We start from the raw sequence: 144,179 nt of genomic DNA, 5'->3' as shown, positions 1-144,179 counted from the left end.
GGATTTTCCATAACGGATATTATGATCTAATCTTTCTTATCGGGAAATTCCTATAGGCCTAGATTGGCTCTACGGCAAGTATCTCGATCTTTAAGCCTGTAACTGACCTCATCTCTGTTTGTAAGATTGTGTCTTTCTCAAGTATACATTTGCACTTGAGGCAAGTAACACGTCTGTCACGTTATTGCCTTTTTTCTGTATGGAGTTCAACTTACAGGCTTAAAGATCGAGAGATTTTTCGTAAAGCACCAAAAGTCTGAGTCTGTAGGAATTTTCCGATAAGGATTAGAGCATATAATATCTATTACGGAAAATTCCAACAATTCAAAATAAAAAGGAAAATTAACGATCAAATTATACAATACAGTAACGATTTACTTTACCAGAAATATTGCACAATTATTAAAATGTAATATTCATAATAAATGTGATTGTATAATGTTGATTATATTCAACATCATAAATTATGTCATTCATACTGTACATTCTTCCTACAAAAAATTTCCAAAGAAACCGCTGCAGTATTTGATCGAGCCAGACAACGCGAGCATGGCGCGGCGCATCAGTCATTAAAAATAGGTATATATCAAAAATAGAATTCATCCATAACATAAAAAATATATATACTTTCAGAATGAAGTAAAGAATACAATAGCATTAATTTAAAAATTTTGAAAGTGAACTTTTTGATAAAAAAAATAATTGAACATTTCAATTGCTTGTATAACAATTGGAATTTGCAATTTCTTGTAACTTAAACTATTTTTTTTTTAATCTTAGCTTTAAAATGCATTTTTCTACGACAAATATAACCGGAGATATTAATTTTTGAAGTTGACAACTTTTTCACAAAAATTTATAATACAATTATATTGCTTATAACTTCTGCACAAAAATATTTCGAACAAACAAAAAAATGCGTATTTTCTTATTTTATGTATATTTCACATAATGAAATGAAGAGAAGCTGAAGAAATGAAGTTGTGTCAGAGATTCTTTTCAATTAAGGCTAGCTGTCAAGCGATAGAAGGAAGGTAATTCGAATCAAGCTACCTCCATGCGGTACACCTTGGATAATCCTATAATGCCGGCGGTACTTGAAATTTGTCGACTCATATCTCGAAAAGTACTTAACTAAAAGGAGTTTTGTTGTAGTGTTTTGAAAAGCGCTCGATGTCAGCTACAAGAATATTAAATAAAAAGTTAAATAAAAGATTTCTATTTAAAATTTTAAAATTGACCTTAAGAACTCCTCCATACTTACGCTCAAGGTCAAATAAGTATCGCCGTTTGATGCATTTGTTGATTACAACTTTTGAGCGCAATCAACAATCTTGATTTTTAATCATATTTGTAATCAAATTATGAAGATTTGTTTGACAAACTTGCGGCCAAAGTTAACTCCAAAGCATCTGACGGGTATAATATTCGCGCGAGTATTCTCGTCCAAAGCAAAACGGATTAAACTAAATAATTTCTTTAATTAAAAGTTTTTTACTCTATTATTTAAAGAAATAACTGAGTGTATACACTTAAACTGAACACACCGTATATTTTCAGTTCTAATCTAAGCGATTAATTAACGCTATTTTTAACGCATTAGCATTTGAAGTTACACAGAACAAAGTTTATATCCTTCAATATGTAAATGGTACGCCGGGTACGCGTGTATGCATACCGATCGTTCTATCGATCATTAATTTTTATAGCTCTTAGTATTAAGGCTGGAAATAGCTAAGAGAATAAATTAACATAAATCTAAAGTATCAATCTATATCTTGACAAATCATGCACTACTTAAAGACATTGAAACCTGATTCTATTTGCAAGAAGAAAGATAGTTAATCCAGTGCATGTACTGTTAAATCAATATCAATAACATCAAATTATCATAAAATTATTCACGTATACGTATATTATTCACGTATACGTGAATAATTTTATGATAATTTGATGTCATTGATACAGTTATTAATGTTGTTATTAATATCTTTGCAACGACAGCTGAACAATAAGAAAAAGCGATGCGAGAAAGGGGCAACGATAAAATCGATTTAACGTCGAAAAGCCTCTCTTAAGCTTTGATATATTGAAATCGCTACGCTGCGCGCTGGCAAAATAACAAAGTTGTTGTAAAAAACATTATCACGGCGATAACTCAGTGTTAAAAAAATAACCGCTTTGATATGTTTCAAGTATTGTCTTTATCAATGTGTTGTTATTCTTTTCCAGATCTCGATTTCGCGTACAACATGTAATCATAATTGGCGCCGTCGTAGCCGCGTTGATAATTGCCATAATCATCGGTCTGTGCGCATACGCACGTAACATCACGTCGGACCCGCGAAATGATGAATATCTAGTGCCGCCCGATCCAGAAAGCTTCCAGCCACCATCGTGGAGCAAGTTGAGAACTTTCAAACGCGGTGCCGTTTGCGCGGACGGAGCACCATGCGCCGTTATCGGCAAGTATGTATGCCAATTTCACAAAAATGTAAAACTTGTTTTTCTTAATTTGCAAGAATATTCGACATAGTCGATAAATACCCTTAATTGATTCGCCGGGTCTTTTCAGATCAATCCTGGAACGCAATGGATCGGCGGTGGATGCTGCGTTGGCCGCGCTAATATGCAACGGACTCGTGAACATGCAAAGTCTAGGTCTCGGCGGTGGATTTATAATGACGATTTATCAAAGATCCACGCGTCGGGCCTTCGTTCTCAATGCAAGAGACCGCGCACCTTTGGTCTCAAATTCTACGATGTACGATGGCAAATCCGCAAATGCATCTTCGCTCGGTAAATCTCGACAAATTTTATAATAAACAATGTTTCAATCGTCTTCTCCGATGAAAGACCTTGATGGAAAAATGTCGCGGAATTTTTCACATTATTAATCAAAATTTCTACGAAAATTTTAAAACTTTCTCAGAATTTAAAGATTTTCTCGAATTTTTTAAATAAATTGGAACATCCTTCAGAAAAACTCAGACCAAATAATAATAAAATATTTCCGATTTTTCTCGCCAACATATCTTTGTAGAAATCTGAATAAAATGAGAAAATCTGCGCAATTTATCAGAAATTTTCATACATACTCAGAAAATCCTCATTCAATTATTTCTGAAAGTATCTGAGAAATTTAACACATTTTTCAGAATTTTTCATAAATCTAAAATATCTGAGAAAGTGAGAAATTTTTTCACCAGGGTAGCGATTATGTAACTTTATCCCTAGGGCGGAAAGGTGAAAAGTGACAATTTCCGCCATTAACTTCAATGGTGAAACTTTTCACTTTTCACGTTTTCGCCCTAGGGGAAAAGATACATGATCAATCCTCAGGGGAGTATTTAATGCCAACGGATTTTAATCGACAGGTGCACTGGCGGTTGCCGTGCCCGGCGAACTGGCCGGTTACTGGGAAGCTCATCAACAATTCGGTAGATTGCCATGGGCAGATTTGTTCAAACCGAGCATCGAGCTCTGCGAAAAGGGCTACGTCCTGACATTAGTGCAATATGACGGCCTTGCGTATAATAAGAAAAGCATTTATAATGATCCAACTTTAAGGTACGAATTTGTCAAATGTAAAAAGAACCACGCATAATGAATGATGAGATATTTACAGTGGCGTGTATACGAAATATATCCCGTCATCAATCTTTTAGAGAACTATTTGTCGATCCCGCAACTAACAAATTCCGTAAACCAGGTTCCGTTATTAAACCCTACGCGCTTTGTGAAACGCTGCGGATTATCGCCGAAAAAAATGCGACTGAATTTTATAACGGTACGATCGGACGACTTCTCGTTAATGATTTGCAAGAACAAGGAGGAATCATAACGATGAAAGATCTTAACGAGTACAGGTAATTAATTAAAAGTATCAATTGTGCGTCACGAAGAGAACTCGTTCTTAAGTATATTACCTTTTCTATATCCTTTGAGAGTAGGTATACAATGCGATTAACAGTGCATAAGTTGTCGTTCAAGTTCTGATTGTCCTTTTCGGTTTCGATTATATTACAAACTATAATTATTAACAAAATTCCACTTGAATTTTCTCGCGAAAAATTACACTATTTTTAAACTACCCAACCTAGAAGTGCTCACCTATTGCAAGAATAGAGATGTGCGAACTATTCAAAGTTGAATTTCTATGATTCGAATACGAATCATATATATTGTCAATTTTATAAAATTATATTTCCCGTTAATAAGCAAAAGTCATTAAGGTGATCCTAAAGCCGTGATTCTAGCCGGTTTTTTCAGTTTTTTTCTTAGCACTAATCTTTTAATTGGCTTTATAGAAATGCAAAATTCTTGTCTAGAATTAAAGTACGCATCAAAATCTAGGTCATGGTGGTCGAATTTATATCAAAAACGAAAAAAAATTAATATTTTTTGTTATACGTGACGACCACCACATATAAATTCGACCACCATGACCTAGATTTTGATGCGTACTTTAATTCTAGACAAGAATTTTGCATTTCTATAAAGCCAATTAAAAGATTAGTGCTAAGAAAAAAACTAAAAAAAACCGGCTAGAATCACGGCTTTAGGATCACCTTAATAGACGCATTCAGTAAGTGCATTCAATATTACAACCGTTCACTAAGTGGCTAAGTAGCAGTCAAAAAGTTCCTTTCTAATCTTTGACACAGGAGAGACCGGGGCGGAGTCGTCACTACAATTATCTCGAAATCTGTATGTTGTGTGAACTCACCATTAATATTGTAAACACTACTTATGGTGCTCATGTGACCAACGGAGTTTAGTGAGATTATATGCTATGTTGTTATTTTCATTAAGGCAAACGTGTTTTCGGAGATCAAAAGTAAAATTTTTTGCGCGTCAAAAATTTTAAATATTTTAAATATTATTGTCTCTCCGAATCTCGAAATAAGTGATTCTGAAGAGTAATGCATGCTGAACACAAATCCAGTGAAATTTTTTTATCTTCGTTAATTTCTAATATTTGATGAACGATTAAACTTAGTGTCCGGGGCGAAGTAGTCACTAATCATGGAGGCTTCGGGCGAAAATCAAAGTCAAAGAAGCAGCAGTGGTCGGATTCCGGCGAGGACTTGGATAATATGTGCTGCGTGTGCTCAGAGATGACAGAATAGAGTTGACGAGAAACAGTGCGTTTCGTGCGAGCGTAGGGCACATAAGTGTGTGCGCTTTTCTTGTAATTATTTTCCGCCATCGTGTTTTTAATTAATGTTTCCATTTTTCTATTAAAAAATAATTAATAAAATGTATCCTATTATTTTTCATGATCGGAATTATAAATTTTTATTTAAAATCCAGTCCAAGAATGGAGTGACGATTCCGCCCCGGCAATTTTAACATTTCAATTTTTGCACCTTTGTCGTTTTCACTCTATATCAGTTGAACAAAGCGACGTAAACCAAAAATGTCCATATAAATTTTGTAGCCAAGGCTTCACTCTTTACAACGATATATCACATTTTACTAAAATTATTTGTTTTGTTGGTAAAAATCGGCACCAAAAAAATAGTGACGACTTCGCCCTGGTCTCCCCTACCCTGTAACCCTATCAAATTATAAGTAAAAGTTTGAATACGCGTAAAAAATAGTAATCTATGAGTATTGATAATAAAATAAACTATATTATTTTATTTTAATTTCTATGTATGTAATTTGATGTTATTGGATACTATATTAAAGTATTTTTCGGCTAATTGTTTCAGTTGCTGCGACGTTAAATAAAATATATTTCATTAGTTTTCTATTAAATATATTTTTTTGTACGTGTGCTTTAAAAAGAATTTATAGATACAATATTATTTTTTCACATTAAAATATTCTCTTATTATCTACGTGTTAAAATTCAATCTAATAATAATTATATTGTTAATTAAAAATTATATTTTAACAATTCGATTCGCTTCGATTCAAACAAAATTTTGTCGATTTGATTCGATTTGACGTCAAAAATCCTTGATTCGTAGTATTCGTACATCTCTATGCCGGAGAACATGAAATTATTTTGATTTAATTATTACCGCATTGCTGATGATAGCTCAAAGCAGAGCCGAAACATCCGATTTATAATTATCTTCTTAATAATTAAAAATTACAACGTGTTACAACGCGTTAATTTACGCATTGTTATCTGCGTTGTACTCCCAAAGCCCACCTTTTACTTGTTACTTGTTAATTTTATTATTGCGAGAGAATCCTTAGTTATTTATTTATTTATACTACATCTTTGTTATCTTTATCCAGAGTTTCATGGGATCAACCGATACAGACAAATCTTTCGAGCGGAATAAAACTTTTGACTACAGGAATACCCGGTGGTGGAGCTATTCTCTCGTTTATTCTCAACGTCTTCGACGACTACGGCTTCACGCCGGCCAGCATAGCTGATTTGAACGCGACAATCCTCACGTATCATAGAATGATAGAGACGTTCAAATATGCGTTCGCGTTAAGGACGAATCTGGGCGACGGAGCTTTCATCGATATGACCGAGGTAAATACATATATCGAATTCTTCTTTTTTAATCTTGTGCTGGGTTTGTTTCAATTATAATTGTGCAGTATTTCAATCCCTTTGAAGATAACCAGAAACTTAACGTCGAAAAGTTTCGCGCGCGCGATACGAGAGAAAATAGATGATACAAAAACGTGGCAGGATCCACGGCACTATGGTTCTCCTAACTATGCTATTGTTGAAGATCACGGTACTGCGCACGTGTCAGTGCTGGCACCGAATGGCGATGCAGTATCGGCTACCAGCACCATTAACTTTTAGTAAGCGGATTTTCACCTAAAGTTGCATCGTTTGCAAATCGTTAAAATATTCTTTCCGATTCTGACGATTTTGCAGTTTTGGAAGCGGAATAGTCAGCAGAAGAACCGGCATTTTGTTAAACAACGGCATGGACGACTTCAGCATTCCGTCGCAGTTCAATTATTTCGGTATGCCGCCAAGCCCCAACAATTATATCGCACCTAAAAAGCAGCCATTGTCCTCGATGGTGCCGTCCGTTCTGATCGATCGGCACGGTGATGTCAAGATGGTCATGGGTGCCGCCGGTGGTACGAGAATTTCCACGGCAGTGTCACAAGTCAGTATAGCACCTTAAATATCTAATAGTCCGGATTCAGGTTTCTATTTAGCCGAGATTAATAAATCAATTGGATCATGGACAATTCTCACGAATAAAGGCCTCCTACGCTTTCAGGTGACTGCGAAGATACTTTGGATGCGGCAAACAGTCAAGGAGGCGGTGGACTCAGCAAGAATACATCACCAGCTATTTCCGTCAAAGCTGTCTTACGAGTATGGGATCCCTAAGCAGGTGGTCGACGGTCTGAAACGTTTGGGACACGTCGCGGAACGTTACAGGGTCCGCGGCAGTGTAGCCTGCTTCATACTGTACGAAAATTCCACAATTTTTGCCAACGCCGATTACCGCAAAGGCGGCGACGTCTACGGAATCGATTGATTCACGTGCGTTCACATCACCTTGTCGATCCAGCCGTCACCTTGCGGCACAAATCTTTCGTGAAGAAGGATAACCGACTTTTTTTTGTTCAAACAGCGCCGAACGTTTCTTCATGATTATCATAAACATCGACGTACGCGATCGATCTTTTTATCATACGCATCAATATTATCGTTCAATATAACTTTTACGTCTTCTCGCTCACTAATCGCATTTTATCCATGCATCGCTCTTCCTTCCAACAATATCCACGTATCTCGGATTTATTATCCTCCCTTGAACCTTCATGATATTTATTTATGCAAAACAGATAACAATGTAAGTACATGGAAACTGACGAGTTTCTTTTTCACAATTATAATATTCGATTCGAATTTTCAGCGCAACTGTTCGATATTTCGTGGACGTGACACTACTTATTGAAAACCTCTAGCCTTGTCATGCTTTTTATAGGCATAGAGCCTTGATGAAAAGCCAATGCCGCGATTTATTTCCCGTTTTAAATTACTCTACGTATCAGATGTTCCACCTCAATTACCATCGTCGCACATCCCAAATGAGTCTTTGCAAAATTTCCTAAAAAATTTTTTTGTTATAATTTTTGTACCAGTAATCTTTTCACTCAATAAAAATGTATTTTAATAATACACCTTGTGACACACTGTCTTGTGACGACGGCTAGAAGGAAATTATTTCTCGTATTCTTGGTACGTCACTGCGTATCCCTCCTTCTTCTAGTCTTCTTGCTTCGGGGTCATGGAGCTTTCTACAACGCCAAGGCGGCGCGGCGCTCTGGAAGCGTCATACAAATATAAAGCTGGATACACAATGCTAGGCGATAGCGATAGCGTGATAAAATATAACCTGAATATATGGTAAGAACCATAATTTATCAAACATTAATTTATTAAAATTAACATTAAAACTGGAAACGCGCATCTCAGCAAAAATCTGAACGCTGATTGGTTAGATACAAGGCAATAGATATAAAATTACAAATCGTCGGAAATTGCTGTCGCTATCGCTATCGTCTAGCATTGTGCATCCAGCTTAAGGCATTGCATTAGCGATTCCCCTATACTACAGCTCGATGAAACCTGTTCCCGCAACCGTCCAGGAGGATTCTCGGCTAGTCGCGCCAGTTTGAGAGCAGACTGAGGACCGATTTAATGCCAACTATCAGGATCAAATCGATTAACGGCACCACGTATCCGCGTTCAATTTTCTTTCGTCTGATCATCGCTGTCCTTCGAATTTGATCGACGATTTCCTTCGCACGGTATTTTTATAAATGCCGAAAGTAAGAAGGAGAAAGAGAAAAGGAACCGTGAACGAACTTTGTCATATCTGCTGATTTAGCGAATATAGAGCGTTCTACAAGCTATAATTAAACGTCACCTTGTGTGGCGAGAGGAGTGCGTATGAGAACGAGCACGTATTCCGCGCCTAGTTGAGATAATCCGTCGTCCGTATCAATACTCGGCCTTGAAAATAAAACTGCGCCGTGAACAAAAGAGGAATTCGATTATTTGAGTATACAAACGATATGCCAGATTCGCAGGCGCGACATTTAATAACACCTGATGAACCTGAAAAATGATGCGACGCTATATATAAAGAATGTTCGAATATATCGAATATAAACATTCGAATATAAAACATCTGTTTTTGTATAGTTAATTAATAGCAGTGATATCATCTTGAATAAACATTATACATTCTCTCGCTGCAAAAACATACACTGCCGCGAATTACGGACTTCGCAACGTGTCAAATTTTCCCGTAAATAGCAACATTGACAATGAGAGAAAATGTTTGGTATTTGCAACTATAATTGCATAGTAAAATAATTATGATTGGGTTCTTATTTTTATAGTTATTATTGCTACAATATTAGTAAAAATAACTTTATATGCATAATCTTGCAATTATGGTCATATTGTTATCGTACGATTATTATAGTACTTATACTATACACAAATCGCAAGTTAGAGTGTATAAAACTATTTATATGGTTGAATAAATGCATCTTAAAGCTATGAAAATAATAATGGATGCTTTCCAGTTAACGACACAAGTCAAGCGTCACTCTATCTTTGTTGTTCACTAGACGTTGAAAAAGAACAGAATAACTCTTGTGTCACTAAATGAAAAGCACTCATGTAGAATAGAGTCAACTATAATTCGCATTGTTAAAATAACTATTATAAAAATGTAGTTAGTACCAAAAATAACTAAAAATTATAATGAAATTGTGATAATTGCAACTATTATTTTTTTTCTCAATAAAATGTTAGAATACGATATTATTTATCTTTACTGCCCTCATCGTGACGTTATTCACGATTCGTATTGTTATTGACTCGCCAACGTCGAGGGGAAATTTCCGTAAATTTCTGCCAAATAAAACTCAGCTGTAAAACAAAGTTACAGGACTCGTTACTGCGATCGCGCGATCAAGAGCAAGATGATTAAAAAATACGGAACTATGTAATATATGAAATGTCGTCGGTGGCGTGACATCGTCTGTCTTTCACGCTTCGGTAGCTTCGCTTCGCGTCGAGCATCGTACGACATAGAAGCTCGATTGATTGCGCGTGTGTTAATGCGTGATATCAGCTTTCCTCCGCAACAGCACCGAGTCGGTGATATCTATAACCCGGCTCGGTGAATGTAACAACAAAATATTTCCCGAGTTGTTTACGTCCCCGTTACGAGCGGGCACCTCCGCAAGGTAGATTGCAAGTGTCACGTACTTATGTGTTACTCGCAAACGATTAGAATACAACGTGACACGCACTTTCCTATCGGCAATGCACACGTTGATTCCTTAACACTAGAACTACCAAGGGGATCAAAATGACTTGTTTGAAATTTTTTTAAATTATTATTTATTTTTAAAACATCACAATTTTTGAAATTTTCTCTGACTTTTATTGAAATATACAAATATAAATAAATTTATAAATTTATAAATTTGTAGAAATAAGTATAAGTTAATCTTCGGTAGTTCTAGTGCTAAATACTCGTATATAACTAGTCGTTTTTATTCCTTTCATTTTGTTCTTTCCTCTATCCTCTCTCATTCTCGCAAATTTTTCGAATTTGCAACGGCGTGCAGGCTGCGCGATTCCTCAATGTTTCATTGAATAACCAGCAAGATAAGAGGAAATATATCACTTTGAGTATAAACTGCTCTCGGAAACCACAAACGCGCTCTGCTAAAAACAGCGCACTATTGTGCGGTCGTACCGACGCTGGAAATACACGCTCTATAGAACTCGCGGAAGGCAATGCACTTGAGTGTCGGGTGGGCTTACGTGTTGGAATTTTCTAGGTCGCGTCGAACGTATAGATTAGCCACGTTAGTAAGGACTACTGGGTGCAACGGCGCAACGGAAACGAAGATCTGCGTACGAAGAAAACCGTATGAAAGACTTGCGATAACATTATTAAATTATATTCCACTATGTCGCTGAATATCCGATTATGCTGCAAACGGCAACGTTGTGTCCGACGACTTCTCGCTCACGCTAAACTATTTCATCTAAATTAATCTTCAATATATGGTTCATACAGATAACAATATCTATAGAAATTATCGGACTCGTATTGCTCGTATAAGCTAGCTAATGGAATACGCGAAATAAGTTAAGATTAAGAGTGATTTCGACCAAGCTCCGAATGTAATTGATTAATTCAACCGGCAGAGTTGCTTAAAGCAAAATCATATAGGTACAATAATTCTAGTTATATCTTGAGAGAGCGTTTTTCTTGCCTCTATTAATTTTATTCTATTCATATCAACAAAATAATTAATAAGTTAATAAATAGATATTTCTTGATAAGTTAGTCGCTAAGTTAATGGAGATTTAATCAAAGTCACTCTCTAAAATTTTTGAGAAATTACGACTAAATACGTACATTCGCAGGCTTCGACGACGCTTCCAGAATGACTGCCCAATAACAATACGCGACGCGTATCCTTATTTTGTTGCCGTTTTATCTGTCCAGTTATTTCGTCCTTGAAAATATTTTAACACTTCTGAAAATAAAAATAGAAACATATTAATTCTTATCGATGTTTCCACGAGCGAGCGATATGCCTATAATAGGGGAGACCGGAACTAGTTGGTACACTTTTTTTTAAGATTTTTTTACACGTAACTAATAAATAGAATACAAGCCGCAAAAGGATTTTTTAATAGACGCATGCTTATACAACATAAAAATTATTTTTTTAACTAAATAGTAGGTATAATTAACCCTAGAACTCATGAGCCATTTTTTTTACCTTTTAACTCATGACTGGGGTCAATATCGACCCCACGATTTTTTTTATCGTAAAACCGGTCCTACAGAGATAAAGGGCCTTAATAGTACATGAATTTCTTTGTTTTTTAATAAAGAAGAGAATGGTATGCGATAAATTTAATTTTAGTTAAGTTTAGTTAGTGAAAAAGCCATTTAAAGACCGAAAAATGCAGAAAATCAGCAAAAACCTCTTTTTTTAAACAAAAATTTGTATTTTTTTTTGTAATCAACCGATTTTCAAATTTCAAACGGGGTTTTAAAGAGGACACATTAGACTATTGGAAAAAAATTGTCATCGCTATATTCTGTTCAAAAAGTATATTTATTTGGAACTATAAAAATGAAGAAATTCGCAAAGTTGAAATATGGAAAAAGTCGATGAAAAAACCATAAAAAATTGTATTTCAAGTATTATTTTATTTTTATTTGATACAAAATAGTAAAAAATATGAAAAAAATGAAACATTATATCGCCCAGCCATTTTCTGCGAAATGTCAATCTTCTATAGGCAACGGGATTTTTACCGACTAAGTTGTGTGATAGTTGTGATAGTTGTGTGATATTGTGTGAATTGAAGACACCAAAAAGAGGTCGGCACGCGGTATTTATTGGTTCCCATTTCCCCCGCGGGATGATCTCAATTACCCCATAGGGTATCGGGTAAATAGGAACGGCAATGTTTTTTGTTTTTGTTTATATTTTTATTAAAACGTAAATTTTTAAGAATTTTGTTATGACTACTAAGTACATAGATAACCGAAGTCTATGTAGCAATAAAAGTTGATTTAGTTTATAACTTTTCTCTATTATTTTTTAGCGTTAGAAGTTAAGTGTTCCCAATTCCCCCACTCTCCCCTATTTCGTCTTAAATAATATTTATGACTATTTATGCTCAGATTACGTAATAATACATGAAATATATTGATTCTAGCAAAAAATATAAAATTAGCTTACCGACGAAACACAAACGGCAACTCACAACTGGGGTCAATATCGACCCCACGCACGCTTTGCGACGGTGCTGTTTCACTGCCAGCGAACAACCAACGCTGCGCCCGACATAATCTTACTTTTAGAGAGTTGAAATGAATTATGGTTCAGGTCCTGAGTCGATAATATCACTCGCTAGCTCAGGAGCGTAGTTCAAAGTTTGCCTGGGGTCGAAATCGACCCCAGTTATGAGTTCTAAGGTTAATTTTGTTGTACCAATAACAATTATTAGGCGACGACATTTGTAACAACCAGCTCCACATACGGGGTAAGTTGTTACAGTACTGGATTAAGTTGCGAAAGACCCAGTTTTCAAAGTATAATATATTTAATAAAAAGAAATAACAACATATATGTAACAATATGGGTTATATTACACTTACATTGTTGAGTGCAAAATTATAATATAAATGTAATTTAACTGATGTTCTGTATTGACTGGTTCTGATACGTAATAAGAAACGTTAACGATGAAATCTTACATAAGATTAAAATATCTGCCGCTGTTATGCCGAAATTATGTGTAACATCGACGGAGTTGGTCGAAATTATAATAAGTAGAACAGCAGTAACAACTTGCCCCGTCACAACCAGCCCCGACCTGCCATATTTAGATATTTTGATTATTGTTTAAACAAAAAAATGTTTTAAGACATTAACATAACTGGAAGTTATTACGTTTAAAATAGAGATTTTAAAGACACAGTTAGAATTATTAATTATTATAAATGACCAGATTTATAAATATAACATTTAATACATCACTGATATATTTTACTTTTGGCTATACAAAACTAAAACTATTTTCGGTTTGTGAAAATACGCCACTCAGCCTAAAATAACTAATTGAAATATTATCGCAATGTTTTTGCGGAAATACTATATTTTTTATGCAATATTATCTTTTGTCACTTTTGCAATAATTGCCGTGTACCTACCTGCCCCATGTACCAATTAGCCCCGGTCTCCCCTACGTAACATTGTCGTAACGTTGCGCCGCGTACGTACGAACTTTGTATGCCTCGCGATTTGTTTATTTCTTCCTTTGCAACTGATATAGATAATCCAAGTCCGCAGTTGCATAATTTTTTACGAAAAAGCCAGGTCGAAATGAGACACTTCTTGATACGTTATCGGAGTCGTGAAGGCCACGCATCTCGACACGCAGATACTACGCAGTTGCGCGAACTTGCACGAACTTGCGCAAGGGAAAACAATTTCCTTTCTTTTTTTCCACGCGGAATTAATTAAAGGAAAATATTAAATATTAAATTTGTACCGTGCCATCGAGGGACCGTGTCGCCGGCGAAGAAGCACCGGGCCTGGTACGCCGGCAACGTCGCGCGAAGTGCGCATGTACGGCCCACGCGAACGGGTCGCTGGTAGCTGGTATATAAACTCGGGTCGGCGAACGCCGCGCGACCAGTGTCGAATCGATCCTCCCGGTCGAGTCGTTACACGAGCGTACCATTTCGCGCAATCTGCGTCGCGCCGCGACTTTCCTTTCTTACAAGCATCCCCGAGAAATAGAATCTCGTGAACTATGTCCGAGGCGCACGTCGACGAGTACGAGCACTTCAACTACGACTACGACAAGCACATCTTCACCGCACACGGCGGTAAACAGAGGAGCAAACGCGAGGCCGTCGCGCATACGAATCACTTCGACCCGAGCGGCCATTCTAGAAAGATCCTCACCAAGCTGATGAACACTGAGCACAACAAACGGCAGACGAGCAAGAGCAAGGCGTAGAGGTGAGGCCTCGCGTCGAGTCGATTCTACTTGAATGCTCGTGCTCGAATTGTCGATACATGATCCGGTGTAATCAATTCACGATCGTTTTTATTCCCGAGCAAGAATTACGCGATTCACTTCAGCTCGCAGCGAGATTCGAGCACATTCGTTCACTTTACGCCGAAGGCCGAAGTTGGTTGAATATCTTGAACGCAAGAATCGCGATATTCATATGTAGCAACCTTCAAGGCGGTACAGAAATTACAAATAATTAGTAATTTTCGTCTCCGATTTATTTCGATAAGTTAAAATTCGTTAACTTAACAGAAATTATTTTTAATCATTCTGCAGTATTTTATCAATTTTTAAACATTTCTGTGTGTATTCAAAAAGATAAAAGGATAGAACAATGGAAAAATCAGAACAACACGGTCGCGTTTAGCCCATTTTCTTTCTTACCGCGTTCGCTTGCTTTCATTCCCAAGTGAAAATGACGCAATTTGTTTTTATCTCGCAGCGAGACTTGCTCCTTCACGCTGAAGGCTGCTATGCGTGAAGTCAGTTGAATATCTTAAACACAAGTACCTATGGCTGATATTTCATATTTCACGTCGTACTGATTGGCTACAAGATAGAGAATTTCTAGAAACTCGATAATTTCTCTATCCTGCAGCCAATCAACATGCTTAATAAATTTGTCATACGACACATGAAATATCAGCCTATCTCGATCGTATTCATGTGTAGCCCTTCATGCCCGTTCTAGACTGGAGGATGAGCCGACTCTCGGCTCATCCGAGTGAGTGGTGTAGACGGGTAAAAATCTATAGGTTATGTATAGTTTATGTCACGTACACTATAGAAGGCGGATGAGCCGAGAGTCGGCTCATCCTTCAGTCTAGAACGGGCATCAGGATGATATACAAATTACAAATAATTATAATTTTCGTCTCCGCTATATTAAAATTCGTTAACTTGACAGAAATTATTCCCAATCGTTCGAAAGTATTTTATATTATAGTTTTTAAATATATTCAATTATATATTCGAAAAAATAGATAACAATGGAAAAATCAAAGCGCTCGCGTTTGGTCACGCTCATTTGCGTCAGTTCATATCTTAATTCTTACCACGCTCGCTCAGCTTCCAAATCTGCTTCGTGAGTCGAATCAGACGACGCCCTGTCTTTCCGTTGCAAATTATCGTGAAAAGCAAACGCGCGCCAGCGTATTGCGTCTTACTTTCGCTATCGGAGTCAACTATCTTTACGCGCGGTGACTCAGACGACGCCACACACGCGTGTTTATTTATCTTTCTCTCGGTTGCGTAATGCGCAGTATTCCCATTTCGCGATATTCCATGGCGATACCTTGAGAAACATATCAAAACGATGCGCCTCATGTACTCTAACGATCATTCCCTACATTACTCCAATTTTCGTTTCAGATTACGGCCGTTCCTAGCCTCACAACCGGCGTTATCAAGTTGGATCTCATGTCACTGGACTCACCTCCCACCTAAGGCGACCGGAATAAAAAAATATATATTCTTTTTTTTACTATCGAGAATGCATTTACAATTAGCCGTAGATTCTCACCCAACGATCGGTATAGGGTCGGCACGATAGCTCGTGCTCCATCGTTGTCATTTATGTCGAAAGCACGGTGATCACGTTATTTATGATAGTGCAAAATAACGTATGTCGCACTTCGGCTACTGCTTACTTCGCGTGAACCTGGATTTCGCATGACATTCTTTTTTTGTCCTTTTTCCTCTTTACTTAGGATAATATGGTGATACTATATTAATTTTTACGTGTGCTATTGCAAATTTATTGATAAGCTATGATCGATTGAACTTCTGTTTCTGTACGATCGTGAAAAATTTATGATCTAATAAACGAAATAGATGAATCGTTAATTGAAGCCTTTTTTTTATTATGTATGGCAATGATGAGCGATCGTTGTTGAATAAACCAGCGATCGAATTTAACGATAAATTTCCGCTATCGGTTGCTCATCACAACGAGCGATACATGCATCGCGGCATATTACAAAAACATGCCTATAAAGAAGGCTAAACTGATCGATTCGAATTAACTTGAGAATATACGATGTTGATGTTCAATCGAAACGGATCGCTCGCGTATTGTGATCGATGATAATATTATTGGTTTAGAATTGCATGATATATTCCTCAAGTTCTCCACGTGAGAAAATAATACATTATCTTGTATTGACGTAAACGTCATGCTATCGAAAAAAATACTGTGAAATAAAGATTTCTAGTTAACGAAAATATACTTTTGCTTAAACCCGTTTTACAACAAGTCATCGCTTGTCGTCAGATTTTAATACGGACCTATTCCACAATTGAATATACGTTGGGCATAAATAATGTAACTTTAGTACTTTGTATTGCAATTTATTATTAATTTAAACTCTCAAATTATACACGAATTAGATTACTTTCACGAAGATGTCAACAACAATGTTCATGATGCAAATTTAATAAAGTCTAATACGAAAGTTGAAAATTCTTGTCGTTAGTCTTAAATCATAAAACATGAGTTGACTATCTTTTGTTGCGATAATCGACTTGCAACACTTTATACAAGCGACAATAACGCAGTACGTAGTATATGCGCCCACACCTGACTCCGATATACGACACATTGTAGAACGGATCTTAATGCTTAATTCCGTTTCCTTCTTTTCTTTTATCTCTTATCCTCCTTGTGTATATCACCTTACAATTAGTTATTATGTAACGATAAACTAACTAAGCTCAAATTAATGCAGTATGTGTTTCAAAATTATTATGTGGCATATAAAATCGAATGCTACTTTTAAAAATAGTCAAAAATAGTTAAACATAGTTAAAAATCTTTATGTCGACATTGTATCGCTCATTTGGTACAACAATATAACTCAAAAATTGTCTTTTTTGAGTTGTTTGTAAAAGAATGGTGATAATTAAATATACTAAATATAATTAAATATACTAACGTTTTATGTTAGGTATCATAAAACGTACGGAATAATAATGAAATGGGGTCAATTGAAAGAGAATTTCAGCAAAATATTTCTATCAGGGAATGCATGTTTTCTTAACGCTTCCAGGTAGGCGTGCCTCCTTTAGGAATACTCAATATATATATGATAACCCTGAAAAAGAACGCGGCGCAAAAACTGTGGATACGATATTAATGAATCAATATAAAATTTATCTTATCGTTACTTGATAACAAAACAAACAATTACGCATATGCAGAAAATTCATATAGAATAATATATTACAATAATATTTTCGAATAAAATTGCGCTTCTTGTTTAAAATATATTTTACAAGATATTTTAATATGAGAAATTGAACTCATCTTCACTTTAAAAGTTAAAGTGATCCTAAAGCCGTGATCCTAACCGGTTTTTTCTTAGCACTAATCTTTTAATTGGCTTTATAGAAATACAAAATTCTTGTCTAGAATTAAAGTACGCATCAAAATCTAGGTCATGGTGGTCGAATTTATATCGAAAACGAAAAAAAATTAATATTTTTTGTTATACGTGACGACCACCACATATAAATTCGACCACCATGTATTCGTGGGGACCGCGAAAACCGATCCAATGGCTTTTTTTCTGTATGGGGTCATCTTACAACAGGTATTGGCCGCGAAAATCTTTAGAGGTGTGGTCGGTAACTTATCGGCCTGTAACTTTGATGGTAAAAGGATGGGACATCCATTAAAATTCACCCTGATATATATATATCCCACACAGCACATAATATTGCAGAAATATTGCAGCAATATTATTTTTTCATTGCAATATTACAATGAAATATATCAGAAATATTGCAGTAATATTACTGATATATATCAGTAATATTAGAATGTTCGCGAAAATGAATATCAGTAATATTACTGATATATATATCAGTAATATATCAGTAATATTACGGTAATATTATTATAATATTTGCGTGATATTTGTATAATATTGCTAGGAATTAAAAAACCATTTTAATAATTTTTATTAAATTTTATTAAATTATTTTTAATAGTATTGTTACATACAATTTTAAAATAATATTGATATTGTAAACGCAATAATATTATTTGTGTAATATTAGATAATATTTATTTAATATTGCTAAAAATTAAAACATTTTAATGAATATTATTAAATTTTATCAAATTGTTATTTTTAATAATAGTATTACATACAATATTAAGAAAATAATATTGATATTATCTTTCTATCTCTTTCTTCTTCAAAACTGCTCCATGCTACTCTGCACTGTATGAATTTTCACTGATAAAGAATGACGTAACACTATAACATAATACAAAAACTGTAATTATTATTTATATCTAATTATACAAGGTGAGTTTTATTTTGTATGCCAATTATCCTCACTAATTATCTCGGAAAGTATTGGTTTATTGGAAAAATGTTTCAGATAAAAGTTGGAGAGTTTATAGAGGAATAATGGATGATCTTATTAGATTTTGAGTCTGGAACCCATGTTGAGCCCAGTAGGGTCCAAGTCAAATTTTTTAAATAAAAACTCCCTTTTTTATTACATCATCTTTTTCTACTAATTAATATAAACAACTTTTGTCTGAAACATTTTTTATTTGCCTTATACTTTTTGAGATATTCAAGAAAAATTTGGTAATTTTTTTAATATTTAGCTTATATCTTGATAAATGCTTATCGGAGGGGAAAATGATACAAGACTTTTTGACTTGATATGGTCTCAAGAATATGCTATTGCAATAATACCCTAATTTCTTTAAATATTTGTGTATACATTTTCTTGAAGCTTTCATGTGTACACAATTATTTAAAGAAATTAGAATACTATTGCAACAGTATATTCTTGTGTACACAATTATTTAAAGAAATTAGAATACTATTGCAACAGTATATTCTTGAAACCAAATCAAGTCAAAAAATCCTGTACCACTTTTCACTCCGACGAACATTTATTGACAAACATCTATTGTAAGCTAAATATTGAAAAAAATACCAAGTTTTCCTTGAATATCTCAAAAAGTATAAGGCAAATAAAAAAATGTTTCAGACAAAAGTTGTTCATATTAATTAGTAGAAAAATATGATACCATAAAAAGAGGGTTTCTATTTAAATAATTTGACTTGGATCCTATTAGGCTTAACACAGGTCCCGGACTCAAAATCTAATAAAATTGTCTATTGGTCCTCCTTGAACTCTCCAACTTTTATCTGAAACATTTTTCCAATAAATCAATACTTTCTGAGATAATTATAGCAGAGATGATTGGCACACGAAATAAAAATCACCCTGTTTATTTCATAAATAATTACATATTAAAACATAAGAGTACGGGGTTAAGTATGACGTGTTCCGATATTCACTGTCTATACTGAAAATCTATGGTTAATGTTATACATACACTTTAGATTTTCAGTACTGGATATTAAAATATTGGAACGCAGTTTATACCAAGTTTAAATTTTTCTTACTTATGTATCTAATAAATGAAGCTGTCGCTCAGAAGAGTTTGATAGAAATCAAACTGCTTGGTGCTGCTCTGCGTGAACTTCCTCTGATGGAAAGCAACGTTGTAACACTGCAACATAATACAAAAACAGTAATTATTATTTACATATAATTATATATTTTAAACATAAAAGTAGGTTAAGTATGAATCTGTATTGTGATATTCACTATCTATGTATACTGAAAATCTGTAGTTGATGTTACACGTATACTTTGGATTTTCAGTATTGACGATTAATATTGGAAAGTATGGTTTATATCAAATTTAACTTTTTCTTATACTTACATATCTAATAAATAAATCTTTTGCTCTTCTATCAAACTACTTGGTGCTGCTCTGGACTGCATGAACATCCACTGATGGAAAGCAATACTGTAACATATAGCATAAGAACAATAATTATTATAAAATCATGTAAATGGTTAAATAATAATGATTAAATCATTTAATTAATGATTAAACTGCTTTTTAGGAGATTTGGGATCGGCATATTTCTATCACGTATCTCCAAAGGGCTCCAGTTGGATTAAACTGTTAAAAATTTTGAGGTTAAATTAGCATTAAGATTTAAGTATGAAGCCGTTAATTTCATTAGAGACTCGTTCAATAAGGTTATAAAGGCAAATATATGTATTTTAAGATGGTCATTGAAATGATTTTTATGATATTAACGTGGTTTTTGCAGACCATTATGCCACGTAATCTCTATTTTTGGATTTAAAGACAAATCGCCAAATCTATATGTACAATGTATGTACATATTAGTAATAATTATACAAAAATACTTTTAAAAATATTTGTGTGAACAATATTTATTAAATAAAGAAAAATTACTTGAAATTAACACGATTGTTTCTGTGCGGTGTCGTACTCGTGATTGCGTGGTCCCACGGAGCCATGTAAGAGACAGCGAGAGAAGACCGGGAATGGTGGGGGTCGGTGCTGCGACCAAGCGCATAGCCACACACACTAGCGTTCTTCCCTCCACTTACGCACTCAGAAACGTTCTGTTTATCCGTGTGACAAACTCGTAATTTGAAAAGTTTAATATTGATTATATAAGAAATATAAATTTTAAATTTTATTTATTTATTTTATTATCAATTTACTTACTGGCTCTTAATTAAAAATTAATTGTATATATAATTACCTATTATTATTACAAAACAAATAACAAGTTATAAAATTAAACACCACCACTTATAAAATTTATCTTAATCACTTTTATTCCCCAAAAGCAGTCTCTTTTGATTTCATCACATTTTTTTATTTGGATTTTTCTTTCTTTCAGTCCAAAATTCTTTAACTGGTATATATTATCTGTGCAATACGTATGATTGTGTGATACCTTAATAACGTCTTAATGACGTCAATAAGATGTCATTAAAATGTCATTTGACATTATTTTGCTACTTAAAGTATTATATTTCAACAATATATTGCAGCAATATTACTGTAATATTTCAATATTATTTAAAAACGTGTAATACATTAGTAATATTTCTGAAATATTTCATTGTAATACGTAATATTTCCACTATATTGCAATATTACTGCAATATTTCTGCAATATTATGTGCTGTGTGGGATATATATATATATATATATATATATATATATATATATATATATAATGTTAAAATGGGTGGAATCACTTCCTTAGATTTTTGGAAGTAATATTTAGTCGATTCCAACCAAAACGGAAGTATATTTGGAGTATATATATATATATAAAACACATGATATAAAAATATAAGTAGAAAGGGCTGTAAGGGTCACAACGCGGATCACGGTGCGTTCAGATATAAATGTGATTTATTCCTCGAATTATAAAAATCCAAACGTTTTGGCTCCTGGTCCGAGCCATCCTCAGTGGTATAATATTAATATCAAAAATATATATTCTCCCTTAACATGGTGAGTTTACTGTTTCAATTTGACAGAAACTTAGTGAGACTAAAGGTCCAAATCAGTTAGTCTGGAGAAAAAATACATCGCAGTCAAACCGAATAATAAGAAAATAAGGCAAAGAGAATGATCTGTGCAGAGCGATATGTAAGATGAGATCCCATCGACACGACGCACAACGAAAGACATGATATAAAGACTTCAGAATCTGATTCAAAGTACATAAATACATATGTATGTATTTATGTACTTTGATCAGACTCTGAAGTCTTTTCATCCTTTATATTGAGTATATTAATTCAGTTATATATCTATATACACATATATATGCCGTTAGAGCTCCAAATATACTTCCGTTTTGGTTGAAATCGACTAAATATTACTTCTAAAAATCTAAGGTAAATTAACAATAACAACAAAATAAATTTTAGTAAATATGTAGTATAAATGGCACCCTCTTCGATCGATTTTCTTTGAAAACAAATTTTGTATATTTTGTGTAATTAAAAAGATTCTGAGAAGGGGAAAATCATTGTTCATGTTCTGTTTGTTTCTAATTAATATTCAAAATCACGATGTCAGTAAGTAAGGAAATAATAATTGAAACGATAATTTATAGATATGTATTTCGCTTCTTTCAAATCCGCTTCGACCGAAAACGGCACTTCTCATTGCTTATGTTATTTTAAGTTTTCTTTTTTTTGTACAATTTTGCATAAGATACTTAATTTTTTTTTAATTGACATTAATTTTATTAAATATTTTCGTAAACAGTAAAATTACCTGCAATAATTCGTGAAAATAACTGTTATATAATACATATTTATTATAGTTCTTATAAATAAATATATTAATCGTATTATTTTGCAGACATGCCTTATAATTTAAATTGAAAATAATATAATCATATATGAACTTATATGTACAATTATATAAGATTATATATGATCAGATCAGAATATTGCATCTCAAAGTATCCGATAGATGGCATTCAATGGGATCTGTTTCTCGCATTTAAAATTTGAAGAAAAATTCACAAGTTTCCCGCTGGAAAAAACAAGAGATATACTGTTGTACAGTACATCTTTTAGCTCCGGCATGTGAGCGCGCGCGTGTCGTCGTTCCGTGATGGTATCTGAAATTCTCCGATGCTCGTTAATGATAGCGCCTCTTCGCGGTGGTCACACTCTACAGATAGGATGTTTCCATGGTCATCACCGACTTATTATATGTAAAGAACCAATTTCATTGTCTCTGTTTTAATTCCGAGGTTTAAATACGCTTTTAAACCTCGCTTATCAGTTTGTTTATCAGTGGTAAACTTGTGAATTTTTCTGTTAAAATTTCCATAAACACCAGATGTGTAAGTCGGGACAAAAGAATTGATTTTTAACGCTTTTTATATCTTTGACAATTTATTTTATCACGTTGACCAAATCATTGTTATTCGAATTGTTTGTTATCAGATTACTTAAGGACCCAATCCTAAGGGTCGAAACGTTATAAAGTCGTTTCATTACATTGGTTGTTAATTGTTGTCGAAGATAATAAACAATTTCAATTTGATATAATGTATAAAACTGAGCAAATATTAAATTTAAGTCTTATCCCTTACAAAAAAGTATTACTAACTGGTTAGTAATAAATACTTATTTTGTGTATTAATAATACTAAAATTAAGTATTAGTACTTGAATCACTGTGATTCAAGTATTGCACAGTATTTTATTACTGGTCAGTAATTTATGAAAGTAGTATTTAATACAGGACGAGTATTGAATACTTAGTATTAAATTTCTGATGAGAAAGCATTTAATACTAGGTGATAAATACTTGTGTAATAAATACTTGTGTAGAATTACTGATGAGTATTTCAATGTTAGTACTGAAATACTGGACCGAGGATTCCATGTGTAAAAATCACTGGCCAGTATTTTAATGTTAATATTCAAGTACTGAACTGAATATTCCATGTGAAATTAATCACTGACCAGTACTACAATTTGTATAGAAACATTATAATGGGTAATTCCTGATAATATTAAGGAAGAGAGATAAAAGTAAGGCACAAATACATTTTATATGAAGGTCTGTACTAATTCGTCGTGATAAAAGTGTACAAGTTTTGAAATAATACTGCGGATATCATTCTTATATCCAATTCAAAATTTTATTACTCTTTTTAAGGCTCCTGGGTAGTCACCGCGGCCATATTGGATTCTTACTATCGAGGCGAGGAAAACACCTAATTTTAAGTAGCGGTATTTTCCGAAATAAAAAGACATTTCAATAAAAAATCACGACAGATCGTTTCAGCACACTTCAAAAATTGACCGGATACTATCCTTTTCCCTCGACAATAAACAAACAGCCATAAAACGAAGCCTAAACATACGGAAAACAAGCCGTTTGACGACTATCGAAAGGAGTGGTGAATGTTCCTTCCGCATATATATTTCTTGCAAATCTTACCATACGGTCAATTTTACGAGTTTCACGAATACGTTAAACGTTAGAGCACAAGTACAGAGCGAATAATAAAGAAATATACCGCAACTTAAAATAAGGTTGTCAACATGTCACAAGACAGAATTCTCCATTGGAGAGAGTGAGAGGAGAGAGTTCTTATTTCTGCCGCGACGGTACGGCGCCACCGTCAACGCAGAGTTCTCGGCTCAGGGACCAGAAGCTTTAAACTGAATTTGTTTCTTAAGATGATTTTTGAAAAATTATATATTTGCGCTGGTTATGACACATGTAGACTATATATAACACTTACATCAAATTAAGAAGTAGTCTACCACGTAAGGCAGTTGGCTCACGATCCAGAGGTCCCGAGTTCGAATCCCACCAAGGTAAGTGTGTTTTTCAAATACCAGAAAATATTTATAATTATAGACTGCATCTTAAGAAACAAATTTAGTTATAAAATAATAATTAAATTTCGAAAAAAATAATTTTTTTTATGCCGAGTAAATATCAGAAATCGAAATATCGGTGAGTAATTCAATACTAAGCACCAGTAGTTCTGTATAGTATTAATCACTACCTATGTTCGAGATCGTGCAATTCGGTACGGAACATCGCGTCATTACAGCAATTCAAAGCATAAGGCCAGATGTTATAAATTGCTCGCAACACGTATGCATGCAGGGAGGGCGGTCGACGAAATTCAATTTCCACCGTGTCGTTTTAACCGCATTGCAAATCGCCTCCTCAATATTAAAGTTGTCAGTATAGCATGGATCTTTCTTTCGCTCATATTCTAGAAAGTTCGCTAATCGCTAGCAAAACATTGCCACAGCTGACCGAGTGAACAAACAAAGTCAAGCTACACAATAGAAAGGTCCATGCTATAAACAAATGCGAGCGCAAACAAGTAACGATCCGCAGATCGTCACGTGCGAACAGTGACGTCAGCGCGATGACGTAGGGCTCCGACGGCCAATCACCCTCCCGAAATTCGTAGAAATTTGTCTGGAGGGAGTTTCGCCTCGGAGGTGATAAAACGACCGCCGCCTCGGCGCGGGATCGATTCTCGTTCGTAGATCACCGCTAGTACACCGCTTTATATCGCTTAAACCGCTTTTCGTTTCGCCATCCGCATTTTCGCATTCGCTTAACCGCTCGCCGCTTTTGCCGTACTCAAGTCTGTGCGCGCTCACGGCTCTTCACCTGAAAAGGACTGTAAATAACTGTGTACATCTCATTTTTTGGAACATTATAAACTTTATTATTTTTTTGTACTTGCTGCCTCTCTCCTTGCTTTTGTAGTCGTCCTGTTACCTCGCGCTATCACGCGCAACCGCGTGCTCTCGAACAACCTATAATATTTATCACTACCAGTATTTTCCCAGTATTTCCCAAATAAATATTGACAGTATTAAATCACTGAGATTTTAAGTATTTAGTCAGTAATACTTTTCTGTAAGGGATCCTAAGTTAAATCTCTCTAGTTTAAAAAAAACGTTGATATTTTGTTTTAATACTATTTAAAGCTCTTCTTTATTAATTCCAGTTATGTGCTTCAATATATTCTCGTTGAAATTAATCGAATTCCAGAATTCTTTCTCTCCAAGATTAGCATTGCTGTCCATGTTAATTTGATCAGGACTAGCTATATGTAAATAATGAAGTTCTTTCTTTAAAGAATCTAATTTTGGCCATTCCACATTGGCTACTTTTAGAATTCTGAAAAAATGTGAAAAATTAGTATTTGTGTTATGTGATTTTACGTTCAATTCATTTCATGTACAGTTTCATGCTTACCCTTCCATAGCAAACAATACCCAAAAGTCAATTAATTGTTTCTGCATATCGCGATCCTTTTGCGTTGTTGTTGGATTTACCCAGGGAGTATTTAATACGTAGAATACGTCGTTGCCATGAGAGACCCCTAGTAAAACGAATTAAGTGTGTAAATTTTTAATTAAAACTCTGGAATATTGTTACGAGCGGACAAAATTTAAATTTAGAATCTTTCGGTAGCCAGGAATGTAATTATCAGTAGAGCAATATATTGATTATTTATCCGATTTCTGATGGTACCAGGCGACGCTGTTGCCAAGCCGCGGGCCTTACATCAGGCATAGAATTACAGAGACAAGACCTTCTACCTCCACTAAGTAGAAAAGCACACGCGTGGGGTTCTCTCTACTTGAGTATAAATAGGCGTGAAAAAATGTCACGGTGCTCTTTTTAAGCTTAAGGTTTTTCAAACCTTATCGCTCTTTATCACTCAACCTCGGTTTAGTTTCATTAACGATATTTAATTTTCAAACTTTTGTTTTATTCAAAATCTAATTTCAATTTAACAATTGTAATAAGGAAATCTCTCGAAATAAAGGTAATATACCTTTAAAATTCTGAAATATATTTTGCCTAGAAATTAACACTTATAACCATTTCCCTGAATACCTATCCAGTCGCTGCCAAAGTGAGTGGCAATAGAAAAGTCCATTTAAAACTGTCGCTGCCAAAAAGTGTGGCAACAGAAAATTCATACTAAATCCTAATTTCATATCTAGGAAAGGGGGGCAAAAAACTCAATTTAAAAAAATTAAATTCCAGATGAAACAAGCAATCTAATCCAACTAGGATCCCTTCCCGTTTTTCATAAAACTAAGAGAATTAGAAACCGAAATTCAAAGTTATCTAATTCAAGAAGTTCCGCGTTATAAGCTCATTCCTTTAGATTCTGAAGTTGATTACCCTAATTTTAATTTAATTAATAAATCCGATTTTCGTTATAAAGTTTATAAATTACGATATATTTTCGGCTCAGAATAATCACAAGGCCTAGTTCAATTCCGGGTAAAGTACTTAAATGTATTGTTCCAAAAACGGATGGAATTCTCTTTGTCAGTTCGTGACAATATATGTGTATGTCTGTATTTTAGTATATTTTATGTATGAGATTTAGGGCCAGTATTGATGAGAGATCGGGGAAATTAGCGTAGTAGTGGAGCAATCGTGCTTAGGGTAGCAGGCGTGTGAGCGAAGGATCCCGAGTTCGAGTCCCGGTCGGCTCCGTTAATTTTTCCCGTCGCTTACATGTAAATTTAATATACATAAACATTGGTATTCCACATAGACTTCTCAGTGGTTACCATAATTCTCAGTGGTACCGCTGAAAGAATCGCTTAAACTTTGCGCTCCTCTGTAACTGAAGTAATAATACCAGACTGGATTTTGATTTACTCCAGCTTGCATTCGCGCGGCCTTCTCGCTATTGACCATGAAGAAACGATCACTCGACATTTGTATCAGTTCTTTTGTATTCTGTCGATCGATCGGTTTTGTACTAAAGTAATGTGTCTTGATGAGACGAGCAATTTCGATATGTTTCTCTTTGGGGATGGTATAGTTAAAATCAAGGAAGTGCGGCCCAAGAATATCCCAATTGTCGTTCAACTCTTTCAAATTTTGATCCACAGCAATAAACTCTGCGATAAATTAGTATTCATAACTACCTGCATATTTATTAAGGGGAGGACAATTTTCTTATTATTCTGCGCATTATTTTACCAGCTACGGGATAGAGGCCTTCTTCGCTCGTTACTCCCGTAACCCAGGATACGTCTTGAACGTCTCCGCTATTAATGATTTCAACGGGCGTTCTATCGATGAAGGGTGCTTCATCACCAATCTTCTCAACTACCGGACCGAAAGGAGTGAAGGGATTGTATAAGAACGGCTAAAATCATAAAATCAATCAGATTTCTAAAAAATTTTCCACATCCTAGGGTCACATTTGTTGCTTTTGTTTCAAGACAACAAAAAGAGCAGCAAATTTTACCATAAATTCACTTGTAGCCTGGACGATCGCGCGGGCTGGACGATATCTCAAACAACGTATCATATCTCTGGAGCTGGTTGTAGGGCATCCCATCAAAGCGCCCAATTTCTTGGCCTTCTCTAAGGCGTTCTCTGTTTGAGCCCAACAATCAAACGCTGTACCGCTGAATGATATGCCACCTATATCATATAAAATTGTTGCATATTTGTTTAATGTAATAGGTGAAACGCCTTTTAGTCTTCTCATTGATTTTTGTGTCGTCTTGGAAAAATACCTTTAAAGAGATTCGCGCTCAGTTGCGATAAGTAATGATAATGCACACTTGCACCACCGGCACTCAAACCGACCAAGGTCACTTTCTCCGGGTCGCCACCGAACCATTCGATGTTCTCCGATACCCAGCGAAGTGCCATACTTTGATCCTTCAGACCCATGTTGCCAGGAACTACTTCATCTTCCGTGCTGAGAAAACCTGTTTTTTAAAAATTGTTTTTAAATATCGAAAACATAAGGCAATAATCAAAACAAACTTGTACAGCTAATTTAAAATTGAGTAGGTCAAATCTTATCTGTTTCAAAACACTTGACCAGATACATTTTAATCAACATTTAAATTATTAATCGTGTGATATATCAGAATCGGCATCAAATCTGTAGTCTTTCTGTCGACAAGTTTTGTAGCAGATACTTTGCAAGATCTGCTCTCGACAGACTCGGCTGCAAGCTGTCTGGGAATAATATGCTGCTCTCTCTCCCTCCCTCTCTCTCCCTCCCTCCCTCCCCCCCTCTCTCTCTCTCTCTCTCTCCTCTCTCTCTCTCTCTCTCTCTCTCTCTCTCCTCTCTCTCTGAGTACGGTGTGTGCACGTCTCTCCTCTCTGGATATATTCTGCCGCAAGCTGCTTCGGGCTTTTTTGTTGAAGGTCTTGCAAGTCTTTGTTGCTCTCTCTCATCGGGCCATCGCCGATTCTGGTCTTTGCTCTCTGTTTCTCATTATTGCGCTATTATTTCTGAGAATCATTCCATGGAGGATGTTGTCCTTTTCTGCGCATGTGCCTGCCGCTTGATCTGTACTTTCCTACACCTGCTGTTCTGGCGTGCCGTCGAGTTGGAGTCGATATCGACGTTTGACGATCGATATTGTGACTTCGAGTTGTCTCACACACAGTGCGTATCGAAGTCCCTGTCAGTCACCTTCTTGGTCGCATCGTATAACTCTGGCTATTCGTGTTTTGGCATGGAATCGCGTACGTGTGCCAAGTGCGGGAAGTCGATCGCCAACAAGGTGCTCGAGTGCATGGTGTGCAGGCGAGTGTTCCACCCCGGCTGCATCAAACCCTACGCTGCAACGAAATATGCAGATACTTGCTGCAAATCTCTATCGGCTACGCTTGACCCCCCCCCCCCTTCACCGGCCATTGACGTGCATGCTTTCGATTTCTCGGGTGGATCATCATGTGCTCGGGTGCAGACTCAGGTACAGACTCAGGTGCAATCTCAGGAGCTCGCTTCGATCGGCGTCATGTTCCAGAAACTGTGCGAGCAATTAAAGGATTCCGATCTTAAACTCTCTGCTTTTGTCGATGAACAGCGTCGTACTAATAGGGAGATTAGTGACAAGTTGAATAGGCTTAGTCTCATCGCGGACACCGTCGCTCTTAACACCGAGCGCATTGACAAGCTCGAGCAGGAGAGCTCCGCTCTGGCGCGCGATGTCCAGCTTTAAAGGCCGCTCAGCTTGTCCCTCGTGCCAGCGAGGAGACCGAGAACGAGTCGTCTGCTGCGTTGCGTGTCTCTCGAACGTCGGATTTAATAATCTCCGGCATCCCGTCCTCTTTCACCGAGTCATCTAGTGAGCTTGTCGCGTGTGTTTTTAGAGCGCTGGGAATCCCCCAGCTTACTTCCGACGTTCTAGAGACTCGCGATGTTGCTGCGCGTGTGGCGTCATCGGATCACGATGCTGCGTCTGCGTCCGCCCCTGCCGTCGATCGTGCTGACATTCGGGATCGGCGCAAGTCGATCATTGTCGCGCTCAAGTCGCGTGAGGTCCGCGACCATATTATCAAGGTCATGCGCGGCAGGCGCCGACTGCCTATTAGCGACGCTTTCTCAACCACCAGTCCTGGTAACATATACGTAAATGAATTACTCCCGAGTCACACTTATAAGCTTTGCGCCAAGCGCGAGTCAGGGCGAAGCAGCTGTCGTTCGGGCACGTGTGGAGTAGCGGCGGGCGTGTTTTCGTCCGCAGGGACCGTAGTCAACCGCCGATTCCTATCGCCTCCGAGGCTGATCTAGACAGGCTCCAGTGACTCACGACTGCATCTACGATTCCTCCTGCTTCGCGTAGTCGTCTTCGGATCGCGTGCTTCAATGCCTGCTCCCTCCCTGCCCACATCGAGTCGATCCGTGCTCTTTTAATGTCAAACTTTTTTCACATAATCTCGATCTCTGAAACCTGGTTACACTCTCATATCTCTGACGACTTGGTTCGTATCCCAGGCTACTGTCTGTTACGAGTGGACAGGGAGGGCAGGGAGGGAGGAGGTGTTGCTTGCTTCATCCATGACTCGCTGCGTGCTCGCGTGCTGGCATCGTCGCCTTCGTTCTTCTCCAATGAGCCTGAATTTCTTCTACTCGATATTCGTGGTGATGCTTGCGAGCCTCTTCTGTTCACCTCGATGTACCGTAGACCGGGTGGAAGAAATTTCAGTAAGTATGTAGATGCTCTTACTTCGACCATGCATAGTTATAAGAATATTATTATCTCAGGCGATCTAAACTGCAATCTCCTTTCCTCGTCATACGAATCCAATCACCTCAGAGACATAGTCTCCCAATTGTCGCTCAACATTGTTGAGTCACATTCGACTTACCACACTAGCTCTTCTGACTCATGGTTGGACGTTTTTATTGTAGATCTGCTTGGACAAGGTCTCTTCGTTTCGAAAATCGGATGCACCCTTTATCAATGGTCACGACCTAATTGAGCTCACGTATTCATTTGCTGTTCCCTCTCCTACTGACCGTACGTTGACTCGTCGCAGTTACAGGGAATTCAGTGAGCATGGTTTTGTTGAGACTCTCACATGATTTTTGGAAGCAATAGCCATGTTAAGCAACTGAATCTCAGTGACCTACCTCTCATTTCAGTTAACGGTACTTCCATCCCATTTGTTACCGAGACGCGTAACCTAGGGGTTTTGTGCGCTCCGACCTATCCTGGGTAAGCCACGTCTCTCATATTTCTAAGAGGGTACACTTCACTCTGCACAAATTAAAATTTCACAAGAACTCCTTATCACTTAATCTTCGCATAAAGCTTGTGACTACTCTTATCTGGCCACTCTTGGACTACTGTTCTTTGGTCTACAATGATTTGACTGAGGAGCTCAATACCAAGCTTCAGCGTCTTGTAAACTGTGCGATCCGATTTATCTTCAACCTTAAGCGCGACGAGCACATCACGCCTTATCGTCACCAACTTGGGTGGCTCTCCGTCAAACACCGACGCCTCTATTTTCTAGGAATAATATGTTCAGGGTGTATCATAATTTGTCCCCCTAGCTACATCTCTGAGATTTTCTCTGATCCTGACCCCTCAGTTAGGCGATCTTCGCGTCTGGCGCAACCTCAATCTTTCTATGTTCCTATCCACAGAACTGAAGCGTACCACAAGTCCTTTCATCTCGCTGGCGTTTACTTGTGGAACTCGCTTCCCGGCGAAGTGAAATCGGCGTCGTCTGTTGCAGTTTTCAAGAGCAAGCTTTACAGCCATCTTTTCTCCCTCGAGCGCGTTTAGTCTAAGTCTTGCCCTGCCTGTTACGCATGGTTGGATTTCGAGTGTCTGCTTACTTCTACTCAATTCTGTTATTTCGTTATATAAGTTTTAGTCATCCTATTTTCCACTATTATGTTTATTATTTTGTTATATTAGTTTTAGTTTTTCTTTAGTTTTTAAGTGCTTTCTATTCCTTTTTTTATTTTTATTTTTATTATTTTTAGTATTAAGTTTTTTTTAGGATTAAGTTATTTAGTATTAAGTTACTTCTTTTTGTAATTTTGATTTTGCCTAAAGTCCAGACTATGGCATAAAATAAAGCAATCAATCAATCAATCTCTCTCTCTCTCTCTCTCTCTCTCTCTCTCTCTCTCTCTCTCTCTCTCCTCCTCTCTCTCTCTCTCCTCTCTCTCTCTCTCTCTGCCTTTTGTAACTGAGGTGAGGAACTTGGGGGTGATCTTTTCACCTAATCTGTCGTGGAGGAAACATATTTCACTAGTTTCACGTAAAGCTCATAATGCGTTACATAAAATTAAGTTCAACAAAAACAGTCTTTCTACTGCATTAAGAGTAAAACTTGTTGTCACCTTGGTCTTGCCTCACATAGATTACTGCTGTTTAGTATATCATAGTCTAACTGGTGAACTCAACACTAAACTTCAGAGGCTGGTAAACTGTAGCATACGGTTCATCTTCAATCTCAGGCGTGACGAACATATTACTCCGTATAGGCGGAGACTGGGCTGGCTTAGTGTTGAGAACAGAAGGCTTTATTTCCTTGGATGCCTGATGTATCGAACTATTCACATGCGTTCTCCATCATATTTAAGTGATCTCTTTACCCAGCTGGATCCAGCGCTGCGGAGATCTGAACGACATGCCACCTCTTCTCAAACATTTAATCTGCCTGCTTATAGAACTGTCACATATAGGAATTCCTTCCACATTTCGTCCATATATTTCTGGCAATCACTACCGTCTCGCATTACATCGGCATCTTCTCTGGGATCCTTCAAGAGCCTTCTACGGTCTTTTTTACTGGCGTCTGAATATGAGTCAGGGTAGAGTTGAACGGCTTATTGTGTTGTGTACCGATGTAATTTTGATCGAGAGCATTATGTAGTATTAAGTATTCTGTACATATTGTCAATTATTTTCTATATACTAACGTTATATTATAATACATGCGTCTAATAAGCGTTGATTAGATTAGTTGCGTACTGATATAAACTTGATCGAGAGAGCAAAATGTAGTATGAAGTATTCTGTACATATTGTTACGTACTGTTAAGTATTTTATATTCATCGTCATATTGTAATACATGCGTCAAATAAGTGTTGATGGGATGAGTTCAAACAATTGATCATGAACATGCTTGTCTCCTTTTAGTTTTGAACTCACATAATCTTCCGCCTTTTATGTTTAGCTATTGCTTATACTTTTGCTCAGAGTCTTTATGCTTATACTACGTTATATGTATTATGGCTATGTTATGAATTTGCCCTATAGCTTATGCTTGGGCTTAATAAAGATCATCTATCTATCTATCTATCTATCTATCTCTCTCTCTCTCTCTCTCTCTCTCTCTCTCTCTCTCTCTCTCTCTCTCTCTCTCTCTCTCTCTCTCTCTCTCTTTATCTTAATTACCAATTTGACGGTACTCACATTCGCTAATCATACGTATGTTTTGTTCTAGTAATGGGAGTTGCACTTGCTTTTCAATAATTAGTTCGTAATCTATTTATGAAGTTATCATTTATCTGTTCTCAGCTTTTTCTTTTAATATTCACTTCGTACCTAGATACAAAGTTATAATTTATCTGTTCTTAGCTTTTCTTTTTCTACTAGTTATTAGTCTCTAAGTCATACATATAATGTAATCTTCTTTTTCTTTTTTCTGTATTTTGCCCTTACTGCGTTCTTCATATCTTGTTTGTCTTGTATTGATTATGTATCTTTGACTTAACTCACGATTTGCCTAAAGTCTTTAGACTATGGCATAAATAAATATCAATCAATCAATCAATCTCTCTCTCTCTCTCTCTCTCTCTCTCTCTCTCTCTCTCTCTCTCTCTCTCTCTCTCCTGATTTAACATAAATTATATAGTTCAAATATTACATACCCATTGGTCCCACCCGATAATTAAATGTGACAAATATAACGTCGTGATCCATTAGATATTTAGCGTCATATAACATGCCGCTACCAAATTAGAACGCGCCGCCATGAATCCAGAATAATATCGGCAATGGGGTTATATTTCTCACCTTCTCGCGCGTTGGCACGTAAATGTTTAAGTACAAACAATCTTCAGCACCCACAACTTTCTCCGGAGGTATTACTGATAATTGATCGTATTGAATACACATGGAACTGAATTTCGTAGCCGGTAGTTCGCCAATCCATGCCGGTGTCGGTCGTGGTGGCTACACACGAAAAATGAGAAAGGACTCTTATAGCGTTTTTCATTGGCAGAACTGGTGCGCACTCAGTGCACATTAAAGCCGTTTTACACTGATTTAATCTCTAATATTTAAAGTAAAATGCAAATATTTCGACTGATAAAATATCCAGTACATATTTTACCAAATAGTGCAATAAAGAATATTGAGAACTTTATGATTTAACCCGTTTATGTTAAACACTTTACGTTTTTGGTTTGTGTACGACGGCTTTAATGTGCACTGAGTGCGCACCAGTTCTGCCAATAAAAAACGCTATTAACTAAGACATCTTTTGCGAATATTTTTACGCTAGAAAGGTTTTATGAAAATATGGTGTTAAAGTAACGGACTATAATTAACGGAATATCTTTGATCTAAAGCTTATACTACTATAGCATCTATTGTAAGAATCTACTTCCGTTTATCACGTTATATTTCATAAATGTTTCCTTATTTTTAAAAATACATTTTTTAGAAATAGTAAGAAGAGTCATTTAAAAAAATGTAGCTTTAAAGATATTAACGTTGATAATTTATTCTCACTATGTACAATACCTTAAATCGTAATTTTCCAATAGGTGGCAATGCGTAAGGGATCCCTTCGTACGCTTCATACTTCCTACCATTTTGCGAGATCTTGTAATAGCCCCTCAGTCCTCCCAAAGGTGTTTTAACCCTCGGAGCAGTCTCATCTGTATTTGCATGAACGGCAAAGCCGAAACATAGCAGAACGACCAGTAGCTTCAGCAGCATGACTCTCAGTTGCTCTTTCCTCAGACTACTGCAAACTGACACTTTTTCGTTGACAACTGACATTAGTTTTTATCATATCAATAAACACTTTTACGGATGCACACACGTCAATACACATGTATTAGATAAAACCTCTTTAGAGCAAAATATGTTTATCTCAAGTCTGATAACATGCAACGATATTATTTGTGCATTATTTGTTATTATCTCATGTTTATATATTACTCGCTTGTTTTATAGCTTGTCTATAAATATCCAGGTAGCACATACACGTTTCAGAAATGTTTTATAAGCGTTTTTCCGAAACGTTTTATAACCGATTTTTAGAAACGTTTCTCACGAGTAACAATGTCCATTCGAAAAACGTTTGATAGAACGTTTCTTTCCGATAAAACTTTTCACGTCTTTCGTGCGTGTTTATGACGTCTTTGAGACATACTTGAGAATGTTCTAGAAGTTTTATGCATATACATCTATGACATTCTTTTTCGAAGAAATTCCTGAACTGGTGCACATTCGTGTAAAGTTAAAGTGAATACTTGTCTCACTCTAACTTAATTGCATTATTGATGTGCACCAGTTCAGGAAGTTCTTCAAAACGGAACACACGTATAAAAATGTTCTTTCAATGGCCACGTTCAGCAGAACGTTTATTTTGCAACTGTTTTGGAAGTTTTCTAAGCTCAGATTTGTTCGATGACAAATAGATTAAGACCGGTAGGACAAAATTAATTTAAGGAAATAAGTGGATATATGTGCATAGATAAAATGATTTATTGTGATTTATTTTGTGCAATAATTAGTGCAATATAAATTTAAATGTTTTAAAAAAGGCTGATGTTAAAGCTATTATATAGATAAAGCAAATTATAATTTTGAAAGAAAAAATTTAACAAATAGGTATTTTTGTTAACTGCGTAGAAATACGTAACTGTAAAAAATACGTTTCTTAAATTATGGTTTCAAAAACATTTTTGTTCAAACGTTTCTTAATGGTTCTTTACGGTTATGAAACTATGTATACGTTTAAAAAAACGTATATGAAACTAATATGTGCTACCTGTGTAAGCTATATTTCGAGAAAAGCTAGTTAGTGACAGAAATATAATAATTCGTTGTCTATAAGAGGGTGTACATTTTTTCTTAAATTTTTATTTATTGAATGAATAGGATATGTGAGAATAGGAAAGAGTTTAGTTTTAACTCTTATGATAAAAATGAATTTAACGACTCGTAATTTTACTCGAGAATATTATAATATATAACGTATTTTCCGCATATGTGTTCCGCATTTTGTTATCAAGCAAGATAAGATAAATCTTACCTTGATCTGTGCTATCATATTCACAGTTTTTGCGCCGTTCTTTTTCAAGGTTTTTATATGGTGTTTCTTAAAGACCACGCACTAAATACATAGCGTTATTTCTTATCAAAAATTGAGTCGAAAAGTCCTAAACCATTTTTTTTATAATGCTTAACAAAGCTGTAATTATTGAGTAAAGTCAGTCCATGCAATCAGCGCGTGGTGCGGCGGCGGTGCTATGTCTTTGCGGCTCGCGTGCGTCGCGTGGAATATTCTTACGCATCGTAATAATAAAAATAATAATTTTTTCTTGCACTAAGAATTACATGTTACTTCTGTCAGAAGTACCTCCTTACAGAAAATTTCGATAACAAATAGAACTCTCGCCAAGACATAACCATTTTCAACATATAAAGATTTAAATACAAAAAAATAAACTATATTTTACAAGAATAATAAACAATCTGTTTTGTTAGATATTTTTGCGTTAATTGAAATTAAATTTTGGAACAAAGCACTTATTAAATCTTTCTACGAGTTTCACCTATATAATAGTTACTCAGAAGTAATACAATTTTTAGGAAAAATTTACTATAACAATTAGATATTTAAATAATTTTATGTTTAAGCTAGACCTTTCATGAGAATAAGTATTAGATATAGAGATACCTAAATTTGATATATGTTAAATATACAGTAATAAAGGGGCACGAAAAATTAGGTGAGGTTATCGACACTTTACAAGAAATAAGTCATTCTAAATGTGCGTTCGCGGAGCGTGCTATTGTCATTCTATTCTTGTTTACATATCTAATGAACGAGAAAGATAGAATGATGCAAATCGCCACGGCCGAGGTTTTCAACGAATAATACACATCATGCACTTATAGCGACCAGATGAATACATCATTAATGTCTTAAAATATTCTCTGAAGTTTCCAGATTTCGTACGTACTATTGAAAATAAGGGCTTGTCGAATGTTTTGCTCTGATATATGAGGTTAAATAAGTAGTGGATCCAATCGTCGCATATTAAAATTGCTTTACTCGTACCGTCATGCCTGACCTAACCTAAATCAAGTTCCGTGAAGTTGGCACCCGACTTTAACAAAATGAATTTTTAAAAAAAGGAAATTGTAGCATTTTCTTTGTAGTTGTTTGTAGTAACAATAATTTCGTTTGTAGTTTTATCTATTTTGCAAAAACAAAGATTTTTTAAAATCACTCTTGCCTAAAATTGAGATATTTGAAATTCGCTCGCGCCATGTGTTTTAGAATCGTTTGTAGTTGTTTGTAGTAACAATAATTTCGTTTGTAGTTGAATAATATAAAAGTTACAACGTATTTGCAATATACAAATAACGTATCTTTCTCAATTTTAAAGATATCTCGAATCCGCTTGCGCTATGTGTTTTAGAATCCTTTGTAGTTGTTTGTAGTAACAATAATTTCGTTTGTAGTTTTACCGATTTTGCAAAAACAAAGATTTTTAAAAATCACTCTTGCCTAAAATTGAGATATTTGAAATTCGCTCGCGCCATGTGTTTTAGAATCGTTTGTAGTTGTTTGTAGTAACAATAATATCGTTTGTAGATTTATCCATTTGGAAATAACAAAAAATTTTAAAAATCACTCTTACTCAAAATTGAGATATTTGAAATTCGCTCGCGCCATGTGTTTTAGAATCGTTTGTAGTTGTTTGTAGTAACAATAATTTCGTTTGTAGTTTTATCCATTTGGAAATAACGAAAAATTAAAAAAATCACTCTTACTCAAAATTGAGATATTTGAAATTCGTTCGCGCCATGTGTTTTAGAATCGTTTGTAGTTGTTTGTAGTAACAATAATTTCGTTTGTAGTTGAATAATATAAAAGTTACAACGTATTTGCAATATACAAATAACGTATCTTTCTCAATTTTAAAGATATCTCGAATCCGCTTGCGCTATGTGTTTTAGAATCCTTTGTAGTTGTTTGTAGTAACAATAATATCGTTTGTAGTTTTATCCATAAAAAAAACAAATATTTAAAAAAATTACTCTTACCCTAAATTGAGATATCTCACATCAAAATATTTTTCGTGTACTTCTTAATGTATCCGAACGTTTTCCGAAGAGTTCTGTTCATAAACATTTGTCTATTTTTCAAATAATTATCGGAAATCGGCTAGCGTGTCTCACTCATGTAGTCGTAAATGCGGCAATAACAATTATTTAAAAATTAAATAATTCTAATCGGCAGAACTATTTGGAAAACGTTAGGACACATTCAGAACTACACGAGAAATATTTTAGAACACTCAGAATTTCAGAAATCGGCCAGCGTCTTATTTGTTCTTCGGAAAACGTTTGTTCGGGTACATTCAGAACTATACGAGAATTATTTTAGAACTCAGAATGTAGAATATAGAGTCTAGGGCTCTGATTTTATTCCGTTTTTTGAATAAACGTTTAAACGCGAAACGTTTATCCATTTACATTTTCTTCCAGAAGAACGTTTACTTGTAAAAAACGTCTACACGTTTAAACGTTTAGTAAACGTTTACTAAACGTTTAACCGTTTATCTTAACATTTAAATATATAGATATTAGAGTCTGGTAAACGTTTAAACGTTTATCAGAGAGAGGCCCTAGATTTAAAACATGTGTATTCGGAAAAACGTTTCTAATAAACGGATATGTTAATTAAACGTTTAATAGCGAGCTCAAATATAGACCAGCGTCCCCGTAGGATTTTTTTAGGGGATAAAAATTATTTGTTTTGTTGTATTTTGTTTGTAGTTAAATAATTTAAAAGTTACGATGTATTTGTAATAAACAAATAACGTATCTCTGTCAATTTTAAAGATATCTCGAATCCGCTTGCGCCATGTTTTTTAGAATCGTTTGTAGTTGTTTGTAGTATCAATAATTTCGTTTGTAGTTTTATCTATTTTGCAAAAACAAAAATTTTTTAAAATCACTCTTACCCAAAATTTAGATATTTGAAATTCGCTCGCGCCATGTGTTTTAGAATCGTTTGTAGTTGTTTGTAGTAACAATAATTTCGTTTGTAGTTTTATCCATTTCAAAATAACAAAAAATTTTTAAAATTACTTTTACCCAAAATTGAGATATCTGAAATCCGCTTGCGCCATGTGTTTTAGAATCGTTTGTAGTTGTTTGTAGTAACAATAATTTCGTTTGTAGTTGAATAATTTAAAAGTTGCAATGTATTTGTAATAAACAAATAACGTATCTTTGTCAATTTTAAAGATATCTCGAATCCGCTTGCGCCATGTGTTTTAGAATCGTTCGTAGTTGTTAAACGTCAGACAACTACAAACGATTCTAAAACACATGGCGCAAGCGGATTCGAGATATCTTTAAAATTGACAAAGATACGTTATTTGTTTATTACAAATACATTGCAACTTTTAAATTATTCCACTATAAACGAAATTATTGTTTCGTTACTACAAACAACTACAAACAATTCTAAAACACATTGCGCGAGCGGATTTCAGATATCTCAATTTTGGGTAAGAGTAATTTTGAAAATTTTTTGTTATTTCGAAATGGATAAAACTACAAACGAAATTATTGTTACTACAAACAACTACAAACGATTGTAAAACACATGGCGCGAGCGAATTTCAAATATCTAAATTTTGGGTAAAAGTGATTTAAAAAAATTTTTGTTTTTGCAAAATGGATAAAACTACAAACGAAATTATTGTTACTACAAACAGCTACAAACGATTGTAAAACACATGGCGCGAGCAAATTTCAAATATCTAAATTTTGGGTAAGAGTGATTTTAAAAAATTTTTGTTTTTGCAAAATGGATAAAACTACAAACGAAATTATTGTTACTACAAACAACTACAAACAATTCTAAAACACATGGCGCAAGCGGATTCGAGATATCTTTAAAATTGACAAAAATACGTTATTTGTTTATTACAAATACATTGCAACTTTTAAATTATTCCACTACAAACGAAATAGAACAAAACAAATAATTTTTATCCCCTAAAAAAATCTTTACGGGGACGCTGGTCTATATTTGAGCTCGCTATTAAACGTTTAATTAACATATCCGTTTATTAGAAACGTTTTTCCGAATACACATGTTTTAAATCTAGGGCCTCTCTCTGATAAACGTTTAAACGTTTACCAGACTCTAATATCTATATATTTAAATGTTAAGATAAACGGTTAAACGTTTAGTAAACGTTTACTAAACGTTTAAACGTGTAGACGTTTTTTACAAGTAAACGTTCTTTTGGAAGAAAATATAAATGGATAAACGTTTCGCGTTTAAACGTTTATTCAAAAAACGGAATAAAATCAGAGCCCTAGACTCTATATTCTACATTCTGAGTTCTAAAATAATTCTCGTATAGTTCTGAATGTACCCGAACAAACGTTTTCCGAAGAACAAATGAGACGCTGGCCGATTTCTGAAATTCTGAGTGTTCTAAAATATTTCTCGTGTAGTTCTGAATGTGTCCTAACGTTTTCCAAATAGTTCTGCCGATTAGAATTATTTAATTTTTAAATAATTGTTATTGCCGCATTTACGACTACATGAGTGAGACACGCTAGCCGATTTCCGATAATTATTTGAAAAATAGACAAATGTTTATGAACAGAACTCTTCGGAAAACGTTCGGATACATTAAGAAGTACACGAAAAATATTTTGATGTGAGATATCTCAATTTAGGGTAAGAGTAATTTTTTTAAATATTTGTTTTTTTTATGGATAAAATTACAAACGATATTATTGTTACTACAAACAACTACAAAGGATTCTAAAACACATAGCGCAAGCGGATTCGAGATATCTTTAAAATTGAGAAAGATACGTTATTTGTATATTGCAAATACGTTGTAACTTTTATATTATTCAACTACAAACAAAATTATTGTTACTACAAACAACTACAAACGATTCTAAAACACATGGCGCGAACGAATTTCAAATATCTCAATTTTGAGTAAGAGTAATTTTTTTAATTTTTCGTTATTTCCAAATGGATAAAACTACAAACGAAATTATTGTTACTACAAACAACTACAAACGATTCTAAAACACATGGCGCGAGCGAATTTCAAATATCTCAATTTTGAGTAAGAGTGATTTTTAAAATTTTTTGTTATTTCAAAATGGATAAATCTACAAACGATATTATTGTTACTACAAACAACTACAAACGATTCTAAAACACATGGCGCGAGCGAATTTCAAATATCTCAATTTTAGGCAAGAGTGATTTTTGAAAATCTTTGTTTTTGCAAAATCGATAAAACTACAAACGAAATTATTGTTACTACAAACAACTACAAAGAAAATGCTACAATTTCCTTTTTTTAAAAATTTATTTTGTTAAAGTCGGGTGCCAACTTCACGGAACTCCTAAATCAAGCCTAAATCGTGTCCAACCGCACTACTTTGTGATATTTTTTAAATAAATAATTAAATACGATTAAATCGTGCGTGTAAAATTATATTTTATATTATTATAATTATTGGGATGTTGCAATGTTTGTTTTCAATTATCTCATGACGGACTGTTACTTGACTAGGTGCTGTTGCGAAAGGACTGCCTTAAAAGAAAATACGTAAAGCGTATTAAAAAATAAAGAAGGATTTCTTCCTTTATAAGAAAAAGATTTATTTTAAATCAAGAATAACGTTTTTTTAGACGTACAATTAGTTTGAAACTTATAAGGCAAATGAGAGCAAAACGCCGATTTTATAGCGAATAATAAATAATAATAACACATTAAAATACAATATAAATGTTTCGGTCTTAGTCTATATAGATGACCTTCTTTAGTGTAATATTTTGCAATTATCTTAAATAATCGCCAACAATGCATAAATAAAAATAAAATGTAGTCATATCCGTAAAATAACATAGCTGGTCGGCGGTGTAATTGTTAGAAAAGGTTGAACATATAAGGTAAATTACGTGACTAACTGCTGTCTTTTAAATAAAATGAGATTAAAAAAATAGCTGCAATTCGTATAAGTTTTTTCATGAAGATGTAAAATTCATTTACTATTGCAGACGATTAATCTTGTGATAGTCTGATGGTTTCAGTAACAAAACAATGCTTATGAGTTAACATCAACGCACGGACTGATCGAAACGACACACAGTGGGGCGAACGCCTCATTTTTCGGTCATTTGCTTATAACTTCTACATTTTTCAATGAAATGACTTGAAACTTGACATAAATAATGTACGATTATTATACATTTAGTGTATGAAATCAAAATTATTTAATTAACAATTTTTCATAAAACGCATAAATGATTTTTTAATTTTTTAAATACTTTTTAGTTTCTTTTGAAAAATTGGTTCTATTTTTAAAAAAAATTTTTTATTTTATACTTTTTTAGTGCTTTATTAAATTAATATGAATAATTATTATCGCATATTTCCTTACTGCTCCGTACCCTGATGTTCTAGCGCGATATTTTATGTACTAAAACCTTCCTGGAGAATTGCTCTATAGGACAGTGAAAACCGCATTTAAATCCGTCCAGTAGTTTTAAAGAAAATCGTAGACATACATACATACATACATGCTGAATATAGAACCTCCATTTTTTGAAGTCGTACTTAATGCAATCCCTATCAATCAAATCTGTTCCATTTTCAATTTCTTTACAGAATTGTCTAATCTTTTTGACATGTTCGGGATGTCTCTGGATAAAATTATATATAAATAGCGCGTCATCGGATTTTAACTTTTTTCCGAACAATAAAATCAGTCATTTCCGGATTATTCCGTACTTCCTCAGTTCTCTTTCTTTTATGTCGTTCGGAACATTCTACGAAACTCTTTGATCTATTAAGAGGCATACGCGTACGTGAAGAAGTAGAAATTAAATTCAGTACTTCGTTCGGAAAAGAAAATTCACAATTTAACCAACTTTCATGCTTTGCAATAAATCTGTTGTAATCGTAATGGCTTATAGCTATCCATTTTGACTTTAAATTCTTCGTGAAATTTATGATTTTTCGTTTCAATGCTTCCAACGCGATTTTGGGTAATTCAGTATCAATACATGATATTATGTGGCTTATTAAAGCCTCATAATTTAATAAATCAAGATTATTTGCACGCATACAATTAAAAAGTTGACGATTTGTTCGGAAATTTTCCATTTTGCGAGCGTGTTAAAGTATAATCTTCTATATATTTTATATATTCTATATATTTTTCACTGTATCCTGAAAAGGACGCAAAGTGAATTGTATAAAGCAACGACAAAAATTTCGACAAAAACGATCAAAACTTTCAAAATCAAAAAGTCTTTAATCAACTACTGATCGAGAAAGACTAACGAAAAGTTCTTATCTCCGCTGTTTTTATTTCCTCCCCCTCCCCTCCCCCTCTCCTCCCCCCTCGAGGAGAACAAATAATTTAACGTAGAGCAATCTTATTGGCCCATGGATTTACAGAATGCGCAGTGCTCCAAATACATTTATCCAATAATATTTATCATATTGCTATTATATTAATTAATGTAATTAATTGTTATAAAATATGGATGAAATTAATCGTTATAAAATAGCAATAATTAAACAAATTATATATCCCCCTTCGTCTTTCTTTTATGAGAAAATAGACATCCATATTCACTCGACATGATTGAACGTCGTCCATTGAGCTATTCATGGACGACGTTCGACCATGTCGAGTGAACTTTGAGGTCAATTATCTCAAAAAGAGGGACGAAAGGGGATGAATGATCATATATGACCAAAAACTAGACACTTTGCCCTATCAAATGGCGCAGAGCAAACCTTAATCCATTCTAATCCACAAACTTTCTTCCTGTTTGAATATTGAAGTAAGAAAATTTTAATAGTCGAATATGTCGTGAATATTTATTAATATATAATAGTACTCAAATAACATAAAACTAAAATAAATATGTTTTTTGAACCCTAATAAATAAGTTCTGATAGGCATTTAACTCATATTCGCAGTTATACTTTCGGCAGAGACTTTAGAAAGTAACCTATCGAATTACTAGAATTTCAGTATTCACGAAAATGTTATACTTTATCAGATCATTTTGAGGAAATAACAAAGGATAAAATCAATTATAAGTACATTTATTTATAGTTTAGGATATATATTAACATATATTTCTCGTCAAAATTTGAATTATACGTTTTTCATTTTTTCGTTCAATATCCGGTTTTTGATAGATTCGCCCCACTGTGCGACATCGAAATTTAGCTTAAACGTCGAAATTAGTTCGATAACGCTGGTGTTCGGCGTATCGCCTTGTAAATAGTATAGTTACTTCATGTTCATGTATTCATGTATCGTTTGTACTTAGTTGCATAAGTCGTTTGTAATTCTCGCGCGAAACGTCGGCGGATCGCGATCAGCCAAATCATGCGACTCACCTGTCGGTGCTGCCATCGCCCATTCGCCGACGGTATCCACCCCCCCGGAAAGGGAACAACTACTCGCCCGCAGCGACATGTTCCAGGACCGCGGGGACAGAGCATTAGCAATCCAGCCGTCTTACGGCAAACACATTTTGGACAGCCGTCTTACGGCACACATATCATCGTCAAATAGTCGGAGAGGACACACCTCTCATCAGAACTTCTCGTCAAGCCGCCGTGCGGCGCACACACACACATAGTCTAAGAGCCGTCTTACGGCACACGTTCGCCGGGCAAAACGCATCACGGAATCGCCTTTGCCGCCTTGCTCAACCGGGAGTGCGCACGTCTCCTACTGCTTTTTCCTGCCTGCTCTATCGCTTGCTCTCCACCGTTTTGCTTGCTTGCACGAGTTTTGCCATCGCATGCCGAACGAGACCCACGGAGCGGCCAAGTTCAGGGGACAGGACGAGGATTGGCGGAATCACGGGGACGACGGCCGACACGGTGAGTTGCTTCGCTTAATATTTCGTTGCATGCGTTTCTGCTTTCGCGTTAAACATTTGATAGTCGTGAGGGGAAAGCGACAACCCCCCTCTGGTCCTTCGAGTATCGCAAATCTTGCCTCCGGGGCGAAACTATCCCCGTTCATTGGTCCTTCGAGCCGGATTTCGCGTTAGAAAATTACCGCCGACCTTTCGCTCACGTCGCATTATTCCTTAACTTGTTAATTTTCGCACATTCTTGTAATCGCGCATCGCGATAACACGTGGCGCGTGGTAGCCTCTCGCGATATCTTTCGTTCGCAATTCTTAATTCGCGACGAGAATACTCGCGTGAACTTCTCGCTGTCGTAACCATGCCATTGCTGTTATCTGCCTTTGTCGTGAATACGCTTAATTGTCCGTTCTTATAGTCGCGAGACGCAATAACACGCGGCGTGTTAATAATCTTTAGTCTCGCGATATCTCTCGTTCGCAATTCTTAATTCGCAGCGAGAATACTCGCGTGAACTTCTCGCTCGTCGTAACACGTTCCGCCGCTGTTATTCGCATTAACGCGAATTGCAATAACGCGTGGCGTGTTAATAATCTGATTAATTCGCGACGAGAATACTCGCGTGAATCCACGATCTCGCGCGATATCTCTCGCTTGCAATTCTCTCGCTCGTTGTGACACGCTCCATCGCCGTTATTAGTATTAATTGTAAATTGCGCAATTGACGCGGTAATTATTAAAGCCCGTCATTGTTAACATAGAAACCGAAATATTCAGATCTCGAATATTCTCGGGCAAGCCATACGTTTTCGCCGCGCCGTCGACGGCCTTGACGCTCGGTCACGGGCCGGCAGCGTATATACACATTTTTTCTACACAAGCTCGCGTTCTATAATAACGCGCTACATTATTTTCGCTGTTGCTGGGTGTGTTTCGGCCAGGCTCGAAACACATATTGAAAATACATACTGAATATATTATTCCGATCGTTGGAATTCTCGCAAACATAATTGCCACCGATCGAATATACTGCTCGTCGGCATTGGTTCCCGGTATAGAATATTATTGCACTCAAGGTAACCTTATTAAAGATTATAATTACAATTATAATCACAATTGCAAAAGAAGTTGTCGTAGTTGATGCTCGTGGATGATTGCTCGTGCCGTGTGTATACTGCTCATGTCGTATACGCTGCTCGTGTCGTAGCTCCGCGCACAACATGTATTGCTGAAAACTTAATCTGAACAAATACTTGAGTGCATTTCTCGCCGTAGCCGGGCACCTGTGCCAACCTAATTGATAATTTGATCGTTAATACAACTGTTTTCTTATTTTGTACATCCCTTGCAACCCTCTTCCTTGCTAGCTCTACACTGCATTTGATCCCCCTTCTTGCGTTCGCCATTCGCTCTTGCGATTAACAAAATTGTCATTTTCGGCTACGTTATGTTGTAATTGAGGAACATTCTCTCGGGAACATTCCATTGAGCCTTCGCGTAGGAATCCGAAACGAGCCATCTGTTATTCCTCGTCACCTTGACGAACGGAACGGTTGTTTGCTTTCGTTCTCTCTTTCGTCCCTTAGCATATAAACTCGAAGCCTATTGTTCGCCGGTATTTCCACGGGGCGACAATACATTACGTGTCCTTGGGGTCGTTCGCCGTTGTTGTTGATTGCTTTACGTATCAACCAACATGTCGAAATCAAAGTCAGCTCCCTCTTGTCGCGAATTATGCGTCCGGCGGATGAGGGAGATTTATGACCTTGCCCGGAAGGCCTCGTCCGAACCGACGATCCTAGAAGGTTTTCTTGCCCGCTATCTGAGCGTGGCGAGAATCGCCGAGGACTTTGAGAACGCGCATCTCAAGATTATACAAGAGACTACTGAGTTCGACTCCGAAGACGCGGTTCGGGCAGACTTCGACAAGATGCATTACGCCGTGAAGGGACGGTATCACGCGCTCACGGGCACGGCGCCCGGAACCGCACAGGCTCATTCCGCGAGCCACGCGTCGGCGATCAAGTTACCCAAAATTACGCTTCCGCAATTTTCGGGCGATCTCACGCTGTGGCCGTCTTTTATCGCTCTGTTCAACACCTCGATTCACGACAACCGGCAGATCTCGTCAATAGAGAAGTATCAATATCTGCTGGCCTCGCTAAAGGGGGAGGCGCTCAATGTAATCAAGAATTTGCCCCTCGCCGCGGAGTATTACATGATTGCATACGACGCGCTGCTCGACAGATATCGGAACAGAAGGAAGCTAGCGGACCACCACCTAAAGTCGATACGCGAAGCCAAACCGTTAAAAATAGAATCGGCCGATGCCCTCCATAAATTATTAGATACGTTCACCGAAAACACTCGCGCGCTAAACCTGATGAAGTTCCCTACCGATTCGTGGGATTTCCTTTTGCTCAATTTCCTGCTCGAGAAGCTTCCCCGATCATTGCGGGAAAAGTTCGAATCCGTTCATCGGGCCGAAGAGATACCGCGATACGCTCAACTCATCAAGTTTCTTTCCGAGCACTGTAAAGTGCTTGAGGCCATCTCGGGTCCGTCGACCATGCCGTTCAAATCACAATCGTCCGCGTCGGCTTCGTCGCTTGCAACTCGAACTGCCGAGTGTCCGGTGTGCAAGGAACAACATCTCGTGTTTAAGTGCCCTCGGTTCTTGAAATTATCCCCTCAGGAAAGGCATTCAATGGCCAAAACCGCGAATTTGTGTCTCAATTGCCTTTGCGCGGGTCATGGCACTAACAACTGCACATCGACGGGGACGTGCCGGTCGTGCCAGGCTAGGCATCATACCCTATTGCACTTCGGACGGAATTCGGGTCCAGTGGGCACCCCGGCAGATACCGGAGCCCCCTCTGAATCGGTCGCCGAGGAGAGTTCGTCGCCACAACATAACGAGCCTCTCGTCACCATGACCAGCGTCGCGAAATTGAGTTCGACCGTATTACTGTCAACGGTGCAGGCCGAAGCTCTCGACGTCCACGGGAATCCATTCCCTGTTCGCATGCTTTTAGATAGTGCTAGTCAATTGAACTTTATCTCGGAAAATTGCATGCAAAGGGGTGGTTTCGGACGAACCAAAGGTCGCACGGTAGTTCTAGCGGTTAATGATACTAAGGCGGCTGCTACTCGAGGTAGCACCTCACTCGTGATTCAAGTACAGGGTAACGGCAATACTCGCGTTCCGATAAAGGCTACGATTCTCCCACGCATCTCCGCCCAATTACCTAGTAGTCAAGTCGAACAAAGAGCGTGGAAACACTAGAGGGATTGAAACTTGCGGATCCGCAGTATCACCCGCGACCGGGTCCCATCGATATCTTAATCGGCGCAGAGATCTTTACGTCATTGCTTCGAGACGGTCGTCGCGTAGGGAAGAAGGGCGAACCAGACGCCTTTAATTCCATTTTCGGTTGGGTTCTAGTCGGTTCGGTATCGACTCAGGCATCTCGGTCTACACACTCGTTCCTGACTCTCGATTCATTAGACGCGTCTCTCAGTCGATTTTGGCAGTTAGACGAGATTCCCACGGCTCCGCCGTATTCACAGGAAGATAGACGTTGCGAGGAATTATTTGCGCAGACCACGCGTCGCGATATATCTGGTCGATTTGTAATATCGTATCCTTTCATAAAGGACAAACCTTGTTTCGTTGGCACGCGTCAAGTAGCCGTGAACAGATTTCGCGCACTTGAGCGTCGCTTCAAAGCGGATAAAGAATTCAAAATAAATTACAACAAATTCATGCAGGATTACTTAGATAATGGCTATATGAAATTGATCAAGCAGCCGTTCCCAGTGGACGGACCTGTCTTTTACCTACCCCATCATGGGGTATTCAAGTCAGATAGCACGACTACGAAATTGCGCGTCGTATTTGATGGATCGGCTAAGGATCTGAACGGCGTCTCGCTGAATCAAATGTTGCGATCCGGTCCCAAATTACAATCAGACATAGTTGTGATATTATTGATGTTCCGGCTCGGCCTCGTGGCGTTCACCGCGGATGTCAGACAGATGTTCCTTCAGATATTGGTCGAACTCGGTCATTGTGACTATCAACGAATAGTGTGGCGTTTCTCAGAAAACGATCCGATCTCGGACTACCTTTTGCTGACTGTCATTTTCGGATTGACATGCTCTCCATTCATAGCGATTGCTTGCATGTTAAAGCTAGCGGCCGAAGGCAAAACGAGATACCCATTGGCCGCGGCTGCCTTGGAAGAGAGCGTCTACGTCGACGATGTGGTGACAAGTGTCGAGTCAGTGGAGAAGGCCCGCGAGCTTCAGCGGCAACTACAAGCCTTGCTTAAAACTGCCGGCTTCGAACTCAGAAAATGGGCCAGTAGCCATCCGTCGGTCTTAGCTGATCTGGATCCGGAACTCTGCAGCCAGTCGTTACTATCCTTTGAATCGCCGGAAGACCAGTTTCTTAAGGTCCTTGGACTTCGTTGGTACCCTCAAACGGACGACTTCGGATTTCAGGTCACCCCGTTGGACAGAGATTGCACCAAACGCACCATTCTCTCTGAATTAGCTCGCATCTTTGATCCCTTGGGGTTCCTGACCCCGCTTACATTCATGGCCAAACGATTGATCCAGCAACTCTGGATGCTCAAAGTAGAGTGGGACGACAGGCCCCCCTCAGAGATATGTTCTAAATGGGAAAGATACAAATCGGAGCTCTCCGCGTTAGCCTCCATTCGTATACCTCGCACTATCGCGGTCGTAAATAACGTGGTCAGGCGAGAAATCCACGGATTTTGTGACGCGAGCGAGCAGGGCTACGGAGCCGTTGTATATATTAGACTCGTCACCGAGAATGGGGTGATAATCCGTATGCTCATCGCCAAATCGAAAGTGGCCCCACTCAAGGCCATCACATTACCGAGACTCGAACTTTCCGCGGCTGTCTTGCTGTCAGATTTGTTGGAATATGTCGAGAAAATTCTCCGACCTAAAGTTGCCGTCGACGACACATACGCCTGGTCGGATTCTGAGGTTACCCTCGCGTGGATACGCTCGGCTCCGCACCGTTGGAAGACGTTCGTGCGTAATCGTGTCGCACGCATCCAGTCTAACACAAACATTTCCTGCTGGAAACATGTCGATACCAAATCTAACCCCGCTGATTGTTGCTCAAGGGGCTTGTTCCCCCAGGAACTAGTCGATCACCCGCTGTGGTGGACCGGTCCTGCGTGGCTCGTCGAATTCGAACCCACTCAAGAAACGACATTGGAAGCTGAGGATCTTCCCGAGGAGGAAGAAAATTCTCGCGCCTTTGTTTCCACAAATCCTGCGGATGATGTAGATTCCATTACTGTTGTTGATTCGCTTCTCGATCGCTTCTCGTCGTTAGACAAACTCGTCAGAGTGTTCGCGTATTGCCTCCGATTCGCTACCAAAACTAGATCAAACGCGCTCACTCTCGTCGTGGATCAAATCGAATTTCACTCGACCTTGTTATACCTCGTCAAACTTGTGCAATCTCGTTGCTTCGCAGAGGATATCGGTAGCTTAAGACGCAATCAGAGTTGCTCCAAACCTCTGCGAAAACTCGCCCCCTTCTTGGATGGTCGCGGAGTCCTCAGGGTGGGCGGCAGGCTCACCCATTCCGCCATCTCATACGAAGCTAAACACCCGGCATTGCTGCCTAACCGACATCGACTCACGGAACTTATCGTAGAGCGCACCCACCGCCTACATCTGCATCCGGGACGTCGAACGTTACATTATATCCTGTCACAGAACTTCTGGATCCTGGGGGCCCATCAGGCCATTAAACGCTGCCTATCGCGCTGCTATCGGTGCTTCAGGGCGAATCCACGCCCGATGCAACCGCCTATGGCGGACCTACCGTTAGATCGAGTACGTCAGGCTAAGCCCTTTTCGATCACCGGAGTCGACTACGCTGGGCCATTCCCAGTCTACAATCGTCGTTCCCGCGGAGCAACCCCGTTCAAGGCCTACGTGTGCCTTTTTGTCTGCTTCGCAACCAAGGCAGTTCACCTAGAGCTCGCCTTTTCTCTATCTACAGAATCGTTCCTGTCAGCCCTGAGGCGCTTCATCGCTAGACGCGGCCGTTGCTCGCGAATATACAGCGACTGCGGCACCAACTTTGTTGGAGCTCAACGAGAGCTCGTCGGCTGCATGCAGGCCGCCTCGGAACGGGAGCAAATTCAGTGGGCCTTTAACCCCCCCTCGGCACCGCATTTCGGTGGCCTTTGGGAAGCCGGGGTCAAATCGATGAAGACCCACTTGAAGCGAGTAGTGGGGACACAGATCCTCACCGTGGAGGAGTTCAGTACGCTCATAACCCAAGTAGAAGCTATCCTGAACTCCAGACCCCTCTGTCCCACCAGCTCAGATCCCAGCGACCTCGGGGTGCTCTCCCCGGGGCACTTCCTCACCCTGGAGCCTCTCGTGGCGGTTCCACACCCTGACCTGAACCCGGTGCCGATGAGCAGACTCGATCGGTGGCAACTGGTGCAACATATGCACCAGCAGTTCTGGAAGAGGTGGCATGATGAATACCTGCACACCCTCCAACAGCGACCGAAGTGGCTGCAATCGGCACCTACGGTAAAAAAGGACACACTGGTCCTGGTAAAGGGCGAAAACGCCCCTCCCTTGCAATGGAGGCGAGGGCGAATCGTGGAACTGCACCCGGGCCGTGACGGCGTCGCTCGGGTCGCTACGGTGCGGACGGCGGATGGCGTGCTTACTCGTCCTCTGGTGAAGTTGTGCCCACTGCCGATGGACACTTCGCCAGAGGAATCTGTTTAAGCGTAGAAAATACGTCGTATTTTGGTGGGCGGTATGTTCGGCGTATCGCCTTGTAAATAGTATAGTTACTTCATGTTCATGTATTCATGTATCGTTTGTACTTAGTTGCATAAGTCGTTTGTAATTCTCGCGCGAAACGTCGGCGGATCGCGATCAGCCAAATCATGCGACGGTAATTATACAGTAATAGGGACCACCCTCTGATGACCTTGACCTTGACATATGTTGTCAAGGTCACCCTCCTGAGTGACCTTCGGAAGGTTTTAGCCGTCGCTCGTTATTCGTTAAAAAGTTATTAACAAAAAAAGTTTCGAAAATATAGCAGCTATTTTGAGTATTAGAACGCATAAATAACTAATATATATGTCGAAATAGTTCACGCATACACTTTTCACGCAAACCGAGGTTCACGCACACCCCCCCCCTGCTTTCGGGGGATGTGCGGTAGCCCCGAAATAGTTCACGCATACACTTTCCACGCGAACCGAGGTTCACGCACACCCCCCCTGCTTTCGGAGGAGGTGCGGTAGCCCCGAAATAGTTTACGCATACACTTTCACGCAAACCGAGGTTCACGCACACCCCCCCCTGCTTTCGGGCTGGCCCGAAAGCAGGGGGGGTGTGCGTGAACCTCGGTTCGCGTGAAAGTGTATGCGTAAACTATTTCGGGGCTACCGCACCTCCCCCGAAAGCAGGGGGGGTGTGCGTGAACCTCGGTTCGCGTGGAAAGTGTATGCGTGAACTTTTCATGCGTGGAAAGTTAATATGCGAGATGCCACATAGGTTAGTTGACGCGCTTTAAAAGTATTTAAGTGTTTAAAGCGCGTCAACTAACCTATATATGCACTTATATATACTATATTTTCCAAACTTTTTTTGTTAATAACTTTTTAACGAATAGCGAGCGATGGCTAAAACCTTCTGAAGGTCACTCGGGGTCATGACCTTGACAACATATATCAAGGTCATTAAAATCAGTGAGGTCGCCAAACTTTTTTTTGTTAATAACTTTTTAATAAAACACGAGCGACGGCTAAAACCTTCCGAAGGTCACTCAGGAGGGTGACCTTGACAACATATGTCAAGGTCAAGGTCATCGGAGGGTGGTCCCTATTACTGTATAATTACCGATTTTTCTTTTGAGGGGTGTTGGGGGGCTCAAGAAAAGCTTAATCTCAAGTTTTCGACCTCTGTTTCCCGCTTGCTTTTTTTACGGGAGTAAAAAATGTGAAAAAATGGTTTTTCCGCGATAATTCGGTTTCTAATAAAGTTACAAGGTCGAATCAGAGCTCATTTTAAAGCTTTTTTTACGCTCTACAAATTATGTCGTATAAGATTTTTACGTATGATCGATTGTTTTCGAGGCATCGAACGAGAAAGAAAAATAAAAAAGTATGATATTTAGTTTTTTCCTTTTTACTCATTATTGTCGTCCGGAATTGCAAAAATGCTTCAAATGAAACTTGTAGAGCGTAAAAAAACCTACAATTTTCATTTGTTATTCATTTCATTTAGTTAAAAATTACGCCTTGTAGAGCGCCTCAAAGTGGAGAGTCGTCGCCATCGCGTCAGCGGCGCGTTGGTTACGTTGATCGCGGCACCGAACGCTTTCGCTAAGATTTCCGATTTCATTGACGCAAAAAAGTTTTTTTTTTCTATTTTATCGTTTTTCGCACACGAATCTATATAAACGCTTCAAATAAAACTTGCACAGCAATAAAAATCGTAAAATGTTCTTATTTATTACTTTAATTTCGTTGAAAATTCCATATCGCACTACGCCTGCAAATAAATCTTGCAAAGCCTGAAATTATTATATTTTGAAACCGTCAAGTTTTCTTAAGGGAATCAAACACGTATTTACCATTGCAGATAGTTGTTTTGAAACGAAAATTACACTTACCGTTTCATTGAAGAATACATGAAAGCGTGCAGTTTTATATCTAAGTGACAATATTCTGTGAAGTCAGTTTATAAGAAAGAAATACTTTATACATTTTGTTCATTACTTAATAAATAACAAGTTATTCATGTCTTGAACGTTTTGGTCGTGGCTGATTGTCGCCATCGTCTTCTTGAAGTTGAACCTCGTTCGGGTGTTGCTCGTCGTCTTCGTCGTCGTTGAAATAGTCATCCATCTCACTTGCCATAATTTCTGCCGGAGTTATCGAATTCAGGCATGTTTGTCCGGAACAGTGATAGCAAATCATCGAACATTTAATGCCTGCTTTTCGGCAACCACACGAGCCACTGCAGTTTCCCTTGCATTTACATGAAATTAATTGCAGTAGCTCAGCAGGCGCAGGTGGGGCTTGAGTTGTGATTGGCTGTAAACCTGAAAATGTCCTTTTCCAACCCCATTCTTCGGGATCTTTGTAATTGCCAAGCCAAGTCTGCACTTGTTGGTATGTGCGCAAAACATGTTCACGTGCCACGTTTTCGTTGGAGGCAGCACGGACAAATTCAATTTCGTGGTCGAAGACGCTTTTAAGAAACGTTTAAACCGAAGTGTGTCTAAAATTTCTCTTGTTTATCACCGCCATACAAAGCGACGAGAAACACTTCTCCGGCTGACACGAGGATTTCGGGATCGATGTTTTTTACTTTGAAAGTTCCACCGCTGACTGCAAATCCAGCCGATTTTTCAATGTAGTTATGAATTTCAATTTTCCTACGTTGAACAGACAGGACGTGGTATCGCACCCGCTGAACGCATGGAGAAAAAGGATGTTGTCACGTACAAAGTCACCATGTTTGAAGCTTGTTCCACCAAAAATTGTTTCTTGACTTTTACCTTTTGCAGGTTTTTTGAAGAATATGTTCGGTGTATTCGGGGCGAGTCCAGTCAGTAGAACAAGGAGGTCAATGTCTTCTCCAACAATTTCTGCAGAGTCATAAATTTGTAATATCTCAATAGCTGTATGTACAATTAGTACATCTGCATCTTCGATCGCTTGTCGAACTTCGATTCCAGCTACCTCGAAATGAGTACGAAGCATATTTATGAACTTTTCTCATTGTTCAAGTCACTCATTGTTGTTCATTAAAAACTGCACTAACAAAATGTCCACAAAATTCTCGTTTCGAAAAGCATCTGCTCGCTGCGATATACAGAAAACGACTGGCAACTGTGATAAAAAGGACCGGCGAGCAGATGTTTACTATAGTAAACATTTGCTAGTATGTTTACTTTATATAAAACAATGAAGAAAACATTGAAGTCTGAAATCTTAGCGAAAGCGTTCGGTGCCGCGTATCGACGTAACCAACGCGCCGCTGACGCGATGGCGACGACTCTCCACTTTGAGGCGCTCTACAAGGCGTAATTTTTAACTAAATGAAATGAATAACAAATGAAAATTGTAGGTTTTTTTACGCTCTACAAGTTTCATTTGAAGCATTTTTGCAATTCCGGACGACAATAATGAGTAAAAAGAAAAAAACTAAATATCATACTTTTTTATTTTTTTTTCTCGTTTGATGCCTCGAAAACAATCGATCATACGTAAAAATGTCATACGACATAATTTGTAGAGCATAAAAAAAGCTTTAAAATGAGCTCTGATTTGACCTTGTAACTTTATTAGAAACCGAGTTATCGCGGAAAAACCATTTTTTCACATTTTTTACTCTCGTAAAAAAAGCAAGCGGGAAACAGAGGTCGAAAACTTGAGATTAAGTTTTTCTTGAGCCCCCCAACACCCCCCAAAAGAAAAATCCTGGGTCAGAATTATGTCTTTTATAATCCGTTTTTTTGTACATAGTGACTGGACTACATCGCCCATCCGCCGACGGTATCCACCCCCCCGGAAAGGGAACAACTACTCGTTCGCAGCGACATGTTCCAGGACCGCGGGGACAGAGCATTAGCAATCCAGCCGTCTTACGGCAAACACATTTTGGACAGCCGTCTTACGGCACACATATCATCGTCAAATAGTCGGAGAGGACACACCTCTCATCAGAACTTCTCGTCAAGCCGCCGTGCGGCGCACACACACACATAGTCTAAGAGCCGTCTTACGGCACACGTTCGCCGGGCAAAACGCATCACGGAATCGCCTTTGCCGCCTTGCTCAACCGGGAGTGCGCACGTCTCCTACTGCTTTTTCCTGCCTGCTCTATCGCTTGCTCTCCACCGTTTTGCTTGCTTGCACGAGTTTTGCCATCGCATGCCGAACGAGACCCACGGAGCGGCCAAGTTCAGGGGACAGGACGAGGATTGGCGGAATCACGGGGACGACGGCCGACACGGTGAGTTGCTTCGCTTAATATTTCGTTGCATGCGTTTCTGCTTTCGCGTTAAACATTTGATAGTCGTGAGGGGAAAGCGACAACCCCCCTCTGGTCCTTCGAGTATCGCAAATCTTGCCTCCGGGGCGAAACTATCCCCGTTCAGCTGGCAAAGATAAAAAACCCGACGTTCGTTTGATCTTCGACATATTTTCGAGTAGTCTTAAATAAACTGACATAAAATAATAGACAGCCACTTCTTTGCTATATATAACATTTTTTTTGCAATTTTGCAATGAAATATTTCTGCAATCTTGCAATGAAATATTTGCAATTGAGAGTCCCGGCCATCTACAGCATCTGCACCGTGATATGTCAAAAATCGAGCTGATTTTGAAAATTTCTCGAAACCAAACCCGTCTGAATCTCGAATCAATGTTGGATTTTGATGACCATATTTCGATATCATTTCGACTTCTTATTTCTCACTGGGGAAGGCCTAGACTCAAGTGCAAGGTTAAATGAGTACAGACAAATATCATGAAACATTATATGTATAATAAAATAACACTAGTAAATAAATAAAAATAAGTTAATAAATAAAACCTTTTCTAATAACTAAACTATTCCGACCTTTGTTTTGCGAATATGACTACATTTCATTTTTATTTATGCGTTTTTGACGATTAGATTTAAGATAATTGCGAAATATTACACCGAAGAAAGTCTAAACTAAGATCGAAACATTTGTATTGTATTTTGTTTCAAGTTATTAAATGTGTTTAATTATATATTATTATTTATTTGCTATAAAAGCGACGTTTTGCTCTTATTTGCCTTAAGGGGATCCTAAAGCCGTCTGTAATACCGGCTTTTTTTCTTAGCACTAATCTTTTAATTGACTTTATAGAAATACAAAATTCTTGTCTAGAATTAAAGTACGCATCAAAATCTAGGTCATGGTGGTCAAATTTATATCGAAAACGAAAAAAAATTAATATTTTTGTTAATTTTTGGTATACGTGACGACAATATTTGCTTTGTACAAAAATTCCACGATAAATATCCACAAAATTAGACCGGCATGACCTAGGGACAACATTTAAGAACAATATCGTGCAATTAGATCTAAGATTGAAAACCTAGAAAAAAAGATTACTTTATATAACTTTTATATGTGCAAAAGCACATTCAGGTTGACAGGATAAGCAATATTGCGTGTGGCAAGAGATGGCGCAGTAATCGAACAAAGACAGATGCCTCTCGTTAGACAAGGACAGATATAGATATATGACAAGAAAACAGAATTAGAAATGTTGACATTACCGACGTCGAGGAAGTTCAGCCTTCACTTTAGGATCCCCTTAAGTTTCGAAAAGATTTATCCTCTTTATATAAGATTGAATATGAGAGAATGAAAATTTTCCGTTTAATATTTTACAAATTAGGGAAGGAATGTTTTATTTATTTTTACGAATGAGAAATTTCCTGACGTTTTGAAATATTAGTAGTCCTGAAAAGGACTGTTTTGCAGTGAACTGCTAGCTTTGAAAAGAGCCGTTATTTAGCCCATGAAATTGTTAGCTTTAAAAAGAACCGTTTTTTTAGTCCTAAAAAGGACTTGTTAAATGAGGAATGTTTTCAAAATGAGCCCCATGAGCCTCGATATGCATGCCCGGGAAAAAATATTCATATATGATCATATATAATCATATATGATTGGCTATATATGGTCAGATATGGAAATTGGCCAGATCTGAGGATATATGATCTGGTATTATTGTATATGTTAATATCTGATCAGATATGATCAGGTATGATCAGATACGAACTGACACAGTTCAATCTGGACATATATATTTAAGTAAGTTTCAGAACATTGTTATATATTTTCAAAAGTTATTTTTTAAGTGTGCCACTTTATTATAAAAGTAGACTCCACGATACAACTGATACAAAAATTGTGCCGCTTCATAGCGCGAGACAGTGTCGTGTCTTTTGATACCATTCTTATAACACTGTTGGTCAAATTTTAAATACGAGAAACAGATCCCATCGAATGCCATCTATCGGATACTTTGAGATGCAATATCTGATCTGATCATATATAATCTTATATGACTATATAAGTTCATATATGATTATATATGATTTTCAGTTTAAATTATAAGATATTATGTTTGCAAAATAATACGATTAATATATTTATTTATAAGAACTATAATATATATTATATAACAGTTTTTTTCACGAAGGTAAAATTTCATTGTTTATAAAAATATTTGATAAAAATTAATATGTCAATTAAAAAAGATTAAGTGTCTTATGCAAAATTAGAAAAAAAGAAAATTTAAAATAACACAAGCAATGAGATGCCGTTTTTGGTCGAAGTGGATCTGGGTGCTTAATAATATTTCACAATATCAATTATTATTAAATACATTTTTCAGTTTTTTAAACTGCGTGCCAATATGGACTTTGTCGGACTTAAACACACATATATATATATATATAAACGCTCTATATATGGGCATGTAAAACTTATATCTGTTTATATCTCATTTATATATGTTCATATACTGTCAGATATGAATATTTTTTCCCGGGATGATATAAAATGTCCGGGAAAAATATTCATATCTGACAGTATATCATATATAAATGAGATATGAACAGATATAAGTTTTACATGCCCATGTATAGAGCATATATAATCATATATGGTTATCTATCGCCATATATGATTCTGATCACCATATATGATTATATATGCTCTATACATGGGCATGTAAAACTTATATCTGTTCATATCTCATTATATATGTTCATATACTGTCAGATATGAATATTTTTCCCGCGGACATTTTATATCATTATATCCCAGTCTGGTCATATATACATCGCGTCTTGTCATATATGATCATGTACAGTGCCGATATAGTTATGTATGACCATATATAATTATATCTGATAATACATGGCCGAACATTCTTTATATACGATCATGTAAGGCCAGATACGATTATGTTTAGTGTCATATCTGCTACACATAATAATATGTCTGACCATATATGAACTTATATGATCAGATCTTGTGTCATGTATAATATACGATCTGATCATATATGGCAATAGATAACCATATATGATTATATATGCTCTATATATGGGCATGTAAAACTTATATCTGTTCATATCTTATTTATATATGAACATATATGAACATATATAAGTTTACATGTTCATATATGAATATATACTGTCAGATATGAATATTTTTTCCCGGGTGCTTCCGTCACGAATAATTATATTTTCTCTCGTATGCGTCGAAGTATCGGTCCATCGACAGCTGCTGTATTCTTGCGATCACTTCTTCGGGTGAAGCGGGCTCTGTTGCGTATAAATTTTTCTTCAAATGACCCTAAAGAAAAAAATCTAACGATGTCAGCTCGGATGAACTGTTAACAATCAATATGAAAAATATTGAAGCACTTTTTTCCACATTTTTCTCCTTTTCCTATCTTTCTAAATTAAAATCTTCTCATACCGCCATTTGATTGGTCCATGTTGCACTATCCAACGACCGGGAAAACGTTTATTTAAAAAACAGCTTTGTATGCATGCGGTAGTGCCCCGTCATGCTGGAAAAGCATAACTCTTCTTTGCAGGAGAGGAATTTCTTCCAGAAGATCTGGAAGAAGTCGTTGCATTACAAAATCAGCGTAACTTCTTCCTTATAAAAGAAACATCTTTATAACTTATTGATACATATTGCAAATAGATCAGGCTGATCAGGAGATTTTTAAAATTTTTACTGTCAAAATATCTGGTAGAAGAGTAGGACCGATAACTTATCTACCATCCAAAATGCCTGCTCAGTAGTTCAGCTTCCATCTATGTTGAAAGTTATACGCGTGCGGGTTACGCGTGGGTTAGAACGTCATAATAATGCTCGAATAATATATATGTCCTTTAATATGTTCTATAATATCCTATAATATGTGTTATTATATTTTAAAAGTCTTCTGAATTATTTTCCTTGCAATTTATAATAATATACTACATTATATAAAATTACAAGTATAAATTTTTCAGGTGAACAAGGTTATGTTAATTGGAGGGAAACATGAAAAAGATTTTATTAGAAGAAGTTTGAGTGCTACATTTTCTGATGACTTAGCCTCCATGTGTTCATGGACTAGCCAAAAAAATAATTATAAAATTGGAGATACGCACACAATTCTGAGCATTAAAAGTAAGTAATTTTTTAAGAGATGTATATATTACTTGCAGTATTAAATGCTATGTTTATGTCTCAAAATTTATTAAATTGTTTCCTATTTTTTTGTGGCAATCATCGTTAAAAAGCAGGACACACATACACGTTAAAAATTCTCACGAAATAAAAGAAAAATATTAATCCATAAACTAATACTTTTGATCGATTTAGTATATATGTAAACTATTCCGGAAACTTTTGTGTTATTTCAATAATTATCATAAGTTTTAATTGCTGTTAAATTAACATTATTTATTTCTTTCATCTAACAATAAACTGTATTGAATGTTTCTTATTCCAGAAGCTTTTAGAGCAATATTCTCTCGGAATACAGAAAAAGATTTTGAACACTTTGTAATGGAGTGGTTCAGATTCGCAAACGTCCGTAAGGAAAGAAAAAAACATTAGGTAATGTAATGTATTTCGGTATATACTCTCCATAAAATAAAATCATTATAGTTTGCCGCGTTATAATTTATAAGTAACTTTTTCACTAATTTAATTCTACTTTTATTTTTTAGGAAGTGATAAATATATTATCTTACTTGCGTGACTCCGCGCGAGTGATTATTATAGTAACAAATTTTTTTATTTGAAAGATGAGTTTTATCCCAAAACCTTCCGCTAGGATCAGTGATCTTCACCAAAGATATTATTGTAATAAACTGAAAACTGTAATATATGGTATATACTATTTTTATATAAATAAATTTTATGATAATTAGTGAATTATTCCCTAATGCAGATTATAAGTATATAACAGGCCTGGGCAACTTCGAGCTCCGGAGCCACGACACTTCCCTACTTTCCGTGGATAGAAAAGAAGTGTCGTGGTTCTGGAACTCAAAGTTGTTCAAGCCTGGTCTATAAAAAAACAATCTAAATATTAATTAGACAATAAATATTGAGATATTTTATTACTATTGCATATTTATTGAAAACATGTTGCCTGTAATAGAAATAAAACATCAATAAGAACTTTAAATAAATGTTAGAATTAATATTACGGTAATCTTAATATAATATTGTAATAAAGTTGATAGTACGTTTAAATTTTTATCTCAAAAACATTATAGGAATGATAGAAAAACCTTAGCGCAATGTTATTTGCAACGTTATGGCACTCCCATTTCAACATTACTGAAATTTCGGAATTGTGGTCAAAGTATGTTCATAATGATGTTCTATACAACATTAAGAACTACATATTTAACAACATTACAAGTTCTAGAATATCGTTGCAATAACATTGTAATAATGATTTTTTGCTTACTGGGTTGTCACGTTCGTCCAACAGTAACGCACACTGAGTAATGTCGTTGTTGTATCAAATAAACAAATATAGCATCGATATAAAACTCTTTAACCATTTAAAAATAGCATTCAATTTTATGGCACAGTATACTTTTGAAACACACTGCATTTGAGCTTTACATCGTTACGTAATATCTTACTTATCTAAAATATAGATAATATAATCTAAAATATGGAAAAACAGGTAATTAAACTAATTGTAAGGTGGTATAGATAAGGAGGACTTATCCTCCTAAGATAAGGAAAGAAAGAAAACAGCATTTAATGTCATATGTCGGAATCGAATGTTAGGCATGTTATACTGCGTTGTCGATTGTCGAATCAATGATGTATTCATCTGGTCGCTATAAGTACATGATGTGTATTATTCGTTGAAAACCTCGGCCGTGGCGATTTGCATCATTCTATCTTTCTCGTTCATTAGATATGTAAACAAGAATAGAATGACAATAGCACGCTCCGCGAACGCACATTTAGAATGACTTATTTCTTGTAAAGTGTCGATAACCTCACCTAATTTTTCGTGCCCCTTTATTACTGTATATTTAACATATATCAAATTTAGGTATCTCTATATCTAATACTTATTCTCATGAAAGGTCTAGCTTAAACATAAAATTATTTAAATATCTAATTGTTATAGTAAATTTTTCCTAAAAATTGTATTACTTCTGAGTAACTATTATATAGGTGAAACTCGTAGAAAGATTTAATAAGTGCTTTGTTCCAAAATTTAATTTCAATTAACGCAAAAATATCTAACAAAACAGATTGTTTATTATTCTTGTAAAATATAGTTTATTTTTTTGTATTTAAATCTTTATATGTTGAAAATGGTTATGTCTTGGCGAGAGTTCTATTTGTTATCGAAATTTTCTGTAAGGAGGTACTTCTGACAGAAGTAACATGTAATTCTTAGTGCAAGAAAAAATTATTATTTTTATTATTACGATGCGTAAGAATATTCCACGCGACGCACGCGAGCCGCAAAGACATAGCACCGCCGCCGCACCACGCGCTGATTGCATGGACTGACTTTACTCAATAATTACAGCTTTGTTAAGCATTATAAAAAAAATGGTTTAGGACTTTTCGACTCAATTTTTGATAAGAAATAACGCTATGTATTTAGTGCGTGGTCTTTAAGAAACACCATATAAAAACCTTGAAAAAGAACGGCGCAAAAACTGTGAATATGATAGCACAGATCAAGGTAAGATTTATCTTATCTTGCTTGATAACAAAATGCGGAACACATATGCGGAAAATACGTTATATATTATAATATTCTCGAGTAAAATTACGAGTCGTTAAATTCATTTTTATCATAAGAGTTAAAACTAAACTCTTTCCTATTCTCACATATCCTATTCATTCAATAAAAAAAATTTAAGAAAAAATGTACACCCTCTTATAGACAACGAATTATTATATTTCTGTCACTAACTAGCTTTTCTCGAAATATAGCTTACACAGGTAGCACATATTAGTTTCATATACGTTTTTTTAAACGTATACATAGTTTCATAACCGTAAAGAACCATTAAGAAACGTTTGAACAAAAATGTTTTTGAAACCATAATTTAAGAAACGTATTTTTTACAGTTACGTATTTCTACGCAGTTAACAAAAATACCTATTTGTTAAATTTTTTCTTTCAAAATTATAATTTGCTTTATCTATATAATAGCTTTAACATCAGCCTTTTTTAAAACATTTAAATTTATATTGCACTAATTATTGCACAAAATAAATCACAATAAATCATTTTATCTATGCACATATATCCACTTATTTCCTTAAATTAATTTTGTCCTACCGGTCTTAATCTATTTGTCATCGAACAAATCTGAGCTTAGAAAACTTCCAAAACAGTTGCAAAATAAACGTTCTGCTGAACGTGGCCATTGAAAGAACATTTTTATACGTGTGTTCCGTTTTGAAGAACTTCCTGAACTGGTGCACATCAATAATGCCGCAATAATTAAGTTAAAGTGAAACAAGTATATTTTGTTTCACTTTAACTTATTACACGAATGTGCACCAATTCAGGAATTTCTTCGAAAAAGAATGTCATAGATGGTATATGCATAAAACTTCTAGAACATTCTCAAGCATGTCTCAAAGACGTCATAAACACGTACGAAAGACGTGAAAAGTAGGAATTTTAAATGTCTTTATCTAAAATGTCTTTATCATTAAAACAAAACGTTTCTATAATAGTTTTTTAAACGTTATTTTATCGGAAAGAAACGTTCTATCAAACGTTTTTCGAATGGACATTGTTACTCATGAGAAACGTTTCTAAAAATCGGTTATAAAACGTTTCGGAAAAACGCTTATAAAACATTTCTGAAACGTGTATGAGCTACCTGGATATTTATAGACAAGCTATAAGACAAGCTATAAAACAAGCGAGTAATATAAACATGAGATAATAACATGCACAAATATCGTTACATGTTATCAGACTTGAGATAAACATATTTTGCTCTAAAGAGGTTTTATCTAATACATGTGTATTGACGTGTGTGCATCCGTAAAAGTGTTTATTGATATGATAAAAACTAATGTCAGTTGTCAACGAAAAAGTGTCAGTTTGCAGTAGTCTGAGGAAAGAGCAACTGAGAGTCATGCTGCTGAAGCTACTGGTCGTTCTGCTCTGTTTCGGCTTTGCCGTTCATGCGAATACAGATGAGACTGCTCCGAGGGTTAAAACACCTTTGGGAGGACTGAGGGGCTATTACAAGATCTCGCAAAATGGTAGGAAGTATGAAGCGTACGAAGGGATCCCTTACGCATTGCCACCTATTGGGAAATTACGATTTAAGGTACATAGTGAGAATAAATTATCAACGTTAATATCTTTAAAGCTACATTTCTTGAAATGACTCTTCTTACTATTTCTAAAAAATGTATTTTTAAAAATAAGGAAACATTTATGAAATATAACGTGATAAACGGAAGTAGATTCTTACAATAGATGCTATAGTAGTACAAGCTTTAGATCAAAGATATTCCGTTAATTATAGTCCGTTACTTCAACACCATATTTTCATAAAACCTTTCTAGCGTAAAAATTTTCGCAAAAGATGTCTTAGTTAAGAGTCTTTTCTCATTTTTCGTGTGTAGCCACCACGACCGACACCGGCATGGATTGGCGAACTACCGGCTACGAAATTCAGTTCCATGTGTATTCAATACGATCAAATATCAGTAATACCTCCGGAGAAAGTTGTGGGTGCTGAAGATTGTTTGTACTTAAACATTTACGTGCCAGCGCGCGAGAAGGGGAGAAATATAACCCCATTGCCGATATTATTCTGGATTCATGGCGGCGCGTTCCAATTTGGTAGCGGCATGTTATATGACGCTAAATATCTAATGGATCACAACGTTATATTTGTCACATTTAATTATCGGGTGGGACCAATGGGTATGTAATATTTGAACTATATAATTTATGTTAAATCAGGAGAGAGAGAGAGAGAGAGAGAGAGAGAGAGAGAGAGAAGAGAGCATATTATTCCCAGACAGCTTGCAGCCGAGTCTGTCGAGAGCAGATCTTGCAAAGTATCTGCTACAAAACTTGTCGACAGAAAGACTACAGATTTGATGCCGATTCTGATATATCACACGATTAATAATTTAAATGTTGATTAAAATTTATCTGGTCAAGTGTTTTGAAACAGATAAAATTTGACCTACTCAATTTTAAATTAGCTGTACAAGTTTGTTTTGATTATTGCCTTATGTTTTCGATATTTTAAAACAATTTTTAAAAAACAGGTTTTCTCAGCACGGAAGATGAAGTAGTTCCTGGCAACATGGGTCTGAAGGATCAAAGTATGGCACTTCGCTGGGTATCGGAGAACATCGAATGGTTCGGTGGCGACCCGGAGAAAGTGACCTTGGTCGGTTTGAGTGCCGGTGGTGCAAGTGTGCATTATCATTACTTATCGCAACTGAGCGCGAATCTCTTTAAAGGTATTTTTCCAAGACGACACAAAAATCAATGAGAAGACTAAAAGGCGTTTCACCTATTACATTAAACAAATATGCAACAATTTTATATGATATAGGTGGCATATCATTCAGCGGTACAGCGTTTGATTGTTGGACGCAAACGGAGAACGCCTTAGAGAAGGCCAAGAAATTGGGCGCTTTGATGGGATGCCCTACAACCAGCTCCAGAGATATGATACGTTGTTTGAGATATCGTCCAGCCCGCGCGATCGTCCAGGCTACAAGTGAATTTATGGTAAAATTTGCTGCTCTTTTTATTGTCTTGAAACAAGAACAACAAATGTGACCCTAGGATGTGGAAAATTTTTTAGAAATCTGATTAATTTTATGATTTTAGCCGTTCTTATACAATCCCTTCACTCCTTTCGGTCCGGTAGTTGAGAAGATTGGTGATGAAGCACCCTTCATCGACAGAACGCCCGTTGAAATCATTAATAGCGGAGACGTTCAAGACGTACCCTGGGTTACGGGAGTAACGAGCGAAGAAGGCCTCTATCCCGTAGCTGGTAAAATAATGCGCAGAATAATAAGAAAATTGTTCTCCCCTTAATAAATATGCAGGTAGTTATGAATACTAATTTATCGCAGAGTTTATTGCTGTGGATCAAAATTTGAAAGAGCTGAACGACAATTGGGATATTCTTGGGCCGCACTTTCTTGATTTTAACTATACCATCCCCAAAGAGAAACATATCGAAATTGCTCGTCTCATCAAGACACATTACTTTGGTACAAAACCGATCGATCGACAGAGTACAAAAGAACTGATACAAATGTCGAGTGATCGCTTCTTCGTGGTCGGTAGCGAAAAGGCCGCGCGAATGCAAGCTGGAGTAAATCAAAATCCAGTCTGGTATTATTACTTCAGTTACAGAGGAGCGCAAAGTTTAAGCGATTCTTTCAGCGGTACCACTGAGAATTATGGTAAGTTTATGTGAAATACCAATGTTTATGTATATTAAATTTACATGTAAGCGACGGGAAAAATTAACGGAGCCGACCGGGACTCGAACTCGGGATCCTTCGCTCACACGCCTAGCACTTAGGCTGCTACCCTAAGCACGATTGCTTCACTACTACGCTAATTTCCTCGATCTCTCATCAATACTGGCCCTACGGCCCAAAATCTCCTACATACAATATACTAAAATACAGACATACACATATATTGTCACGAACTGACAAAAAGAATTCCATCCGTTTTTGGAACAACACATTTAAGTACTTTACCCGGGATTGAACTAGGCCTTGTGATTATTCTGAGCCGAAAATATATCGTAATTTATTTTACACTTTATAACAAAAATCGGATTTATTAATTGAATTAAAATTAGGGTAATCAACTTCAGAATCTAAAGGAATGAGCTTATAACGCGGAACTTCTTGAATTAGATAACTTTGAATTTTGGTTTCTAATTCTCTTAGTTTTATGAAAAACGGGAAGGGATCCTAGTTGGATTAGATCGCTTGTTTCATCTGGAATTTAATTTTTTTAAATTGAGTTTTTTGCCACCTTTCCTAGATATGAAATTAGGATTTAGTATGAATTTTCTGTTGCCACACTTTTTGGCAGCGACAGTTTTAAATTGACTTTTCTATTACCACTCACTTTGGCAGCGACTGGATAGGTATTCAAGGAAATGGTTAAGTGTTAATTTCTAGGCAAAATATATTTCAGAATTTTAAAGGTATATTACCTTTATTTTGAGAGATTTCCTTATTACAATTGTTAAATTAAAATTAGATTTTGAATGAAACAAAAGTTTGAGAATTAAATATCGTTAATGAAACTAAACCAAGGTTGAGCGATAAAGAGCGATAAGGTTTGAAAAACCTTAAGCTTAAAAAGAGCACCGTGACATTTTTTCACGCCTATTTATATTCAAGTAGAGAGAACCCCACGCGTGTGCTTCTCTACTTAGTGGAGGTAGAAGGTCTTGTCTCTGTAATTCTGTGCCTGTAAAGCCCGCGGCTTGGCAACAGCGTCGCCTGGTACCATCAGAAATCTTATAAATATTCAATATATTGCTCTACTGATAATTACATTCCTGGCTACCGAAAGATTCTAAATTTTGTCCGCTCGTAACAATATTCCAAAGAGCTTTAATTAAAAATTTACACACTAAATTCGTTTTACTAGGAGTCTCTCATGGCGACGACGTATTCTACGTATTAAATACTCCCTGGGTAAACCCAACAACAACGCAAAAGGACCGTGATATGCAGAAACAGTTAATTGACTTTTGGGTATTGTTTGCCACAGAAGGGTAAGCATGAAATACTGGCATACTACACATGAAATTGAAGGTAAAATCACATAACACAAATACTAATTCTTCACATTTTTTCAGAATTCCAAAAGTAGCCAATGTGGAATGGCCAAAATTAGATTCTTTAAAGAAAGAACTTCATTATTTACATATAGCTAGTCCTGATCAAATTAACATGGACAGCAATGCTAATCTTGGAGAGAAAGAATTCTGGAATTCGATTAATTTCAACGAGAATATATTGAAGCACAAAACTCGAATTAATAAAGAAGAGCTTTAAATAGTATTGGAACAAAAGATAAACGTTTTTTTCTAAATTAGAAAGATTACCTTAGAATAAGACTTATTTATTTAATATGTGCTCAGTTTTATACATTATATCAAATTGAAATTGTTTATTATCTTCGACAACAATTAGCAACTAATGTAATGGAACGACTTTATAACGTTTCGACCCTTAAGATTGGGTCCTTATCAAGTAATCTGATAACAAACAATTCGAATAACAATGATTTGGTCAACGTGATAAAATAAATTGTCAAAGATATAAAAAGCGTTAAAAATCAATTCTTTGTCCCGACTTACACATCTGGTGTTTATGGAAATTTTAACAGAAAAATTCACAAGTTTACCACTGATAAACAATCTGATAAGCGAGGTTTAAAAGCGTATTTAAACCTCGGAATTAAAACAGAGACAATGAAATTGGTTCTTTACATATAATAAGTCGGTGATGACCATGGAAACATCCTATCTGTAGAGTGTGACCACCGCGAAGAGGCGCTATTATTAACGAGCACCGGAGAATTTCAGATACCATCACGGAACGACGACACGCGCGCGCTCACATGCCGGAGCTAAAAGATGTACTGTACAACAGTATATCTCTTATTTTTTCCAGCGGGAAACTTGTGAATTTTTCTTCAAATTTTAAATGCGAGAAACAGATCCCATTGAATGCCATCTATCGGATACTTTGAGATGCATTATTCTGATCTGATCATATATAATCTTATATGATTATATAAGTTCATATATGATTATGTTATTTTCAGTTTAAATTATAAAGCATGTCTGCAAAATAATACAATTAATATATTTATTTATAAGAACTATAATAAATATATGTATTATATAACAGTTATTTTCACGAATTATTGAAGGTAATTTTACTGTTTACGAAAATATTTAATAAAATTAATGTCAATTAAAAAAAATTAAGTATTTTATGCAAATCTCTCTCTCTCTCTCTCTCTCTCTCTCTCTCTCTCTCTCTCTCTCTCTCTCTCTCTCTCTCTCTCTCTCTCTCTCTCTCTCTCTCTCTCTCTCTCTCTCTCTCTCTCTCTCTCTCTCTCTCTCTCTCTCTCTCTCTCTCTTTGAGATTCGGTCATTTATTTCCCAAAAAATTAGAAAAATTAGAAAAATTAGAAAAATTAGAAAAACCGGTTTCAAAAAAACCGGTAACAAAAAACTATACACATAGTGGCACTCCCCGGAAAATTCTACCCCTATTTCATATACTTTTGGTAGAAATTTGATCTATAATTATTTGAGATTCGGCCAATTATTTCCCAAAAAAACCCTACTTTATGTACAATTCTTTGAGATTCGGTCATTCGAAACCGGTTTCCAAAAAAATCGGTAACAAAAAATAGCACACTTTATAGCACTCCCCGGGAAATTCTACCCCTACATCATATATAATTCTTTGAAATTCAATCAATTATTTCCCGAAAAATTGGAAAAATTAAAAAACCGGCATCCAAAAAGATCGGTAACAAAAAATTATACACTTTATAGCACTCCCCGGAAAATTCTACCCCTGTTTGATCTATAATTCTTTGAGATTCAGTCAATTATTTCCCGAAAAATTAGAAAAATTAGAAAAAACGGTTTCCAGGAAATCGGTAACAAAAAACTATACACATAGTGGCACTCCCCGGAAAATTCTACCCCATTTTATATACTTTTGGTAAAAATTCGGTTTAGGTGTTTGGGCTGGGCGTTGATGAGTGAGTGAGTGAGTCAGTCAGTCTCTCTCTCAGAACATCTTCCTTTATATATATAGATATATAAAACACATGATATAAAGACTTCAGAATCTGATTGACTTGCAAGATCTGAGCAAGTCTGCTGCCAATCTTATGAGACTAAACAAAACTCTCAGAATCTTGTCTTACGACTGACTCGTCTGCGTTTCTGTTTCTTTTGTCTGAATTAACTTATTTTTCTTTCTATTTTTATCCACCATATTACATCATCGACATTATGTGCCGTGACTTGACTGTCATTATAATTATACATCTGACTCGTTTAACATTCAGGATCGAAATTTCCATCTGTTCTCGTATTGGAGGAGTTCTTTCAAGTTTCTTCCAATCCAATTTCAGATCCTGCCTTATTATCTTCGTATTCTCAATTATCGGAAAGCTGTAATGTGAGCTAGTTTTAATAAAATACTTAAACATTCAGGGATTGCTTGCAGGGGTTACGGTTTTCATTGTACTTCTTTGATCGTGACTGAACTGTACATTCTTCAGTAATTTAATGAGCTGTTTTACGTTTCTTCAAAGTAATTTGCAACTCATCCGTACATCATCTGTCTCTGTAGGCTGTACTTTTCACGCAAGATTTTCTCTGAAGATCTCGTCACTTTATCTGCTGAAATGTCGTATCATTCTTGAACTGGTACGCGCAGGACTCTTCGATTCGACATCCGTAATAGGTACTTTGCTTCGGATCTTGAATCCTTTGTCTAATACATCCTAAAACGCGCATATTTCTCCTACTTCCTTTCCTGCCGTTTTTTTTTTTTTTCAGACAACTATACTGAGCTCATTAAGCTTTTAACTTTAACATATTCTATCTGCCATTTGTTGGAATCGAATATATTTGAGAAATCGCTATCTTAATCCTCAGAGGCGAGATTCTGTAACTCTTTAACGACAGTTTTGGTATCGTTGCGCAGCTTTTTTACCATATATAATATCTGCGCAACGATACCGAAACTGGCGTTAAGGAGTTACAGAATACCGCTACAGAAATATCTGCAAGGCCGAGGCGCGATTCTGTAATTCGTTATCCAGTATCGTTATCGTTATATGTATTGTTGCAATTCTCATATGGTATACCTACGCAACTGTCGTTATGAGCACATAACGACAGCACGTAACGAGTTATAGAATCGCACACTGATGTTTTAACAGTGTCAAGAACAGAACTTAAACGATGTTTTTTTGAATCCTCTGGTATATCGAATGAACTAAGGGTACTTTTTTAATTTCTCCTATATCCTGCTATTTCAAGCAAATGAACTCATTATTTAACATTCTGTTGTTAGAGTTGTGTAATTGGTTTCGCTATCAGGTTTATATAAAAATGGGTCACAATTAATATTAGCTGTGCATGTAAAAAAAGAAAGAGATGTTATTAATTCCCCTTGAAAACAATTACAATATTTTTATTAACACACAATGTTATCTTAAATAAAACATTAAGAAATTTGTACAAATTAATTAAAATAAATTTATACGCATTAATTTAATGCACATACACGCATGTTTCATACGTAATTTATTCAGAACAATTAAATTATATCAATAAGTAATCACGTATGCATGTAAATAAGATTATACAACGATAAATATATCAAACATAACGTGCATATTAAGTATAGTTACGTCTGCATATGTAAAGATTGTAGCAAACACGTCAAATATATATATCTCTAAAATAAGGCCCGATCTACAATCAGTCGTATGTCGGAATCGGATGTCGGAACGTAGTCGATGGTCCAATGAGGAAAAATCGTTTTCAAAAAAGAAATTCCCTCATTAGACCATCGGCTGCATTCCGACATCCGACTACGACATACGACTGATTGTAGAATCGGCCTAATGAAATTGATGAGAAAGAGAGAGAGGGGGGGGGAAGAGGCAGCAAAACTGGGAATTATATTAATTAATAGTAAAGATGTATAACATCTATTACATTAAATTAAATTGTTTGTTAGAAGAACTCAAATTGCACATTTAAGTCAAATATTTGTTTTTGCTTCGGTTTTGTGCATATAATCTTCGGCACTGATAAAAAATCAAATCATTACAGATATCTCTGCTCATCGCAGTATATATATTAAATGTTTACGTATTAATCCTCTTTCAACGCGTACGACATGCTAATACGTATATAAAAAGTGTATAAAATAGGCGATGCAGAATGCAGAAATTATACGCGATAATGAACTAGTACATACAAGATTTATCTTATCTCGCTTAGTAACAGAATAAAAAATTATACGTGCGTAAAGTTATATGCATTGCAATATTCTCAGACGAAACTTTACTTCTTCTTCATGATATATTCACAGATATTTTAGACAAGTCTTTAAAATTAATCCTTGAAATTTAAAATCAATTTTTTTTCTATTCTCACATGATTTATACATTGTGCATAAAAATTCATGAAACAGTCAATCAAAATTCATAAAAATTTATAAAAAATCCATCCTCTATAATAATGAATTACTGTCACTTTCCTTAAAACACAATTGTCGATTAGTTCAACTGTAATAAATCTATAAAATAAAATGAAATAATTAATCGTATGCACAACAGTATCATACACAGTATTACATGTTATTATTAGCTTGGAATAAATAATCTGTTCTCCAACAGTTATCTAATTCATGTGTATGAATATGCGTATACATATATTAGGTAACGATAATGACTATTCATTGCAGGATATAACAGGCAACTGGTACTGAAGACATATCAGTTTGTAATTGCCCGAACGAAGTGCAACAGGCTGATTGTGAGAATCATGTTGCTGAAGCTACTGGTCGTTCTGCTCGGCTTGAACTTTATTGTTATCGTTCATGCGAGTACAGATGAGACTGCTCCAAAGGTCAAAACACCTTTGGGAGGACTGAAGGGCTATTACAAGATCTCGCAAAACGGTAGAAAGTACGAGGCGTACGAAGGAGTCCCTTACGCGTTGCCACCTGTTGGGAAATTACGATTCAAAGTACATAATCAATTAATTATTGATTGTAAATCATTAAGTATGATATGTAAATACCTTTAAAGCTGTGTTTCTCGAAATGACACTTCTAACCCAGCAAACACAGAATACACCGAGTGCGTAATTTGCTATCAAATTGCGCACTCGGTGCATGTATTCTGTGTTTGCTGAGAATGTAATAAAACTATAAAGTTTGATTCTTACGCATTGGATGCTAATAGTTTTTAATAAAAGTTAAGTTAATAAAAAAACATTTCACACAGCACTTAATAAGGACCGGAATTCGGTCGAAACGTCGTGCAATTCTTGTATCAATTGGCCAGTTGGGTCGAAATAAAACGACTTTTTGAATTATTTGCTGGCGACGGAAATTGTTTTGTTTAAAAAAACATTTCGTCAAAAACTAAATTTTCACAAAATCTTTCTAGCGAAAAATATTGTAAAATATGTAGTTGAGTTTTTTCCTGTGTAGCCTCCTCGACCGATACCGGCATGGATTGGCGATCTATCGGCTACAAAATTCAGTTCCGTGTGTATTCAATACGATCAAGTGCCAGAAATGCCTCCGGAGAAGGTTGTGGGTGCCGAAGATTGTTTATACTTAAACATTTACGTGCCTGCACGCGAAAAGGGGGGAAATAAAACTCCAATGCCGGTAATATTTTGGATCCATGGCGGTGCATTCCAATGTGGTAGCGGGATATTATATGGACCTAAATATTTAATGGATCACGACGTTATACTTGTCACAATTAACTATCGGTTGGGACCAATGGGTGTGTAATATTTGCACTCTATACTTATATAAGATTAGTATAGTATATTATTGAAATTAATAATTTCAGTATTCAATGTTAAAATTCATCTAGTCAAGTGTTTTGATACAGATAAGACTTGGCCTAGTCAGTTTTATAGATTAAATATACAAGTTTTTTTTATCATCTCAAGCTCTCAATTTTTTACACCCTCTTAAAAAATATCAGGTTTCCTTAGCACAGAAGATGAAGTAGTTCCTGGCAACATGGGTCTGAAGGATCAAAATATGGCACTTCGCTGGGTGTCGCAGAACATCGAATGGTTCGGTGGCGACCCAAAGAAAGTGACCTTGGTCGGTTTGAGTGCCGGCGGTGCTAGCGTGCATTATCATTATTTATCGCAAATGAGCGCGGATCTTTTCCGAGGTATTTTTAAGACACGATGCAAAAATCAGCGTGAAGATTAAGTCGTTTCCTCTATTACGTTAAACTGTCACGTAACAATTTTATATAACATAGGCGGTATATCGTTCAGCGGTACAGCGTTTGATTGTTGGACGCAAACGGACAACGCCTTAGAGAAGGCCAAGAAATTGGGCGCTTTGATGGGATGCCCTACAATCAGCTCCAGAGAAATGATACGTTGCTTGAGATATCGACCAGCTCGCGCGATCGTCCAAGCTACAAGTGAATTTATGGTAAGATTTGTTCCCTCCTTTATGATCTTGAAACAAGAACAACGAATCGTCGGATGTTGTAAAAATGATAGTTTTGATTTGTCCTATTTGTTTTGACTTCAGCCATTCTTCTACAATCCCTTCACTCCTTTCGGGCCGGTGGCCGAGAGATTTGGCGATGAACACCCTTCATCGACAGGACGCCTATTGAAATCATCAATAGCGGAGACGTCCAGGACTTACCCTGGGTTACGGGAGTGACGAGCGAGGAAGGCCTCTATCCCGTAGCTGGTAAAATAATGCGGAAAATAATTAATAATTAATGCAGGTAGTGTTATGAATACTAACTATATATACTAACTTATCGTAGAGTTTATCGCCGACGATCGGAATCTTAAGCAGTTGAATGACAACTGGGATATTCTCGGACCGGACTACCTTGATTTTAATTATACCATCCCCAAAGAAAAACACGCCGAGATTGCTCGTCTCGTTAAGAAACATTACTTTAGTACAAAACCGATCGATCGACAGAGTACGAAGGAACTGATACAAATGTCGAGTGATCGCTTCTTCGTGGTGGATAGCGAGAAGGCTGCGCGAATGCAAGCCAAAGTAAATAGGAATCCAGTCTGGTACTACTATTTCAGTTACAGAGGAGCGCAAAGTTTAAGCGATGCGTACAGCGGTACCACTGTAGATTATGGTAAGTCTATGAAATATTAATGTTTAGGACAAATTTACAATATAGATATGCCTATATTCTAAAGAGCTTTCATTGAAAATGTATTTATTTCATTAGGAGTCTCTCACGGTGACGACGTAGTCTACGTATTAAATACTTCCTGGGTAGACCCAACGACAACACAAAAGGATCGCGATATGCAGAAACAATTAATTGACTTTTGGGTATTGTTTGCTACGGAAGGGTAAGCATGAAACTGCACATGAAATGAATTGAACGTAAAATCACATAAAGCGAAATACTACTAATTCTTCCAAATTTTTCAGAATTCCAAAAATAGCCAATGTGAAATGGCAAAAATTAAATCCTTCGAAAAAAGAACTTCATTATTTGCATATAGCTAGCCCTGATCGAATTAACATGGACAGCAATGCTAATCTTGGAGAGAAGAAATTCTGGAATTCGATTAATTTCAACGAGAATATATTGAAGCACAAAACTCGAATTAATAAAGAAGAGCTTTAAATAATAATTTACAGAACAGAACACAAATGTTTTTTTCTAAACTAGATTTAAATTTTGTTCAAGATTTTGTTTAAAAATTTTAGAGATTATTTACTTTTAATACTTTTATATATAAATTTATAATATATTAAGTTTCTCTTTATTCTGAACGTATAAAAATAATTATCAACTAATTTCCTACAAATAATAAAAAATGTTATACTGAAACTTATTGCTTAGCTTATAATATCGCAACTACCAAACATACTTGTAATCCCTTTCTTAATGTAATAATAACCAATGTAATTAATGCTTAATGTTCCAATCTTTTGAATTATATAATAAAATATAAATTTTGTTCAACTATTACTATACATAAACAATTATTTTAAAACTATAAAATATGATAAATATTTTAATATAAGAAATAAAAGAACTTAATAAATATTTAAAATCCCCCATTACTCTAAAGAAAGATGTGTCAAATATTTCATTCATATTACTGACTGGAATATGTATTTTATCTATTTAAAGTTTTATTAAAATATATTAGAAAATTGAAGAATGCATAAATATATATACAGTTAAGATAATTATATTAAAGCTGACAAACTCTGCACTTCCGCGCGTCTACGTATTTTACGTAAAATAATTCTATCAATTAATTATGAAATCGAGCAAATCCCCTGAATAAAACACAACGCGTACTATAATTTCTATTTAAAATGTTTAAAAATGCTTAAAATGGAGCATTAAATATATAAACAAATTCAAAGCAAATAAAGCATTAATAACCATAAAGTTCTCTCTTTTTCGAATTTCTTCATATTTATGTATTATATATTATCTTAGCATTATGTGTATGTGTATATATATACAGGGTGTCCCATTTTAAACAACGCACTTCAATAATTCTTCAACGAAGCATTTTTAGCAACAATGTTTCAGACAAAAGTTGTACGGTTTCGAGGGGCACATAAGCTGGTGTTATTAGTTTGACCTTGAATTGTTGCTTGAAGATCACGTGAAGGTCACCTTCAATTTCTTAAATAGAATCCCCCATATTGTAATATATCGTTTGAAAGGGCATAAAATAAAAAAATTTTTGGCGCAAATTAGAGGTCGATACGTTGACCCATTCAAAAGTTATTTAGGGTCAAAAATTGGCTTTTTCGAACTTTGACCCTAAATAATTCCCGAACGGGTTAATTTTTTTCTTTTTTTTGTGCTTTTTCAAACAATATACTATAATATAGGGGGGTCCTACTTAAAATTTTTTAGTGTTTTAGGGAGCATCAACTCAAAAATTTCAAATGGAACCTACCTGATTGTAGTATATTGTTTGAAAGGGCATAAAAGAAGAAAATTTCTGGGGCAAACCAGAGGTCGATACGTTAACCCGTTCGGGAGTTATTTAGGGTCAAAGTTCGAAAAAGCCAGATTTTGACCTTAAATAACTTTTGAATGGGTCAACATATCGACCTCTAATTTACGCCAAAATTTTTCTTATTTTATGCCCTTTCAAACGATATATTACGGGGTTATGGAGGGTTCTATTTAAGAAATTGAAGGTGACCTTGACGTGACCTTCAAGCAACTATTCAAGGTCAAACTAATAACACCATCTTATGTGCCCCTCGAAACCGTACAACTTTTGTCTGAAACATTTTTGCTGAAAATGCTTCGTTGAAGAATTATCGAGGTGCGTTTTTTAAAATGGGACACCCTGTGTGTATATATATATATATATATATATATATATATATATATATATATATATATATACACATATATATAAAGAATTTGAATATTCACAATCTAATTAACATGGAGCCATTTATACAATGTGATTTATATAAGTATATAAATAATTCAACTTTATAAACATATTAATTTCAGAATTTAATTCTTTATCCTGCTTTAAAACGTTGAAAATTTTGTGAAATTAATATGACTGATAGTTTAGGAGCAAAACTTACATAAGAACAGAGCAGATTTTCTTGAGTTTCATAAATACAATATAAAAGAAGTTTTAAAATCCCATTGCACCTGATTTTCATATACTAGAAATGTAACAGTACATAGCATTGTAGACTAGTCTCTAAATTAATAACCGAAATATGGATACGACATTCATAATTTATAGCATTATCAAGGATCACTGGTTATAATTTTAACTTATACTTGTCAAAATTCGTTTCCTGCCTTAAGATACCCGTCAAAATAAATTCTGTAGATTGTACTGTAACAGTCTTCGGTGCTTTAGCGAGAAACTTTTTTGCATTTGGCAAATCTTCTTCACGAGACAAAACCACCGCTCTTTCGGGCCATTTGGTCGGTGGACGTACTAGAGCTTTTCCGCCGCAAGACGACACCATATCTATAAAAAATACAAATACGTCAAATATATTTTTTATCCTTAGTCGTATTGTGCTTCGGTTTCGAAGCGTCGTAACCCCTTCTACATACATATGGATCACGCGGATATATGGGACCTATAATTTAACACCGATTCCGAACGGCAATATAGAAGGGCGTTCATCGCAAGATACTCTCGGTGAGTTGCCTCTTCCTTCCGGGAAGTGGCGATCGAATAAAAACCTCGACGATTTTAGTTGAATTTAATCTTTAACTCACTGGAGCAGCGCACAGCTCTCTGCACCACAGATTTTATATATTAATATAAAAAAAAATTCTATCTCACCTTTCAATTCTTCTATAGGCGGTGGCGCGATGCTCGGCGTCAATACAACGATATAGCCATCCAGCAATTTTTTCTCCTTAGCTTTGTCAAGACTCTTCCTTAGTCTGAAACCGAACTTGGCTTCAGCAGCGGGATCCTTTAATATATAATTTTCCCAAGCTAGAAACCGCGCCGCCGCTTCACTATCCCTCAGCCAATCGATCGCCACTATGGGTAGACCCTTCGCTAACACACATAAAAATTTATACGTTCGGCGAACTTTGTCAGTAACCAAAATGGTGCACTTTGCCGGATCTTCCACTTTGCTTCCACCTGTAAAATAAAAATTGTCAACAATCAGGAAAATACTGTTAATAATGTTGCGGAGAAATTGCACAATTTATTTAAACATATGCTCACCTAACGCTTTAACAATCTTACTATAATCTTCCGTTATATTATCCGTTATACCCGTAAACAAAACTTTATGTCTCATTGCAAATGGTGTGGAATTACTCAGGATAGACGCACTCCTGCGCGTTTTGGAAGGCGTTGAAAGAGATATAACTTCTCCACTTGTACTTGATCCTGAAGCACTCTCATCAATTAGTCTATGAGTATTTTGATTCAACTCCGTCTTCTCCTTCTTTTTCATGCTTGCCGCCTTCGATCTTGAAACTCTAGAGCTTGTCGAAGCGTCACTTTCCGTACTGCCTTGGCTACTTTCGCTAATCATATTTTCTGTAGAAGAATCAAGAGTCAAATTTGAAGAATTCTTAACACGAGTAGGCCTTTTAAATGTTTCCTTCTTTTTCGAGGCTTGTGATTCTGGCAACGAAAAGACGGAACTTTTAGCAGCTCTTCCACGTTTAGCTTTTGGCGCAGGATTGTCAAGTTGCGTATTATCAGAGTCTTCTAGCTCAGACGAAATACCACTTTCAGTTAAAACAGATTCTGTTTGCATATCCGAATTAGATCGTTTCCTGCGACGGATTCTTAATTCTCTTTGGAATATCTTTGCATTACTGCTTTCTCTGACTGATAAATTCTTATCTTGCACATTACTTGGACCTTTCGCCATGATTCTCTCGACCTCTTGGGATGCATCATCTACGGGACTCTTTATGGGAGTAAGCACAACTCTCAGAACCTTGTCTTGTGACTCACTCGCTTGCTCTTCTGTTACTTTTGTCTGAGCTGTTTTATCTCTCTTACTGCTTCCATTCGCAATTACATCACTGATAGGTATCATGACTTGTTTGTCATAAATCATACGCCTGGTTCGTCTAACGTTGGATCCTTCAGAATCGACATTTCCCTCTGTTTCCGTATTTAAGGAAGTCTCTTGAATTTTTCCCAGGGCAATTTTAAATACTGCTTTGTTATCATCGGAACACTTCGTATTTTCAATCATCGAGGGACCTGCACATGTACTCATTTTAGTAAAATTAAGGTTATTTGGGGATTGCCTATCGGTTGCCGTTTTTATAGTACTTCTTAGACTACGCGTAGAAACTGGACATTCCTCAGCGACTTGAGCTGTTTTATGTTTTTTCTTATTAATCTGCTCCATGATTTCTTCTACCATACTCGGAGATGTCTTTCTTTTGGAGATAGTAAATTTCGTATCTGACTCCGTTGATTTGTCTCTGTAGGCTGTATTTTTCGCGCAAGCTTCTCTCTGAAGATCAGGCGAACTGTTGTCACTTTGTCTACTAGAATGTCGTGTCATCCTTGAACTGGTCCGCGCAGGATTATTCGATTCGACATCCATACTTTGCTTTGGATCCTCTGAGACATCTGGTGAAACACGAATTTTTTTCCTGCGTCTTTTATTTTGCCGTTTCAGACAACCAAGTTCATTACCTAACATTCTGTCTGCCATTTGTTGGAATCGCTTGTATTTGGTTTCGTTATCGGTTTCACTATCAGTTCCGCTATCCTCAGAAGTGTCCACAAGGCTTGATATTTTAGCAGTCGTTGGAGTATCAGGCACAGAATTTGAATGACTATCAACGGACGGCTCTCTGAGATCGTTTTTCTCCGAATTCCCAACATCCTGTTCGCATGGTGATTTTCCTGTCAAAGATGAACGTTTTTCCCCTTTATTTTTCGCGATATGTCGTTTGGATCTTGTACTCCGTACAGTCGATGTCGATGACGCAGAAGGACTCGCAGGATTTGAGACTGTTCCCGATATTCTAACTGCTGGTAACCGCGTTAGAATGTCATCGTCAATCTCATATAATGTATCCAACTTTTGCGCACGTTGTCCATCTGTTGATGGGCAAGGTATGCAAATCGATGTGTTCTCTTCTGCGTCATCGACTTTAGCTGAATCTATTCCCAAGACTTCTTTGCTCGTTTCCGGTGCGGCTTCATCCTTCTGTCTTGTTGCTTTCGAACTTCGAAGACTTTTTTCGTTATTTCCGCTTGAGATGGTTCCATTTCTGTTATCATCGTTTAATGTTTCCATTATTCCATCGGATTTGTTTTTCGTCTTTGACAAAATTATTTTTCTTCTCTTATTAGATTCCACATCTGTATCATCATCCGTGGGTTTCTCATTGTCTGCTTTAGATGCCTGCAAAGAATCAACATGTTGACAAGAAATTACATTCTCCTCTTGTGTATCTCTTAAAATATTTCTCTTTCGTCTTGTAGTAATAGTAGAAAAATAAATATCTTGCGAATCAGTTTCTGCCGTATTTACATCATTTACTTCAGTCTCTAATAAATTATGTGAATGTTGATCACAAGGTACATGACTTTTCTTTCTTAATTGCTTTCGTGACACGCTATTTGTACCTCTGTTGCTAGCGATGGATTTATTAGTAGGGTCATCGCATTGCGATGATTCCAGAATATTTTCCAGACACTGCGTCGACATGTTCGGTACCTCATGAATGTTACTTACATTATCATTACTGATATTATCGTTACTTACATTATTAAACATCTCATTGAGTTTTTGTTCGAGAGTGTCATTTAAATTTACCTGAGGAGAGTCTTTTTTGTGAGTGGAATTTCTCTTTTCTGTATCCTCAACTTCACCAATTACTTGTGTAGGTGCAAGCTCATAATCTATATTTTCACGATCAAGATTTTCTGTTGTACAACAATCGACCGATTTTGAGTTAATAATATGCGTGGTTGTCATATCATCCACATCATTTTGATTATTTTTTGTCGCAAAGTCTTTAGAATTAATAACCGTTTTTGGTGAAGTTTCACGCGATAAAATGAGTTGAGTAGGCGCCACATCATTAACGTCTAACATGTTTGTTCGAGTGTCCTGATCAATGTTATTTATAATTTGCGTTGGCTCTATATCATCAATAGCCCTATCAATTTCATTAGTTTTTTGTGGTTGATTAATCGAAGAATCCGATGTATCCTTAGTCGTAGGATTGTCCAATCGTTGCGTTAGTACATCAAAAATATCTTCAGATTCGACACTTGTGCCAGGGTCATTTCTATTACTTGTATATTCATTAGATAGCTTATTTAAAGTTCCTGAAGATTCATGCTGCTTTTTAGCAAGTTCTGCAACGTATTCCTCTGCATCCGTGTCTGAATCATCGTTGATTTGTTCCAATCGAGGCTTTCCAGGCGTTTTCTTCGAAACTTTGCGCATTATAAGCGCATCTTCCTCGTTGGTCTCGGAATCGTCTGACATTAAAGCTTCAAATTTGCGACTGTTGCGTTGAGTGGGTGCTTCGAATATGTCTTCGTCGTTATTCTCTCCGCTGTTCACCGCATTTTGCATATTTACGACGTTACTATTTCTTTCCGATGTTACTTTCGTAAGCGATTTCGGCGTGGACGCATTAAATGCTTGCACTTTTTCTTGCTTATCAATATCTTTGCCAAAGAACTCTAATAAATACGTTGATTCAAGCAAATGGTCGCTCTGATTTAATGGCGAGGAAGTACGATCTTCAACTCCTGGTGAAGATAAATTCAAAGATCCGGGACTGCTGGATCTGGATGACTTCGTAATGTTCTCGTGATTTATCCCATCGTTAGTGGTTTCTACTGTACTGTCTTTATCTTTATCCTTGTTGGCTCGATCATTTTTCTCATTTGCCGTATCATCCGTCACAAATTGAGTTTCCATGTCGGATATATCTCTGTTTTGCTCGCTTGCAATGCCGCCCAATTCAAGTTGAGTTTCCAAGTTAGATATATCTCTGCTTTGCTCGCTTGCAATGCCGCCCAATTCGAGTTGAGTTTCCAAGTCAGATATATCTCTGCTTTGCTCGTTTGCAATGCCACCCAATTCAAGTTGAGTTTCCAAGTTAGATATATCTCTGCTTTGCTCGCTTGCAATGCCATCCAATTCAAGTTGAGTTTCCAAGTCAGATACATCTTCTGCGATATAGTTATTATCAAACTTTTGTGTCTCTAAATCGTGAATATCGCGCCTGACCTGAGCTAAATTTTTCTCTCGACCATTATTCTTGCTAATTTCAGATTTCTGAGAATTGCTGCCACCTTTATCAGTATCGTCGGTATAAACTTGCCTTTTCATAGTATAAGTATCCATTGTAACTTTCTTTTTTGTTACATTTTGAATATTAACTTTGCTCGTTCGAGTCTCCATTTCATTAATATCGTCTGTATAACTTTGCGTTTCTATATCGTGGATATCCATCATAGATCTGCTAGCTGTTTTATTAATATTTAATTTTGACAGTTGCTTGTCAGCTTTAGTATTTGCTTCAACAAAATGCTCGGATGTATCTATAAGGACTCCTTGCGTCTCCATATCATGAATGGAACTTGATGCCATTTTACATCCCTCCTCAAAATTCTGCGTTTCTGCATCAAATATACTGACTTGTTCTTTGCCAATGTTAATATCAGACGTGTTCAATGTAGCAATTCGCGAGTCATTGCTTTCATTCAGGGAGGTATTCTTTTTACTGCTTGTAGATTGACATTGTTGTGGAATCCGCGGCCGCCGAAAGACGCTGTTCTCGTAATCTTTCTGAGTTCCAAGAATGACGGATCCATCATCGTCCAAACTGGATGAATTGTTCTATGCAAATAAATAGATATATTGCTAATTTTAGTTCAATCAATGCAAATATTGTATGCTAATCGTATGCTAAGATACTTACGAGAGATGAGTCTGGCGTATTTGGAATTATTGTATTCCCAACTTTCTGCCGCGATGGTGCAGGCGTTTCTGGTATCACTATATCATCGGCTGGACGATATGTACGATAAGTCGCATGCACTGTGCCAAATTCAATAACACTTCCATCTTTGAGTTCGTAGAAACGAGTGGGTTGTAATCTTGTCTGTACATATAAAAAAAGATACAATATTATTAATTTGTCTGGAAAACTGTCATAGTATTTTTGTCACAATGTCATCTTAAATAATGTGTTATACAATTAGGAATAATTCTATCAACTAGTCACGTTTGCATATATAAATAATATGTAAATAATATACATTTTCACATTTAAATAAGATTGTCTAACAAACATGTCAAACAGTTCGCAAATCAAAATAATAAAGCACCATATATAATAATAAAGTAGCTATATTGATAAATAAAGATCTGTAGTGTCTATTACATTGTTAAGCTTAGTCTTGTTGGTAGAATTTAGATCTGAGATCCAGGTCGATCCTTCGCCTTTATTAGCTTCAATTTCTGCATGTAGTCCAGATACTGTCTAAAGAAAAAGAATCAAATCGTTATAAATATCTTCTCAATATTCGGATGCTTACTGATTGATCTTTTCATATATATATGAATATATATATATATATATATATGAAAAATATCTGAAAAAAGTGGTATAAAATCTGTGTATTACGCAGCCAGAATTAATTTAAAAAAAACTCTAAATAATATTGGGAGTAAAAACCAAATATTTCCTTCAAACTATCTTTAAGCCATATTCAGATATGTTACTCAATTCTATACATCAATTTATGCCAAATTCTTATAAAAGAATTTGAACATTTTTATATTATACATTTTTATTTTATTAACCAACTTATATAAAAATTATTTTCAATTAATTTCTCATACAAATAATAAAAGATATGTTAAAACTTACTATGTCATTAATAACAATGTCACAGCTACCAAGCCTACTACCAATTTTTGTAGTCCCTGCTTTGATCTGATAGTCTGTGGTACCAATACTTAACATTCCAACCTAAATTATTTAATAAAATATAAAACATTTTGTTAAACTGTTATGCATAAAGTATTATTTAAAAAATAAAATATTGAGGAATAATTCAATATAACGCTAAAACACTAAAAGAAAAGAATCTAATAATAAAAACTTATCAAATATATTAGCATTATAAATTCACCATAATAAAATGCAATTTGTGTAATTGTTTCTCTCTCCAATTTTACATTATCATTAAAAGTAACATTGTTAAAAATCTTATTAAAAAAAAGTATTTAATTATAATTAACCTGCACTGACTCTTCCTCCTCTAGTACAATTTTCTGAGTGAATGATAAGTCCTCGTCCTCATCCTCATAAACTTGGGTGGCCGAGAGATCCATTATTAATAAATCAGTATTATTAAATATTATTTATTCGAGTAATTTATGTTTAATCGTCAGGTCGCCACCGGCAAGATTCTTTTCTCGACATAACCTTTACTGATTCTAAAGTTCTCGAAATAATTACACTTTGATACGATACATATATAAACGAACAAATAATTTATAAACATAAAGACTTCACAATAACACTTAAACAAACAAGTAATTGTTAACACAAAATGTAACAAATATTACATTTGTATTTTTCAAACAATCGACTACGCAGTAATTAATTGCGACTTCTGCCGCCAAACAGGAGACCGACCCGACTCCGAGCTGCACGCTATACTTTTCCCTCGTGGCTCGTTGCAATTGAGACCTCCAATCAGAAGTTTAGATTTAAAATTTTGAATTTAATTGGTCCGTCATTTTCTTTCTTTGCGACAGTTTTCTCAGATTTCTATTTAACTATCTATTTCAATATATGATAAATAAATAAAATGTTATTAAAATTTAACTTTTTTTAATACTGTCAAATAATATACGATTCTTTTATAATAACTTTTGCATACTGTAAAAAATATATCTTCGAAATATTAACCTTCTACACCCTATATATATACGTTATCCTGAACGGTTTTTGCACCAAAATAATATCTTTAGGAGTTTTCAGGGTTTTCTGGTCTGTATTTTTACAAAAAATTGACGTGCATAATCTAAAGGATTATTATACATAGAATTGAGAAGGTTAATATTTCGAGGGTAGTTTCTACTCTTAAAACGCTTTATAAGCAAAAATAAAAAAACACGACACAAATATTTTTCAAAGTTCTACATGTGTGCATAGTTTCGAAAAAATCGGCGTATGACATTTGGGCAGTGTTAAGGTGAAATTTCATGAGCAGTGAAAAGCAGCAGCAGATCGTACTGATTGGCTGCAAAATAGAGAAGTTCTCGAGTTTCTAGAACTCCTCTATTTTAAGCCCGGTGTCCACGATGCAAGAACTGTGTCCAAGTTTCGATTTAAGCCAATAAACTTGCAGCTCTTACAGAAAAGTAGCAGTTTCATTGGCTTAAACTGAAACTTGGACACAGTTCTTGCATCGTGGACACCGGGCTTTATAGCCAATCAGTACGATCTGCTGCTGCTTTTCACTGCCCATGAAATTTCACCTTTACTTGTAGGTACTACAACCCGGGGCCCTTTAACCGCTTGATACGTCGATGGTCCTCCAAAAACATGGCGGCGAATCGGAAACCGTTGGGTGCGTTCAGCCGATACTCCGCTAGCCTAGCAATCGTGAGCAGTCGCTCGTTTTCGCTCGTTTCCTCTCCTTTGACCCAATGGATTAAAAGGAGAGGAAACGAGCGAAAACGCGCGACTGCTCACGATTGCTAGGCTAGCGGAGTATCGGCTGAACGCACCCAATAGATCAAAGCACGGTATTAAGACCGTGGATCAAAGGTGCCGACAGAGAGTGAGCATACTATGCTTTCACTGCAATGAGGAACCTCATTCAACCAGACCCACAAGCTCCCAGCCAGCGACCTCTACAGTACAGTAATGAAACTTACGATACATGAAAAAAATCTGCTTAATTTGCTCCTTCATAATATGCATGTTTCATAATTTGCTCCATTTTACTTTTTTTATAAATAAATGATAAAGTTAGTAACAATGTAAACGTTAAAATATAAGCGAAAATCATTAGAATTTGTAGATTCGCAAGGTACAAAAAAATTGCTCCCTTTTCGTTTGAATTTGCTCCACCTTTACAAACTAATTATCTACAGTATTTATTAAGAAAAACGTAAATAATTGCTTTATGCAGTTCGGAGGTTATCAAGCAATTGTGCGCATGCGCAAAAGTATTTAGCGACTGCGCAACAGAAATCGAGAGCGCCATTTTTAAAATTGTATTTTTCTTTAATTTGCTTTATGCATTTTGCGGGATATCAATCATTAGAATTTGTACATTCTCAGTGCACAGACAAATTGCTCCATTCTTGTTTCAATTTGCTCCACCTTTAAAAACTAATTATCTACAGTATTTATTAAGAAAAAAATAAAAATTATTGTTTTATGCATTTTGCGGGATATCAATCATTGGAATTTGTACATTCTCAAGGCACAGACAATTTGCTCCATTCTTGTTTCAATTTGCTTTACCTTTAAAAACTAATTATCTACAGTATTTATTAAGAAAAAAATAAAAATTATCGTTTTATGCATTTTGCGGGATACCAATCATTAAAATTTGTACATTCTCAGTGCACAGACGAATTGCTCCATTCTTGTTTCAATTTGCTCCACCTTTAAAAACTAATTATCTACTAATTATCTTATTTATTAAGAAATAAATAAAAATTATTGCTTTATGTATTTTGCGGGATATCAAGAAATTGTGCCCATGCGCAAAAGTATTGGCTGCGTTCAGCAGAAGTCAGCGCTTTTAGTAAGCGCTTTGGGCTGATTGGATTAAATTTGTAGATCCAGATGAATAGTCCTATCTCAATGAGAATGTACATACAAATTCCAATGATTGATATCCCGCAAAATGCATAAAACGATAATTTTTATTTTTTTCTTAATAAATACTGTAGATAATTAGTTTTTAAGGGTGGAGCAAATTGAAACAAGAATGGAGCAATTTGTCTGTGCCTTGAGAATGTACAAATTCTAATGATTGATATCTCGCAAACTGTATAAAGCAAATTAAAGAAAAATGAATAATTTAAAAAATGGCGCGCTCGATTTCTGTTGCGCAGGCGCTAAGTACTGCGCATGCGCACAATTTCTTGATAACCTCCGAACTGCATAAAGCAATTATTTACGTTTTTCTTAATAAATACTGTAGATAATTAGTTTGTAAAGGTGGAGCAAATTGAAACAAGAATGGAGCAATTTGTCTGTGCCTTAAGAATGTACAAATTCTAATGATTGATATCTCGCAAACTGTATAAAGCAAATTAAAGAAAAATGAATAATTTAAAAAATGGCGCGCTCGATTTCTGTTGCGCAGGCGCTAAGTACTGCGCATGCGCACAATTTCTTGATAACCTCCGAACTGCATAAAGCAATTATTTACGTTTTTCTTAATAAATACTGTAGATAATTAGTTTGTAAAGGTGGAGCAAATTCAAACGAAAAGGGAGCAATTTTTCTGTACCTTGCGAATCTACAAATTCTAATGATTTTCGCTTATGGAGGTTGAAGCAGTTTGGTCAACTCTAGATTTTAGTTTGTAAAAAATATATATGATAGTATAGGATCTACCGCATGTGTGAGAATTATTTCAGATTTATTGACCATCCAGAAGCTGAGATATTAATTTCCAAAAATGCGTCGTTTTACATGGGGTTAGATGGAGAAAGCGTTGACGGCGATGATTGATCCCAATTTTCTTTAATATCTAGTCTATATAAACGCTCAAAAAACGTGCCTACGCATACAGTAAATTAATGCGAACATTTAGAACGCAAGAAAACACGTATTCACCATCTAATAACAAATATATTACAAGTTAAAGCGATCGAAATTAGACTGAAATAGCAGTTGATAGTTCGCGAGTAGGTAGATGTGGCAACGCAGCGTCGCCCGCGTTTTGGCTGTACCCGAATCCTGTCGGCATGTGCACATTTTTGTGGTTCTCTTCCGTGCTATGTCCACGATTTTTTTATTCTCTTTGGAAATAAAACCAAAAAATCATGAATCTAACGGAAGAAAACCAAAAAATTGTGAACATAACATAAAAGAGAACCCTAAAATCGTTGACATTACTACAAAATAGTAGACACAGCACGGAAGAGAACCAAAAACGTGCACATACCGACAGGATTTGGGTATAGCCAAAACGCGGGCACCTAACCTCTTATCCAGAATGACAGAAAATTCACCGGCATGTTTACGTTTAGCAACTGCCGTTACGTGGCTCAACACAGAGGCGAGTACTGCTACCAACCCCATAAAAGTGAAACGTTGCCAAGTTTCAATCGTATTTAAGGGTCGACAGGAGTAAGAGTGGAGACCTCTGTCGGCCGGTCGAAAATTACGGATTCGCTTTTCCCAAAGTTTAGCCTAATTAATTAACGAATCTCATTTTACTTATGCTTGTTTTAATCAGTAAGATCAGCCGCAAGCTGGTACAGAGCCGGATTTTGGAAAAAGGATCGAAATAAAATTTATAATAAATGTGGGGAAACGCGCAGCTAGACACGGGTCAGGTTGGGTCAGCTGCGAGTCCGTATTTTATTTAAAATAAATTTTTAAGAGCCAAAATGCAAAATCCGGCTCTGTACCAGCATGCGGCTGATCTTACTGATTAAAATGAGCCTAATTTTAATGAGATTCATTACGTAATTAGGCTAAACTTTGGGACAAACGATTCTCACTAGTAAGAGCAGCTTATGGGGAATTTCCGTGGTAACATACTGACAAGGGCTGTGTTCAGAGGTGCCAATGGTGCTGTTTGCCCGCTGCCTGCGCGCCTGGTGGGGACACGCACACAGCTGACGGAGCCGTATACGTGTGCGCTGGGCGCTCGGCGGCGACTCGGCGCGGCTCGGCCAGCTTCGGGCGACCTCTATGAAGTTGGCCGGACAACTTCAACGTATCGAACTTTCATTAATTGGAATCGATTGGTGGTCGTTTGGTGGTCTTTGGTAGTCTAGTCCGATCGTTTGGTGGTTAGTCGTTTTCCAGTAAAATAAAAATAAAATTTCCGGTGTGAAGTTAGCCTGACAATTTTTATTTTTCAACCAATTTAACTTTTTTATAGCTCATTCGACGCGGAATCGTTTGGTGGTCACGAATATCACCGGTAAAACGTTTGGTGGTCAACCGTTTTCCCAGAAAATAGAAAAAACCGTATGCGCATAATGCCGTATTCGGAACAATTGTATTTATCACCCAAATTGACTTTGATAGGGCTCAATCGACGCTGAATCGTTTGGTGGTCACGAATATCGTCATTAAAACGTTTGGTGGTCAATCGTTTTCCTAAGAAATAGAAAAAACCGTACTCTCACGCCATTGGTCGCATGACTCCGTGACGTTAGCTCGGAAATTTGATGGATAAACATTATTTATCAATCAAATTGACTTCCATACGGCTCAATCGACGCGGAATCGTTTGGTGGTCACGAATATAATCAGTAAAACATTTGGTGGTCAACCGTTTTCCTAGAAAAAAGGAAAAACCGTATGCTCACGCCATTGGTCGTATGACTCTGTGCTATTAGTCAGAAAAATTGTATTTGTCACCCAAATTGACTTTGATAGGGCTCAATCGACGCGGAATCGTTTGGTGGTCACGAATATTGTCATTAAAACGTTTGGTGGTCAACCGTTTTTCTAAGAAATAGAAAAAACCGTACTCTCACGCCATTGGTCGCATGACTCCGTGACGGTAGCTCGGTAATTTGATGAATAAACATTATTTATCAATCAAATTGACTTCCATACGGCTCAATCGACGCGGAATCGTTTGGTGGTCACGAATATAATCAGTAAAACGTTTGGTGGTCAACCGTTTTCCCAGAAAAAAGGAAAAACCGTATGCTCACGATTCCGCGTCGATTGAGCCGTATGGAAGTCAATTTGATTGATAAATAATGTTTATTCATCAAATTACCGAGCTAACGTCACGGAGTAGTCATGCGACCAATGGCGTGAGAGTACGGTTTTTTCTATTTCTTAGGAAAACGATTGACCACCAAACGTTTTAATGACAATATTCGTGACCACCAAACGATTCCGCGTCGATTGAGCCCTATCAAAGTCAATTTGGGTGACAAATACAATTTTTCTGACTAATAGCACAGGGTCATACGACCAATGGCGTGAGCATACGGTTTTTCCTTTTTTCTGGGAAAACGGTTGACCACCAAACGTTTTACTGATTATATTCGTGACCACCAAACGATTCCGCGTCGATTGAGCCGTATGGAAGTCAATTTGATTGATAAATAATGTTTATTCATCAAATTACCGAGCTAACGTCACGGAGTAGTCATGCGACCAATGGCGTGAGAGTACGGTTTTTTCTATTTCTTAGGAAAACGATTGACCACCAAACGTTTTAATGACAATATTCGTGACCACCAAACGATTCCGCGTCAATTGAGCCCTATCAAAGTCAATTTGGGTGACAAATACAATTTTTCTGACTAATAGCACAGGGTCATACGACCAATGGCGTGAGCATACGGTTTTTCCTTTTTTCTGGGAAAACGGTTGACCACCAAACGTTTTACTGATTATATTCGTGACCACCAAACGATTCCGCGTCGATTGAGCCGTATGGAAGTCAATTTGATTGATAAATAATGTTTATCCATCAAATTACCGAGCTAACGTCACGGAGTAATGCGACCAATGGCGTGAGAGTACGGTTTTTTCTATTTCTTAGGAAAACGATTGACCACCAAACGTTTTAATGACGATATTCGTGACCACCAAACGATTCCGCGTCGATTGAGCCCTATCAAAGTCAATTTGGGTGATAAATACAATTGTTCCGAATACGGCATTATGCGCATACGGTTTTTTCTATTTTCTGGGAAAACGGTTGACCACCAAACGTTTTACCGGTTATATTCGTGACCACCAAACGATTCCGCGTCGAATGAGCTATAAAAAAGTTAAATTGGTTGAAAAATAAAAATTGTCCGGCTAACTTCACACCGGAAATTTTATTTTTATTTTACAGGAAAACGACTAACCACCAAACGATCGGACTAGACTACCAAAGACCACCAAACGACCACCAATCGATTCCAATTAATGAAAGTTCGATACGTTGAAGTTGTCCGGCCAACTTCATAGAGGTCTTCGGGCGGGTAGAAGAGCGCAGACAGCCATAGCCGGTTCGAAAGTCGTATGCGTTAGCGCGTAGGCTGACTTGGCTCGTCTATTATGTCTCGCGTATCCCTTCTGATGTTGATTTATAAATAAAATATATATTATGACATTGCAGATGACAATAAAATATCCTTCCCACACTAGTCGTGAAACACTATCGTGTGTTTCTTAATTATTTAAAAGTAATGAAACTAATAACAAAAAATGTTAGTAAAATTGATCAATTACATAAATAATATCTAATAAAATTATATTATCTTTATTTTAAAAATAAACTATATAAAAGAAATAAAAAACATAAAAAGCGTAAATAATAGAAATCCACTCTTGGCCAATATGTACGCTTTCTTCTAAAAAAAATCATGTTATTAATTTAGAAAATAAATTATTTTTAACACAAGAAAAGTGAAATAAAACATTAAATTATATATTGTTTGTTTTAGAAATATTGTTTTGATAGTATAATTACTTTGCTATTAGCAAATACATATAATATAAAATTTAAAAAAGGAATAAATTATTTGTGCAACAATATGATAAATATATTGTAATATTTGTTCTCAAATAAATGCATGGACAACGTATATATTTGTTGGAAACCGCGAGAAGGTGGTGGTCTCTTCCGTCAAGAGAAAATGTAAAAATTGTTTTCTTTAATATTAACAATTCTTTACATTTCCTACGAATGCAGATAGAACAGAGAGAGAGAGAGAGAGAGAGAGAGAGAGAGAGAGAGAGAGAGAGAGACAGAATAGGTATAAAGGATAAACATAAAATAGATATAAAAGGATAGACAAAAATATACAGGACAGAACATAGAAAAAAAGTGTGCAAGTAGAAACTTGCACATTGCTTCCTCATAGTTTTTAAGTGTGCAAGTAGAAACATACACATTGTTTTCTTATAATTTTTAAGTGTACAAATTATAAATTTGAACATTACTTTCTCACAATTTTCAAGTATGCGAATTATAAATTTGCACGTTGCTTAATCAACATTTTATTTAGCTCATAAAGCTTCCTCTTATGAGGAAGCCTTTTTATATGTATAATTATTAGTAAATATTTATTAATTTGGCTTCCTCGAAGAGGAGCTTTATGAGCGAAATCTTTTGGAACGTATCTATTTTAACATCCCGACTAGAGAAGTAACCCTTACAGAAAAGTATTACTGACTAAATACTTAAAATCTCAGTGATTTAATACTGTCAATATTTATTTGGGAAATACTGGGAAAATACTGGTAGTGATAAGTATTATAGGTAGTGATTAATACTACACAGAACTACTGGTGCTTAGTATTGAATTACTCACCAATATTTCGATTTCCGATATTTACCCGGCATAAAAAAAATTATTTTTTTTCAAAATTTTATTACTATTTTGTAACTAAATTTGTTTCTTAAGATGCAGTCTATAATTATAAATATTTCTCGTATTTGAAAAACACTTACCTTGGTGGGATCGAACTCGGGACCTCTGGATCGTGAACCAACTGCCTTACGTGGTAGACTACTTCTTAATTTGATGTAAGTGTTATATATAGTCTACATGTGTCATAACCAGCGCAAATATATAATTTTTCAAAAATCATCTTAAGAAACAAATTCAGTTTAAAAAAAGTAATAAAATTTTGAATTGGATATTAAAATGATATCCTCAGTACTATTTCAAAACTTGTACACTTTTATCACAACGAATTAGTACAGACTTTCATATAAAATGTATTTGTGCCTTACTTTTATCTCTTTTCCTTAATATTATCAAGAATTACCATTTATAATGTTTCTATACAAATTGTAGTACTGGTCAGTGATTAATTTCACATGGAATATTCAGTTCAGTACTTGAGTATTATTATTAAAATACTGGCCAGTGATTTATTACACATGGAATCCTTGGTTCAGTACTTCAGTACTAACATTGAAATACTCATCAGTAATTCAACACAAGTATTTATTACACAAGTATTTTTCACCTAGTATTAAATGCTTTCTCATCAGAAATTTAATACTAAGTATTCAATACTCGTCCTGTATTAAATACTACTTTCATAAATTACTGACCAGTAATAAAATACTATGCAATACTTGGATCACAGTGATTCAAGTACTAATAAATACTTAATTTTAGTATTATTAATACACAAAATAAGTATTTATTACTAACCAGCTAGTAATACTTTTTTGTAAGGGAAGACAGTACTCCATCTTCCACCTCGAGTACCACCGTACTTTGTATCGAAAAAACCTAAGTAACAAGTGGTGGACGTAATCTTTGTATCTCCAAAAATCTCGAAAAAACCTAAGCAGTAGTATTTTTATTTCCAAAAAATTATTACTCAAGTGATACACATCACAAAATTACGTTACCTTATCAAAAAATGAGTCGCGCTTCAAGTGACCTATTATTACAATTACAAAAAAGAAATAATATCTCTTTTTAAATTACAGCGCCAATTACAGAGAATATACACTGAGAAAAAAAATTTGTCAATCCCAAGAAATATTTAGTCCGATACGTTCAACTAAACATTTTAGTTAGTTAACTAAACATTAGTTGAATTAATTAATTCTTGATTAAAAAAACGAAATAAATTGTTGAAACAACTAATATTTAGTTAACTAACTAAAATGTTTAGTTGAACGTATCGAACTAAATATTTCTTGGGATTAACAATTTTTTTTCTCAGTGTATTTTTCGAGATACAAAGATTACGTCTACCACTTGTTACTTAGGTTTTTTCGAGGTATATCTTCCACCTCGAGTACCACCGTACTTTGTATAGCGCAAATTCTTGTGTAAATAGGCTAATAATATCTGCAAGTAATTTCTCCAATAGGGTTGACTTTTTTGGTGGCTCTGTATCAACTTTTAAACAAAAACTTTCTCGTCTACTCTTGTAACCTGAATGTTCTCCATATTATGTTGTAAAATTTTAATTTTATCTTATTGTTCTTGTTTTTTCTTTTCTCTTTGTACGCTAAAGGGTTTATTACCCGTTAATAAGTTTATTATTATTATTATTATTATTATTATTAATATCACAATGTCGACGGCAAAAACATTGCCATAATGAGCGTCGTGCCATCAAGTTGGCGACAACATTGCTCGTAGTTGAACTCTTTTCCACACTACACAAGAGGTAGAGCAAGGCGCGTTCGCGGATATTTTTTCTAATTCTGTATTACGTTGCATTTTGGCACTCAAGTCAACTGTAACCCTTAAAGACTATACCTCAAGTCTCAATTTTGAACAATTTAAATTATTGGCAACTTTTTCTAATTCTGTTATATTCTTCAGTTTTTTCTACCCCTATTTCATATATAATTCTTTAAAATTTGGTTGATTAGACCAACTTTATAAGGCTTCTATGTATGTACACAGATTCTCCGAAATTTCAAACGTCTGTAAAAACTCAAGAACTGATTAATTAAATCTTACAATATTATATATGAAATAGGGGTAGAAAGAACTGAAGAATATAATAGAATTAGAAATAGATCGATATCTAAAATATTGAGAAAACTACAGCGTAAAACACACTTTTGTAAAAAATGAAAATCCCCTTAAAATCCATACCGGTCAACAGATTTTAATAAAATTAGAGGAGAATATACTTTCTATGATACTCTATTTGTGTGCAAAATTTCAACCCGGTATCTAAAAAATTGTAGAAGTAGATACGTGAAAAAAAATCTGTACACACACATACACACATACATACTTCCGGACATTTTCTATTTATATGATTTCTTGACATTTTGGAACATTCTAAATTTATTTTCATTTAAATCTCGAAAAATTTTTTTTTTACTATCACAAAGCTTCCTTTATGAGGAAGCAAAAAGAAAAGAGTATTAGTTTTAAGGTCACTTTACACGATTTATAATTCACGACAGTTTGTGACAAAATTGCATATATAAAAAAACATTCAAAAAATTAGAGGTACATGTAAAAAAATATATACATATACAGACATATGTATACATCATACATGCATTAATTATATATCTTCAAATGTTTTCTTATAGATTACAAAATACAAAACATAACAAATAGAATTATATAATTCTTCTGTCGTAAATTATAGATTGTCTAAAGACTCTAAAGTAACCTTTACACTAGAAATACCAAATAATTTTCTACCGTTTCAATTTTTAAAAGTAATGTTACATTAATCATGTTAAAGACCGAATAAATCGAATAATTTTTTTATTACAATATAAATTTTCTACTTTAAAAAACAGAATATTAAAAAATAAAAACGGTCGAAAATAGCTTTTGGTATTTCTAGTGTTAAATCGGAAAAAGTGCACATGTTTTACTTAATATAATACTGAAAATTATAACATATTTATAGCAAAAATATTTCCGTTCTCATCTAAACTATTACGAAAACTACAGCCAATTTTTGAAATTAATAAAAGAAATATGTTATAATAAAATCAAAATAGATATAAAAATAATGTTATTACAAAAAGAACAGATATAAAACTTAATTTATAAACCACGGATTACATATATACATATATATACATATATGTATTTAATGAAATAATAATATACATATCTTTCTTCCACATTTTTTACACAGAGTGGGCATTTAAAATAGAAAAAGTTGTTCGATTTTGCTAAGGAAACCATTCTATTTAAGGAATGTTGTACTTAAAAGTACAATTTTGTGGGCAAAATTATGTACAGCTATTTAAAAAAACAACATTTTAAGGGGGTAGTACAGTTTGGCAGAGGATTGCGGAGGATCAATTTCAGGATTTATTTGTGACAAAGTGGTAGGCCATCAGGTTCATGGTGTATACGATATTGAAGTACATGTTTAGGTGCATTTACAGTATTTTTTATATAAAAAAATATTAAAAAATGTAGGAGTTATGAGTCATCTCTTTGCACGCGCGTTTGACTACAATGTAGGCAGTAGCTCCTGTACGGCGTGCCTGAAATGAAAAACGCAAAAAGGGTAATAAATTTAAATGTATTCCCCACCGGTTGACGTTCGAAAATTGTAAAAATGTTAAAAATTGTGAAAGAGTTATAGCACTTAAGAAAAAGAAGTTGGCAAAAAGTTCATTGGCACAAAATAACTTTCTGCTATAACTCTTTCACAATTTTTAACATTTTTACAATTTTCGAACGTCAACCGGTGGGGAATACATTTAAATTTAATACCCTTTTTGCGTTTTTCATTTCAGGCACGCCGTACAGGAGCTACTGCCTACATTGTAGTCGAGCGCGCGTGCGAAGAGATGACTCATAACTCCTATACATTTTTTAATATTTTTTCATATAAAAATACTGTAAATGCACCTAAACATGTACTTCAATATCTTATACACCATGAACCTGATTGGCCTACCACTTCGTCACAAATAAATCCTGAAATTGATCCTCCGCAATCCTCCGCCAGACTGTACTACCCTTTTAAAAGACTGTCATTCAAAAGCGTACATTACGTACGAAATACGTACATTACGTCCGTACATTCAACGTACGTTGAATACTTCGTCAAATAATAATTTATTTTTCTCCTTACCAATGACTATTTTAACATTTTATAACTATTTTTAACGTTTTTAACATTTTTAATATATTGTAATACAGACCGTAGCTGTGTTCCGCGAAATTGACTGCCAGTGCTGAAAATCTATAATACATGTGACGCGACCTATACATTTTTAGTACTGGCAGTTTCGGAACACGACCAAGAGTGACATAATTTATATTATATTATTTTATTATATTTCTTTATTATATAAATACATAAAATATACAAATATAATATATAATTAGACTTAGCTTTATATGCGATCAAAATTATGGATATACCTTTGATCGCGTATAAAGCTGGGTCTAATCAAATAAATCTTAAAAATTATATATGAAATAGGGGTAAAAAGACTAAAAAATATAATAAAATTAGGGTGCGTTCGGGAAGACGCTATTAACGCTATAAACGCAAACGCTACCAAAACTGTTCATGGAGCCAATAGCGCGATAGCGATAGCAAGCTCCATGAACGGCACTAGCGTAGCGTTGGCATTATTGGTGTTTGCGTTTGCGTTTAGGTAACAGGTGGAGTCTGAAGTCCCACATCGCTTTTCGGTCATCGGTTTCCTCGTCTCTTCATACTCTTCTCCGCGAGACGGTCGATCGGCACGGTTCTCGCGATCGTTGATTCGCATTCGTGTCCGTGTCGTCTCGTCTCGTGATTCGCGCTGTATCGTCACCGTTCACCGTCACTGTACGCTGTACCGCGCCGTGTGTCGTGTGATCGTCTCGTCGCACGGGCGCAATTTCGCCCGCTGAGCGCGATCAGCTTCGTTAACCGGGTGCAATCGTCGCACACTACCCCCCGCGAGTGTCTCGTTCTTCCCACAGCTGAGGCAGCTGAGGAAATCGTCCGTGCGTTTAAGTAGCAAACAATGGAGGCAAATCGAAGAGATTTGGTAACAATAATAGCACTGCAAATACGGGAGTTGGTAGAAACGTCATCAAGTGACAGCGATAATGATGAACTTGAAATATTGGAAAAAATATTAAATAAAAGAAGAAAAGTGTCCAGAGTACAAAATTATGTTGAAACAGTAGTGCCAGGGTTAACAAGTCAAGATTTCAAAGCTCATTTCAGGTATCAATAATATAAATAATGTCTTCCTAAAAATATTTCTCTATCAAAAAATCTATGGTAAACAGTTTAGTACAGATTTGAATACAGAATGTAATATCTAACTGGATAAACAATAACTAATGTATGATTTAGGATGCTTCCTGGAACCTTCGAGTATCTTCTGTCTATTATTGAGCCAATACTACTAAGAGAGAAAACAGAGGGAGCACCTATGATTTCTCCACGCAAACAGTGTTTGTTGGCGTTGTGGCGATTAGCTACTCCAGATTCTTTAAGGTAATGAATAAGTTCACAGTTTTGTTGAACATGGTCAGTGATATCAGTCAACACAAGCATCAATCTTTCTTTGTTTGACATGTTGGCAACATAAACAGAGATGCTTATGTTGATTTGTGTCATTAAGACTCCTGGGCTCTCGCCGTCATCATGTGAGATCGTGACGTCAGGGACGAGAAATAACACGCTGAAAATTCTTGCGTGCCATTTCCAAATAAAAAGATAACATAATACTTCAGATCACTTCAGCACACACCAAAAATACTCCCGAGAACTATCCCTTTCCATTGACAGTTAAAAAACAGTCATAAAATGAATGTAATATGAGTGCTTATGCGCCGGCGCACGGTTTCGTATTACATTTATTTTACCGTTTTTATTAACTATGAAGAGAAAGGGATAGTTCTCGGAGTATTTTTAAAGTGTGCTGAAGTAATTTGAAGTATGTTATTTTATTTGGAAATGGCACGCAAAAATTCTCAGCGTGTCATTTCCGCCTTTGACGTCATGATCTCACATGACGGCGGCGAAACTCTAGGAAGCCTTAACTAGAAAACAACTGTTATATATTTTTGTTTTAATCTTCAGGTCGATTTCCGATCGATTTAATGTCGGTAGAAGTACTGCATTATATATAACAAGACGTGTTATAAATGCACTTATTGAGCTGGCACCTACTGTAATTAAATGGCCTACAAATGAACGAGTTGGTCAAGTGTGGGCAGGATTTGAAGCTACTAGTGGATTCCCTAAAGTCATTGGTGCTATTGATGGCACGCACATCAATATTCCAGCTCCTAAAGATGATCCAGCAGCATATGTCAATCGCAAAAGTCATCACTCAATCCAACTTCAGGTAATATTTTCTACTTCAATAATTTTAGCGGGAATTCCAATGTTAATGCTTTTCATGCCAATTTTATGTAATCTATATTGGTTTGTATGTCTTTTGTTGCAGGCTATTTGTGACCACACTTGCCAATTTATCCACTGTTATGTTGGACATGTGGGGTCGGTACATGATCAACGAGTGTTTCGTCTGTCGGAAGTACAATCCTATCTTGGAGATGTGTCAAAGTTTCCACAAGATTGTCACTTAGTTGGAGATCTAGCCTATAAATTGCATGAAAATTTGCTAATACCGTATCGAGACAATGGCCATATGACACAACGTCAACGAAATTATAACTTTTGTCATGCTTCTGCGAGAATTGCTATTGAAAGAGCTTTCGGACTATTAAAGGGACGTTTTCGAAGCCTTCTTACAACACTTGCAATGGATAGAGTAGACTTAATTCCACTGCATATTCTTGCCTGTTGTGTTTTACATAATGTGTGTCTAATGAAAAATGATGATTTTAATATAGAAGTGATTGAGGATGTAGATGTGATAGATTGTGTGATGGCCAATAATGAAAATATGCGTGATGCTGCTTATGCAGGTGCTGCAAAGCGAGATCTAATAGCTCAGAGATTACGACTAAGAAATGTATAATTAATACATATTCATTTATTTGAAATAAAAAACTACAATTTACTATGCAATCGGTTAATATTTATTGTATACAAACTAAAACCTTAAAAATTATAATGTAATCTTTGGTTTAATCATTATCTCTCCATCTTTTACCTTTTAATCTTTTAATCTTCTATATACCCATCTTATATACCTACTTTATATACTATTTAATGTTAATAATGAAATTATAGTTATCACTTACACTTTGTTCAATATAACGCAAGAGAGAATATATTAATAATAAAATAAACGTGCGTGTAATATAAAATAATATATAATAGAATATATATTAATATTCCGAATAACAACCAAACTTTTGTACTATGTAATTGCACTTTTCCAAACTGTGCACTGGTTCTGTAACATTGAGGTATTTACTTCTTCTCTAGAAGTTTATCCAGTTTTGCCAACATTTTGTTTCCCATTTCCATCCTTTCTTTGTGTCTCTTTGCTTTTTCTTCCTCAGCTTTTTGGCGCTTTTCTATTAGCGTTTGTATGATGGCTGGTTGATCAGTGGCTTTACGTTTACCTAAAAGTAAAAATTTTTTATATTTCACTGTAATGTCTAAAGGCTGATTTATAAAGGCTGTAACCATTAATTAAACTGTAAGCTCTAAGAAATTGACCAATCACAGTCTAATGTGAGGAGAATAATCGACTGATTAGAAAATTTTTTAGGGCTTACAGATTAAATCAACGGTTACGGCCTATAAATCAACATTAATATGTGATAAAAGCCAAAACCATATTAAATTAGTTGCATTATTATACATAAATAAATGTGAAATTATTGCAAGCAGGAATCCGTTAAAAAATTGTTTATATATAACTTTATACAATATTATTTACAATTACGTAAAAGAAACTTACCGGTTTTTTGCTTTCAAAGCACTGTTCGGTGAGAGTTGCAATGTAAATTCTTCTCCAGTTATAACATCCTGAAGATTTACTTCCACGGAATTGTCGAGATACTCGGGATTATCCATTATAAATGTGTGTATTACTGGCACCTTCTTCTTCCTTATTTTTCTTCGACCGGTAGTTTGGTGGTTAGGTTCGACAAACATGTGCAATACATGGGCGTTCTGAGCGTTCACGAACCTTGCAAATGCTAACACTACCAATACACTACCTCGGAAGGAATAGCGTTGATAGCGCTCAGTTATGACGTATAACGCTACCATGAGTGACGTCATAGTAGCGTTTGCTGCGCTACCATCTAGTTTCGCGAACAGCTTATAGCGCTAAATAGCGCTAATAGCGTCTTCCCGAACGCACCCTTAGAAATAGATCGATATCTCCAAATTTGCGGAAGTTAGAGCAACCACGAACATTTCTAAAAAAATTCAAAATTTTTTTTAAAAAAAATCTCATTGCCAAATTCAATACCAACCTTCCTTGAATAATACTCTATCGATTAAAAAAAAAACATCTCAATATCTCAAAAATTACGGAAGTTAGAGCATATACGGACAACAAAAGCATACATACATACACACGAACACTTTTTTTTAGGCGATATTTCGACGTTTTACAACAATCTGAACATATTGGCAGAAAAAACTCAAAAACCAATCTCTTCGTTGGTTTCTTCTACCCCTATTTCATATATAATTTTTTTAAATTTGGTTGACTAAACCCAACTTTATACGCAATCGAAGGTTCATATACGAAATTCACGAAAACAAAGCTTCCTCTATGAGGAAGCAATAATATATGTATAAAAAAGCAATATAAAGAATAAAATGAATAATAAAATAAAAGAAATTATATAATATTGTTTTGGAATTTATAATAAAAATATGATGTAAAACATCATTCATAATTTGTATGGAAATAAATATAAAGTATTACGTGTGGAACTTGTATTAAAACTAGCTGGTTACCCGGGGCTTCGCCCCGGCGTCTTTTTTTATAACTTTATTATATCTAGCTAATCTTATATCCACCAATATATGATTCATAAACACATATTGTCAATTGTAACTTTTTTACATCACCCATGATCCTCACCAAATTTAATAACAACCTTCCTTAAATGATACTCAATCCATCAAATAACTTATACATTTTTTAGACATAAATCGGCAACCCCTTCACCGATTCTCGCCAAATTCAATACCACCAACCTATCTTTAATGATACTTTATCTATAAAAAAATTAGCTCGATATCTCAAAATTTACGGAAATTAGAGCAATCACGTAGATTTTTTTTAGACAGAAATCGGTAACCTCTTTATTATTAACAATTTTTTGAATTCTATTATATTCCTCAATTTTTTTACCCCTATTTCATATATAATACTTTAAGATTTGGTTGATTAATTTTTAAGAATAACGTTCAAACATACCCGTAAGAATTTTATATATTAGTACAGCATTCTCGAAAAGTTAGACAAATTTTGGCCGGTTTCCAGTAAATCGGTCCATTAATAAATGAGTAGTTCGCAGTCAGTCAGACAGACAGACAGACATTAGGAAAATTTAGAACCGATATCCTAAAAAATCGGTGATGATGCGGTTCTCAAAATACGTCTACGGTCTAATTAAGTTAGAGTATCATAAGATAGTATATACCAAATTTGGTTGTTCTAATTTGAAAACTGTAGATTTGCATAGCGGACAAACATACATTCATTTATATAGAGATAGAGATAAAAATATGAATTTATTACAATTATATGTATTTCTTGTGCTAATAATATAATAATTTGTAACAACCCAGATAGCACAGCTGATCTTTATGAATTCAAAAAGATCTGAATCTGATCTTTATGAATTCATAAAGATCAACTGTGCTATCTGGGAAAGTATAATCGCTTATCCATTTTTATATTAGTAAGCTCAATTTTTTTTAAACGTATGGATACAAATTTAGTAGCTTCGGTCACTGCTTTTTCTATATACGTCCCAAAATCTTGTGACACATGTAGATTTCATACTGGCAATTAACATGGATTTGATTCCTTTAATAGGTCTTTGATTTGCATTAAAAATTTGTAGAACAACGTCCATCCAGATTTGTGCATTGAATGCATTAGAAACCATCTCTTATATAGTTCCTAATAACTTTTTTCGTTTTTTTGTTGCTTGCCTATTTATTTCCATACAAATAAAATAAATGATGTTTTACATCATTCATTATTTATACATTATATTACAAAAAATAATAATTTAAGGTGCAAGAGATGCAGTATCTCTTTACATACATTATAATTAGTATGCAGGAAATAAATGAAAACATAGATGAATTTTGAGTTTTGCTAATATATTTATAAAAAATCCACAATAAACTTGAATAATTTATCAAAATGATTTTATATCAGCGGTGCACACGTAGTTTTGTTGTTAAGATTTTGCAGCAAATATTGAGATCCTGATGTATTTAAAAATTAGATGGATAATAATGTTGATTACACTCCGTTTTTTGTTCTTTTTTTTAATGTTACTAGACACTACAGACGCGCGCTACGCGCGCGCTATTTATCTTTAACATTTCACTATTAACCCTATTATACACAACTGTCAAAATATACAATGACAGCTGCAAATGAAGTAAGCGCAGCAAGAGAACCAATCGGCATCGCGGAAAAGCGGCAACAATAAACTTCACATCTCCTTTTTAGAAGAGGATAAAACTTTATTTCACATTATACGAAAATATTTCACAATAAGTTTTATTTCTGTAATATTATAATACGTCATAATTATATATATATATATATATATATATATATATACTTATTGCAAAGTGTTCTCATAATGATGTTTCTAATTCTCATTTATTTCTGATATTGTCGTATTTTAGAGAGTGACTATAGAAACTATAGCAAGTAAAAAAGTCGTTATTTTATTTTTCTTCTAATTTTTTCCAATACAGAACTGCCTAATTGCGTAGTTTTGTAATAAAATTATTTTAAAAATTATTTGACGAAAAATTGTCACATTATTTGCATGAGTGCATCTGTTCCTGCAATCTATGATGAAATTATAAGTCCAAAAAACGGAGTGTTTAATCAACATTATTATCCATCTAATTTTTAAATACATCAGAATCTCAATATTTGCTGCAAAATTTTAACAACAAAAGTACGTGTGCACCGCTAATATAAAATTATTTTGATAAATCATTCTAGTTTATTGTGGATTTTCTAAATACATCAGCAAAACACAAAATTCATCTAAAGCGGGTGCTTGTTAGCCTTGGTACGTTACTGCCTTCTGCTACGGACGGCCAGAAAGCATTTTCAGGCCGTATTGCTAAAGCGGGGAGCACGCGGCAACGCCGCACAGACGCGGCAACGCCGCAGTCTTAGCATATGTCTCTCTACCGTGCGTCCGCGTGAGCAGTTCAATGGTGTGTGTGCGTATTCACACATAAAACCTAGAAGTTAGTTTCTCGACGTTGGCGACACTGAAACGAAGTTTCGTATTGTCACCGCGCGAGGTCTCCAACATCAATTCGGAGTTCGGCCGTGACTCCTGTAGCTCCGGTAACTTAGCCGGTCAACTTCGACTTTATTAATTTTCATATTTTTTTATCGTTTGTTGGTCGTTTGTTGGTGATTGTTGGCCTAATTACAACGTTTGTTGGTTCTTAATTTTTTTTTAAATTTAAAAAGAAAAATTAGCATTAAGTTAGCCGGAAAAATTTTATTTTTAATTTCAAAAAAGCCTAATCGATGCGTAATCGTTTGCTGATGATTGTTGGTCTAATTTTAGCGTTTGTTGGTTTATTATTAGTCTTAAAAACGAAAAAAAAAAACGAAAAATTATCTCACATATTAAAGTAATCGAAGATTGGTTTATTTGCCTACGACTTAAGCTTTATTTCTATCAATTTAAGGCTAACATCTATAAAACTGCCATATGAATACGGGCCTTAACATCGGCAGAAAATCGCGAAAAGATAAAGAAACATGGTGGTTCGTGGGAAGCACACACACACACACACACACACAACGGGGGGGTGCGAGGAGGGGGGCCTTCGGCCTTCAAATTCAAGCAAGCGCGGGTAAACGGGAAACCGTACCCCTACGTTTGAAGGGTCGGCTTGTCCGGGAGTACGTAATCGTCAGGTATGGGCTCTGTAAGGGGGAAATCCCCGGTGTCGGCTCCGATTCTAGCGTGAAGGGAAGTACTGCTGACGTGGATTGCACTCCGACCACGGGAGGATTCTGGGGGGGCTAACCGCCCCCCCAGACCCCCCGGTGCGGTCGTAACTATGACTCTCTTAACAGTAGCCAAATGCCTCGTCATCTAATTAGTGACGCGCATGAATGGATTAACGAGATTCCCACTGTCCCTATCTACTATCTAGCGAAACCACTGCCAAGGGAACGGGCTTGGAAAAATTAGCGGGGAAAGAAGACCCTGTTGAGCTTGACTCTAGTCTGGCACAGTAACCTTCGGCCGTCCCCCTCCCCCGCACCCACCCCGTCGGTAGGCTGCGTGGACCTCGCTTTACAACATAAAGTACATGCTAAGTTGTAAAACAAAATTATAAAGTACATGCATGGGGGAGGGTGCAGGGGAGAAAAGCCTTTCTGTTCACGTGCGCTCACGCATGTAAGCCCCCTTGCACCCCTCCATGCATGTGCTTTATAATTTCGTTTTACAACTTAGCATGTACTTTATGTTGTAAAGCGAGGTCCACGCAGCCTACCGGCGGGGTGGGTGCGAGGGAGGGGGGGGCCGAAGGCCCCCCCTCGCACCCCCCCGTTGTGTGTGTGTGTGCTTCCCACAAACCACCATGTTTCTTTATCTTTTCGCGATTTTCTGCCGATGTTAAGGCCCGTATTCATATGGCAGTTTTATAGATGTTAGCCTTAAATTGATAGAAATAAAGCTTAAGTCGTAGGCAAATAAACCAATCTTCGATTACTTTAATATGTGAGATAATTTTTCGTTTTTTTTTCGTTTTTAAGACTAATAATAAACCAACAAACGCTAAAATTAGACCAACAATCATCAGCAAACGATTACGCATCGATTAGGCTTTTTTGAAATTAAAAATAAAATTTTTCCGGCTAACTTAATGCTAATTTTTCTTTTTAAATTTAAAAAAAAATTAAGAACCAACAAACGTTGTAATTAGGCCAACAATCACCAACAAACGACCAACAAACGATAAAAAAAATATGAAAATTAATAAAGTCGAAGTTGACCGGCTAAGTTACCAGAGCTGACTCCTGTCGACCCTTAATATAATCGACGGAAAGTTATTAAAAAATCGATAGCTTATATAATTGTCAAGGGAGCTACCAGTAAGAATCATTATTTCATTCTATCAACGGCAAAACATATATTCATGCCATTTTTATATTGAAATAATTAGCAATACTACAAGTTTTCAAGTTGGCATTGGCAAAAAAGTGTTTCGTTTTTAGCTAATTAAAATATAAAGATGCATAATATGATACTTTTACTATACGTTTTATGCAATAGCAGCGTATGGAGAATAAAATGATACCTAATACAGATTTTTTAATGACCTAATAAAAAACTTTTTTCTAAACCGTCAATTGACTCAACTGGATCGCTTCAACCTCCTTATATTAACGTTTACATTGTTACTAACTTTATCATTTATTTATAAAAAAAAGTAAAATGGAGCAAATTATGAAACATGCATATTATGAAGGAGCAAATTAAGCAGATTTTTTTCATGTATCGTAAGTTTCATTACTGTAGAGGTCGCTGGCTGGGAGCTTGTGGGTTTCTACCAGTGCAGCTAAAAGAAACAGACCCTATAGGTTATTACCATACATACATACATATGTACACATTTCATATATTAAACTGTGTCCAAATGTGAATTATCTACATCGATACGTTGTCAAAGCAGTCTCTCAACGACATAAAATAGCTCGCAATTAAAATGCGCTCTGTAAATCATTCGAAATACTTTAAATCATTTTTCTGCGAAAGCCGTCTGTTGAGGTTAGAATGTGATGAATGTTCATAAAGAGGCCTAACAAGTGATCGTGTCTGGTTTCAGGGTCATTTTGGACCGCTCGAACTAATTGATCTAAAGATTCAATTTCAAACCGCGCCACGAACTGATTACAAAAACTACAAATTCCCCCTCACAGAACACAAGAAGTATGTGATCGAAGAAGTGAGGAGCATTCTTGTATTTAAAAAAAGAAAAGGAAAAGTTGCTCTTGTCACTCGAAAATATTTTCACATCTTAACTTAGTGCCTGCTACATCCTTGGCTAAGTATGAAGCATAGTTCTCAGTCAGAATCAATAGTATGAAGCTACACACATGTTTACTATATGTCTCCTTGTTACTTTCGCTCTGCGTTCTTTATGGATCGAGCCGTAATTATCCAAACAGCAGCTCTGAAAAACATGACGATAATGATTGTATCGCAGAATCTCCACTGTGTAAAACACATGTGTCTTTAGGCCCATCCTGTCATGATACTCAAGAAGTTCAAGTCGCATTTTCTTCTAGTGTAGTTGAAAATGAGTATATAATCAAATTCAATGGTTACTATAGAGCATGTGCACGAGAAAATTATATAAGAGCTGCTTTAAACTTGTCTAACATTGAGAACTGGAAGATCATATTGCGCAACAATGCAGCATCTGTGTATCCTAGCGATTTCGATATTATACACTTAAAAGAGACGGATAAATATGAAGGGCTTAGGGCTTTAAGTAATCATCCACTTGTAAAGACTGTGTCACCGCAAAGACTTATACGTAGAACTTTAAAATTTATCAATAGAACGTCAAGTGATTCTGATGTCTTAGCACATAAGAACCCCAAAAGAAGAATCAATGATCATGTAAGTTTGCAAATTGTCAAATTTTGAAATGTCATAAAATCAATGTAGCTATAAATCGATGAATTTTCAGTATTGAACGGTTATATTGTTCAATACTGAAATATATCTAAGGCTGTTGTTAAGAAAAAAATACTTAATTTCAGAATGTTCAGCCTGGGCAATCAACAAACAGACATACATCTCGAAAATTATTAAGAGCTATACCGAAACAAATTACGTCTTTACTTGAAGCTAATGTCTTGTGGAAAAAGGGTATTACTGGGAAATATATAAAAGTAGCGATATTCGACACTGGGCTTGCCGCTAGTCATCCACATTTTAAGAATATCAAAGAGAGGATAAATTGGACGAATGAAAATACTCGAGAGGATAGCCTAGGCCACGGGACGTTTGTAGCTGGCGTTATCGCGTCATCCTCTAGAGATTGTTTTGGTTTTGCTCCAGATGCGGATCTTCATATTTTTCGCGTTTTCACAAATGCTCAGGTATCTCCGTTCTTCGTGCTTTCTTTTTACTTGTAATTTTATCACTTAAAAAAATTTGTATTATCTGAAATGTAATAGGTGTCTTATACCTCATGGTTCTTGGATGCATTCAATCATGCCATATTTCGCAAGGTGACAGTGTTAAATCTGAGCATTGGTGGTCCAGATTTTATGGACCAGCCATTCGTCGATAAAGTGTGGGAGGTTACAGCTAATGGTATCATTATGGTGTCTGCAATTGGCAATGACGGACCTTTATACGGGTAAGTAAAATAATATTACAATTTTCATGTAGTTTATTTGAAAAAGAAAGAATTTAGGAAGACTTTTCAGTTTTATATTACCAGATGCAGGATTCTGTAACTCTTCTTAACGACAGTTTCGGTATTGTTGCGCAGCTTTTTTTTTTTTTTTACTATATATAATAGCTGTGCAACGATACCGAAACTGTCGTTAACGAGTTACAGAATCCCGCTACAGAATCGGAAATCACTTCTCTATACTGGGTGTTTCCTAACATGTGGGACTTATACATATGAACTTTTTTCATTGTTTTTTTTTGTCTCCTATCCACTGCTGAAGTGGGTTCCACATGTTATAGAAAACACCCTGTATATATATATATATATATATATATATATATATATATCTTCAAAATGATCACTCTTTCCACTCGTATTAATTAAACACATTTTACTTACAATTAGTTTAACAAATATTGTATGCGCTTTAAAGTTTGAGCTGTTCCTTTAACTCCCGTGTATCTAGAAGAACTATAAGTCTGATTAGTTTGTGTTTGTACGTCATGGTATTTCGTTTGCACAGCACTTTAAATAATCCTGCCGATCAAATGGATGTGATTGGTGTAGGAGGCATCAATTGGGACGATCAAATAGCAAGGTTCTCTTCGCGCGGCATGACCACGTGGGAATTACCTTATGGATATGGTAGAATCAAACCTGACCTAGTCATATATGGATCAGGAGTAAGAGGGTCCGCTTTGCAGAATGGATGTAGAAGTCTCTCTGGTACCTCCGTTTCTAGTCCTGTCGTTGCCGGCGCGGTAGCGCTATTAGCTAGTGCATTTGTAGATACAAATGTATCTAAAATAATAAAGAGAAGGTAATTATCGATTCTTTATATATATATATATATATATATATATATATATATATATATATATATATATATAATTCTACAGAATATTATAGGAAAATAGAATTTTATTGCGTTTTATGCTTAATAAGTAATAATAAATGTATGTAAGGTAACACCGGCAAGTATGAAACAAGTGTTACTGAATTCAGCCCGTCGCTTACCTGGGATTGGTATGTTCGAGCAAGGCGCAGGAAAATTAGATCTCTTGCGGGCATTTCATCTCTTAGAGTCATATACTCCTACTGTCACGCTCCATCCAAGGTAAACTTTTCTTTACTTTTCTTCCTATATAAAAAAATACCGTTTAATCTTGTCTATTACTTGATCTTAATTGTATCTGCTTGATTAATAATTCTATCGATTCATTAGCATGAACTATTGTTTATAATGTATTGTAATAACACAATCGGGTATATTAAATATAATAAGATAATAGATCGATCAAATCTTGATTACATGATGCAGTAATTAATGTTTTCTTCTTCTGTTAATGATTAGTTACATAGATTTGACGGAGTGTCAATATATGTGGCCGTACTGTACTCAAGCTATATATCATACCGGTATGCCCACAATAGTCAATGTAACTATAATAAATGGTTTGGGTGTGGCTGGAAATGTAGTAAATCTTACCTGGCATCCGTATGCCGGTAATGGCAATGGTGAACATATTGATGTGGCGATAACGCACAGCGATGTCTTGTGGCCATGGTCCGGTTGGTTAGCAGTTGCTATAACAGTCCCATCAACATCCCACGATTGGCAGGGCATCACACAAGGTTTGAATATAATTTTGTTTCTCTAGTAGATCAATTTGTATTATAGCAGACATTTCACGCATTACATTTTCGTACAGGTCATATCTCACTCACGGTTGAGAGCGATGGCACAGGTAAACCACGGCAATCAACAATAACACTCCCATTGCAGGCAAAAGTCATACCCACACCTCCTAGGCAGTGAGTAAAAGTATACAATGTGTTAGATAATCGTTACTTTTGAACATAATGTACTGACATATGTTGCGTGGATATTTAATAAGATTATTTATATCTCTTATTATCTCTTCAGTAAACGTATCTTATGGGATCAGTACCATAACTTGCGATATCCACCTGGATATTTTCCTAGAGATGACTTGCGCGTAAAGAACGATCCTCTCGACTGGAACGGAGATCATATACATACAAACTTTAAAGACATGTATCAACATTTACGTAATGCCGGATATTATCTTGAAGTGCTTGGCTATCCGTTCACTTGTTTCGACGCAAGACATTACGGGACCCTGCTTATCGTAGATACGGAAGAGGAATTTTTCCCTGAAGAAGTATGCGTTTATGTCTCACAAAATTATGCTAGTTTCTACCGCCTATATAAATGCCGACCTTGTCTAAAATGCCTATAACTGATAAATTGGTTTCAACCACAGGTGGTAAAGCTAAAACACGATGTGGAAGAAGACGGTTTATCAGTAATTGTATTTGCAGACTGGTATAATACAGCAGTCATGCGAAAAATAAAGTTTTATGACGAGAATACCCGTCGATGGTGGATACCTGAGACGGGAGGTGCCAATATTCCAGCTATAAACGATCTGCTTTATCCTAATTGGGGTGTGGCATTTGGCGACGAAGTACGAAACGGTCAGTTCACTCTTGGCCAACATGCGCCAGTCATATTCGCGTCTGGCACTACACTAACTAGGTAAAATATTTTGCGCGCGGGAAAACTGGTTTAGATTATATACAGCAGATTTTATATTTGTTCAGATTTCCAAAAGGCGGAATCGTTCTGTATGCAGAGTTATATGACCAAGGTCAAGAACTTTTGGAAAAAGAATCAGGGATACCTAAGCTTGTACCGATACTCGGACTTTTACAAGTGACTAGTGAGAAAGATGTTGAAATGGCACATAATGACAAGATTAATAACGAAGTTGATCAAGCACATCAGAATGACGATGTCAAAGAGCAGACGAGTACGTCCGGTAGACTCGTTGTTTATGGAGATTCAAATTGTATCGATGACAGCCATTTACAAAAAGGTATGTTGTTACAAGAAAGAGATGTTAATGACAAAATATTTTAAATATTGATAAATAATATTTTACATTACACGATATTTCAAATTTTCGTTTCTTTCTGAAAAATTTGATAATCTTTGAATTACATAATTTTATGGTTTGGATATTATTTACTTGTTAAAATGTATTGTTATCCATATTTAGCCTGTTTTTGGATGCTCGATGCTATCTTAGAATACACAACGACAGGTTACGTACCTACTGTTTTCATGGATGAAAATCAGAGGGAGCACAAGACTGTTAAAACGACTAGTAGTATAGAGACTGGAGAATTACCACGTCGAATGAAAGAAAATCATTTTAGTCGCCACAGTAAAGTATTAATGACTAATGAGCCAGCAGGCAGTTTCAGATCTCTTCCATTATGTATCATCCCTGTATATGCCATGCCTGTACCAGTTAATGAATCTGTGCCAATGTAAGTAATTTTACATGCATATATAAATACCAATCCAATTCCAAACATTTCGTAAACCTGTCCAATTCTTTTCTTGTTCCTATCTTGATTTCGGAAAAGTAAATGCATGCTAGAGGAAAATTATCAAGATATCTAGTCTGACGTTTTAAAATTGCACCCCCAATTGTCCTATAATTATGATGAAGGATTGAATAATCAGAAGTCAGCTAAAAACGGCTGATGGCTCTCGTGTAAAGTGTTCAAGCAGATTATACCTTTGTTTCATTATTATTAATCGTTTCTAGGTTTTGTAAACTACTTGAATATTCCTTTTTTCGTCTCTTCTTTTTTTACAGAGAACTTTACAAGCCTCAGAAGCTGCTCTCTATAGGAGATACCATGAGCGCGGCAAATTCAGTAGTACAGGATACAGACACTTTGTGGCTTAAGAGACGAGTTGGTGGAGCTAGTATCCCTACGTTGCAAAATCTCGACACAGACATTTTGGCTTATGATACGAAAGAAAATCAGGGAGATGAACAAATAATTGTATACCAATGGAAATACGTAATATTAATAGTTATTATAGTGATAGCTTTCGTGTATTTGTGTAATCATTTGGGATTGAACAGACATTCGCGCAGGAAACGTATTATACTCAGAATATTTAGAGCCATTCGAGCATTAGTTGTGCGAAGGATACCTGCGCAAATGTAACTTGATAATTTCGCACAAACCATTACTGTGTATTGTACATAAAACGTATAATTAAGGTAATTTTTTTAGGAAATTGGGTATATTTAAATTCCAAGACATTTATATGCAAATTAGATATTATGTGCCTTTAAAACATACAATATGACATATGAATTTGTAGATTATACAAATAAATTATTTTGATACAAAAAAAATCACATGCTATCTATTGCCTTTATTTTTTTAACCAAACGAGATAATATAATATTAAACCTAGATTATTATTAAACTACATATTAGACCTAATGAGATAACATGATATTAAACAATTTGCTTTTTACATTTTTTCCTCTCTTTGAAGAAATAATTTCTAGCCCTACTTTAGGTACATCAATTATAAAATGGATTATAAGTAACCCAGTGTGCTCTATCTTGCTCCGTAGCAGTTTTATGAGTGGTAAAAATGCTTTTGAAAACTTCCGACGCTTTAGGATCCTTTGCGACGCTATAATCGCTTTTAGCTTTTTTATAAGCAGGATCATCGGCCTTGTGATTGTTGTTCAATTTAGGGATTACTTTGTCCTCCTTCTTCATCTTCTTCTTGGACACTTCGCCTGTCTTCTTCTCTTCTGTTGGTACCTCATCATCTAACTTCTTCTTTTTCGATTTCTTTTGACTAGCTTTCCTGAGTACCGCTCGCTCCTTCATGAGATCCAGATCGTCATCTTCCGCATTTAATATGACTATGTCCGTCTCCTCGAACGATTGCTGACATTTGTGACATAACTGTGAAATTCAACATTTTCTTGTTAAACTTTAAATTACGTCGGTATTTATTTCTGCTATATAAATACCGGATATTTTACTTACTGTACTCTTTACTTCTTTGAGAGCACGTTCGCTCATTACGCAGCCGCACGACCATAAGAAACAGAATTTATATTTTCCGTTCATTTCCAAACCAATAACTGGACAAATATATGGGCTTTTGCCTCCGTCGTTGTAACCATCTCCTTTCTCAGCTTTGTCGCCATTGAATGCTGGGTTTGGTGTCAAATTAAGGTTCCTCACATCCTTCAAGTTCTTGATGTGTACAGCAGATTCTGGAAAAGTATTGCGATCCAAAAGACCTTCCAGCACAGATTCTTTGCTGTACAGACGACCCAAGCTGCAACCCACGATCGGTGGTTGCAATGGCAATTGCCGTATCGTACAGTGCCTCCACTTGAAAGCTAATTCCGCTTCCTTGTCTTTCTGTAAATAATTATACGCAAGCGCATAAATATTTAATTAATTACTACAGATAGATTACTAGATTTTATAAATAGATAAATTTTATAAATAGGTAAATTATTAAGGTCATTAAGTATAAAAGCAAATATACATAATTCAAAAAAGTTATTTACTAAAATCACTTTAAAAGTAGTTCCGCAATTACTTTAAAAGAAGCAAGCATAAAATTATTTACGTTCCGTCAATAATTATATAATACAATATTAAACTTTGTCTTCTTCTAAATGTAGATCATTGTACAAGCATAGACAAAAAAGAAAGTGATTAAATAAACAACATTGGCTTCTATATGAATATTAGATGTATAAATTAATTTGGTGCCTTTACATTCGAGATATTTTATAATATAAAGTTTTGAGATTAAACATTTTTTGCCCTTTCATGATTTGTAAGTGTGGACCTAAGTATGGACCTTTATGTTTTTAAAACACCATGTTTTGGCGACACAGACAACAAAATCTCACGAAACAGCAATGAACACGATGACGTCGAAAGAAAGCAGTATTTGAGACACTGCATTTTTTCACATTACAATTAAATACAATTAAAAAAGAATGCTGTTGAAACCATGGAAATTATTTGTTCTAACTGACTCATACAACGTGCAAAAAGTATCTGCAAATCAGTTTTTAAAATTAGGTGAATCATTTTGCAGCACAACGCTCGAGTATGCCGCAAAAGAGGACGAAGGATGCCATCTATGCTTTGGGCTAGAAAATTATCCGTTATTCAGATTATTCATCAGACCTAGCCCCGTCAGATTGCAATCTGTTCCATCTGTTTGCTTCAACATTACCTGGTTAATACACATTTCAAGATAATGAAAGAGGTCCGAAAAAATCTCAGACTTTATATAGATTCAAAACCGTCAAGTTTCTTCTATGAGGATATTCTTGTGAGCTGCCCGATAAATGGGACAAAGTCATATAAAATAATGGAGATTATTTCACAACATTAAACCTGTATTTGAATTTTGTGAAAAAAGGCACCCAATTAATCTCACATAATATAATATTCAAGATCGCAGAATAACAAAAGAAAAAAAATGGAAATAAAAAATCTTTCACATTCGTGTTTTACGCACCAAAATACACAATATGTTAAATTTCAGCCAAATTAATGAGGAATTCACTTTCCTTCAGATTTACCGAAAATCACCCGAGATATAATAAAAGCAATGAAAATAAAATAATCTCAAATACCCAATAATCAGCAATTCCAATAAAAAAATCGGACTTCTCCGATTGAGGTTATAGATATTGTTTGGTATGGTTTGATACATGTACCAAAGTTGCTATCGGTGGTTGCTATTGGTGCTGGTGCAGTTTGATACAGCTTTGGTTGCTTATACTAAAGTCACGCCAAAAATCGCCTATAATAGACTTTCAAATCCTACCTGCTCCGGTTTCTTTTTCACTCTAACGAGCTCGTCTCTGCGAGGAATAGTGCCACCGTCGCAACCCATGATGACACTTCACACTTTGCCACAAATATCTCGATATATTTTATATTATATATATATATATATATATATATATATATATATATATATATATATATATTCCTCTTCTTTCTTGATTCCAACGGAAGCAAACGCAAGATGACAAACAAACCAAACAAGATGTTACAGAACACTGGGAACACAACAAACTAAATACGTCCACGTCCACTGACGTCCACGACGACCACGACGCGAATGAAAAAGACAAATGGCGGCGTATACAGAGCTCTGGTAACTTAGCCGGTCAACTTCGACTTTATTAATTTTCATATTTTTTTATCGTTTGTTGGTCGTTTGTTGGTGATTGTTGGCCTAATTACAACGTTTGTTGGTTCTTAATTTTTTTTTTAATTTAAAAAGAAAAATTAGCATTAAGTTAGCCGGAAAAATTTTATTTTTAATTTCAAAAAAGCCTAATCGATGCGTAATAGTTTGCTGATGATTGTTGGTCTAATTTTAGCGTTTGTTGGTTTATTATTAGTCTTAAAAACGAAAAAAAACGAAAAATTATCTCACATATTAAAGTAATCGAAGATTGGTTTATTTGCCTACGACTTAAGCTTTATTTCTATCAATTTAAGGCTAACATCTATAAAACTGCCATATAAATACGGGCCTTAAGCCCCTTGCACAATGCCAGGCAACAGGCAATAGGAACAGGGAATAGAAATCAGAAATCATGTATAAATGCAGAATAAACAGTGACACAGGCAATAGACACAGAGTTTCCGTCACGTTGGAAATTTCGTGCCTATTGCCTGTTGCCAACCAATCATAGCATTTTAACTTTTTAGGTTGTAATTAACGATTTTTTGGTTATTTCCTGTTCCTATTGCCTGTTGTCTGGCATTGTGCAAGGGGCTTTAACATCGGCAGAAAATCGCGAAAAGATCAAGAAACATGGTGGTTCGTGGGAAGCACACACACACACACACACACACAACGGGGGGGTGCGAGGGGGGCCTTCGGCCCCCCCCCTCCCCCGCACCCATCCCGCCGGTAGGCTGCGTGGACCTCGCTTTACAACATAAAGTACATGCTAAGTTGTAAAACGAAATTATAAAGCACATGCATGGAGGGGTGCAAGGGGACTTACATGCGTGAGCGCACGTGAACAGAAAGGCTTTTCTCCCCTGCACCCTCCCCCATGCATACTTTATTTTATAATTTCGTTTTACAACTTAGCATGTACTTTATGTTGTAAACCCCCCTGTCGGCCCCCCCCTCGCACCCCCCGTTGTGTGTGTGTGTGCTTCCCACGAACCACCATGTTTCTTGATCTTTTCGCGATTTTCTGCCGATGTTAAGGCCCGTATTCATATGGCAGTTTTATAGATGTTAGCCTTAAATTGATAGAAATAAAGCTTAAGTCGTAGGCAAATAAACCAATCTTCGATTACTTTAATATGTGAGATAATTTCTCGTTTTTTTTTTCGTTTTTAAGACTAATAATAAACCAACAAACGCTAAAATTAGACCAACAATCATCAGCATACGATTACGCATCGATTAGGCTTTTTTGAAATTAAAAATAAAATTTTTCCGGCTAACTTAATGCTAATTTTTCTTTTTAAATTAAAAAAAAAATTAAGAACCAACAAACGTTGTAATTAGGCCAACAATCACCAACAAACGACCAACAAACGATAAAAAAATATGAAAATTAATAAAGTCGAAGTTGACCGGCTAAGTTACCGGAGCTCGGATCGTTTTCGGGGATCCTGCAGTGACTGGCAAACTTCCTCGATGTCGATAATGTCAACCTTTCTAATTTTGTTTTCCCTATATCTGTCTTTGTCTAACGAAATGACATCTGTCCTTTTTTCGACTGCTCGCCATCTTACGCAAGATCCGGCAACTACTGTTGCTGCTCTTCTTGTCATCCTGCATCCGTATTTGCATATCCGTCGCGACCAATCAAAACATCTTATTTTATTACATTATTTGTAATGGGATGTTTAGATAACGACAGATGACGCGACGCGTGGAAACTCAGCCTAACGTCAATAAGGGCTCATGCACAATGCTGACAGGTGGGCAATTAAGGAGCAATCGTTTTATGTTGGATATACTTGCAGAAGACTGTGAAAAATGTATTTTTCCAAGAAAATAAACAGTTCTCTGCTAAAATATCATACAAAATTAATTATACGAATGGAGCGATTAAAAATCCCAATAGAGCGAAGCGAGAAATAGTTAAGATGGAAGCACATAAAATTGCAGGAGCCATGAGCAGAAAGCAGAAGCCATACGCGCATGCGCTATGGTATCCGTAAAAGCTCTAACAGATACCATCGCGCATGCGCATAGTTATGGTAGCATGCGCATGCGCTGCCGAGCCATAGTTACAATAGGCGGCCGATAGTGAAATGATTAATTTGTTATTTTTTCAATAAAAATGCAATAAATCATTAAAATTATGATGGAACAATAAGGAGCAATGAAAGAGCAATCGTTCTATGCCCTATAAAGTTGCATAGAGTTATTATAAATATGTTTTTCAATAAAAATTAGAAATTTTTCGTTTTTATTAAATATCTCAAAAAATAATAATCTTAAAAGGGGAGCAATCGTCGATTCTGAGGGAGCAATTAGGGAGCAATCGTTTGAGCTATAGTAAATTAAAAAATATGAACTTGCATTGCCAACTTATTTCCGGTTCTTTTTTTGTACGCATTGAATCTTACTTCTACTTACACGATATTATTCCTACATGTTTTCCCAAGGGTGGATGATAAACATTATGTACGTATAAACTGTAGAATTTTTGTTTTAAGCAAATATTGTCGTCATGTGACAGCTGTGTATGTGCCCCAATAAGTATTATTTTTAATTTTTTGGTGCTTTTGATATAAAATCGCGTTTTCCACCGTAGATTTTTGTGCGGACTTTAATTCTAGACCAAAAACTTGCAATTCTGTAAAGCCAATTAAAAGATCCATTGATTAACGATAATGTCGGTAAATCATACGGCTGCAGGATCCCCTTAAGGGTGCTGTCCCATGGACATCGGAATTATCGGAAAACGGAATCGGAAAGGTGAGATGGTGGGGAGCTAACCAATCAGAATGATTCCGTTGCGTGTTTTCACACTGGGTTCCCCATGGCGATCATTTTTCGGAACGGAATTCATGCATGTGCGTAATAATTCAAATATCTGGCGGTCAAAGAGTGTTGTGATAAGTTGCTGTTGTATTTATATATCTGTTTTGATTGAAAAAGGGGAATATAATGTCATCTGCTGTAAGTATTGTAATTATGAGATACGTATGCTAAGTTATGTTATATTAGGTTATAATGTTTATATATTGATAATCTAGCATACATTTCTAGCCCAACATACAGATACAATATGAGGCTTGTTCGCGTTGCTTGAAACCTGCTTGAAGTTATCTGAAACTAAAAAAAGAAAGCTAAAACTTTGTAAACTTATAGTTATCTATAACAGTTACACGAAAATAATTGTCCGCTGAGGTTTTCGCAGTGGAAAAGTGCTCAGCTGATGCAGTGAAGGATGCCACGCGCCCGCGCGCATAGCGATGCGCCGTATCTTTCAGTCATCAGCTGAGCACTTTTCCACCGCGAAAAACTCAGCGGACAATTATTTTCGTGAAACTGTTAAAGTTGACTATAACTTCCCCAAATTTCAGCTTTCTTAGTATAAGTTTACTCAGCGCATATTTTTCGCATGTTTGGGCGAGAAGCTGACGTACAACCCCCCACCATGAAGTCAGCTGACTATTATTTTCCGTTTATTTAGATCATAATAAACGTACAAACAAAGTCTCAGCTTTCTTTATGTCGGTTTATTTTTATTATAATTATACGTGTGTGGGTGGCTGCCACGGCAACACCCACCGCTACCATGGAAGCTGACGTTTACTTCGTTTATTAGCACACCGAATTGAACACTAGCCGAAAATCTCAAATTTCTTAAAATAATTCACTTAAAATGGCAGCTGGCTCCCGGACTATTGACTCCATCGATCTTCCGCAATGCGCATGCGCCGATATCATTGCTTGGGTTACCGTTAGAGGAGAGATTGTTGTGCTTTGCTCGAGTTTAAATGTTGACGTCATGTGACATGTTGATTTCTCCCTTTCTTTCTTGTACAGATGTTGGACACAGGTTCGATACTTAATTCCCCTTCCATTATTTATACTTCCATTTATTAATATATATGTTCTAAGTTCTAAGACAGGCCTGTCAACTTGGAACTTGGAACTCCGGAGCCACGTCGCTTCCCCCTTTCCGACCACGGAGAGTGAGAGAAACGAGTTCCTGCACTGGATGCAGTTTGACATTCATGCCTACTAAACTTCATCCGCCAGTGGAGAAACCTCAAACCATTTTCCACATTCTCCGTGGATAGAAAGGGGGAAGCATCGTGGCTCTGGAGCTCCATGTTGATCAGGGTCTGTCTTAAGGCATCACATGATCAGTCATATGATACACAAATCACATTCAGATCTTATATGTATACATTACAGTCTCGTGATATATTCAAATCCCGCACATAGCGCACATTTGGTACAGCAGCGTGTATACATGTGCACATATACAAACATACAAAAGCGGCTTGTAATCAGTTTCGCTCCTGTCCTTTCTACCATATGCAAAATAATAATTACAGCGAGCAGTATATAAAATATAGAAGCTGTATGTATACATACTATCAATTATACATACCACCCATACACATACACACAAAATACAGACAATGACAGTGCTGCCAATTGCTCCCTTTAAATCAACTTTCTCATACGACCGTGTGACGTGTGACATTCGATCGTCGCAATTCGCATCGTCGGAACTTTCCCGATCAGTGATAAACCATGATAAACGGCGATAAACGATGACGGACGTGCGTGCGCGCGAGATCGCTCGATCTTGATCAATTTCGATCAGTCATACATAACTCATAACAGTCATAACGCGAGATGCCTGCCGTTGGTAGTGTTGGCACTGCTGTCGCCGAGTCAGCTGACGGCACGGCGTTGTCTTGTCGGGGGCCGGAGCCGCGTGACGCCGTGGCTTAGTTGTCGGGCGGGTCGCAAGGCAGCAGCAGCACCACCACGCAATCTGTCATCACGTGAGCGGTCACAATGGTCTCTGGTGGTCCCGTCGTCGGCGAGCAGCGTCGCCCAACCCGCGAGATCCTCTGAAGTCTCCTTCCGGTGGAAAGCCGACCTGGCGTCCGGTCGCAAAACATCGACGACGACAACGAGGAGGAGGAAAAGGAGATTCAGCGATCTCCCTACTGGTACGTAGGGCCGTAAGCGCGTTTACATCAACTTCTCTACCCGTCCCGTCGACGAGACGCACGCGCGTGCCGATCTCTCGCTCTCTCCACGATGAAACGTCACGTTGGATAAAGACGCACGTGATTGTCGAGCGAGCCGCCCGCGAGGTTTCTTGGCGATTTCTCGCGTATAATTCTTCGTCCTGACACGTCGTACGTTCACGTTCCCCCGTACCCGTCATCGACGCGTTATTATCGATTGCTGCCCCTCTCTCCCTCGAGGGCGGCCCGTGGTCCGCCGACGCCATTGGATCGGCCTGGAGGCTATTTTTCTTGCCCCTAATTTTTGGGATCGCCGAATCCGTCTGTGTAACTCACCAAAGATTCTGTTCAGGGATTTACTTACCGAAGGACGCGCGCCGTCTCTCGACGTCGCCGCGTTGTCGCACTTGTCGCGGATTGTTTCTCTCTCTCTCTCTCTCTCTCTCTCTCTCTCGCGCGCGCGCGCTCTCTCGATATTGATCGGCTGTAGGTATGTACACCGCGAGCCGTTCGTACGTACGGTCACGTGGAAAACGCGCCTAATTACATAACAAGCAGACGCGACGCTCGCCATGCCACACCCCCTTCCGCGCGGGCGCGTGCCGTTTATTCCGCGATCCGCAAATTCTCGCGAATTTAATTGCCCTTCTACCCAGGATGATCATGTTTGCCTCTCGACTCTCGGCTCTTGGCTCTTGAACGGGTCATCTCCTGCGCAAATGCGAACGGCGCGGTGCATACCTGGTTCGATGGCTGACTGACAGGATGGCAGCAGGTGGTTGTCCGGGGAGATCAGCCCTTTAAAATGTTCATTCGCGCTTTCCCTGCTGTCAGTTTTATATGTTTATGTTCTTGTAAATGCAATGTCTGATAGAGGTTTGTGTTATCTAGTCTGTACTTTGTATTATATCCTTGTCTATTCTAATACTCTTTTGTAATATAACAGGTTATAAGTTTATTTCGATTTTATTATTGTGTTTAGATGTTAATTATTTTGTTTAGAATACCATCATACATTTGACTATACATGTTTGAAATTTGATTAATATCTTCAAAACATTATAAAAAAGCGTAAGGGCCAAAGCACATGTGACAGTCGAGTCGTGGAGTCGTTACGAAAGCATGTGCGTTACTTACGTAACGACTCCATGACTACGACTGTCAAATGTATGATGGTATTCTAAACAAAATAATTCATATCTAAACACAATAATAAAATCGGAATAAACTTATAATCTGTTATATTACAAAAGAGTATTAGAATAGACAAGGATACGCCAAAGCGTATCCTGATTTGTCAGGTCGAGGACTACGACCGTCGTATATCGCTACGCCATGGTATGCTTTGGCTCTAACTGCATAGAAATATGTCGTATATGCCTGCTCCTGTTACCTGGATTCTATAGTTTTATATAAAAAAAGTTGTATATAAAAAAAGAGATCATTTACTAACCCTTGCATTTACTAATTGTAAAACAAATGTCAAATATATTCTATGTTCTGTATATAGTATACAATACACTATGTACTCTATGTACGCTATATAGGTACATAGCATACAGCATATAGTATACTATGTATACGTACACTATACACTATATATTATACTATACTATATACTAATTTAATGTGTCGGTTGGAGTTGAATATAGTACTCGTCGTTTAAGGAGGTATTTGCTGAAAAGTGCTTGAAAATAGGCAATTTTTTCCTCATAAATGATAAAACCTATAAACTTGTAGTTTTTGCATATGTATTTGTTACTATTTTATTGTTTTATGTAAGAATAACTAATATTTAAGAAAATGTAAGGTGTAATAACGACTTTGATCTTACATCAATCACTCAGTGAAACATTAAGGTATTCCTTTCACGGAGGAGCGTATTTTGTAGGCGCTTAAGCAGGGCCTCAGCAAACTCTTGTATATTGCATTAAACTTATATAAAATCAAGTTATAATTGATTATTATGTTTAATTATAAGAAAAAAGTGAAAATATTATGTGTATCTAGAAATTTTTCATTTTTCGGTAAATTTTACTGTCAGAACAATATGGCAACGCTGCGCTTTTCAGGGCGCCGATTGTAAAATGTGAAGTTGATAACAAAACTGTCAATGTAAGTGTCAATTTCATTAATCAAAGAATATTGTGACATTTTCTTTTTATCAAAGAGAGATTTTATAATAATAATGAGTGATAAGAAACATAAAGTGAGGAGTAATGTGGGCAAAAATAAGGGACAATTTGTAAAATTAAAAGTTGATAATAAACAAATAAACCGTATGTGATGAACTGAAGTGTGACATGAGCGCACAGCTTGCAGCGTTGCCAAATAATTCCTTGAAAGTCGCCATTAAAAATATTCATCTATAAACCACATTTTAAGTCAACTTTTAACATAAATATTTTGTTTAAATATTCGGTGACTGTATTTTTATCGGCACTATCGAAAGTATAGAGTTTAGCGAATATGTAGCGCAGTTAATATTTAATATCTTAAAATATTTGATTAACAAATTATTACATTGAAATGTAGAAAATAGACTTTTTCGATAACGTCACATAAAATATCGAATTTTCAAAGTCATAATTCATCTTTATATGTTCGGTAATGTGGTTTAATTTTTTTCTGGCGTAAAGATATGCATTTTAACTCTCGTACCAAAAAATTAGTTAATTCTTAAGACTTTAGTGTCATGAAAGGAATACCTTAAAGGAGGAGATATTAAAGATTGATATCTTTTTTTCTTGTATTTTAATACTTAATATACTTTCAAAAATTCCTTCTGCTTTTTAGCTATCTTTGCATACAGTAAAGTGTCGTGTAACGCAGGAAAATTAAGAGTGATACAAAAGCAAGTTTTTTATGTGTAAAATCTTTTACGTCTACAATTCTTGAATAATTCAATATTATATTCTTACGCATGCCTACCTTAATTTTTCACAAAAACGACTACCTAATCGGGCTACACGTACATATAATTAGAAGGAATTTTTTTATAATTTGTTTACATCTAGAGATAAGGTCTCTTAAAAAATTTCAATTAAATTGGTGTCACGATATCGTCGCTGTTTCAGGTATATTAGAGATTTAGTCGCGAAACACTACTCAAGATGACGGAGTATTGGCTGATATCCGCGCCGGGTGACAAAACCTGTCAGCAGACATGGGAGACTATGAACAATTTAACATCCAAACAACATTCTCTGTCGGTGAACTACAAATTTCATATTCCGGATCTGAAGGTCGGAACGCTGGACCAGCTAGTCGGTTTGTCGGACGACCTGGGCAAGCTTGACACATATGTGGAGCAAGTAACGCGTAAAGTGGCGACGTATCTGGGCGAGGTTCTGGAGGACCAGAGGGACAAGCTGCACGAGAACTTGATGGCCAACAACAGTAAGTAGAGGAGACACCTGTTGCCTTGTTATCTCTTGGGCCTTTACATTCTTTCAACAATATTGTCCACGTGATGGAGGATCAAGTTGTTTATCTAAATCAAGGGTCCAAACCGTTATCCGCGTTTATCTATTCAATCAATTTTATCTTTATTTCGAATGTTAAGGAACACTTGATCTAATTAATAATGTGTAAAAGACTGCGGTCTATTATAATTCTGTTTATCATAATTCTATTTAAATATTGCGAGGTGTTAAACTTTTATTCTGGTAGTTGAAACTCGCGTTTTCTACTTTGGTAGAGAACAGAGAACAGATACATTATTATTAGAGTTATAGACTAGAAAATGCGAATCTATAGAATATTACAATCCACATTGTTCAACATCGCTTGGATAAGTGTGCATTGTCCATGGTATCTATATGATTCGATCAAAAGGACTAGTTGTAGAAATAACTTTACGCGTTTATTGTCGGTAAAAAATATTTTGGACCCTTGCGAACAGGTATCGATCGTATTGTCTATGCATCATTTTCTTATAACGCTCTAACTTAGGGTAATATACATTCTGTTGATTAATTAACGCACCAATGAAACTGTACACAACACGAAACATGCACACTATTTCGAGTTACCTTTTTTGTCAATGATCCTCGATATCTATCAGTTATGATTAACCCAGATTTTATCTTGATTTGTTGGAGACAATAAGTTCAATTTTAGAGAAGTATAATCTCCCCGTTTCTCCCCACGATACCCCATATTGTAGTTCGATAGAATGAGATTGTAACGATTTTGTCTGTATACACAAATAGTACGTACGAAACGTATGATATGTTGCATAATATTAGAACATTTCTGCATGTTTCAATAGTTTAATTAGGTGGATACAGACAAAGTTCCCCTGTAGTATATATGTATTAACATCTATGTATATGATGCATATCATTTGAAAATAACTTTTATTCACAAACCTTTTTTTCTATTATTTGTTATGATATCAAATAATTATGCTAGACTTTTTTAGTGAATATTTTAATATACTTTAATATATTTATATAATTAGTACATTATTAATTAATTAATTAGCTACGAATGATATGCTTCATATATAATACCTAGTTGTACCTAGTTAATATATTCGTAGAATGCTTATTCATGTGTTTAGTTGTTTCCGTTTATTATCTACTACAGACTTATTTCTAAATTTGTGATGTCGCTTGGCTTACTTTTGTTTAACTTCGACCACATTAACCCTGTTTTCCCACCCTTCTTATTATTTTATTAATAATTGCTCGTACATATGCACTACGCAAGAATCTATATTAAGGTGTAAAGGAGGAAAAAGATGCTTCTCGAGAGACACGAATACCATAACATAATATGTAAAGGACAAACGAAACAAAAGTATATGGACAGATCTGGAATTACGGACCACACGCGTGTCGGATAAAATCTTCCGCAGGACGCGAGAAATTGCTTGGGTTACTGTGGTCACCAAGCTCTGATTATACACTATAAAATTTCATTTTCCTTGGTTCTCTTATCATCAATCCTCCTTTTATAATTTATATTACTATCTGTTTGCGATGCACCGTATGATTTCGAGTCGCAATGACTCTTATTTCTTTACTTTCCAGTATATACATTTCGTCAATACTTATTACTTATTATATTCTCTCGAATATTCTTTTTGTTGCTTAGTTTTTCTACTTTGTTATTGTTTTCGCAATATATTGGAGTATTTAACGTTTAATAAGCTGTAATTAATATGATAAATTTATATTTTATAAATCATAATTTATATATTTTAGATTCTTCTTTTTGAATACGTTCAAATTAATATGTAGAAATAAAAATTACAGCTGTTCAAAGAACAGAAAAAGTTTTTAATCATATACATTGAATACAGAATAGTGCAAACATTTTTACAAATATCGGTCGTCCAAATTTTAAATACTATAGAAATATTCAAAGCGTTAGACAGTACATTAAATTGAACGTTGTATTGTTTGCTCTTTTTAAAAAAATTTTGCTACTTTTTGTATCGGACTGTGTTTATATACATATTTTGGAACATCTGCATCCATTTAACTAATCGATATTACCACTGAAAAAACGACATTAAATTTGAACTTAGTCACTCTGGTTGATAAAAGTAAGATGATCCGCGCTAAATACTCCTTATTTTCTTCTCCTGAGTTGTTTTTCATTCAGTTTCGTCAGCATTGTCGTTAGGCGTTTGCGTAGGAGACAATAATAGTTGAGCAAGACAATAAGAAAGATCGCGCGGAGATTGGGACTGGGCTGTAATGGATAGGTCAAACATCAATGGAGGGGGAGAGCTCGAGCCCCGAAGGGGCTCCGGACACCCCGCCAAACACCCCTGTTACACCATCACACAAGACTACGATGGAGCATCACAGACAGTGGAGGGAATTGGAGAAGTCCGAACCAGAGCCGGCCACCTGTTTAGGTCAGCATCATCACCAACGTCATCATTTCCACGACCATCAGCATCATCACCATCACCAACATCATCATAGTTCCCATAAACATCACCACAACGATCATTCCTCCGCGTTCGAAAAGAAGCTGTCGTACGATCTTCAGGGCATCTGTGATGTCAAAGCTCAGCCCAACAACTATGTCTCGTCGATATACTCATGCTACCATGCCCATTGGTGCGTTGCTTCTGTACCTTCGACGCCACGCTCCAGTCCCACTCCCGCGAGTCCAACCCTCTCCTCCCTCTCATCGAACTGTAGCAGCGAAGGAGAGCTTGGGTGGCAGCAGCCGTTACGTCCGCGGACCACCACTGAGAAAGATCCAGATCGATCTGCCCGCAAATCGGTTGGAGATGATGATGACGACGACGATGACGATGCGGACCAAAACAGCGACCAAGACCAAGATCAAGACCATAGTGGCAATTTGCCGAATCCAGGTACCCTGCCACTGCCGGTCGATGTGAGACCGTCATTCCTCCTCCCTTTTGTCTCCCTCCTCTTGATACATTGCTGCAAAGCTTTGTTCGTCCCGTGCACTACGTGTCTCAGTGGTTAGCGACTGAATCATTATCGTGTTTTCTTGGGAGGTAATATAACGCAGGAAAAATAAAAAAACAGAGAGATTGTCAGAATTCTTGAGTAGAGATACTTGTTAATTTACAGGAGGGTAAAAACACATTTGAAAAAGTTTGTAAATAAAGAAGAAAAGATGTAAAGAAACGATTTATTATAGTTCTAAACTTTATCACATTGTAAAGTATAATGTAGGTATACTTACACTCTAGTGTTCTATTTCTTTAAACGTTACAGCTTTGCATTATATATATTGCATTATATATATAATGCAATAATAATTTTGACTACAATATTATTGTAAAACTTTTGTTAAAATATGTGTAAAATTATTTTAATAAGCTCATTTTAATAAGGAAGAATTATTTATTGTTAATTTACTTTCTCTTTGTATTATTGTAGAACAATTATTGTTTTAAACATTATTATTAAACATAATAAATCTTAATTATATAAATAACAGAATAAGAAAAACATAATTTTTTAATAGTTAGGAAACAACAAGAAATATATGACAATCTCTCTTCTAAGAAAATTGATATATTTAAATTGAAATTAATACATCCTTTTCGAAATTGTAATTAAAGACGTTTTCCGATTGTATTCATTTAATGATTAATAAATCGGAAGCTGTTAAAGGGAAAATTCATCATTCCGTAGCACATCCCGATTATGATGAGTGTGTATATCTTTTTTTCACAATTGATTTTTTTCAAGAAATTTCGCTGATGTATCTTTGGTTTTTGGCTCGTTTGTCTTCTGTCCTTTATACTAATTATGTATAGTTATGTTGCAATTTTATACAACTGTTATACGCGCGAACGTAAATAGCTCAATATCCCATTTTGTGGTGAATCGCGATTTGCATATTATATATATCTAGTTATCTGATTATTCACCAGACAATTCAGCTTCTCCTAATTTTGCTCTTTTTTTTGTAGCTTTCGTGTATCACTTCTGCTCTTATTTATTAGTTATTGCAACTTTTTGTTACTAATATATATTGTATATATATTTTGTTAGCATTTATGTTTGATATCATTTATGTATATATGCAGGATATAACTGAAATGGATCTGGGAAAGCAAATGGCACAAAAAGGATAAAAGACGAGAAAAATGTAACACTCGACACTTACAATTAAATGTACCTAGAAATCTTTTACACACTTTTACCCCGCTCTAATTATTTGATCCCGAATTATATTTCTGTTCTCCTAATATTGATCTTTAATTCTCATTTTAATAATTACTATAATTTCAGTAAAAAAATCACATTTTATAAGCACAGACGATAATACATATACAAAACAATGATATTGTAGATAGTAGCACAGATCAGCACATTCAGCACAAATAGCATTAGTAGAAATTAACAAATATTTAATCGATCGGTACGTGAGTTTATGGCTAATACTACTTTGCATGATTATTGGAATAGAATTGAATAAGAAACAAATGCGCTTCACAGTTCTCGTATGTAATTTATATTGTCTAATAGCTCTTATATAGTATAAGAGCTATTAGAAACCATATATATCCGTATGAAAAAATGGAATAATGTACTATTATCTTTTTATGCATTATTTAATTCACCTATCACGCTTCTTTATTTTGGCTACTTCGCTTATTTTATTATATTGCATTATTGCACATTGATTTGTGATGGCTAATCATGCGTGTTAGTAATAAAAGTCTACATATATACCTGTGAGGAAACGTGCGGAAAAAGGTATATTAGTAGGTATATGTTATCGTTAAAAGATTTAAGTAATGTAGATTTTCGAAAAGATTCGTGACTTAGATATTATCATGTTTAACATCTTTTTTTCTCAAATGTACGTGAGCATCTTTTTCTTTTTAACACAAAAGCATATATACGCGTTATTCCAAAATTTATTTGTATTCATTGAGCATGTATATAAAACAGAAACATTCTATTCACGAATATATAAGAAAATAATGCAGATAATTGCGAAAGTGAATAAAAAATATAATTAATATTTTCTGTAATATTAATAAGAGCATACAGGTACATATGCATGCGTAACAAGGATTTGTTTTGTCTGACTAGATTAATGTACAATTTTTTGTATCATATATAATTACAATGTATTTATAAGATATATAGCGATATAAATGCAAAAGATAATACAGTTTCTCAAGACATTGCTAAGATCTGCATGTACAAATATGTACAAATATAAAAGTTATATGTAGATTACAAAGGCATTATACATATATATATATATATATATATATATATATATATATATATATATTAATTAAAAGTCTTTTAAATAAAGTTTTTTATTATATTTCTGAGTTATAAATATTGTGTACAGAATTTTACATAAATAATACTAAATAACTGTGTTGTGTTTTTGTAAAAAAGTAATTATATATTTCTTATATATATATTGTATATTTTCTTATTTTTTCTTATATATAAATAAATATAAAGTTTGTTTATGGATTTGTTTATTATGGGTTGCATGATATACTCTGTGTATGTCCTGCTTTTTTTTGTAATGACGAATAAGCAGCATTGTAAAATCAAGAAATTGCTTGTGTGTGGAAATCATTTTTTCTTTATCTCACCATTTTGAATATTATTCTTTTAATAACATTACTTCAGATAACGTGTAGATTTATTATAACAAAAAAGATACATGTACAAGCATTTGTATATGTTGATAATATATGCAGAGCTTGAGAAGTATATCAATATTGAATCTGTTAAAAATTTTACATTTACTGCACTTGTAGAGGTTCGCTACATTCTCTATTGATTATGTGTTAAAGAATATGTAAATATGTTCTAAAGCTCTGTTTACAAACTTGTTCATCAAGATTATTTATTGTCTAAAACAATTGGATTAATACTTAAAATTCACTAGGTGATCTGCCATCATATATAACTCGATTCCAGTGGGACATGGCTAAATACCCCATCAAACAATCTCTGAGAAACATCGCAGATATTATCAGTAAACAAGTGGGACAGATCGATGCTGATCTAAAAACTAAATCCACGATATACAACAATTTGAAAGGCAGCTTACAAAATTTGGAAAAGAAACAGACGTAAGTTTAATTTGTTTTTAAATTGAATGCAATCGACCATTATGTAAATGTCACTATGTAATATTTAATCTGTGACAGGGGAAGTTTATTAACACGAAATTTAGCAGACTTAGTGAAAAAGGAACACTTTATTCTGGATAGCGAATATTTAACTACTTTGCTTGTAATTGTACCGAGGTGAGTGAACACACTTACAGCTTTTTTTTTGCCATACTATACTAAAGTCATGTAAAAATTATCATATTGTTGAGTTATATGAGGAATTAGCATTTATGTGTATCTTATATTTTCAGATCCAGTTTCCAGGAATGGTACGGTTGTTATGAAAAACTGACAGATATGATTGTACCGCGTAGTACACAGCTCATTACTCAGGATTCAGAATACGGATTATTTACAGTCACTTTATTTAAGAAAGTAATGGACGAGTTTAAATTGCATGCTCGTGAAAAGAAGTTTATTGTACGAGATTTTACATATAATGAAGAAGAATTAGCAGCAGGTTTGTTATAAGGAGATCTTTTATGATTTGTATGGAACAACATTGCATGCAATAACATAATAATTTAAAAATAAATATAAGTTTCACATATTAGACATTTCTAGAGATTAATACGTTTCTAGAGATATATACGTTTTGCAAAGAATAAAATTTATTCTAATTACATTTTATTACAGGAAAGAATGAAATTACAAAGTTGGTAACTGACAAAAAGAAGCAATTCGGGCCGCTTGTTCGTTGGTTAAAAGTGAATTTCAGTGAATGTTTTTGCGCTTGGATTCATGTTAAAGCTTTGCGCGTATTTGTTGAATCTGTTCTTAGGTACTACTGTACATTAATGTGTTTCATTGAAACAAATACTATAGGATAATAACATTATAATATAAATGATTTGTAGATATGGCTTACCTGTCAATTTCCAAGCAATATTACTGCACCCGCATAAGAAATGCGCAAGGAGATTACGCGACGCTCTAAATCAGCTTTATGCTCATTTAGATTCATCCGCTACCGGTACAACGGCGCTACATAATCAGGATGTAAGTAAAGCTATATAAGATGGTTATTGTTTTATATTATTGAAATCAACATTTAATCACAGTTTCGAAACTTTATTAAATTCTTATTCTTGTAAATAAATATTACTTTAGAATCGAATTTTAATATCTGTTATATAATATGAAATATATACAAACAAAATGTATATATTTTTTTCCTGAATGGAACACATTTATATTTATGTGATGACATTTTAATTTTAACAGAGTGTGGATATACCAGGATTAGGTTTTGGCCAAAGTGATTATTTCCCGTATGTCTATTACAAGATCAACGTGGATATGGTTGATAATAAGGTCTAATCAGTCTGCTTTTTTCCTCCCGAATGTCACACTTCCTTTTATATATCCGGATATAATTCTATTACATTAAGAATCTGGCGGCGGATGCGTACAAGTCTCTTACTTGTATCAATATATAAAAAGAACACTGCATTTCCAGAAAAGTTCTTTCAATTTTTCCTTAGTTATGTTTATAATTATAAATCATAATTCACTACAATCGGAGAACAGTGTCACTTAACTTTTTTCGGAAATAATTATTTTTCTAAACCAATAAAATTGGAATAATGTATAAACTGTAATATTATACTCGGAACTGTGCATAATAGTTTGTGCATTCCCTTATACATATTTCTCCTAAGTATTAAGCATAAAACAAGTGAAATTATAGACGATAATAAAGATTATAAATTCTCAGGCAATTACCATTGATCACATGCTTTCGATTTGTAGTTGTGGCATCAAGTATCTCTGTGACAGCAATTTATTTTGATTCTTTGTTACTTCTCGATACTTGGAAACAGCGCGACATATTTTACACGCTAATGCGACATAAAAATGCATACCGTTTCTAAGTAGAATTGCCACAATATGATTAATTATGTACCCGTTAATCTGTTGTTAATCTCTGTCCATACAGAGTTAAAGTGCTGATCTTTTCATTAATGTGTAAGGGATCAAGACTTGTGAAAAAAAATATATATATGCACCTTGTTACATCTTATAAAGAATATTCACACTGTGTCATGTGAATATTCAACAAAAAATGTGAATTGTTAACCACAGTAGAGAAAAAATGGAATATCTTATTGTTGAATACTAAGACGAGAGTTTTATGTCATGTATTCTTATAGTATTTTATTGTTTTAAACAAATTTATGGACTATAAAAGTAAGTTTCACACGCGCGTAATATGTGCAGTTTACATTATGTATTGTCTGTATGGAAAAGTCGTATTATCATGAGTCTAAAAATTTTAATATATTATGAACCATTTAATAATTGAAACATATACTATATTGAAACATATTATAATCATTGTTTAGCGTCTAAATATTTTATTAGATTGAAGGTATCTTATGCTAACAGCGAATTTATCGAAAAGATAATTAATAAAAACGTTTTTAAAATTTTCTTTATTTCGTAAAACGACTCCCAATAGATGGAGAAAACAATATATCGATTTTTTTATATTATTAAGCATAAATTTATATTTCTGATTATTCAAATATGTAGACTATATTTTTTTATCAATTGTTTCATTTGTAAATTAAATTTAGCTATTTTTGAGTTGGCACCGTTACAAACTGCACAATATATAAGTCTCTTTGGTGAATATATATATATATATATATATATATATATATATTTATTATATATATATATATATATATATATATATATATATATATATATATATATATATATATATATATACCAATTATATAAATATATACCATAAAAATGTATTTTCTGAAGAAATTTCATGTTCAAACAAGTTTAGTTTCTCACACTGATTATAATGTAAATTGCTTGTACATAAGAAAAATCCATGTATAGCGTTCATGGTTTCATATTATTATATTTTGAGTTGCAAGATCATTGTAAAATGCAGACCAATGTACAATGTTTTAATCAAGCGAAATCATACCAGCGGAAATCGATGACAATACTGATTAAATGTTGTCTGCTCCTTAAGCCTACACAAAGAAGCAAGATTATGTGGCATGTAATAAAAAAGAAAGGATACATATACATATTGGCAGTTCAATTGTGTAGATACGTTTAAAGAAATGATTATACAGTCAATTGACTTTTGCGAATTGTATAGGTAAATATAATTGTAGATAATAAATATTTAAGTTTAATTGTCAATATCTTTTGTTTATACGTTCATTACTAGATCCTTAAAATATGGTGGAATACCAATCCAATTCCTTTTCTCACTCCTGATTTCTTGCGATTGTGATGTACACGTGTGTAATTGGATTAAACAGAGCTGCGACTCTGTGCTTGAATTATCAATGTAATAAAATTATAATGCAACAAGATAATGTTTCGATAAAACGTTTTAGAGGAAGGGGAGAAGGTAAGATGCAAAACAGTGTATATAACGCAATTTTATGTAATAATTTAATACAAGCTCTTATTTGTGATTATGTCGTAAAATGTCATCATAAAATAAATTGATTCTTCGTATAATAGCCTCTGTACAAAAATTTTCGCGCGTGGAATGTATAGAACTCTTCAATAAACTCTTATATATCTTACACAGCTTTGATAATATTATGTATTTATGATTATGTATATGTATATGTATATGATTATGTATATGTATATGATATTATGTATATGATTATGTATATATAGGCATGTTTTTTTCATTCTGCTTTGCAAGTAGAAGCTTTATTTCTTTGCAGTCACATTGCTGCTCTCAATTAAGTCCTGAAAATTATTTCTGTTTTATTGTTTGTTAGCATGTATTTAGAAAAATATATGTCTTCAGTATTATGTATAATATTATAGGTATACAAATGATATACAATAATAAACATTACGTTCAATTTAAGAATATCCTGCTCCCAATCTCCACAGCCAATAATCTTCACTGCCTCCAGTAACACATTCGTTATTTTATCAACATTTTGCCTGAACACAACTAATACGTCGGCTGCATGAACATTGTCCTCGCTTTCTTTCCAGCAATCATAATCAGTCGCCATTGCTACAGCTGCGTATAAAAGACCGGCTTCTTTTGCTAGAAATACCTGATTTAAAAAATGTAAACATTATATAAATAGTATTGTTAAGACGTACAAGTTTACGTATAGATTTATTATTTAGACCTCCGGGCATATAGTCATGTTGACCAAATGTCCACCCCAAAGACGCAGAGCGTTACTCTCCGCTTTGGAGGAAAAGCGCGGTCCTTCGATAGTTACTACTGTTCCACCCTTTTTTATGTTGTATCCCAATTTTTTTGCCGCTTGCAACAAGATCTCCGACGTTCGCGGATCGAACGCAGGCTCCATCGGCATGTGGCATACTCCTGTAATTTTACAGGCAACATACTTTAAAGATTGTACATGTAAAAAGATATACATGATATACCTACCGCTGTACTTGGCAGATGTTCCGTCATAGAACGTGCCCTTTCTGGAATTAGTTCTATCTATGAAGCTATCAGGCACAACTAATTGTCCCCTGCTGATAGATTCCGTCAATGATCCACATGCAGTAGACGCCAATATGTGGGTACATCCAGCAAGCCGTAACGCTTCTATATTAGCACGATAATTAACTCCGGTAGGGCTAAATACATGCCCTGCACCATGTCTGCGTCAAGAGAAGAAAATATTTTCATTAATGATCAAGACATAAAATAAACGTTGTAAAACAGAAAAAGTAAAACGGCTTTTACATGAAAAAATTTATAGCAGAAGGATAAAGCAAAATATACAGGGTGATGATAAGAGGTAGTACCAAATTTTAGGGGTATGTAGTAATCGTGAAAACAAACCGAAAAATCGTAATGGACATTACTCCAAAAACCATTTATTTCCGAATTATAAAGCATTCGATGTATTCTCCGTTCGTTTCACGAGTATGCATTGTATAAGGTATTTACACGTGATTATTCCTCATGATTGTTAGAAAACATTTAAGCAATTGTTTTCAAGAAAAGTGGATAATACGTGGCGGTCCAGTTGCATGGTCACCTCGCTCACCGGATTTAAATCTGTTAAACTTTTATTTATGGGCATTTGAAGAGCATGGTGTGTGCTACATCAGATGATACATTGAACAAACTGATACAGAAAACTCTAGTCAATACGAAATAAACCTGGAATTTTTGAACATGTTTGACCTTCAATGAGAAAGTGTGCCGAATTGTGTGTCGAAATGAACGGAAGGAACATCGAACATCTACTGTAGAAAATGCTTTATAACTCACATAATAAATGGTTTTTAGAGTAATGCTTATGACTTTTCGGTTTGTTTTCACAAGTACTACATACTTCTAAAATTTGGTACCATCTTTTTCAACACTCTGTATATTAATGTGCCAGTCTAGATTGCATAATTTAAAAAGAGATGCAAAAACGAAGGGGTTTATAAGGAATTCCACCTAGCCAGTAGCACTATGTTTACTCCATCAATGCATCCATGGTATAGATCACTGGACGGATATCCGAAGTCGTTCTCTGCATTCTCACGACTTGTTTTGCTGCTACAGTTGAACGTTTTGTGTAGGGTCTCACCCAGACCCGAACCACATATTAATCCCACCTAAAAAATATAAAAGTGTATAATAATAATATAATAACTTGTATGTTTATCTATATTATATCACACTTTAAGAATGAAAGAGACTGTTTTTTGTTGTATTTGTCGACTTTTCATACACAATGCATCACGAGTGCATTTAATAATAATAATAAAAATAAAAAATAAAAAAAATAATAATAATAATACTATTACATATATAATATCTAATAATGCAACATGTCAGATATTTGTGTATCGAGTAATTTTTGAAATCAACCGCTTGTAATATTTATGCGGTTGGTATAAATATAATAAAAAAATATATGACCCCTGAATTGAGATGTAAACTTCCTTCAAACAATGTCGCCATATGTTTATAAAGTAGATTAAAATTCTCTCACCTTGATCTTATTTGCCATAGTGACAGCTATTCGGTTTGCTATCTTGAACTAGCGATATAAAATTCTAGCATGAACGCGGATTGCGTGACGCGTTACCGCGGAAGATGATTAATGTGACCGCCTGACCGGTGACGATATGCTAAAATTGCTAACCTAACCTCTCTCTCTCTCTCTCTCTCTCTCTCTCTCTCTCTCTCTCTATCCCCCCCTCTCACCCTCCCGTCATCGCAACATCCCACCCTCTCTCCTTCTCTCCTTCTCACTCATCCAATTTCCAATTAGGAAAAGTATGCCATTTGTAATAGCTGGTATTATGATAACTTGATAAGCTATCCATGGGTGCGTTCGGGGAGACGCTATAGCGTTTACAGGCTCTATGAACAGCGCAATAGTGAATGGTAGTGAATTGCGGCGTTTGAAGCAAAATAGTTTGGCGGCGGCAAAGTTCGCCGATAATTTTTCTCTTTCAGCGGTGGCGGAATTGGCGGGTAATAATTTATCGGCGGCGACGGCGAATTGCGGCGTTAATACATTTTTTTTAAATCCTCCTGACTTAAAATAAAGTTCAATTTTAACTTTTCATAAATAATATGAACAAAAATAGCAAACAATAAATACTCAGCACTTTTTGTTTTCAAAATACAATCACTTTATTAGCATTACTAATATCTTTTCTTTCATAAAAGAAAATAAAATTTATCTTATAAAATGTTATTCCTGACCATCATACGTAACAAAAATAAAATGTAATTCACTGGTATAACTATCAGATATCAGACTTCTTTCTCTCTTACTTATTAAACATTTCTTCACACATATTAAGTTGTATAAATAATATGAATAATATAACTTATACTTAATGTAAAACTTATTTTACTGACTTTAAATACATATCTTTTATTATGTTTAAAATGTAAGAAAAATAGGAGGAGAGATCATATATCGGAAATATAGCGCGACTGTGTTCGTATTAACTTAGTCAGATCGAGTCATGTTAGATGGCGATACGAGCGTCGTCAGTTGTGTTCCCGCGCGTTCTGCGCTGGACGCGTCGTAATTTGAGAAAGGAATTGTGTTGCGCGTGCGCGAGAAGGAAGCGTGCGAGTCTACGACGAACCGAGCGGGCATTCGTTTCCGGGCGTTGGTCGAGTAAACAACGTGCTCGTGCTTGAGACGTACCGGTGTTAGAATATTCGAGAAGCGAGAATCGTAGCTTTGGTAAATACCGATTGTCGTATAGACGACGTGATTTCGTATATCTGCTACATGGATAGCAGATCTTGTCAGCGAGAAATAGATTGGAAGAAACATACGCCACGAGACTATACCGGCTCAACGATCGACCACGCTCTTATAGCTGCGTGCAAAGAAGGAAGGACGATCCGCCATTACCGTATCGTCGTATCTCACAAAGGAATAACCGCTGTTAAACGACTTGAGATGTTTGATGGCCTATCAGAAAGAGAAAAAGGGGATTCTTATATTAAGAATCTATTCAGTAAGCAGAGATTTCTACAGTAAAGAGGTAACTTTCAGATTTCCGGCAACCACAGATCCTTAAGGTGAAATTTCATGGGCAGTGAAAAGTAGCAGCAGATCGTACTGATTGGCTACAAAATAGAGAAGTTCTAGGAACTCGAGAACTTTTCTATTTTATAGCCAATCAGTACAATCTGCTGCTACTTTTCACTGCCCATGAAATTTCACCTTTATCTGGTTTAGAGAAGCTCTCGTATGACCGAGTGCTAGGGCGGAATGATATTCCCCTCTCCTTATTTCGATCGTGGTTCTAGATTTCTTGATATATATTGCGGGAGGCTAATGTCCTCAGAGAACGATGCAGATTGTCAAACGACAAGCTTGACATCACATGTAACGTTCAAAACGATTAGAATCTGAGCTCAGTAAAATAATTAGATTGATTTGTTTATGGTTGCAACCTATACAAATATGATTATTTCTCTTTGATTAAAACGCTGATTAATTTGATTCCATAAAGAATTATTATCATTTCAACCGAGAAACACTTTCTGTTTATATAAAATTACTTACGTTACTTTATTCCTCACTTGTGTTACAAGTAGTTCGATTCTTTGCGTCATAGATTGTTTTGAGTATATAATTATATTCCTTCGCACGTTTACGTATATTATACTGTATTCATTTCGAACGATGCAAAGCAGCGACGATTACCGATAAGAAGTAATTATAGATTGATACGTCTTTCCTTAGATATTGGGATACATACAAAACAGTGACATAATATGGTGTATAACTTATTGCACATTCTCTATTATCTTCTGAGTTTATGAGCTACTTCCAAAGATATTGGTCATTCGAACTAAAAGGAAATTACATTACGAAAGTTAATACGACGTATCAATCTATCCATTACATGTTCTTTATTACTATGTATTTATACTTATTTATCTTGTGTAACAATTTATTTTATTTCATGTATTATCTGTTTCATACGAATGGTCTAATTACACGAACTTATTACGATGTAAGTTATAGTCTTACAAACAATAGTTGAAGTTACATACAGTCCAGAGAAAGATTAAGAGAATATTACTTCTTTAGAGAAATCAACATTCAAGAGTTATTGTATTTCCTTAAATATTGGGAAGCGTATTAGTTTATGCAAATTGACAAAAGGATCATTCGTCTGAGAAATATTATGTATTATATTCCTAGCAATTTATTTCTTTGTATTATCATTTCTTATGTGTTGTACGAATACTGATAAGGTTTTTGGCAGTTTTCCTTATCCATGCAACAAATGTTGGTATTCTGTAATTATTTCTGCCAAGTAAAATATATGATCTCTCCCTCGAAAAGTAAAGTGTATGTGTCGTTTCATCTACTCATTAAATCTAAAGCCTAGGCTCCTGCGCGAGCTTGTACGAAACATATTAATTTGAAATAATTATCGAGAATAAATAATATTTTATTAGATTTTGATTATTTTAACGAAGAACGTTTTGCTGTGATAAGCAAAAACCTGCAGAAGAAAATGCGCGGTCAGATGCTGAACTTGTAATCGGTATGGCATAAATGCAGCATACCAATATTTGTACAAATTCGGCAGAGACAACTTAATTTTATTCTACCATTGTAGAGGATCTTCGATAATAGATTCTGACATATGTAAATACTTTTTAACTTCGACAAGAATAGGATCTTCAGGAGGAATAATACTTTGTATGTTTCGCAGCTCCAATCGTAAATTTTTAACTCCAAGAAGCTCACACGACTTATTAAAATAATCTGCTTCTTTATTAGATGCTATATTATGAAAAAGTAAAACTAAACGTGAGAATCTAACTTAATTATATATATCATAAAAATAATCTATAATCTTATATTTGGTGATTAATATAGAAGCTGTTAATCACAATATTAATTACAATATTATTACAATAGCATTTGTATGAGATCAACGATAAAGACAAAGATCTGGTGATGCGAGTAGCACAGTAACATTGAGATTGACACCGTAAATACGAGCATAACGAAAACTACAATATTAATTACAATAGCTTTAATTACAATATGAAGCCTAGATTTTGTAAATCTAGATACTGTAAATTACCAAGACTAGGTATTGCTTAGATATATAGTTTATAAAAACTGTAATATAAAAGTTATATATAGCTTAATGGACAAAATTCATACACACTAATTTGTTTTATTGTACTAAAAGTATAAATTAATTTTATATAGCATATATAATCAAATGGAACCGAATATGGATATATTGAGTGAACGAATCAAGTTCTAAGTAGGCTTGATCGATAGCGTGGGGTCCAATTAGGGGGGGAGTTTCTCTTATAATATTCCGCTACGTGCCCTACGAGCGGAGATATTGCGACGCAAAGTCCAAATGTGAAAATTTTATATTAAGATACTCCTCCTCCTAACGCTCTCATGCCATGCCATCATTTCATTGGCTGGAGTCGCGTCCTTTTCACTTTTTCGACACCAGAGCGGTAGTATCGCCAGTTTCGATATGCACGGGTGCGTTCGGGGAGCTCCATGAAGAATAGAGATAAGGAGGCCGAACTATAGGTTTGTTCGCGTCGCATACTCCAATATACACCAGAGACACTTGGATCACGGATAAAGGGTGGCGATTGGAGCAGATGAGTTTTTGGAGTGCGTTGGAGTGAGTAGGAGCATGGTGGGGCGTGCGACGCAAACAAACCTTTCATGTATCGGACATGCGACGAAAACCGAAGCTCGGTAATAGTACCTATAGGTACCTATAGGTGGCATTGCAAGTGCAAAGTACCAGAATCCCTATGGCTTGTGGAGGAGGACAGATAGGTTAATGGGGAGTTAAAATCGTGCACATACAAAATAACTCCGGTAACATTTCTCGTACTTTTTTGTATTTCTCATAATACTGAATGTGACATGAAAGTGCGAGGACCAAAAATTCGAAACTATATGGAAAATTTTTAACAGAACAAAGAGGTCTTTGATATACAAATGAAGTGAAAAAAGCCAGTTTGAGGTTAGTATTGACATATTTTCATTATACGTTATTATATTTATTGAAACTTTGGAATGGTATATCAACTGCTACATTCTGTTCTCTATTATGTTACATTACGCACAAATTTTATTTTAAACTTATTGAAATTATGGTAAATGTTTTTTTTTTCAGTATTAAATGGAGAAATACAGCTGTTCCGGAAAGGATTTTCATCTTCGACGAGCTTGGAAGACTCCTAAATGATAATGATCTCGATACATGATTCGTTAGTATTGCTAATGATATATATAGTTTTTGAGTCTAAGTTTGAGCGAGGAATTGAGACAGAACGTTTTTCCTTTCCGTCGACTGAAAAATGAGTTGTATGAGAAATTAAAATAAAATTTAATTGATTAAATTGCCCAATTTTTGAATCTCCGAATGAAAATTGTACATAATATATCTGAATTGTAAATAATAACGCCATAATTAAAATGTTATAATTGTATAGATAACATGTTTTATAGTCTCTATTATTCATTGTACATACATTTTATTATTTAATTATTCGACAATCTACTGATTATTTATACTGAACAATTAAGAATCATGGATAATAATTGTAGATACTCAGACGATTCTATTGTTAAAAAATTTACTTTCATCGACTTATATAATAATATAAAAGCCATAGAAAAACCATGTAATTGGGCAGACATTAGATATGATAATTGCGTTTCGTTCGTGGAAATGTTAGAGAATCGCCAGGAAGGTGTAAAAATTGTCATAATGGACACCTTAAAAGTTAATGTATTCTATAATAATAAGTTAATACCTTGGATAACATTTGATAGAATTAAAGCGCTCGAAGATATATCAGGGATAATACATTTGTTAGAAGGACTAAAATTGTGATAAGAACTATGAAGATTTAAATAAACATCCGTTATTAAATTTTTTTTATATAATTTATTATCAATAAATGTTTAGGATAAATTTTCATATTCTCGGAATTAAAAACAATAAAAATACTAATTTACCTATAGATAAACTTTATTTCACTGTATTATTGCATTTCAATCTTGTTAAATGTTTAATATAAAAAGTCGTTAATGTAAACAGTCTTCAAAGTTTAGCGTTTTTACGGTTTTGTCGAGTTTTCAATCTACTAGCAGATTTTAGTTTATTAATACGTTTTGCTAAAAACTCAGCACGAATTATTATATAAAAACTAGCTACGGACTTCGTCAAGGATTCCATATGTTCAGAGCATCCAATAAGAGGAACCGACAACTCTTGAAGTGCATAACTTATTTGAAAAATTGTATCGCAGTTGATACCTGCCGAATTTACGGTTTTCAACACAGTTCTCTCCATTTCTTCTATTAATTCAATTAACCTCTCAGAGGGATAGATTAAATGTCCACGCGACAATAAAGAAATTAGTTCATGATTTGCATGATCTGGATTTGTTGATTGGATGCTTTGAATGCAATCGGTACATTTCGTCCACCTATGCGATTTCCTCACAATATATCCAGCCATGTATCCCATTAAAGAACGTTGAACTTCTTCGGTCTCACTCTGCTCCGGTTTTTTGTTACTTGTAACTTGATTATGCAATGTATTTTTTTTCCTTTTGACAAGCACGCCCTGATTTGCAATCAGGATATGCACACACTTTTGTCATTTTTCTATGCACTAATAAAAACTCACAATTTGTCGAAAACCAACATCAATGGAGAAACCGTAAACATTTTCTTGAAAACCAAAACAGAACTAACACACGGACGAAAGTTCGTGTAGGTGTGAGTCCTGAGAGACGAAAGCGCAACCTTGCGGAGCATTACCAAACTACTATCTGGCTCGGCATTCAGTCGCACATTTTGACGATTTCTCCATGCTAGTTCGGCCTCCTTATCTCTATTCTTCATGGGGAGCTCCATCGCTACCACGCTCTCCGTTCATGGAGCCATGATAGCGCTAGCGAATGCTAGAGACCCTAGAAATCAGAGATGCGACATTGACGGTCGATATATCGAGCTATCGCGATTATCCGCCATGTTGGTTCTCCTATGAGTACTTTGAGACGTTGAGTGAAGGAGGTTAGGACCTAAGCAGAATGGCTGTCTTATAACCTTAAAGCGGGGAGCATACACTTCTGCATAAGACATAATACGTAAGCATAAGAAAACTGATTGGTCTATTTCTTTATGCACATGTATATGGACCAATCAATGTTCTTATGCTTACGCATTATGCGTTGTGCAGAAGTGTGTGCTCCCCGCTTAAGGCAGTGTTTTATGCCTTAAGTCTTTGTCTTATGTAACGCACAATACTGTGTTAATGTTTCCTGTCTTGTGTAGTTATACGTCGCGTATACTACACAAGACAGGAAACATTACACAGTATTGTGCGTTACATAAGACAAAGGCATAAAACACTGCCTTATAAAATAGCCATTTTGCTTAGGCCCTTAGGTTGTATAAAAACAAGAAAAGGGGAAACGTGTTTCCTAAATAAAATTATTATAAATATTTTTCTGTTGTTTTTCTTGTTTTTTTAATAATAAATTTATTATTGTTTTAGTTTTAATGGCCCGACAGTGCGCTGCTTTATCATGTCCTTATTTCTCTGTATCTGATAAGCCACATTTTACTTTTAAAATTAAAGCCGCCTTTTTCAAAGTTTTTGTGTCCCATGGTAAACCTTGATAATTTTTCCTCTTGATTGCCTTTATTTGATCTTTATTTAATATTTTCGATGTGATCTTCTGGAGTTTTCTTCTGAAGATTTGTCAAACTTTCGTTTTCTTGACGTAATTTTTTATTACTCTTGCGTAGCGTCTCATTTTGTTT

At 35.5% G+C, this 144,179-nt stretch overlaps 10 protein-coding genes, 1 long non-coding RNA gene and 2 pseudogenes across 27 annotated transcripts in view; 8 read left to right on the top strand and 5 right to left on the bottom strand.

Annotated features, from left to right (window-relative positions):
* The window catches only part of LOC139820108 (scoloptoxin SSD14), a 26,235-nt gene extending 18,101 nt beyond the window's left edge, over window positions 1–8,134 (top strand). For both annotated transcript variants that reach the window (XM_071790102.1, XM_071790101.1), the window contains 8 exons: window positions 2,233–2,469; window positions 2,576–2,799; window positions 3,378–3,570; window positions 3,669–3,869; window positions 6,259–6,508; window positions 6,596–6,789; window positions 6,866–7,106; window positions 7,224–8,134. In XM_071790102.1, coding sequence (XP_071646203.1) covers window positions 2,233–2,469; window positions 2,576–2,799; window positions 3,378–3,570; window positions 3,669–3,869; window positions 6,259–6,508; window positions 6,596–6,789; window positions 6,866–7,106; window positions 7,224–7,487 — 1,804 coding nt within the window. In that variant the 3' untranslated portion in view covers window positions 7,488–8,134. The remainder of the gene's footprint in view (window positions 1–2,232; window positions 2,470–2,575; window positions 2,800–3,377; window positions 3,571–3,668; window positions 3,870–6,258; window positions 6,509–6,595; window positions 6,790–6,865; window positions 7,107–7,223) is intronic.
* Window positions 1–15,798, bottom strand: part of LOC139820112 (phytanoyl-CoA dioxygenase, peroxisomal-like) — an 87,830-nt gene extending 72,032 nt beyond the window's left edge. For 2 of the 4 annotated variants that reach the window (XM_071790113.1, XM_071790118.1), the window contains exons 1-2: window positions 15,658–15,798; window positions 11,412–11,532 (exon numbers count right to left, since the gene is read on the bottom strand). The gene's annotated coding sequence lies outside the window, so the exon portion shown is untranslated. Of the gene's footprint in view, window positions 1–11,411; window positions 11,533–13,730; window positions 13,883–15,657 lie in introns of those variants that run through there. The other 2 variants (XM_071790112.1, XM_071790116.1) reach the window with 1 other exon arrangement.
* Window positions 14,203–16,825, top strand: LOC139820115 (nuclear protein 1). Its single transcript, XM_071790122.1, has 2 exons — window positions 14,203–14,547; window positions 15,974–16,825. The coding sequence occupies exon 1, from the start codon at window positions 14,336–14,338 to the stop codon at window positions 14,543–14,545; it is 210 nt and encodes a 69-aa protein (XP_071646223.1). The 5' UTR covers window positions 14,203–14,335; the 3' UTR covers window positions 14,546–14,547; window positions 15,974–16,825.
* A 6,557-nt stretch (window positions 16,826–23,382) lies between these two features.
* Window positions 23,383–45,181, bottom strand: LOC139820116 (venom carboxylesterase-6-like; annotated as a pseudogene).
* A 19,478-nt stretch (window positions 45,182–64,659) lies between these two features.
* LOC139820106 (venom carboxylesterase-6-like) lies at window positions 64,660–68,688 on the top strand. 2 transcript variants are annotated; one of them, XM_071790094.1, is made up of 8 exons: window positions 64,660–64,935; window positions 65,237–65,540; window positions 65,894–66,091; window positions 66,187–66,365; window positions 66,468–66,636; window positions 66,719–67,054; window positions 68,271–68,397; window positions 68,482–68,688. In XM_071790094.1, exons 1-8 carry the CDS (start codon window positions 64,675–64,677, stop codon window positions 68,678–68,680), a joined length of 1,773 nt encoding a protein of 590 aa, XP_071646195.1. In that variant the 5' UTR covers window positions 64,660–64,674; the 3' UTR covers window positions 68,681–68,688. The 2 variants fall into 2 exon arrangements, with proteins under 2 accessions (XP_071646195.1, XP_071646196.1); XM_071790095.1 differs by lacking the exon at window positions 66,719–67,054.
* A 2,244-nt stretch (window positions 68,689–70,932) lies between these two features.
* Window positions 70,933–76,074, top strand: LOC139820105 (venom carboxylesterase-6-like; annotated as a pseudogene).
* Window positions 76,075–76,562: 488 nt separating this feature from the next.
* Mu2 (mutator 2) lies at window positions 76,563–89,813 on the bottom strand. Of its 5 annotated transcripts, none has more exons than XM_071790088.1 (8): window positions 89,651–89,813; window positions 85,184–85,254; window positions 84,810–84,911; window positions 84,321–84,419; window positions 83,856–84,038; window positions 79,150–83,773; window positions 78,751–79,062; window positions 76,563–78,426 (listed from the first exon to the last, which is right to left on the bottom strand). In XM_071790088.1, exons 3-8 carry the CDS (start codon window positions 84,903–84,905, stop codon window positions 78,212–78,214), a joined length of 5,529 nt encoding a protein of 1,842 aa, XP_071646189.1. In that variant the 5' UTR covers window positions 84,906–84,911; window positions 85,184–85,254; window positions 89,651–89,813; the 3' UTR covers window positions 76,563–78,211. The 5 variants fall into 5 exon arrangements, with proteins under 5 accessions (XP_071646189.1, XP_071646190.1, XP_071646192.1 ...); XM_071790089.1 differs by having other exon boundaries at window positions 89,691–89,744; XM_071790091.1 differs by lacking the exon at window positions 89,651–89,813 and having other exon boundaries at window positions 79,150–81,313; window positions 81,728–83,773; window positions 85,184–86,175.
* Window positions 89,814–98,074: 8,261 nt separating this feature from the next.
* LOC139820530 (uncharacterized) lies at window positions 98,075–100,586 on the top strand. Of its 2 annotated transcripts, none has more exons than XM_071790898.1 (4): window positions 98,075–98,765; window positions 98,898–99,041; window positions 99,630–99,897; window positions 100,000–100,586. In XM_071790898.1, exons 1-4 carry the CDS (start codon window positions 98,560–98,562, stop codon window positions 100,534–100,536), a joined length of 1,155 nt encoding a protein of 384 aa, XP_071646999.1. In that variant the 5' UTR covers window positions 98,075–98,559; the 3' UTR covers window positions 100,537–100,586. The 2 variants fall into 2 exon arrangements, with proteins under 2 accessions (XP_071646999.1, XP_071647001.1); XM_071790900.1 differs by having other exon boundaries at window positions 98,697–98,822.
* A 6,669-nt stretch (window positions 100,587–107,255) lies between these two features.
* Window positions 107,256–113,239, top strand: S1p (membrane-bound transcription factor site-1 protease). The gene is made up of 12 exons (XM_071790002.1): window positions 107,256–108,361; window positions 108,505–108,846; window positions 108,925–109,109; window positions 109,672–109,966; window positions 110,111–110,265; window positions 110,503–110,783; window positions 110,861–110,963; window positions 111,076–111,334; window positions 111,437–111,711; window positions 111,777–112,051; window positions 112,235–112,508; window positions 112,844–113,239. The coding sequence occupies exons 1-12, from the start codon at window positions 107,819–107,821 to the stop codon at window positions 113,202–113,204; spliced, it is 3,348 nt and encodes a 1,115-aa protein (XP_071646103.1). The 5' UTR covers window positions 107,256–107,818; the 3' UTR covers window positions 113,205–113,239.
* A 159-nt stretch (window positions 113,240–113,398) lies between these two features.
* LOC139820067 (replication termination factor 2) lies at window positions 113,399–116,150 on the bottom strand. Of its 2 annotated transcripts, none has more exons than XM_071790000.1 (4): window positions 116,039–116,150; window positions 115,873–116,008; window positions 114,054–114,437; window positions 113,399–113,969 (listed from the first exon to the last, which is right to left on the bottom strand). In XM_071790000.1, the coding sequence occupies exons 2-4, from the start codon at window positions 115,939–115,941 to the stop codon at window positions 113,574–113,576; spliced, it is 849 nt and encodes a 282-aa protein (XP_071646101.1). In that variant the 5' UTR covers window positions 115,942–116,008; window positions 116,039–116,150; the 3' UTR covers window positions 113,399–113,573. The 2 variants fall into 2 exon arrangements, with proteins under 2 accessions (XP_071646101.1, XP_071646102.1); XM_071790001.1 differs by having other exon boundaries at window positions 115,873–115,998; window positions 116,039–116,146.
* A 2,943-nt stretch (window positions 116,151–119,093) lies between these two features.
* Vha44 (V-type proton ATPase subunit Vha44) lies at window positions 119,094–134,046 on the top strand. 6 transcript variants are annotated; one of them, XM_071790915.1, is made up of 9 exons: window positions 119,094–119,220; window positions 124,340–124,661; window positions 126,982–127,608; window positions 130,644–130,830; window positions 130,909–131,007; window positions 131,124–131,332; window positions 131,509–131,653; window positions 131,730–131,871; window positions 132,097–134,046. In XM_071790915.1, exons 2-9 carry the CDS (start codon window positions 124,376–124,378, stop codon window positions 132,190–132,192), a joined length of 1,791 nt encoding a protein of 596 aa, XP_071647016.1. In that variant the 5' UTR covers window positions 119,094–119,220; window positions 124,340–124,375; the 3' UTR covers window positions 132,193–134,046. The 6 variants fall into 6 exon arrangements, with proteins under 6 accessions (XP_071647016.1, XP_071647012.1, XP_071647017.1 ...); XM_071790911.1 differs by lacking the exon at window positions 119,094–119,220 and adding an exon at window positions 120,736–121,241; XM_071790916.1 differs by lacking the exon at window positions 119,094–119,220 and adding an exon at window positions 120,744–121,241 and having other exon boundaries at window positions 126,982–127,137.
* Window positions 134,047–134,276: 230 nt separating this feature from the next.
* Window positions 134,277–137,005, bottom strand: LOC139820545 (S-methyl-5'-thioadenosine phosphorylase). Its single transcript, XM_071790924.1, has 6 exons — window positions 136,842–137,005; window positions 136,301–136,461; window positions 135,287–135,507; window positions 135,018–135,220; window positions 134,730–134,939; window positions 134,277–134,616 (listed from the first exon to the last, which is right to left on the bottom strand). The coding sequence occupies exons 1-6, from the start codon at window positions 136,857–136,859 to the stop codon at window positions 134,578–134,580; spliced, it is 852 nt and encodes a 283-aa protein (XP_071647025.1). The 5' UTR covers window positions 136,860–137,005; the 3' UTR covers window positions 134,277–134,577.
* Window positions 137,006–137,982: 977 nt separating this feature from the next.
* LOC139820549 (uncharacterized) lies at window positions 137,983–142,867 on the top strand. The gene is made up of 3 exons (XR_011734003.1): window positions 137,983–138,366; window positions 138,635–141,360; window positions 141,514–142,867. It is a non-coding gene; the product is annotated as an uncharacterized lncRNA (long non-coding RNA).
* Window positions 142,868–144,179: the final 1,312 nt, after the last annotated feature.

Source organism: Temnothorax longispinosus, chromosome 10 (genome assembly GCF_030848805.1).
Source record: "Temnothorax longispinosus isolate EJ_2023e chromosome 10, Tlon_JGU_v1, whole genome shotgun sequence".
NCBI classification, from domain to species: domain Eukaryota; kingdom Metazoa; phylum Arthropoda; class Insecta; order Hymenoptera; family Formicidae; genus Temnothorax; species Temnothorax longispinosus.
This window is presented reverse-complemented; position numbering and strand designations above follow the sequence as displayed.

Coding starts and splice junctions, on each gene's coding strand:
- LOC139820115 (XM_071790122.1), top strand. CDS start 14,336: ATGTCCGAGGCGCACGTCGACGAGTACGAGCACTTCAACTACGACTAC.
- LOC139820106 (XM_071790094.1), top strand. CDS start 64,675: ATGTCAGTTGTCAACGAAAAAGTGTCAGTTTGCAGTAGTCTGAGGAAA. Junction 64,936..65,236: donor TTGGGAAATTACGATTTAAG/GTACATAGTGAG, acceptor TTTCGTGTGTAG/CCACCACGACCGACACCGGC. Junction 66,637..66,718: donor AGGCCTCTATCCCGTAGCTG/GTAAAATAATGC, acceptor AATTTATCGCAG/AGTTTATTGCTGTGGATCAA.
- Mu2 (XM_071790087.1), bottom strand. CDS start 85,276: ATGGATCTCTCGGCCACCCAAGTTTATGAGGATGAGGACGAGGACTTA. Junction 84,912..85,183: donor AGGAGGAAGAGTCAGTGCAG/GTTAATTATAAT, acceptor TAAATAATTTAG/GTTGGAATGTTAAGTATTGG. Junction 84,039..84,320: donor ACAAGACTAAGCTTAACAAT/GTAATAGACACT, acceptor TTATATGTACAG/ACAAGATTACAACCCACTCG.
- LOC139820530 (XM_071790898.1), top strand. CDS start 98,560: ATGGAGGCAAATCGAAGAGATTTGGTAACAATAATAGCACTGCAAATA. Junction 98,766..98,897: donor GATTTCAAAGCTCATTTCAG/GTATCAATAATA, acceptor TGTATGATTTAG/GATGCTTCCTGGAACCTTCG. Junction 99,898..99,999: donor ATCACTCAATCCAACTTCAG/GTAATATTTTCT, acceptor CTTTTGTTGCAG/GCTATTTGTGACCACACTTG.
- S1p (XM_071790002.1), top strand. CDS start 107,819: ATGAAGCTACACACATGTTTACTATATGTCTCCTTGTTACTTTCGCTC. Junction 110,964..111,075: donor ATACCCACACCTCCTAGGCA/GTGAGTAAAAGT, acceptor TTATCTCTTCAG/TAAACGTATCTTATGGGATC. Junction 112,509..112,843: donor GTTAATGAATCTGTGCCAAT/GTAAGTAATTTT, acceptor CTTTTTTTACAG/AGAACTTTACAAGCCTCAGA.
- LOC139820067 (XM_071790000.1), bottom strand. CDS start 115,941: ATGGGTTGCGACGGTGGCACTATTCCTCGCAGAGACGAGCTCGTTAGA. Junction 114,438..115,872: donor TGAAAAAGAAACCGGAGCAG/GTAGGATTTGAA, acceptor AATTATTTACAG/AAAGACAAGGAAGCGGAATT. Junction 113,970..114,053: donor TCAAAGAAGTAAAGAGTACA/GTAAGTAAAATA, acceptor TGAATTTCACAG/TTATGTCACAAATGTCAGCA.
- Vha44 (XM_071790915.1), top strand. CDS start 124,376: ATGACGGAGTATTGGCTGATATCCGCGCCGGGTGACAAAACCTGTCAG. Junction 124,662..126,981: donor GAACTTGATGGCCAACAACA/GTAAGTAGAGGA, acceptor TGTAATGGATAG/GTCAAACATCAATGGAGGGG. Junction 131,008..131,123: donor TTGCTTGTAATTGTACCGAG/GTGAGTGAACAC, acceptor TTATATTTTCAG/ATCCAGTTTCCAGGAATGGT.
- LOC139820545 (XM_071790924.1), bottom strand. Junction 135,508..136,300: donor AACATAGTGCTACTGGCTAG/GTGGAATTCCTT, acceptor CTCTTGACGCAG/ACATGGTGCAGGGCATGTAT. Junction 134,940..135,017: donor ACATGACTATATGCCCGGAG/GTCTAAATAATA, acceptor TTTTTAAATCAG/GTATTTCTAGCAAAAGAAGC.